Genomic DNA, 144,179 nt, shown 5'->3' with positions numbered 1-144,179 from the left:
TTTGTAAGGTTCGAGTTAGTCGTGGTAAGCTTGGTACCAACTATGGTACCGGAGACCAGCGAGGTCATCTTGAGAGACAGCAAACTGTCAAATGGCATGCGCACCTAAGGGAGATCAAGGCAGCCCGAATTGCAAGTCAACAAATTGTATCCGTTGATGTTTCATCTGATGATGACGAGGAGGAAGAAGCGTCAAACATTTCTTCAGTTACACCCAGTACCCCTGTCTACAGCTCACCCCCTGCAAGATGTATGAGCCACACTAAGAGTGTGGGAGAGAGTGAGACACCAATGCGAAAAAGCTCATCATTACTGAGTGTAACTGGGTCGAAGAAGTCATCATCATCCCATAAAATGGTCCAGCCCACCATTATAAGCATGTTGTTTTCAGGTGCGCCATTTGAACGCAACCACCCAACGGCGCGTCTGTATAACACTAAGCTGGCAAAAATGCTAGCGCTGGACCTTCTCTCTTTTTCTTTTGTGGAAGGGGTGGGTTTATTTGAATTAGTGGTAAGGCTCTGCCCTAAACGGAAGGTTCCTAGCCGGTTCTATTGTGCCATAGTTGCGGTTCCAGCACTACATGAAGATGTGCTGGAGGTGATTGGGGCGGCTTTGCAGAAGAGTGCTGTTCACACTATACATCTGACAACAGACATGTGGACCAGTTGCCAAGCATCACTGCACACTGGGCCTCTTTTTCAGGGGTTACAGCAAAGGTAAACGCAGGTGTTGACACGGACAAAGTTTATAAAGCTGCTCGGAAACATGCAACACTAGCCATGTTTGCCATGGAGAAAAATCATACAGGAGAAAACATTTTGCATGAGTTTAACACAAAGGTCTTTCAATGGCAGACCCCAAGAAAACGCATGATTGGTAATGTTCCCACGGATAATGGCGCCAATGTAGTTAAGGCCATGGATAAGGGTAACTATTTCAGAGTGCCGTGTTTGGCGCACTGTATAAACCTGGTTGTTAAAAATTCTTGAGTGAAGAAAGTCCAGTGTACGAGTTACTGACCACCTGCCGTAGAATGTGCACACATTTCAACCATTCTTTTAAGGCCCGGAAGCAGCTGAGGTGCCTGCAACATGAACGTAAAGTGCCAGTAAAAGCACTCATCCAGGAGGTGGTAACACGTTGGAACTCTACCTTCTACATGCTTGAGTGTCTGTATGAGCAGTATGCGGTAGTCGATCAGTATTTCTTTAAACTGGGTACACCTATGATAGACCTGAGGATACAGGTGGAGCATTGGGAGCTAGTTAAAAGCCTGACAGACATGCTTCGTCCTTTTGAGGTCTTCACGTGTGCACTCAGCAGGGAGGACTGTAATTTGGGAAAAGCTATCCCATTGTTGCGCATGCTAGAGAACCAACTGAAGGCGGTGTCTTCTACGTTTCAAAAAGATGGAAAGCAAGAAGCATTTGAGTTGGCGGAGAAGTTATTACAGCGCCTACTTTGCGATGAACGTCTTGAAAAGATCCACACAGAAAAGCATTACATTTCTGCTACTATTCTGGATCCACGATACAAAAAGGCAGTGGCAGGCAGAGTATTCTTTCCTTTTGATGACGCAGATGTTAAAAAGTACAAACATTGGCTAGCTGTGTCAGCCAGTCGGTTTGAAAGAGAACGGCTGGAAATTGAAGGAAAAAGCAGTACATCAGCATCAGCAGGCCATCCGGAGTCAAAAAAGTCCACTTCTGCATCTGTGGCTGTGGCAGAAGTGAGTGATTTTCCCTCTCAGCCATTAACGACACCAGCAACCGTATCATCGGCACCAGACACAACAGTAACATTGTGTGAAGAAGAGGATTGGCTAACTCAGCTTGGGTTTGCTTCTCAAAAGGTCCCAGAAAAAAGTAAGCAAAGTCGAGGAACCCTGGAGAACCTTGAGTCGATGGTGCAGGCCTATCTGAATGACTCAACAGAGGTCTATGTTCATCATGACCCATTGGCGTATTGGCATGGGAAAAGAGATGTGTGGCCAGAGATCACCAACCTGGCTATAAATTACTTGTCTTGCCCACTCGCAAGCGTGTCTTCTGAACGTGTATTCAGTGCTGCTGGTGGCATTGTAACTTCCAAAAGGACCCGCCTCTCGCCTAAAAATGTGGTGAGGTTAACAATGATCAAGATGAATCAGCACCTCATAAAACCAGATTACACAATACGAGAATGCACGCAGGAAGAAGACGAGGAGGACATCAACTTAGATGAGGGAAGTTCTTCTCTGTTAACTGACCTACTCCCGTCTGAATTCGCAGAGTTTGAGGACGAGCTCTTCTTCCCTGACACAGAGCCCTGAGAATGAGTCAATGAATCACTAACTTTCTTTTTTGTCCTTATTCACTTTTATTCCTGTGTGTCGTTCTTTCTTTGTTTTGCAAAATCTATATAAAAAAACTTTAATCACCTAATCACAAAAACAAGCCCATCAGCAGAACTGTCTTCGCTTATTTGCTTATTGATTTGAAGGTGCCGCAGTCTGCATTCTTCAGGTTCACATGTTCACAAGAACATGCTCCTCTATCCTCCTACTCCAGACTCCTATTTCCCTCAAAGCAGATGGCTGGATTACGCCCAATGAAGAAAGACGCTTAACTTGTGGGGGTGTTCAACTTCTTTGTGGGTGAGTTGACGGGTCTGGGGCATCGCTGTGAAGGTCTAATACCGGATAAAAGTGGTTTGGAGAAAATCGGAGCAGAAAAAGGTTTTGCGCTTTTGATCACTTGCCTGTCTTTGGGGTTCTGTTTGGAGGGCTTTTAGGTTGTTGGGGGTGGGTTTTGGGGTCTGGGAGCACTGCTGCCACAGTCTAATGGTGATTGCATTTGTTTTTCAGGAAATCCATGGTGGAAAAGGGGAGTTAGGGCCTAGCTGCACAGCGTATTTGGACTGAATTGAAGGTAGGCCCATTTTTGCTTTTTGCCTGTTTGGGGGTGATGTGCTTTTTTGCGGGTGGCTGCAGGGGTCTGGGGGCATAGCTCCCAAGGTCCAATATAGGAATCAAGTGTTTTGGACCAAATCCATGGTGAAAACGTTTTTGCTCACTTGCCTGTCTTTGGGGTGGCTTTTAGGTTGTTGGGGGTGGGTTTTGGGGTCTGGGAGCACTGCTGGCACAGTCTAATGTTGATTGCATTTGTTTTATAGGAAATCCATGGTGGAAAAGGGGAGTTAGGGCCTAGCTGCACAGCGTATTTGGACTGAATGGAAGGTAGGCCCATTTTTGCTTTTTGCCTGTTTGGGGGTGTTCTGCTGTTTTGCGGGTGGCTGCAGGGGTCTGGGGGCATAGCTCAGAAGGTCTAATATCGGAATCAAGTGTTTTGGACCAAATCCATGGTGAAAACGTTTTTGCGTTTTTGCTCACTTGCCTGTCTTTGGGGTGCTGTTTGGGGGGCTTCCAGGTTTTTGTGGGTGGGTTTTGGGGCCTGGGAGCACTGCTGGCACAGTCTAATGTTGATTGCATTTGTTGTTCAGGAAATCTTTTATGGAAAAGGGGAGTTAGGGCCTAGCTGCACAGCGCATTTAGACAGAATTGAAGGTAGGCCCATTTTTGCTTTTTGCCTGTTTGAGGGTGTTCTGCTTTTTTGCGGGTGGCTGCAGGGGTCTGGGGGCATAGCTCGGAAGGTCTAATATCGGAATCAAGTGTTTTGGACCAAATCCATGGTGAAAAAGTTTTTGCGTTTTTGCTCACTTGCCTTTCTTTGGGGTGCTGTTTGAGGGGCTTCCAGGTTTTTGTGTGTGGGTTTTGGGGTCTGGGAGCACTGCTGGCACATTCTAATGTTGATTGCATTTGTTTTACAGGAAATCCATGGTGGAAAAGGGGAGTTGGGGCCTAGCTGCAGAGCTCATTTGGGCTGAATTCCAAGTAGGCCCAAAGTTTTTTAAGTGTGGCTTTTCCCAGGTTTTGCCTTTTGGATTGTTGGGGGTGTTAAACTTGTTTTCGCCCGGGTTGACAGTTCTGGGGCCATTGCTGGGAAGGTCTAATACCCGATAGAAAGTGTTTTGGAGACAATACCTGGGGAAAACGTTTTCTGAGATTTCGCTCACTCTATTTATTTATTTATTTATTAATGACACTTGTAGAGCGCGTACAATTACCCGTGGGCGTCTCGGCGCTAGATGCATTGATGTCTCACCATGATCAGAAGGTACAGGGATCTGAATTACTGATTGAATAACCACGTTTTCAGTTTTTTTCTGAACTGAAGAAGTGAGGGACTTATTTTTATGTGGTTTGGTAGGGTGTTCCAAAGTCTAGGGGCCGCAATTGAAAAGCGGCGATCACCCCAGGAAGCTGTTTGACTTCGTTGAACCACTAGTTGGTTGAGTGAGGTAGATCGGAGAGTTCTCGGCGGGTTATAGGAAGTCAGTTGCTCTTTGAGGAAGCAAGGTCCTTGGTCCTGTAGTGTTTTGTAGACTGTACACACTGATTTAAATTTTACCCTGTTGTGGATGGACAACCAGTGGTAGCTTTTCAGTGTGTCCGAGATGGGTGCAAATTTGTTTTTTTTTTACAGTACGCGTGCAGCAGCATTCTGCACGGTCTGTAGTTTTTTGATAACTCTGCTCTGTGCATTGAGCAGCAGACCATTGCAGTAATCTAGCGATGTCAGAACTAGGGAGGTAACTAGTGTTTTGGCTGCTGAGTCAGGTAGATAAGGTAAAATTTTTCTTACCATTCTGAGCTTGAAGTGGGCGTTAGCTGCCACCTTCTTTGCATGGGCCATGAAGTTAAGCTGGTCATCGAAAGTAACTCCTAGGTTTCTGACTTTGACCGTGGGGCAGGGTGGTGTACCTAAGGCCGATGGCCACCAGGCTGCTGACCAAACTGGCGAGAGATTACCATAGATAACCACCTCCGTTTTATCGGAGTTAAGCTTCAGGCAATTCTTTGCCATCCACTCGCCGATAGCAATCATCCCACTTTGGAATCTCTCTACCACCCTCTGTCCATCACCCTTTATTGCCAGCACCAGCTGAGTGTCGTCGGCGTATGAGGTTAGGCTCATCCCATATGCCTTGATGACACTAGCAAGGTCCGACACGTATATATTAAATAGTGTCGGACTTAGGGATGAGCCTTGGGGAACCCCACACAGTAACGACAAGTCAGCTGATTGGAAGCGGCCCAGTGTGACCGCCTGGGTTCTGTTGGCCAGAAAGGAAGCAAGTAGGTCCCTAGCAGTGAGCTGGATACCCATCCTCTCGACACGGTCGACCAAGATCTTGTGGTCGACCGTGTCGAAAGCTGCTGAAAGATCCAAGAAAACTAGCAGTGCAGTTCCTCCCTGATCGCGGATGACTCTTATGTCATCAGCTGCTTTGATGAGAGCGGTTTCTGTGCCATGATGTTTACGGAAACCGAACTGAGTATCATCCAGCAAGTTGTGATTTTCTATATAGGCTGACAGCTGCTGATTCATCGCCTTTTATGTGACTTTGGCTAGGAAAGGGAGGCTCGCTATAGGGCGGTAGTTTTTTAGTTCACCTTTATCTAGACCAGGCTTTTTGAGCAGAGGTTTGATCAGCATGTTTTTTAATGAGTCAGGGTAACTTCCAGATGTCAGTATTGTGTTACAGACACCGGTGATAATGGGGATAACTGTGTCTGGTACAGTAGCGATCACGGAGGTAGGGCATGGATCCAGAGCTGAACCAGCTTTAATTGATTTTACTATGCTCTTAATTTGGTCAGTGGTGAGGGGGCTAAAACAGGTCATGGTGCTATTGGGAGTAGTCATGGGGGTTGTAGCGCTGCTGCTAGCCTGGACTGAGTTAAAGGCTTGGTAGATATCATTGACCTTTGCAAAGAAGAACTCCGATAAGGCATCACATAGTGCTTGCGATGGGGGTGGATTAAGATCAGGGGCATTACCGGCGAGGGTTTTGGCGATGTTGTATAACTGTTTACTGGAATTTTTCGCAGTTTCTATATGGCGTGTGAAAAAATCTTTCTTTGCTGCTATTATCATAGCTTTGTACGTGGCAAGGTTTTTTTTTATATTTTTCCTTATTTTCACTGTCATAGGATCTTCGCCAGTGTCTTTCCCTGTTCCTGGTTAATTGTTTTTGAATTTTTAGTTCTGTTGTATACCACTGAGCTTTAGGCACATTTCTATTTTTTGAGAGTGATTTGGTAGGTGCCAGTTTACCGTTTTCGGGGGCTGTTTGTGGGGGGTTTTGCGAGTCTTGGAGCAATGCTGGGTATGGATTCTTTTGCTTGCTTGCAAGTGGTTTGAATACAATCCATGGTGGGTAAGGGGGGATTCGGGCCTACTTTACTTTCAAAGTACGTTTTGTCACCATTTTCTACTAGGCCTCGTTTTTGGAGATCTGATTGGGGGTCTTCTACATTTTTGCGACTGGGTTTAGTAAGGGTCTGGGAGCACTGCTGGGAAGGTCTAATTTTGTTCTAAAACACAGTTTACAGTACACTTAGCTTGAGGGGAAAAATCCACTAAATTAATTCGCCCATACCTATTTATCCTTCAAAAGGAGACTCAGACAGAGTATGCACTTTCAAAAATATTGTACTGTCTATTAGGAAACTCAAAGTGTGACTTTTTGCACTACACAGCGTACATACCTTATATTTAGTTGTCAGTGGTGTTCTAATATCACTTCCTGTTTTTCCATCAATAATTACAGGCCAGGTTTCAGCCTGTGCAATGGGAAAAAAAGGATGAAGTCAGGCTTCACATTAGCGAGCCGCAATTCAGCATCCGCCAGGCAGGCAGTGGACAGGGTGTCTTCTGGTCACCAACATTGATGGACGGAGCGTCAGATGGAATGGAGGAGTCCCGCTAATAAGAGGAATGGTTGGATGCATGCAACTTACCAAATTCAACAGGACAACTACAACAACATACAGATACAGTATCCGTTCTTTTCTAATTATCTTTTAAGTAATGTTATTGCTGTGAACTTCTATGAGTGTGACTCTGCATTTCTTTGATCTCTGCTTCTAAATTCATCCCTACAGCCATTGTATAGGTTTTACTTCTGCTATTTATCAAACCTAATTTAATGTACAAAGTGTTTCTCTGAGTGCAGAGATAGGCACGTGAAAATGCATTATTATTACTGCAGACCTGTACTGTCGCATTCTTTCATTCACGGTTGTCGAAAGTACTACTTACTTTTCAGTAACCATGCATGCAGTAGGGCATGCACTTCCTTTATGTCACTTAAAAGATTTATGGATAGCTTTGTACCCAAAGATTTGTTTATCTTCAATTATTGTTTGTACATGCTGTGCTTTTTTTTTCTTCTCTCAACAAAACTTTCCCAAAACCCCCGTTCCCATCCATTTTCTAAACCCTAACCCTCTTCCCCCGGGCTGTGTGGTTTTGATTGATGTGTGACTAAATGACAGCAATAATTCCACACACTTGCTGGGGAGGATAAGGTCATAGCAACAGACTGGTGAAGGAATCCGAGGATATATTCTTACTCAGCTTGACACAGAGTCACTATTGGCAAATGAAAGCAGATTTTCATGTGCGCCATCAACTTGATTGATCATCAAGAACATCCTCCTCCTAGACATGGCAAATTATTACGCTGCTCTGTCCTTCACCTTCAGTACTATTTCTTGTAGTAGTAGCCAATGTCAAAGAAATTCAACGCAAGTACTAGTTATACTTTCAATACTTTACCATTTGATAGGCTACTTTGTGGCACTGTTCTAGTGTACTGTCACCTGCTATATTCTCTATCGTACCGTTCTAATGCTACGATAATGACAAACAAGGTTTAATTTTCTTTTTTTTCATATGCTACAACTGCCACTGTGTAACACCACTAGTACCACCGCAATGATGACATTTTATCCGCCCAGGATTGCCAACCTTAATCGCCATTTCCTGTGCAGCCAGCCCTGTGCCTAGCCCTATTTCCAAACACAAATTACAGGTAAGATAAGCATTTTGGGGGAGGTAGTATAATGGAGTATTAGGAGAGACGAGAGACTGACAGTAGTACTAGTAAAGTCCTAGGACTATTGAATTCACTAACTCTGTGAGAGTCACTTAGTTTTGAAAACATTTGGGCAATTAGTAGTTACTTACACAACTTGAATCAAGATGCCACTTAAAAACTGTTAAACCCCCACCCACCAGCCTCAAAGGAAGTAAAAAACACGTATGCTAAGATAAAGTTTAAAGTACATTTATATCCCTAACATAAATAATCTCCCGCAAGACCCAACCCACCCCCCTCCCTAACCAAAACGAATGTCCGTGAAAAGTCCAAAGAACCCAACTCCCAATTCCCACCCCCAGAAGTCTTTAAAAAAGGGCCAAGGGACAGTCTCCTCCTACTGCTGGCTGCTGTTCACTTTTTGGGCCAAGTCGGCATGCTCCTTGCGGAGGGTCTCGAGCAGGGTTTTGGTGTTCAACAGCTCCTGCTCGAGGTAGGACACCCTAAATGAAAGGCGGTGCAACCTTTTTTTGGTACTGCTGTGGGGGGAAGCTGATTTGTTTGCTGCTCGGCGGTGGCGGGTGGCTGCGGTACCCCGGCTCCGTACCGCTGGAGACCTGCTGCGCAGACTGGCTGACCCAGGGAGCGCGGAGGAGGATGCAGCTGTCCCGATCGATGTTGTGGTCGACTGCGTGTCCCCCCCTCCTGGGCCATCAGCCGCCGATATTCGGCGACAGTCGCCTCTAGTCTCCGTTGCCGGGCCCTTTTAGCTAGCTCCTTCCATGTTGGTTTGGAAGGAGCATCTATATGAAGAAAGAAAGACATAGTCTGTAACCAATGCTCTTTAAGATTAACACAAAATGATTAAGCAGAAAGTTGTGTCACAGTAGAACTAGCAACTTGCAAGCGCAGTACATAACTATTGTGGCCAGTATCTATCAAATCTCCCACTTCTTCATCGTTGCCCTAACATTAGTGGGAGTTTAAGGAATCAATTCTACGAGCACTATGGACTCACTCCATTAGTGTCGACTATGACAGTACACAAGTCTTATTCTTCTTCTTCTCTCTTGTTTACCAAAATTGGTACGTTAACTTCTGCAAACCGGTACAATGCCAGCGCAGTCAACTTGCACCCGAGAAAAACAGACGCCCGCCATGATGAGTGAGACAGTCTTACGTTACTGTACCAGTCCAGTACATGCAGGTGGTGATGCTCTTACTTTTCTATTATGGGTGGCACTGAGAATACTCTGTTACAAGGGCTACTGCCTAATTAATTTAACTTTCACCCTACAGTGCCAATGAATACTAGAAAAGGAAAATGAAGAAGATAAATAATCTGATTATCTTTCAATGCACATGGTATGTATTTGCTTACATATGGGATGACTTTCGGTGCTTTGCTTTTTATTGAGTGAACAGTGATACAGCCACACATGAATGACTGAGTTCTACTAAACTTATTAACAGAGGTATTGAGTGGCCATCGTAATAGCCGGATATATCCTGTGCTTGCAATACAAACTACTGCTACTATTTATGGTAGTATTCAGACAAAATTAAAACTTCTTTTCCTTGCCTTTCCTACACTGGGACGAATGTGCGGGTGCGGTGTTACATGCTCTTCAAAGTAACACTTAGTTCATCCAGTGACCGTCTACTCTCTCTAGATACACATATGCTATCTAAGAGTCAGATAGTACCATGATCCAGGCATCCATCCATTCAAACTATATGTCAATCATTCTTCTTTATGACTGTCATCCAGACAAACCTTACGTTTTCTCACGGGAAAACAACCTTTTCATTTTATTTGGGAAACCGCAAGCCATACATCCGTGCTTGACTCGCATTCGAATTTCAACCAAAGGATATATTGCGCACACATACAGTTTCTGTTTCACCCACCGAGGCTGTTCTTCTTTCACCCATCCTTGCTTCATCCTTCACCCAGCCATGCATCATATTCCTTCCTAGCCACCTCGGGCACCAATCAAACATGTATCATTCTTCTTTGTCAGTCATCATTACTTTTAACTTGTTCGTCCTTCCACACTTACTTACACCCTTCTTTCGCTCGTCGTTCATCCCATCCATCAAGTTCATCTCAGATCTGATTTGGATTCTCTAAAAAAAATTCACCGTGAGTTGAAGTAAATTTAGAGGAGGCTACTACCTGGTTGATAAAAACTTTGTTCTAAATTTGAAAGTCTTCTTAACAGTATAGTACCTTAACTGTAGAACATGTATACTACACCTGTGCAGAGAGCACACTCTGCAGTCTGCAATCTCAATAAGTAAGGAATATAAGAGCTTACCACTGCACGCCACTACCGTGGCAACCCTCACAGCTGTTTCCTCCGGCACTTGCACCTCCTCCTCCCCAGAAGTGTCCTCCTCCACCTCCGCGCTGGCCCGGGCACCAGATGTTCCACCTACAAAGTACATTTAAGAATGTTAGATGTCATAGACATACACCACTCACTAGTATTTTGTCTAGGAATGAAGAAATGTGAATACAGAAACCAATCTAATAATTTGTGACTGTCTACTCTAAAGTAAAAATGTCCCTTTTTCAAGGGAAGGGTGTTGTCTTGCTGCACTTTTTGGCAAAACTGATGAATGCTTGCTTTTTAACACGCACCATTTTTCTCATAACAGACAGAAGCTTTACTTCTAAGAACAAGAGCAAGATCAGATCATCATCACTAGGACGGAGTGACCAATGATTCCGCACCAAAAAGAAAAATTAATGTTCAACCCAGGTGAGGGCTCGGCTCGCCCACAATAAATGTGTGAAATAAATCACTAAGTACTTTTCCATTTTTAATCAACCGTTTATGTTTTATGAAAAGCTTGATTTTAATAAATGTTTTTACTTTTAATAAAGCTTTAAAACTTAAATAGACTCTGTGGTTTTTGGTCAAGAGTGACTGAGCAAAAGGTTTTGCACTTTGCAAGCATGAGTCCGTGCCTCTGACACTTCTGGACTCTGACTCCGTACTCTTGTCCTGCGTTGGATAATCATCATTGGGGATCAATCATCAATGAATTTGGGAGCTAAATGACTCTGCCACACTATCAAGTCAGTAAGGAGATTGGGGGTTCTTCAAAGTCTGATATCACTGAGGTATGTGGAAAGTCTACCTGCGCCTATTATAATTGATAAACAATGCACTATTTAGTGTCCATAGTTCTGTTTGTGCAGATTTGTCCCTGCAACAGTAGTAGTATGGATTGTCCTCCTATCCAAACCAAAAGTAAAGTAGTGTCTTAGTCTTTCTTGGTGGTCATTCACATTTTATTGTTGGGAATTGTCAAAGCCTAAACATTTAGAAGACTTGAAAAGACATTATGGACAATCCCAGAGGACTGCACTCAGTGCATAGAGCTATTGCTGACTAGAATGGGAGTTTTGTTTAACACCTTTTGTCAAATGTGCAATCTTAGTTAGCTACACAGACAGAATAATAAGAATAATCTAGTAATACCACAGGGAGTCATAGTAGAGGCAGGATAAGAATTTAGATACAGTCTGCAAGAAGATCAAAGATGATTTAGAAAAAATCGAATGAGGAAAAAATAGGTACTCTATATTAAAATTAAAGCCGATACCACCTTCTCCTCTTGTGGCTGGGGGGAGCTGATGTACAACATGAAAGAAAGAAAGACCCGAAAACATGGATGATTGTTGTCAACCAAATCAAACATTTCAAAAGAACAATACCAAAATATTTTGGTGAAATAGCAAATAGACAACTATTCCACAGGATATATTGACCTATCTCATGTGGTCTACTACGATATTAGTATTGCTTGATTTGTGGGCCGTAGACTTGGAACTCACTAAAAAACTACTAAAAAGGTTCACCTAGGACTGGCAGGCAGCAGTCCGCAGCACGCGAAGTGATAGACAAACTCCATCGTGATTGCAGATCAGTGACAATACTAAAAAGTTTCCTACTACATTAACCAGTCATTAAAATACTCAAACTATCAATCCACCACCACTATTTCTTCTAATTGCCAGGTGTACAAAGGAAGGACTGGACTTGAGTGTGTAGGGGCAGATTTACAAGCCCCTTGCAGCTCTTTTGCTCCGTTGTTGCGTGACTTTTGTGACGCAGCGGCAGAACAAAAGAGGCGCCATGGTGCGGCGTATATTAATAACGTGACGCATATGGGAGATGCATCACGTTGTAAAGCCCTGCGCCATCAGGGGGCGTTACGGCGCAAGGGAGGGTGTTCCTGCGCAGGAACGCATCCTAAAAGTGGCTGAGGGAAATCTACAAGATTTCAATCAGTCACTATTAGGACAATGATGCGTCACTCAAGACCCACGCTGCAACTCCTATGATACCTCGCCTCCAGCTGTAGCACTTCCATGATCCCCGCACAGCTGCCCCAAAACTGATACCTCAGGTACAAGCGCCTTGGCGCACCACGGCTAAGTAGCTGTGACCCAGTCCGCCCCAGCCCTTCTGGACTTATCGTGGCAGCTCTCATCGCCCTGATGCTTTTAATCAGGCAGACAATGGTAGTCCTGATGATGATCCACTATCCGTGAATGGATCGAAACGCCGTCGACATGATATGTGGGCTTAACACTAGTTCACTATTATGTGCATAATATGTTTTGTTCCCCACATATGTGAAGCAAGCGTATTATAGAGTTTTCCTTTCTTGCTCCATTTTTGTTTACATGCCTGATACATTATATATGTTTGTATTGTCTCTAAGTTTCTGTAAGCGTTGTGGATACAGGACTGTGTCCCACTGTTTTATTGTTCCCTTTAAATTGGTTACTGAATTATTGAATAAATCTGCAAGTCCGGCTGGACTTTTTTTGCTATTATAGCGCACATTGCGGCCTCTAATTATTATAATCTTCTATTTTTGTGTTAATAATATGATGTCAGGCCTAGAAATGTCTGCAAAACTCACTAATCATTAATATTTAGAAGGTTCATCAGACTATGAACAAATGTATTTTTATAATCATTATGGTCATCATTTCTTGCACAAATCTGCAAATCCTAGAAATGTATTAATGTATAACCAATGGGAACATTGTCCTTCACCACCAAAGGGTAGCTCAAAAACGTTTTTTAGAAAGTTTTCAGGGTTCAATGCATCCAATCTGGAATAATTTTACTTTAAAAATGTGAACGAAACAGGAATGAAAAGTATGTTGACAAATACCAAACAAATGTATCCTGCAGCCTTTCATGCTCAATTGTCCAAACTAGGTTTAGACTTTTGGAAAGACAACATTGACACAATAACTGTCTGGGGCACAAAAGATTGGCAGGTACAGGGGATAGAAGCTATGGTTAGAGCCAGTATCATCCCTGAGCAAATTATGTTTTTGAATGACACTATCCAACAGAGGTCTTGTCTTGGGCTAGTCAAGATAAAAGACCTGAACAATCTGTCAATACCTACACCTACACCTGATAGTAACACTTCAGAGAAGGAGGTTGACGTATATACTATTTTGCATCACAACAGAACAGATCCAGATTGGAAAAAATGGTTAATCTGGCCCACAGACACAAACAACTGTCAAGATAGATTCCTGAACAAAATACAGTATGTTCAAAGACAGCATCCAGAAATAGTAACATCATACAGTGTAGGTAAGCTCTGCCTTGATTGGCTACAAAGATCTACACTTAAGGATGTAAAGCAACACTTATCTTTACTGAAAGATGGTGCTGATCTTAGGAAATTCTTGCTAGGAGCAAGAACACCGCGTCATAAACCAAACAAATTAATCCTGCAGCCTTTCATGCTCAATTGTCCAAACTAGGTTTAGACTTTTGGACTGGCATCCTAAAAGTGGCTGGGAGAAATCTACAAGATTTCAATCAGTCACTATTAGGACAATGATGCGCCACTCAAACCCTGCGCCTGCTTGAAGCAGACGTACGGCTTGACGCAGCATTGGGGAGATAGGGCACCCCAGAGCATTGCTGGAGCTGCGCCATCGTTGCGACGCAACTCCAGCAATGCGCCGCCTTTACGGCACAGATGCGTAGCGCTTCGGTGATGTTTTGGGCCCATGGTGCGCCGCATTGTAAACACGGCAACCATGGGTGGTGGTGGCGTGGCGCACAATTACTGGTGCATCCCTGCTACTTTGCAGGGATGCGCTGGTAATTGCAAATCTGCCCCTTAGTGTCTAGCATTACGCAGTCCTGTAAACTACACTCATAAATAATTTCTCAGGCCAATGAAATGAACACAAAATCGAAAACAAATAAGCATGGTAGCAACGCTACTGAGAAGGAGAGCAGTGCACCTGAAATGCACAGAAGATTTTAAAATATAATTTACCCACAATGTAATCAGCAGCATTATTGCTCTTGGTAAAAAAACAAAAAATTGCACTATAATAACACACAGAGCAGGAGAAAACAGAGTAGTGATGAAATAGCTACTACTACTCACCAAGCCCAGGGATCTCGACGCCGAGCAGGTCGAGCAGGTCACGTTCCCGGTCCAGGAGAATCGTCCAACAGTGGGTGGCCTGGTTGTAGGTGCGCCGGACCCGAGAGTGTTCATACACGGCACACCTTCTCCCACCGCTTCCGGCGCTCTCGGAGCCCGTAGCCGCTTGCGATCTTGCCGCCTGCCATGATGGTCCTGGGGAGGTGGCGTTGTACATGGAACACTAGTGCGGCCACCTCCTCCGCGCTAAAGATCTCACGTGGCATCACTAGCTCCCTCCTCAAACGCCCGCACGGGAGCCATGCACGGGTTGCGGGACCCTCCCCCTTCTCGGGCTGCTTCCTGGCTCCCTTTACCATGGTCTGGGCAGAAAGGAAGGTAAATAAGAAAGAAGAAATAGAATAGGGAAGAAGAAAAGAAAAGAGTTTCAAAAAGTAGTTTAAAATTAACCAAAAGTAGCAGAAAACACAAAAATATAGAGCTAGAAAAATAGAGGGATAGATAAGAAGTAAAATAGATTAAAAAAATGTCAAACAAGCAAAGGATGGCAGAGATTGAGAGAAGATACAGAAAGCATGCCCAGAACCATAGCAATAATTGAAAAACAAGATGGCCGCGCCCGTTCACGACCGCGTGGGTAAGTTCGCGCGAGATTTCCCCCGCGATCACACGCGAACATGTACTAGCGAGCCACACACTTTGCAAGATTACACATAGCGCCCGGAAATGGAAATACGTCACGCAAAAGAGATGGCCGCAACTGTGCTAGGGTAACTTTGCGTCGTTGCGCTACCAGCGGCTTGCAAAAACGCAAAAAACCATGCAAACTAACACGCCGCAAAACAACAAATCGCATATTCGCACGAATTCGCGGCTTCCGAATTCGATCTCGCGCAAATTCGTGCCCCGGGAATCCCGTGAAATTGCAGAAAAACGATTTTTGCAAAACTGAAAGCACTCAGCAGGGGCAAAAGTTCAAGCTCATCATTAGTAACCATTTCCTGTAGTGCTTCCTGAGAGGCCCCTCCAGAGTTCAGTTGCCTACTTGCAACTATTCTATGACCCTGCTCTGACCCTCACAGCAGGCTCAGAGAATAGCTACAAGTATGCCACAAAGGTCCTGTTAAAAAAAACTTACACTGCAACAGAAAGCAATTACAGATAAGGAAGCAGGTGCCAGACTGGAAGTTCAAATTCAGTGACACATTAATCAACCCCTAATTCATTCATGTCAGTTGAGGCAGGGCAGATGTGCTAACGAATTTTGCAAAACTGAAAGCACTTAGCAGGTGCAAAAGTTCAAGCTTATCATTAATCAGGAAGCACTTACAGCTAAGAAAGCAGGTGCCAGCTCAAATTCAGTGACACATTAATCAGCCCCAAATTAATTCATGTCAGTTGAGGCAGGGCAGGTGTGCTTTTCCCCCATAATCTACAGTGATGAACCAGAGGGTGGCAGTGATGTACCAGAGGGTGGCATGGGTGAACCAGAGGGTGGCAGTGGTGAAACAGAGGGTGCTGTGATGAACCAGACGTAGAAACAACATGGTCGCGACTGTTGCGACCCGACAAGTAAGTTCGCGTTTGCGAACTGGTGAAAACCCTCGCAAAATGGCAGAAACCCTTGCAAACACAAAAAAAATCTGAAAATTCGCGAAAGTTCACGAATTTTGCGGATTGCAAATTTGTGAATACACAAATTTGCGAATCACGAATTCGCAAAATTCGCCCATGCTTACTCGCAACAACCCTGGATAATATTTCACTCGCCTTTTGACCTGCTATACATGAAGCGTCAGATCCTTTTTCCTACGGGCTTGTATAAGAGGCACGCGTCAATATCAGCTTCCAATATTTACACACTGGCTTAGCATTGTTAGACAGGGTCCGCACATGTTTGAGAGACCCGCTGGGGGCACAGCTCACAACGGTTATATGCTGGCTCTCCACCTCTTGACTGGGGGAACATGCGCTCTTGAGGATAGACTAGCTGCATGCTTAGCTGGTTCCAGGCCCACTTCCACATGGCCTTCAACGCCTTCACCTTGTCTGCGGTCTGCCGGTGGCCAACCTCATTCCTCCGCTATTTGGCACTGTGCATCACGCCACCCATTAAGTGGGGATAATAGCCTATTGTCACTTGCACCCCACATAACCCATATGTTGTATATATATATAGGATATTAACCCCCCGCCTCACTGTATATATTTACCCATAGGAAAGTGATTCACATCACAATCATAATTCACAGATGAAGGACTGCATAATGTTTGATTGACAAGACATCGTCAGCATTGGTGCCTTGGCACAATTGGGCCATTGGCCTTTTCTTCTGGAATTCTTACCTGAGCAGCCAGGCTTGGCACCAGGTTTAGGTTAGTGAATTTTCTCTTGACCTTATTCCTTGTCACCACACACACAGCGCCTCCTCTAACTTAGTACCCTCACCCATAGGTTGCTTCCTCTTGTCCTGATGAAGACTCGCAGCTGAGGTCTCAATTTCCCTCTATGCATCAGTTGAGTTGAAACGTCGATGCCTTCCACCCCAATTGACCTGTATCAGTTCCCCTCTCGATATCCCTTGAAGTTGCATTTGGTGCACACAGTATATTTACAGTATATTTATAGATTACATGTAAATAATTGTTGTATATCGAACAGGTCTTGTATAACTGGTTTGGACCACCAGTAATTTCAAGATACTGTACTGTATTTCTTTCTATTCCTTTGATTTACACTTCTATCACCCACCACTACCACTCCCTACCCTTTTCCCCATTTTGCGTGCAACCTATTGTGCTCGAACAAATTGCTTACCCAGAGAACTAATAAAGCTTTATGAATGACTAGCAGCCCGCCCCAGCGTTGCCTGGGGTTGAAGGGGGCTGGGGGCTGCATTTCAGGTTTGCGTGCTCTCCCGCCCAGGCCCCTGCCCGCAACAACATTGTCTGTGTCCCGGACAATGTTGTGGCGGGCGGGGGCCGGGGCGGGAGAGCAGGCAAACCTGAAATGCTGGGGGGGAGGAGCCAAGATGGTGACCTGATCGGACGTGTAGTCCCTCAGCTCCGGAGACCGTCTCCTTCTTTGTGCCTATCCTGCCGGTGATCCTGTTTTTGGAAGACACGACGTGGAAGCCGATGTGCCCAGGCGTTCTGCGGTGTAATCCTGAGTCCTGCGACTCTTTGCAAGTGGGAGCAATGTCCGACTGAAGTTTGCGGCCCGCGGCGGACCCGAGTCCGGGGCCTCGAGTGGATGCTGGGGCCGGCTGCCGGGTGATCAACGCCGGGCGTCTGAAGCGGCTTTGACCAGGTCGGACAATTTACAACAGAAGCGGCCGAATTTGGAACGTGCGCTCCTTTGGACTGCAGGTATTGCGTTGGTTATGCCTGGCAGACTATCCGCAGGGATTGCATGAGTGCAGATGTCCGCATCGCGACTGCAGAAGAGTGCTTGAACACTGCCCTGCTAGCGGCGGGAGGTTCCCGATCTTTCTGCCCCCTCGGAGTCGGGGGGAGCGGCTTGCTTCTGGGGCGATGTTTGCGGCCTCTTTTTGGACCTGCTTAACGCATTTCCTCGAGCTGTACGCCTTTAGCCAATATTAGCGGCTTTGCACTACTCGAGGTGTTTCCAGTGGTGATTATGAATTGCACAATGGAGGGCAGCTTCGGAGAGACTGTATCATGGAGTGATGGTGGATGTGTGGTGCGAGACGATTTGACCGGGAAGACACATGGAACTGCTCGGGGCTATGGAGATTTATTGGCGGCTATTGTCTCCCTGCAAAAACCCTGATCAACAAGGTGGATGTTCTAATAAGTGATCGTGGATGCTCTAAAATGGCCGCCTCGTCCGACTGTAGCGGGGCTCTTTGTTCTACGTCTGACCGCGTCAAAATGGCGGCGATGCGTAGCGGTGCCTGCCCAGCGACCCCAGACCCCGGGGTGCCTCTTGCTACTGCTGATTATTGCCCTGGCCGAAGTGGAAAGTACGGACTGCAATCACGGCGAGTGTTCTATCCCAGCACTGTATCTCCCTCTACTCGGAGATCGCTCCGGAAGGGGCCTGACACTGAAACTTTCATCCTTGGTTCGATTCCGCTCTGTGCCACGGGTGTGGCGTACTCTTGGCCCAGCTTGTTCTCATTGGCCCTGTATATGCGGGACATGGTTGAGTGCTCCAGTCGATGTTCCCCGTTTGGACTATCGTACACATCTCCCTGGATTCTCTGGGTTTCCGTGGTTAGCAGTGGTGGCGGAGAGAGAACTGGCCAGGGGTGAACATTTATTGTTATGGTCTGGGGATCTCCTGTTGCTGACCTGGGCATGTGGGTGGTGTGTCGCTGCCTTTGACTGCGCTATGTGTCGATTCTGCATCTCTAATTTATCCTGATTGTACTGCTTAATATCACCGGGCTTTTTACTCTGTGTTGTTGCTGGACTTGCGGGACGGTGGAGCCGGGGGACGGGCGGTGGGCTCCTCCCCACCTTTCTTTATTTTTGAGAGTTATAGATTAGGATTCTTTTCTTACTCTCTATATTTCGGGACTCCTTCTACTGGGCGACAGGCACACTGCTAGGGGGGGTTGGGCCGTAGCCAGCTGCAGGGGTGCAGGGTGGGGGGTGGATAGGGGGGGCTTTCTGTTTATTCTTTTAGGTTCTATGTAAATGTAAATGTAAATGTATTTGAGCTTATATAGCACACAGCTACCCACAAAGGGTTTCCCGGCGCTTGTTTTGGGAACCCGTCCTGGTATTCCCCTGTGAGATAACCCCGGCAGGTTATCCACAAGGTGAAAGCCAGGCATCCCACCGCGAGGGGCCGTTGTGGAGATTAAGCAAGCTATTGCCCAGAGTCGCAGAGTGTGAACCCGTGAGTCGAGAAGGCACCGGAGCGAGAATTATTGTGTCCGTGGAATTTTTGAGCCCAAGACCCGCTGAGGCGGGGAATTGAACCCTGGTCCAGGGCCGATCTCAGCTTCTGGGTCTGCCGCCTCTAACCCCTGAGCCACACTTCTCTATGGGCCCTCTATTCTTTTTCTTTTTTCCTTTTTCTGGGTTTAGACGTTTCCCATGTGTGGTAGGCAGCGAATCTGGCATTTTATTACGGTTCCTATTTGTCAATCCTGTTTCTACGACGCCAGATCCAACTCGTTGTCCTCGATATCCTCTCTTGTCTATCCTACGGAAAAAAAAAAATCTTTAAAATTAGACCTCATTATTCCTGTTACATGTCCTTAGCGCCTTTTCTGCTGCAATGTCCTGTATTTGCTAGCCCTCGGGCTCGTTGCTGTATTGTATGTGGTGTTTTTTGTCAATAAAGGTCTTCCAAAAATTAAAAAAAAATAAAAAACCTGAAATGCTGGCTTCCCCTACCCCCGCCTGCCCTGACATTCCCCAGCAACCCGTGCCCCGCCCGCCCGCCCCAACCCTGGCTGCCCGGATTCTTACCTTGCCTCTGCTGCTCACACCGCCGGTCCATATTTCTACGCTCCGCCGCTCTGCCACTCACCACCTGTCCGCCGCCGCTCCTCCCCGTAAATGTAAATGTAAATGTAAATGTATAGGCATTTATATAGCGCACTACTTACCCGTAGGGTCCCAAGGCGCTTCGACCGCTGCGAAACCCTTCCTGGCTTCCCTGAGAGATGGTCCCTTAATGGGTATCTCCAGGGTGAGACCAGGCATCCCCGGCGGTCTGGTGGGGCCGTTAGTGAAGATGAGGCAAGCTAATGCCCAGAGTTGCCGAGTGTGATCGCTGATCAGAGTGGGCACCGAGGCGAGAGAATTATCGAGTCCGCTGACCCTGGTCCAGAAACCTGCCGCGCCGGGAATCGAACCCTGGTCCCGGGCCGTCCTCTGCTCTCGGGTCTGCCGCCTCTTAACCAGTGAGCCACACTATATCCGCCTCTCCGCTCCGCCGCTGGCCTCACTTCACCGCTCCTCCCCTGCGCGCCATGTCTGCCGCTCCTGGGACGCTGCTCCTCCCCTGCTCCTGACGTGAAGACGCACAGACGCGGCCGGCGCTACTTTGGGGGAACTACTTTTTGTAAAAAAAACTTTTTATATAACGTTTATTTTTAACATTTTAAAAGCCTATGACCATCTGCACACCCTGCCGATTTCAACGGTGTATCGGGTGTGTAGATTGGCGCTGTGGTTCCCGAGTTTACCTTGCCTAAAGGTGCAAGTTCTCTCTTTATAATAGTAGTATAGATAATTGGTTTGGTGCTTCTTTTGCTACTTGTGTGGTTTCTCCAAAATACGTGTACTATTTAAATGTAATTGAGTATTACTTATAGTTTTTATAGATATTAAATATCAGTATTATAGTACTTCACATAATACTTACAGTGTAAATTATTGAACTCAAGTCTCCAACATAATTGGTCACGGACCACTTCTTCATTCCTGTCTGTACCCAGGTCCGTCTTGACTTACAGGGTTACCCCATTATCTATAATAGGTTAGGATTACAGACACCTAAACTCTTTTTGCAAAACATTTGCAGTGCACAATGCACATAGTTAAGCAGTAATGAACAACATTGTGTGTAGAAAAAATATAAAACCACATTAGATATTTCTAACGGTTTCTTCTGTCAAAACATTGCACCAGAAAGTAGGTATTTGACTGCTTTCTCAATTATGGGGACACAGTGTAATTTCTGTCGTCTCCCTCAGGGATTAAAGAATAGTCCTGCGTTATATTCAGCAAGGGTAACAGAGTTACTACAAAGGTATGATGATGAAGCATTATCATATGTCAATGACATCTATCCGACAGACGATGACTTGGGTAGGAACTTGAACAGGGTGAACACCATTATACTGGGCTTCGCCTCTGAAGAGTACAAATTAAATTTTAAGAAATCAAGAATTGCCCACCTCAACGTCCTATTCCTGGGATACGAGTTACCAAGTGAAGGTAAAAGCTAGGTAGCCAACTTTCTGTAGAAATGTGCGCTGCTCCAACCTCCAAAAATGCTGAAAAACTTACAGTCGATTCTAAATTTCCTGAATTTTGGAAGAACTTACATTCTAAACTACGGGTTAAAGGGTTAAACCTCTCTACGAATTAATAAAACCTGATTTTAAAACAGTTAAATGGACACAAAAACACACTGAAATTTTGCGTTCACTCCAAACAGACGTGTTAGCAACTAAGCATTTACAAACACGCGTAATTGTACACAACTTAGTGATCCAAATCATTCCAGGACAATGCGGATTCACGTACTTAACGTTTAACGAAGGTGAAAAAGTGCCAATAGCTTACAAATCACACTTGTACACACAAGCAGAAATGAAATTCACTTCAACAGAAAAACTGCTGACAGCGGTTCAAACTGCAGTAGCAAAAGAGATAGCCCTCGCACAGGGTACGCGCATAATGGTCGTTACACCTGTACCTGCCTTAGAGGCAGTGACAAAAGCGAGCATTCCAAATGCTAAAGCTTTACATTTGAGATGGATACAATTGGTTAATTCTCTTGCTGCAACAGACGTTGAATACGTTTTTGATCCATATTTAAAAACACAAGCATTTCTACAATATGAACAAGAATGTCCTCTGCCTACTGAAATCCTGCCTCTAGAACAGTCTGAATGTATAATTTATACTGACGGATTAGCTCAACCCGCCACAGGGGGTAAACAAGCCTATAGTGCTGCGTGTGCGATCGTTAAAGGTCGCTGGCGAAATGGCAAATTCCGACCAATGTTCACTAAAACTCAATCTCTATGAGATTGTACAGCTCAGCAAGCTGAAGTACAAGCATTCAAGATGGCACTTGAAAATACAGATCGCGAATTCCCCACACTCATAGTGCGCGATTCGTATTATTGTGTTCAATCTTACAATGAATACTTGCAAAACTGGATCGAAAAAGGTTTCAAAGATGCAAAAGATGGCAAAATCAAGAATAAAATGATTGGGAACAAATAGTTCATTTACGACAAGGATTACAAAATGCTCATGTGATACATACACTGAGTCATCAACGTGATGGCGTTCACGTTGCAGGCAATTCATTGGCTGATGAAGCCGCAATGGCAGCTGTGCAAACGGCTTCAGTAGCTGCAATCACTGGTTCAAAAACAAAAATAGACAGCGAAATAATGCTAGCTGTCAATGCCACAAGCAAAGGCAGCGGTGCAGCGTTACCTAATCATTTTCATCTCAAATACTCATATATAACTGATGCAAACTCCGTTCCTTTTGCTCGAATTCCTGGAGTGGGGGATAGGGTAATTCCAAACAGGAGACGTAGAGTAGCTTTGATATACGAAGCACATTTGAGAGAGGGTCTTATACATCAGTGGATCTCTAAGACTATACTAGAATTAAAAGAGATGTACTGATGGCTAGGAATGAATGTACACATTCACACATTTGTAATTAACTGCATGTACTGCAACAGAGATCGTAGCACAGAACGCCGCCAGATACCTGACTGCAGCTTAGCCAGCCAAGTACAGACACCGCTTTAGAATTTCTACACGCATACGTCCCTGTGGACAAATGCGGTCCCACAAATATTAAGACAAGGTTCATTTGGATGTGGCCTCAGCGCTCGCCTGACGCTTGAACTGTTATAAAAGATTTTCGAGTCTTTATCAGCACATACGCAGTCTGCACGCTATATTCTGACCAGGGTCCTGCGTTTAGCTCTTGAGCTTACAAGGAGGCCATGGCCAAATTGGGCGTTGTATTGCGGTAGTCTAGTCCATTCCATCCTGAGGGCAATTCGGTTGTGGAGAGAGAAAAACAGAACATAAAGCAATCTATACCAGCTAGGGTATTAGGCTGGGGTGATAGGTCTGTAAAACATCTAATAAGTGTCTAACGTAATCTTAGCAATCTGCCAAGAAGTTCTATAGGGGGTATCACTCCATATGAAGTCCTTTTTGGGACCAGAATGTTAGTAGCAGACCTCGATTGTCAGACTTCAGTGGTAGACCAAAAACCTTTTGGTATCAAAGAACGGTTGGCTGTTTTACAGGACTTAAATGAAATAAGAATTAAACAAAGTAATGTGTTCCTGAAGCCAACCACCACTGAAGAAAAACTGACCATTCCAGCAAGGCCTGTCTGGATTCCTAAGCTTGAGGATCTAGTCAGAGAGAAGATCGCGGTGCAAGAAGGAATTTGGGACTTCTTACAGACAACCAGCAATCCACGGATCAAGAACAGTATTACTGCCCCCCGTTGCTGGTAAAAAGGCGAACAGGTTTGAACAGGTCAAACCACATCATGTGGCCGATCATAAGCAGTAGGCCAAGTGGACTCCGACCAAGTGGCACACGCCCTAATCTGGCTACTATCCAAGGGGTTCAAACTGAGAGACTCATCACCTTTGAGGAATCTGTAATGTGAAATGAAGGACTATGCAATGAAGCCATGGAACTTGTACCTCTTGAGACCCAAATAACAGTTAGTTAAGAAACACCTGTCTATAATGAAGTGGCAAGTGATCAATTGGTTCCAGAGATATCAACGAATCCTTTTGCAATCCCAACAATTGACAGAACTACCTCTGGCTATTTCATGAACTTTGATACTTTTTCCGAGGATCCCAGTGAACCTGAAACAACGCCAGCAAAAAGAACTTTCAAAGAACAAGCAACAGACCTTTTCGTCACCTGGAAAAGACTTATCTGGTTTCACCGTGGATTGAACTTTGGATTGTGTTGGGTGTACTTTTCATTCTACTTTGGTTGATTCTGGTGATAACTTTGGGAATGCTGATAAATGGAATATATGTAAAAAAAAAGGACACAGCAAGTAAGAAATCAACTTACTGCTCAAATCACACAAATCATCTCATTGTGAACAAAGAGACTTGTCATCAGTGAACATCACAGCCATTCCTATACCTGGTGGTATAGCTTGGGACAGAACTGATTATGACATTTTTGGCCCTTCGGAGCAATTGAAGAATCCACACCAGTTCAATATTTCCTTGAATGACTTTGTTTCATCTAGTACCTTTTCTGATGTTTGGGACTTTGAGACTGTTAATAATATGATGTCAGACCTAGAAATGTCTGCAGTATTCACTAATCATTAATATTTAGAAGGTTCATCAGACTATGAACAAATGTATTGTTATAATCATTATGGTCATCATTTCTTGCACAAATCTGCAAATCCTAGAAATGTATTAATGTATAACCGATGGGAACATTGTCCTTCACCACCAAAGGGTAGCTCAAAAACGGTTTTTAGAAAGTTTTCAGGGTTCAATGCATCCAATCCGGAATAATTTTACTTTAAAAATGTGAACGAAACAGGAATGAAAAGTATGTTGACAAATACCAAACAAATGTATCCTGCAGCCTTTCATGCTCAATTGTCCAAACTAGGTTTAGACTTTTGGAAAGACAACATTGACACAATAACTGTCTGGGGCACAAAAGATTGGCAGGTACAGGGGATAGAAGTTATGGTTAGAGCCTGTATCATCCCTGAGCAAATTATGTTTTTGAATGACACTATCCAACAGAGGTATTGTCTTGGGCTAGTCAAGATAAAAGACCTGAACAATCTGTCAATACCTACACCTACACCTGATAGTAACACTTCAGAGAAGGAGGTTGACATATATACTATTTTGCATCACAACAGAACAGATCCAGATTGGAAAAAATTGTTAATCTGGCCCACAGACACAAACAACTGTCAAGATAGATTCCTGAACAAAATACAGTATGTTCAAAGATAGCATCCAGAAATAGTAATATTATACAGTGTAGGGAAGCTCTGCCTTGATTGGCTACAAAGATCTACACTTAAGGATGTAAAGCAACACTTATCTTTACTGAAAGATGGTACTGATCTTAGGAAATTCTTGCTAGGAGCAAGAACACCGCGTCATAAACGTTTTATTTATGCCGGTATCTATCCTCCTATAATGAAGCATGGAAGATTACTCAAGCAGAGACTACAGAAAAAATACGAGAAATTGATTGTTTTAATTTAGAGAAAACTCTCTCTGTGGTTGACAATGGGTTAATGACTCTGTCGCCCAGGATATATTCATTCAACAGCATAGTGTCTTCTGTCATAGACATCATGGAACAGGACTTGGTCATGTTGCAACATGGTCAGTCGCAATTACGTTCGATCATGCTATTAGGCTGGACGTTGCAAAACCTTTGTTCAGGCTATGTGCCTTGGTGTTTAATCAATACTACGTCACCGTTTTCAGAATTCAATCTCTCTGATATACAGCTCAAATTGGCACAAAAATTGGCACAAAAGGGAGCAGCGTATATGGTGCTGAGCATTTAGAAACGGGAAAGATTGCCATTTACAGTTGCTGGAAAGCCAGCTACTGAATGGATTACACATAGAGCAATCACTCTGCCTGTTACAATTTTCCATTTTCAATATTGCCTAAAACACATACCAGCAGGCACATATGAAAGGTTGGGTAAAGAATACATCAAGACATCCTGGGAATTACCGTACACACATAGATGTTGGAGTGGGAGATGTGAAGTGTTTCTGTGAAACTGTGAAAACGCACTAAGCTGTTCCCTTCTTTGTCAGGGTATACACTTACACGGGCCTGTGATGGTTCCTCTAACAACTTATCCTGCCACCTGCAAGGTTCACCAGCTGTGGTGATTGATCCAATTTTTGGAAAACTTTCTAATGGAAGTTACCTCAGGTTGAACTATCACAGCTGCTGTGGCATGTTGCCAGGTTTACCATATCTAGTTACTGTGTCAGCCAGGGTCACTTGCTGTATGCAAGTATTGCTTCCAAAGACCAAGAAAGACAGGGAGTCACCGTTATGGCCTTCACTGAACATCTCTTCTATACAAATTGAACTTTAAGCAGAATGAAAGCCATCTTTAGCAAAACACTGTGCCACTGACCTCGGCCAAAGAGACCTATGATCTGCAAGTTGCAAGGACTTCTGCCGAGATACATGCCCTATTAACTACAAACTGCCCTGTATATTTCTCAGAAATGTTAAATCGTATCTTAAACATGTCTGATATGGGTGGTATTGTACATGTATTTAAGACCATATTTTCTGGACTGTTAGTACCTTTTGAAGCAGTTCTAGGAATATTTCCAAACTTTGTGCACTCGGTGGTAGGCGGACTGCCTCTCATTTTTGGACTTGCTGCCGGGATACTATATTTTTTCCTACTGCTGCAATATGGCAAGCCAATTCACCAGTGACACCCAGTTTTCCATGGAGGCAACTCTACTGGCGATGAAGTGTCGTGAGCGCATCGTCCAATTTTTGGGACTACCTCATTTAAGTTAATTTAAATACCACATGGTTTATGTCATTCAGACCAATTTGGCAAGATTGCATCTTACCTGTTCTACGCTGCCTGCTATGCGGAGAAGAATGCGTGTTGGACACATGTCTCACACTCCAATCAGTCATGCCAACAGAAGTTGATACTTTGCTTGAACCAGTAACAGCTCATGCACTGTGTTGTCCCCAGCAGCTACCAATTCTGATGGTGGCATTCATTGAGATCTCACAGACGCAAAATGCTGACGGTGAGGTATGAGAGGAAACCGGCACACAGGTGTCATCCATTACGAACATTGCTAATGCGACCAATGCTGACGACGATGCTTCACATCTATGTGCGGTTAATCTTCTAAACGAGGTAATCCAACCTTCACCTACAATGGTAGACAACTTTTTTACAGACTTAGAAGAAATGATGTTTTCTCCAAACAATAACACTGACTTTTGATTTAGCACACAGTGTTCTGAGAGACTTTGAATTCGACCTTCATTTTTCAAAATAAAGTTCTAAACTTTGGGACTCTTTTTCCTATGAATAATTTTTTCTTCCAAATTTCTATTTTTCCTTTTTTGCAAAAGTAATCTGCTTGAAGTATATCTATGCATAGAGAACAAGAATTCTTTGAAAAACTTCCAGAAGACAATATTTGACCTTGTCCACATACACAAACAGTTTTATGTATTCTGACATGAAATGGTTTCGGGTCTTTTTCTTCTGTATTTACGGGCCATTTCATAAATGTATATTTTCATGATTTATTCATTTGGCATCGAAATTTCAACTTATATGCTTAGAATGAAACATTACTTTAATGGGTACAGCACCAATGCGCTTTTGTGTACAACCAGTACCATTGCACGTTTATGTGTTCTGGGTGGGTTTTAACACATCTGGTTAGATATGTTCAACGCGTTTAGAACTTAGTAATGTCATACATAAGAAAGTGCAGTGGGTGTTGTATGGTATTTTAGATTCCGAATGCATTTTCCAGATTCATGACCTTATATAGGTACAATCCGCGTTGCCCTTATATAGGCATAGAAAGCAAGCCCTTATTTAGGCATAGCCCATGCTACCCACATACAGGCATGGCTACTTCCATCCGTTCATCAACGTCACAATGGTTTCTTGGAAAACCAGGCTCTCAAGGAGAAGGGCCTTCCCCTAGCCTGGATATTGATTTCTCCAAGAAACTCATTATTATGCATAAACAACTATTTCTTAGGGGTTCATGCCTGACATTCATATGCCCGACTTCACGTCAAGCATGGCATTCCTAAACACCTTCAAGGTATAAATATACCTTCACTTGCTATGGCAAAGCACGGTGTGGTTCAGTACAGTTCGACAACCTACTTGCCCGACGCAGCTCTCTACAGCAAGTGCCGAAGGAAGCCGACTCTCCAGCTGACCCACTGACAAAAAGCTGTCCTCCTCTGCCGAGAATCCAGCTCCAGTGTTTCTGACTCCCCTTGCGGGGTGTTGGGAAATCGAGTCCCGAGACAGAGATACCAACCTCTTTGAAGTGGTCAAAACTTCCCTTCATTAACCCCTCCCCTGCTGATGACGGAACCGCTCCGTCATCAGCCGCGGTCTTGCTGTGCTGATGACGGAGCGGTTCCGTCACGGCCTGCTCGGCATGCCTGCTCGCCGCGCATTCCGCACCTGCGCTGAGCGTTCTATTGAGCGGGTGGGGCCGTGACGGAACCGCTCTGTCATAAGCACAGCGCAACTGACGCTGGTGACGGAGCGGTTCCGTCACCAGCATGCGCCCGCCGCTCGGCCGCCCTCCCCCCTTAGCACTGCGGCGGAATAGCCGCTGCAGTGAAGGGGTTAAATGGGAATCCATGCTTGCGGCATGTGAGTTTCCGAGGTCCCCTAACCCTGATATAGCTAGTGCCAATTTTGATAATTGGATTAACAACTCCCTTGATTTAGCTCTTCCGAAGGAAGCCCTTCATTGTATAAAAAGGGAAAAAGTAGCTACCTGGTACACCCCCAGACTAAGGGATATGAAATTATCATGCCGCAAATTAGAAAGGATCTGGAGACAAGATCGGGCACAGGAAAAAAAGGCAGATTATAGAGCCGCCATCAGACTCTATGAAACTGAAATTAAGGCAACTTTCTTTTATCAAAAAATTCAGAGCATTTATACCTCTTTTATTTCTGATCCGACCGTCCTTGAGGCCGAGGTAGTAGCAATCCCCAATACACCCCTTCCTGTATTCTAGAAAAATTTACCCTTATAGACCCAGTCTTGCTAGACAAAATAATTTCTAAAGTCACCTCAGGCTCCTCCAAGGACCCTGCAATGCCACAAGTCCTTACCTCGGCTATTGAGTTGATTCGCCCAGCCATTTTGGACGTTTTAAATTCCTCCATCACCTCAAGCACCGTCCCAAAGTCCTGGAAATGTGCAATGGTTAGGGCCTTACAAAAAAAACTCATTTAGATAATTTAGCTAATTTTCGTCCCATCTCTCTGTAGCCATGGATGAGTAAGCTGCTGGAGAAGCACATTAATAACATCCTAGTGGAACATCTTGAATCCAATGATTTGTTATGTGCCTCTCAAACTGGATTCCGTCCTCAAGATGGGACAGAGACAGCTCTATTAGCAGTGACTGAGGAGGCCAGAACAGTTTTGGACCAGGGAGGAAAAGCGGCCATCATACTACTAGATCTCAGCGCCACGTTCGACACGGTTAACCATGCCACTTTATTACACCGTCTTAGTGGCATGGGAGTGTCGGGCTCGGCACTGTTATGGCTCACCTCCTTCCTAGAGGAACGCTTCTTCCAAGTTTTTGAAGGGGAAGCTACCTGCGCCAAACAGCCACTCAGCTGTGGGGTGCCTCAGGGCTCTGCCATGAGCCCCATACTTTTTAATGTCTATATGAGGCCCCTTGCACAGATCGTCCATCCATTTGGTGTCCGTATTGTCACCTATGCAGATGACACTCAGCTTGTGGTATCTTTGAACAATGCTTAGGGGTCGTCTAGCACTCTGAGCCCATGTCTTGAGGCTGTTGCCAGATGGATGGAACTTTCCTGTCTCAGATTAAACAGAGAAAAGACGGAAGTCATGCTTCTGGGTAATCCCTCACCTACCATCCTCACCCCCATCTGGCCTTCCTGTCTAGGTCCCCCTCTTCCCCCCAAACCCCAGATAAAGAGCCTGGGAGTTTGGCTAGACAGTTCACTTTATTTCACTGTCCAGGCTACTAAGACTTCTGCCTCGTGCTTCGGACTTATGAGAATGCTGCAGAAGGTTCTCCCTCTATTGCCGTTCCAGGCGAGGAGAGTCATGGTCCAGGCCCTGATTCTCTCACGCCTGGATTACGGCAATGCACTTTACCTTGGAGCCCCCCTTGCTACAATTACCAAACTCCAGGTTACTCAAAATTGGGCAGCCAGACTACTTTTTCAGATTGCTCGCTGGCAGTCGGCCAAACCTGCCCTTAAGAAGTTGCATTGGCTCCCGGTAGCGTCCAGGATACAATTTAAATCCATGTGCCTGGTTCAGAAGGCTCTTCGTAAGTCAGGTCCATCCATCATGCTTCCTTTGGTCACTCCATACTTCCCTTCTAGAGCTCTCCGCTCCAGTGTGCTACATCTGGCCACCACCACAAAAGTAAAAAAATCCCGCGGGGTGGTCGCTCTTTTTCGCACAGTGCTGCAAGATTGTGGAACGCTCTTCCGTTGGTTTTGAGAGAAAATAACAACCTGACAGCTTTTAGAAAGCTATTAAAAACGCATTTGTTTGCAAGAGCTTAGGGCCCTGCCCTGCCGCCTGAATGGTTCTAGCTAAAGCGCTGCGAGGCATCAGGGTAGTTACGCGCTATATAAGTTTAATTTTTCTTTCATTCTGAAGGTATGGAGCTGATTAGAACCTAGAGAAACCTTTGACAATTCTTGGCAGAATTAAAACTTATGCTAAACAGCACTTCCTTCTTCCCTCGTGCTAGACCTAGGTTGGGGTAGGCGTATTTTAGAAGCACCAGTTGTGTATTTTAGCCTGTGTTATTTATGTATGTATTTTTATATGGCTTAGAAACCATACAATTCTATTACAGTATTATTTTATAATACTATTCTCGCTGTACGTATTATACTTTGCATTCTGTCTAATGGTTGTAGCAGTTCACCTCTCTTGCATGAGAAAGAAGACTGTTCAATAAACCCTTTTATTGAAAACGCCCTTCTCACTATTTCTCTGCAACTCTGAAGAAACGAAACATGCACGATTGACTGAGTAAAATAGTTATCTATTGTTTCCACCACTCTGAAAATATTTGTTCCAGTCCTACGCTGTATTTAGGGGGGCACAAGCTGTGACCGCAGAGCCTAGGAGCCGACTGTAAAGCCCCCCGGAGGTCCGCCCGGCCCACAACGGGAACGCTGGCTGGGACTAGGTCCCACTTGCAGGATTAGGAGTGCTGGAGGCCCCAGAGTCTGGATCGGGAAAAGAGCGCTACTGCAGCCATTAAGCACGGCAGGCGGCGCGCCTGATTGAGAAGATAGCTGAGGATCGCCCCCCTGGAAGACCTTTAGGGGAAGCCACGAATATAACTGCGGCGTACCGTACTGAAGGTTAGCTGGCTGCCCCTTGAGGTCCATTACTAGGCGCCATTTTGAGAGGAAGTTGCGCCGGTCGCCATCTTGAGAAGCTCACCGCAAAAGTGAACACATGTGGGTGCAACTGCTACGTGAGGCGTCATGAGAGGTCCCATAACATCAGGAACTCTGTATATCGACTTCCAACACCCCCCCCTGTGGTGAGACTGTGGGTAGGGCATCTGACTGGAGCAAATTGAGAGCTAGCACTCACACACACGGTGGTGAACTGGTACAATACAAATCAACACTGGGGAACGGCTGTGGAGGGTTTTGAAAGGCGGCTGTAGGTTAGCCTTTAGAACTACAAACTGAGCCCAGTGCGAAGGGAAGGCGGGCCACACGAGACGGTGGGCACCCTTGTTACATAGAACCTGGGGCTGGAGGGAAGTGCTGTGGCAGATGCACCTGGGTGACAGATGGCAGAGGTAAGACAGGTCGAAGTTGGCTGCACACAGTAAGAGAAGAAGACTGATCTTACGAAGCTGGATACACTTCCGGCATATTACACTAGAGACTCGAGGACTGTGCTGGTGAAGCTGCAGTGTAGTGCGAGGTGAAAGTGCTGGATAGTGACGTACGCCTCAACCCCCCCCCCCCACACACACATTTGTAGCAGCATGGGCAAACCAGACCCGAGGCAGCTAAAATTGAACTTTGAAGGTGCGAAAAGGGGGACGCGGGGTGTAAACGATGGTCAGAACCTTGAGAGGAGAGAGGAGAGCCAGAATGAAGCCACCTCATAAACCTCGGATGTGCAGAGCATACTGCAGAAGGTGAGACAGGGATTCGCCACATGAGTGAATAAAGTAGATCGAATGTCATCAAGAATGGATGCCATTGCACATAAACTTGATGGACACGAGAACCGCATTCAAGAAATTGAGAGACGCATTTCTGAAGCAGAGGATGCTACCACCAGGAATACGATGCAAATAAATCGTATGGATAAGCTTTTGAAAATAATTGCAGCCAAGAATGAGGACTTGGAAGCGCGCAGCAGACGGAATATTATATGCGTCCTAGGTGTTGCCGAGTCAACCAATACTGGGAGGATGGAGGAATACATCGAGAGGCTGCTAGTGGAGCCAAATCCTTCTCCACCCAGTTTGCTGTGGAAAGGGCGCATGGAACCCATGGGCTGCGTCCGGCTCCGAGCAACACTCCACGCCCCATTATTGCACGGCTATTGAATTTCAAAGACCGAGATGTGGCCCTTCGTGCGGCAAGGAGTATGCAATCCCTCTCATATGATGGCAACACACTTTCCACCTACCCTGATTTTACACCCGTTCTGCAGTCAGAGAGGCATAAATTTATAGATGTAAAGAAAAAACTGTGATCTGCACAGATTGACTATGCGCTGTTGCACCCGGCGCGCCTCAGGGTTACACACCAGGGGAAGCAGCGATTCTTTACTAACCCACAGCAGGTGGAGGTCTTCCCACATCACACGAAACGCGAAAACAGAGCTGATGGAAACCCGAGCGCATTCCAACAAGCTGCAGCCGAGGCGAGGGAAGGACAGCAATAATAAAGGAGCATAAGATGTTCTTAACTATAGTTGGGATACCAATACTGGGCTGGATGTGTACGTGTAGACTCTCAGGCAAAAGATATGATTGCTGATTATTGAATGAGTTATTTGGGCTCGTTATGTAGCACGCCGGACCTCCACTTCCCCCCATTAAAGACCCCGGGAGGCATAATCAAGGAGAGCCTTGGGGGAGGGGGTTCCTGTGCTACCGCCTAGACATGACCCCCAGAGGGTATCCACCATTGATATACCACAGCTCGACTCATACAAGGTTTGTAGTATTATTGCTTTTAGTTCAGTTGGGGCTTGGGGAGGTTGGGAGGGGAAGTATTCTGGCAAGTTGAGGTTGCTTCAGTGGGTGGAGGGTGGGAAAGGAGAGAGTTGGGTTGAGAATAACATGGTGTTTCAGAATTCTGTTGCTGGCCGCCAGAGACGTGCGTGGCTGGCAGGGGAGGAAAATGGTAAGCATCATAAGAGCGCTACATCAGGTTTTTTTAACAACATTACAGATTTGGGTAACGTCACAAGTAAATTAATAGGGAAAGGATCATGCTCTCCTGAACCATGGCTAGTGTACACACAGGGGCTATGAATATTATAACATGGAATGTCAGGGGCTTGGGGGAATCCCAGAAAAAGAAGGAATATACTGCGGTATTTAGATAGACATAATGTGCATATTGTGATGCTTCAAGAGACTCACTTTACGCCTCTGAAACCAAACGGCTTTACCAGTAAGTGGGCGGAGCATAGAATCTTTTCCTCTTACTCCACATATTCTAGGGGCACTGCGATTTTGATAAAGAAACAAGTGCTTTTTTAGTTATCAGGAGCCACGTGGGACACGCAGGGGCGATACTGCCTTGCGTGTGGGAGACTGGGTTCATTGTCGGTTACATTGACCTGTTGCTATGGGCCGAACACTGATGACCCGGACTATTTTACCTCGGTCTGGGCCAAGATATTTGAACAGGACTATACTCATATCATTTGGGGTGGCCATTACACCAAGGCAGGAGCGGTACTGCAGGACACAATCACTGGCTATGGACTAATAGACTCCTAGAGGCCTAGACATGCACAAACATGAGAAGGCATACACTATGCAGCTCAGGCAGCATCATGGGCACGACTGGACTATTGTTTTGTATCCAGAGGATTAGCCCCTGCAATAGCTCGGGTGGAGCATCTGACTAGAACGTACTCGGACCACACCCCAGTGCTTCTCAGGCATTCTTCCGCTGACCTCGAGATCCCGTGCGGTTACTGGAGGCTCCATGCACCTATCTTATTAAACACAGTCTTTGCTTGAAGCGATCCAGTATTTTTTTGCGCGTAATAAGGACACAGTGACTAGTGTGGAAGTTATATGGGAGGCATTTAAGGTAACGATTTGCAGATACGGTATATCAAAAGGATCAGGGGTACTTAGAGATATACTTAACACATTGCATAGATTTGAGTCGGACCATAGAGCTTTGGAGCTGGAGGCCGCCGAGGGGAAGGATAGAGCTGCTAGAGCCAAGTTCAGAGACAAACTCACAGAGGACATGGATGAAGCGCAATAAGAAGCGCGGTTCAGGGGTAGATACTAGGTGGCTCGAAGCTATGGAGAAGGGGAGAGGCCAGGAAAATCGTTGGCACACAAAATAAAACAACCTCGATGTAACAACTATGTACTGGAAGTCGAGGACTGGGAGGGAAAGGTGTGCCGGGACACGGCCAACATACTTAATGCCTTTCTGGAACATTACAAGAGACTATACACTACGAGCAGAAAAGATTAACTAAACCTAGAAGCATTCTTGCGTGACGTAGCATTAGGCTGGTTGAGTGATGTACAGAGGACCTTCCTTTGTGCTCTGTTTGAGATAGATGAGGTAAGGAAAGCTATAATGACTATGCAATCTTGGAAGGCCACCGGTACGGATGGCATTCCGAGCGAATTCTATAAGACCTATATCGATCTGATGGCCCTCATACTTCGAGAGGTCTATGAGGACACTTTGGAGGTGGGACACCTCCCTGGCTCCATGAGAGAAGCTATTTTACTATCCCTGCTGAAGCCAGGGAGGTCGCCTATAAAATGTGACTCCCCTTGCTTAGCTGCGATGCCAAAATATTGGCCAAAATGATAGCGACAAGACTGAGCCTATTGATGGAGTATTTAATTCTCCCTGACCAGTCGGGATTTGTATATGCTGGTATCTATCCTCTTATAATGAAGCATGGAAGATTACTCAATCAGAGACTGCAGAAAAAATATGAGAAATTGATCATATTAATTTAGAGAAAACTCTCTCTGTGGTTGACAATGGGTTAACGACTCTGTCGCCCAGTATATATTCATTGGACAGCATAGTGTCTTCTGCCATAGACATCATGGAACAGGACTTGGTCATGTTGCAACATGGTCAGCCGCAATTATGTTCGATCATGCTATTAGGCTGGACGTTGCAAAACCTTCATTCAGGCTATGTGCCTTGGCGTTTAATCAATACTACGTCACAGTTTTCAGAATTCAATTTCACTGATATACAGAACAAATTGGCACAAAGGGGAGCAGAGTATATGGTGCTGAGCATTAAAAAACGGGAAAGATTGCCATTTACAGTTGCTGGAAAGCCATCTACTGAATGGATTATACACTGGGCGCGTTTGCACACTTGTAACATCAGATCATGCCCCCTCCCTGCACCAAAGCACAAATTCATCCCTGGTGCGTTGTAAATTGGGGGATTAAGTCCCCTTGAGGCCTGAGGGTTCCTGGGGGCCAACTAGCCCACAACTTACCTCCAGTAAGCACCACAGAGCTACGCTGCAGAGTGGTGTGAAAAGGGGCATGACCTGGGTCACCTCTCTGCAACGCAGTGCAGTGGCGCTTATTGGAGGTAAGTGGTTGGCTAGATGGCCCCCAGGGACCCTCAGGATTATAGAGGTATTAATTCCCCAACTTAAAAAACGCCACAGTGTGTGTTTGCACACATGTCACCCCAGGCCCGGCCAGGAAGCGCCACAAGCTGTGTTGGAGAGAGGTGTAAAAATGGGTGTGGCCTCTGAACAGCTCTCTTCAAGGAATCTCCCTGGCGCATACTGGAAGTACCTGGTGGGCTATTTGGTCCCCAGGGACCCTCGGTATTGAAGGGGAATTGATTCCCCAACTTACAACTCACCAGGGGGCACGTTTGCACAGCAGTGAAGGAAGGGGCGGGGCCTGAGATGACATCTGTCATAGAAAACAGCAGTGTCTCGAGGGTGGGCACCCCGGGACACTGCAGGAGTCGGCCCAGGTGGGTGGCTGCCCCCAGGCCATCACAGGCTTCAGGAGGAGGGCTGTGCAGCCCCCTCTCATTACATGCAGAGCCCCAGGGAGGTGGTAGTCCCCAGGGCTCGGGGGATCCTTAACAGACCCCCAAATTTACATATTTGTGCCCGGGGCATGTAGGGGGCTTGAGCCCCCCCACACAGGTATTTATTTTCAAAAAAAGAAGCCCCGGGCGTGGCAGTCCCAGGGACAGCAGGGGGGCCGTGGGCCCCCGCACAATACTTACTGAAAGCCCCAGGGTTTGTGGTCCCCAGGGCTTTGGGGGCCTTTGAGCCCCCATACATTTAACAGAGAATCCCCAGGTGGTGGCCGTCCCCTAGGCTGCGGGGGTCCCCTGGGCCCCGCAAATTATTTTTGAGATTCCCCCGGACTTGGCCCACCGGGGGCTAATTAATATAGAAGCGCAGAAGCCTGCGCTTTGTTTTTATTATTTTTGCAGCTGGATCCGCAGATCCTCTGCGCATCTCGTTATTTCCTTTTTTAAAAATGCTATTTTTGGCCCTGGGGGTCCTTATGGGACCCCCTAAGCAGGCCTAGGGGGTTAGGAGGTTTCTGCCCTGCCCCCTTTTTCTCGTTTTGCACCTTCGTTTTTCTGTTTTCCTGTGCTTCTGTTCTACTGAGGCACAAAATGGCTGCCAACACTTCCTGGTTTGGATTGTTGACAGCTAATTAGAACGCAGCTTCTGATCGGCAGGGTGCCCGGATCCACCGCTCCTCTATATATCGATATGTTTTTGATTTTGATTTTCTCAGCAACTACTGAACGGCTTTACACCATTTAACAAAAAGAGTTTTTTCTGAACCAAGGTCTACCTTTTTGCCAAATTTGGTGTAATTCCGTTCAGCAGTTCGGGTTGTCGCCGTGTCTAAAATTTCCTGTGGGAATTACCATGGAGAAACCACGTTTTGAGACCCCCCTTTTTTCTCTGCCCCTGCTTTCTGAATCATCCCGAAACTTTTAAGATAGGAGCCGACTGGAGGGGCGATATGTTTTGAAAAGTTTGCGAAGATTGGTCAACCGGCGCAAAGTTATTGGGAAAAGATTGTTACTAATTTCCTATGAATAATAGGTCCTAACTATAACTACCTACTGGCGACTGCCAGTAGGTAATATATATATATATATATATATATATATATATATATATATATATATATATATATATATATATATATATATATATATATATATATGTTTATATATATATGAAATTCGAAAAGGTTGCCCCTGTGAAAGAATCCACAAGCAAATCCTATTTCTTCCTTTTTAATGGACTCCGCCTGCCGGTAAATGCAGCGTGATTACCACCTCTTACAAAGTTCTTAGGCTCACACTCCAGACACGTTTCAAGGATCTCTGTCCTCTTTCTCAGTGGCTGTGGGCTGACTGCTCGAGTTCATTCTGATTTCTTAGCACTATATTCATTAAAATGTCCTGCCCCTTTGTGGGCGTGGCTCCTGGCATCTTGGGACTCGTAGTGCCTGACAATTTAAGACTCTCAGTGAGTAGAATGAACACTCGCAGATAGCTCATAGTTGTTGCCCCAGTGGGTGGTGGGGGTTTCACATCTCTGCCATTCACCTTGCTTTATGACGAAGCCTCGGAATTTTTTGCATCCATTTCGCGCTGTCTCATCCTTGAAGCAGCAATGGTCTGCCTTTCAGGCAGCGGGATCCTCTCGCAACCGGACACAGCCGCAAATATGAAATTCGAAAAGGTTGCCCCTGTGAAAGAATCCACAAGCAAATCTTATTTCTTCCTTTTTAATGGACTCCGCCTGCCGGTAAATGCAGCGTGATTACCACCTCTTACAAAGTTCTTAGGCTCACACTCCAGACGCGTTTCAAGGATCTCTGTCCTCTTTCTCAGTGGCTGTGGGCTGACTGCTCGAGTTCATTCTGATTTCTTAGCACTATATTCATTAAAACGTCCTGCCCCTTTGTGGGCGTGGCTCCTGGCATCTTGGGACTCGTAGTGCCTGACAATTTAAGACTCTCAGTGAGTAGAATGAACACTCGCAGATAGTTCAGAGTTGTTGCCCCAGTGGGTGGAGGGGGTTTCACATCTCTGCCATTCACCTTGCTTTATGACGAAGCCTCGGAATTTTTTGCATCCATTTCGCGCTGTCTCATCCTTGAAGCAGCAATGGTCTGCCTTTCAGGCAGCGGGATCCTCTCGCAACCGGACACAGCCGCAAATATGAAATTCGAAAAGGTTGCCCCTGTGAAAGAATCCACAAGCAAATCTTATTTCTTCCTTTTTAATGGACTCCGCCTGCTGGTAAATGCAGCGTGATTACCACCTCTTACAAAGTTCTTAGGCTCACACTCCAGACGCGTTTCAAGGATCTCTGTCCTCTTTCTCAGTGGCTGTGGGCTGACTGCTCGAGTTCATTCTGATTTCTTAGCACTATATTCATTAAAACGTCCTGCCCCTTTGTGGGAGTGACTCCTGGCATCTTGGGACTCGTAGTGCCTGACAATTTAAAACTCTCAGTGAGTAGAATGAACACTCACAGATAGTTCATAGTTGTTGCCCCAGTGGGTGGAGGGGGTTTCACATCTCTGCCATTCACCTTGCTTTATGACGAAGCCTCAGAATTTTTTGCATCCAAGAGGTGGTAATCACGCTGCATTTACCGGCAGGCGGAGTCCATTAAAAAGGAAGAAATAAGATTTGCTTGTGGATTCTTTCACAGGGGCAACCTTTTCGAATTTCATATATATATATATATATATATATATATATATATATATATTAATACCACACCAAACTTCACCATCCAAGAAGGCGCTGACTCCGTGTATCTTAGTTCAAGGGTGTTTATTTCATATCAACTTCTGCTCAGACGCGTTTCGGTGACAACCTCCGCCTTGCTCACTATATATATATATATATATATATATATATATATATATATATATATATATACATATATATCCCAAACCAGTCCAAACTCTCATTCAAAAGAAGGGGCTGACTCCGTGAATAAACTTCAAAGTAAGATTCCTTTATTCCGATACAACGGCCCAGACGCGTTTCAACGGTATTTACCACCTGGCTCACCATATATTTTTCTCAAAATGAGCTGCTCCTCGCTTTTCCCTTCGTTTCAGCAAAGCAGACACAGACCACAAAATAAGTGCTTTAAGATGATGATTTATTGTCAACCATAATGTGTGTTCAGTCCAGCCGAACCTTGATCACATGACAACGCTACTACGCGTTCACAACCTATTTAAAGTGCTAGATGCTTAATGTGAGTGGTGGTAAATCATAGACATAGAAGACTAATTTTGTATGGTACTGTTAGAACATTTGGAACATATAATCCAGGTTAAAAACGAAGTATAAATACTAAAAATAGCTTGACATATGGAAACTTATACATCATCAATGTTTAAAATGATACTGTTGAAAGGGTAAAGCCTATAAATACATTTCATAAAATGAATTCAACAAATATATAAATATATAAATATTTCTAGTGTAAAAGGCATTTGCAATAGAATACTCATGTCCATAAAAAACCTGGATCAATCCCATCTACATTTCCAAAATCAAATTCTAGCTTAAATGCTTCCATATAGTTCTCTCCATTTGATCTATTTGTCCTCTACATGGTCTCTAAGCTCTATTCTTTAATAAAGTGCTCGTGCTTCTAACCATAAATGTTATAATCTCCTATATAATCACCCCCATAACATCTTGTGTCTTAGATTTCTAAAACCTAGTGCTTTAAATATAGTGCATGTTTCAAAAAACCATGATGGTCAATGGTTAAGGTAAGACAGCAGCCTCACTGCACGGTATCCACCGTGGTACATTTCATTTAGTTCCTATTCATCTTTCTAGCTAAGGGAATCCACAATCCATAGACATATAAATATTTAAAAAAATATAAGCATAAATGTATAAATATGTCACAGATCTTAAATCAAAGCGTATAAAGTGTTTTAAAAGCTATGCAGAGCTAATCAGATCAGGTAGATTTCACATTATCTCATTATGAGCAGGTACAAAGATCCTCCGTATTATTTAATCCCCTAGGGCTCTTACTATCCATATTAAGAATATATCTTGTCTCCAGTTTTTTAAGTTGGCATTCCCTGTCACCTCCTCTTTTGGCGCTAATTATGACATGAATGACATATTAAGAGAAGTTCTTAAGATTATTTTCATGTGCTTCTCAGAAGTGTCTGGGGACCAGATAAGTGGGGTCACAGTTATTTATCCCTGTAATATGTTGCAGAATCCTCTTGTTCACCGTTAATTTGTTGCTCCCACCGTATTTGAGATTACAGGCGCAGTCTAACATGTAAATGGTGTATTCAGCTTTGCAGTGGAGCGGTTTATAGATTTTAATGTCCTAATCACTTAAGGCAGTAGAGTACTTTTTCTTGTTCCTGCCATACAAATATGCTTTACTAGTCCTGCACTTAGTGAACTCATTTGGTTGCACCAGCCACTCAGAGATATCTGTTGATTCTGGGCTACTGGAGACAAGACTATTATGCATGGAGGGAGCTCTCCTATATGTTGTACTTAGTTTTGAAGATAGTTCCATTCCTATCACTGGGTCATATTTAACAGCAGGCCAATTGCGCTGCATTATTTTCTTAATTAACTTTTCTTGAGCACTAAATGCTATGATAAGTCTCAATTCTTTAGGATTATGTTTGGGACACCTGGTGGTAATTCTTTCTCTGTTAGGGATTAGCAGTTGTTCTCTGTCTACGTTTTGTGTTTCATTTACAGCAGCTTGTAGGGTTTTATTTGACTACCCTCTGGATAAAAATATTTTCTTACTTTCCTGTTGAGCTTTATCAAATCTCTGGGGTTGCTGCAAATTCTCTTAAGGCGCAGCATTTCCCCATAGGGAATACTCTGAATTAAGTTTCTGGGGTGGAAACTTGAGGAGTGAAGAACTGAGTTACCAGCGGGTTCTATCTATATACTCTAGTTTCTAATTTGCTTTTATTGGGGTATATTTCAACATCAAGAGCATTTATACTGGTATCATTGATAGTGGCCGTGAAGCTAAGGTTGATGTTATTTTTGTTAATACATGATATGAATTCTATAGCTTCTCTTTGCAAACCTTCCCATACAATGAACATGTATCTGTAAAACATTTTAACATTATTGTCCATATATTGCTTGTGAGTGTCCATGAGGGCCAGCTCCTCCAACCAGTCCATAAACAAACAGGCATCGCTGGGGGAGAGGCTGGCCCCCATAGCCACTCCTCGCGCTTGCTGATAATAGGTCTTATCAAACATGAATACATGTTCACTAACATCACATTGTGTTGGGGCAAGGTCGCCTTGTTCTTTCCCAGAAAATATTCGCTTGCATGTATTCCGTCTTTGTGATTTATACAAGTGTATAAGGAAACAACATCCAGAGTTAAAAAACCTATTGTTACTGTTTCATTTAAAATCTTTCAATTTTGAGATAAAATCACTTGTGTCCCTTATATACGAGTGTAGTTGTTGAACCCAATCTTGTAAAAAGTAGTCAATATACTTGGATGCATTTTCAAGTAGGCTCAGTTGTGCCGAAAATGTTGGCCTTCCGGGAGGTTTCAGAGCATTTTTATGAATCTTAGGTATGAAATAGATGGTATAAACTGATACTCGTCCATAGTTGAAAGTCTCACACTTTTCCAATCCACCAATTTTCCATAACAATCATTAAAAATTCCCCTTAAGGTCAAAGCATTACTCATTCTATAGCATGCTCTATCATTCAGCTGAGACATTAACTCCTCCATTTAGTCTTTTTGGGCCCGCAACTCCACGTTGCCTCCCTTTTCTGAGTTTCTAATGACAATGTATATATATATATATATATATATATATATATATATATATATATATATATATATATATATATATATATATATATATATATATATATATATATATATATATATATATATATATATATATATATATATATATATATATGCACTTTATGGAGTATAACTCATATTGGACTATAAGCTAATTTTGAATTAACCAGCATTCATGCAGGTATTATATTAACTTGGTTATTAAAATGTATCAAAGACATAGGAACAACCTAATAATACAACCATGTACCCCTTTTCAAACAAGTACTTTTACTAGTAGTATGTTATCTAGTTTCACTAGTCACATGGTGTATTCACAAGCATTTAAAGAGGGCATTGTGGGAATTTAAATTTGATGTGATCAAGGGCTTTTGCCCGAAACGCGTCATCTACTGCGCTGCTGAGTTTGCAGGAATAAACCCTTTTGCCAAAAACTTTGGGACTCGTTGGTCTTTGTTTAAACAGCTGAATAGCTGGGAGGAATTTGAACTGACCTTTTCCATTCATATATATATATATATATATATATATATATATATATATATATATATATTACCTACTGGCGGTTGCCAGTAGGTAGTTATAGTTAGGATTATTTTCAATGCAAAATCTCAACATTCTATTGTGAATAACTGTGGCGCCGGTTGAGGAATCTGCCTGAAAATTTCCTCAGATTTGCCTTGCGGCGCTCCGGTCCTTCCCTGAAAGATTGGGGGGGATTCGTGAAGCAGGGGCCAAGATAAAAGGGGGGTCCAAAAACGTGTTTTTCCCATGTTAATTTTCATAGGGCGGTCGACCTCACTTTTAGCCCGAACGGCTGAATGGATTTCCACCAAACTTGGCAAAATTGTAGGGACTGGTAGCCCGATGTGCCTTTGCTATGTCTCAAGATATGTGCTCCAGTGGATTTTGAGTAATTTAGATTAAAAAAAATATATATATCTATGGCCGTGCCCCGGTACGCGCACCGGGGCGCTAACCAGCGTGCTACACGAGTTCACCCGCGTAAAGCTGATTGGCTCTCGGGTGTTTTTCAACATTCCAAACAGTCCGGAGCGGCCGCCATCTTGTGTCTCGGTAGGATCGAGATACAAGAGGTGGCAAAAACAAAGGGGGAAATAACCATAAGGGGGCAGAGTAGACCACTCCTGACCCCCTAGGTTTGATGTGGGGGCTATAAAAGGGCCCGCGTGGCAAAAGAAATGTTTTTTTTATTTGCGCAGGTGGAGCGCCCAGTACGCGCACCGGGGAGCGGACCGGGGAGCGTTCAATGAGGAAAAAAGAATGACAGAGTTTAAAAAAAAATTAGCCTTTTTTTTATAAATTTGAGGTAGTTCTAAAAAGAACTGTTTTTTTTCTTCTTTTTGTTGTTTTATATTCTTTTAATGTTTTTTGAACATTTTGTACTTTTTTTGGCTTTTATGAACTATTTTATATTTTTTTGTTATTTTTATGGGGAGAAACAAAAAACAGGGAATTCAAAATGGCTCAACTGGAGCAAAGAAAAAAAAGGAAAAAATTAGGGTTTTTTGGGGCAATGGTGGTTGTCACCAGCAAGGAGGATGAGCTTTATGCTCTGTTCACCATAGGAGATGGTCTTACCACAAAAATTACATGTAATTCTGAATTCCCCAAACCGTGGTTGTATGCAAGGGATTGTCTCCCTTGTCTCTGGTCCCGATGGAGTGGGTTGCTTTCTTTTGGAGGTAGTGGTTGAAGATTGGGGAGGGTTACTGGTCAGTTCTCTCATCTCTGCAGCACAATAGTTGTTCGGATGCTTGCCCTGCATGTGTCTAATCATGGTATTATTACCAAAAGAATATTTTTTTTGTTCGGGTTCCCCCTCGAAAGTTCCATGCCACAGATTAGGCAAGTCACCTTGGCCGCATTGACTTTCTTCTTGCCCTCTGGGATAGAAAAAACTCCCATACAATGTGTGGCCTTGGCTTGTATGGGGTATTGTCTTCTTGCAGCCACCTTCTCCCCTCCTCCTCCTCTTCTTGACCACCAATGTAATGTTGTGGTGGTCCTCTTGGTGGTTGTGGTGGTGCAGATGCTCCAGCTGCTGCTGCTACTGTAGCCATTTTAAAGTACAAAATAGTTCTCAAAGATGTTGGAACAGGTCTTCCTCAGTCAAAGGACAAAGTCAGAATAAGGAAAAAAGGACAAAGTCAGAATAAGGAAAAAAGGTGGGGTCTTTCATCATTTGGAAAAAAAACTGTCCTGAACCAATGAAAAGTGTTATTTTCAGGTCACATGACCCGGGCTTTCATCATTTGGAAACCAAAACTGTTCTGCACCAATAAAAAGTGTTATTTTCAGGTCACATGACCCGACGCGCTTACGCGGTGCGCCCCCGCACCCCGGTTTGCGTCGCGAAAGAGTGTCGGATGTTTACGTTGCGCGATCGTATTCGCTCGAGTGCTTCCGGGTGCACTTACGCTGTGCGTATCACGCGGACGCGGCTACGCAATACGTCACGATGATGTTTTCGTTCGCGGCAATAGCGCTAACAGGGCGCTAACCGGTGCACCCGGGGCGCGACGAAAAACTGCGCTTTCCGGTGCGCACACCGGGGCGCGCACCGGGAGCGCTCCAGGCCAAAAAAAAAATAGTATTATATAAATAAACAATATAGGATTCATTATAAAAAATATTACATTTCAGAGGTTTGAGGCCCTATATATAGTTAGGAATTAGCATTTAAAAAACTTATGAAATTCACTGCAAAAACCATAGGTTTCACACCAGTTATAGTAGGAATTAGCATTTAAAAAACCTATTAAATTCACTGAAAAAAACATAGGTTTCACACCAGTTATAGTTAGCTGGAAATTTTACTGACATAAAACCATTGAAATTCCCACGTTATAGTTAGTTGGACTCACTATAACATGCGCGCCTGCAATGCACTGCTAATGACGTCACATATTACATCACTCATGACATGGTCAGTGACATCACTCATGACATCACTGATGACACCATCCAGTGAATGTGTGTCTTTCTGAAAAATAAATATGTTTTATATATGTATATGTAAAGGTCGATGGAAGAATAAACGTTTAAATAAGTGTCTTAATGGATGTTTTTAAAAAAAAATTGTTTGGTTAACTGGCTTATTAAGTGTATCTTAGTGAATACCTATATTAGCGGGTATTGTTTAAATATTTAAATGCTTGTATCAGTGTTTCACTTTGTGTATAAGTGGCTGCATGGGTTGGTGAGTAGCTATATGTGTGTGTATATGGGTTATTAGATTTTTTTTAGTATCAGTATGAGTGTCTGTATGGTTTGGTGGGGGTGTTACTTAGCACATAGATGCATCAATGACTGACTCACTGTTTGTATGTGTTTTGAAGACAGCATATGTGCAGGACTGTATAGGTGGATGAGTGTGTTTATGTGTGTGTTAGTGAGTGAATGACTGTTTCACTAGTGTCTTTATCAGTAACTACATATGTTTTAATCTAGTATATGTGAGTATTGATGTATGTAAGTGAGTATATGTGAGAGTGAGAGATTGAAAGAGTTCTTGTTTAAATAAGTATGTGTTTCTATAAGTGATTGTTTAAGAGAGTAAGTATGTGTAAGTTTCCTTAGAAATTAGGTGGTAGTGTGTGTATAGCTGTATATGCAAATAAATGGATGATCAATAGTTTATTTGCATGTGTGATTATGTGTGTGAGTAACTTTTGGATGACTATCGGTGTGTAACAGGATGTATAGATGTTTCACTACATATGATGATTGAATATATGTATGAGTGACTATATAGAACTGTTGGTGAATGAGTGGATGTGTATATAGATGGTGGTATTACTGAATTGGTTGTTGTAACTGGTATGGGTATCTCTATTTTTTTAACATTTTAGTTTCTATTTTTGAATATGTGTTTCAAGGGTTACATTACACTGAAAGGAGGTCTGTCACAAGGATGGTTTCATCAGTGATGTCATGAGTGATGTCACTGACCATGTCATGAGTTATGTAATATGTGACGTCATTAGCAGTGCATTGCAGGTGCGCAAGTTATAGTGAGTCCACCTAACTATAACGTGGGAATTTCAATGGTTTTATGTCAGTAACATTTCCAGCTAACTATAACTGGTGTGAAACCTATAGTTGTTCCAGTGAATTTAGTGGGTTTTTTAAATGCTAATTCCTAACTATAACTGGTGTGAAACCCATGTTTTTTTCACTGAATATATATATAAATATATATATACATATATATATATATATATATATATATATATATATATATATATATATATATATATATATACCAACACAACAGGTAGCACCAAGCTTAGAGAGGCCACAGGAAGCAAAGTAAAGTTAATTTCATCTTTAATTAATCAGCAGCTTGCAAGCAGTACTCCACCTGAATTAGGCATCACTGTTCATAGCCAGACGCGTTTCAGGATTTCTATCCTTTCTTCAGTCGCTCAGCAGAGGAAATGTTCAGCCGCGCTGCTCACGCATTTGTATTTAATCCAAACACCCGCCCTGGTGGGCACGGCTGTCAGCACAGCCTCCTGGTGTTTGTAGTTCTATTCAATTTCCCACAGTGGATGCGCTGACAGCCGCGCCCACCAGGGCGGGTGTTTGGATTAAATACAAATGCGTGAGCAGCGTGGCTGAACATTTCCTCTGCTGTAAAAAAGGGAGTCTCAAAACATATTTCCCCATGCAATTTTCCTTAGGAAACTTTAGACACAGCCCAAACTGCGGAATAGAATTACACCAAATTTGGCAAAATGGTAGTGCGTGGATCAGAAAGCAACCTTTTTTTAAATGTTGTAAATCCATTCAGTAGTTCCTGAGAAATTTGAAAAAAAAACGTTTCGATATCTAGGTACACGGTGGAGTCACCAGTGATGTCATTTAGAGATGTCATCAGTGATGTCAACGACCATGTCATGAATGATGTAATATGTGACGTCATCAGCAGTGCATTGCGGGGCACAAATTATAGTTAGCTGAACTAACTATAATGGTGATATTTCTATGGTTTTGTAGGAGTGAAATGTCCAACTCACTATCAAGTCCCTGAAACCTATGTTTTTATTCAGTGAGTATATATTACCTACTGGCGGTCACCAGTAGGTAGTTATAGTTAGGACCTACTTTCCATAGGAAATCCACAACATTCTATTTGGAATAACTTTGGCGCCGGTGGACGAATCTTCGCGAATTTCTCCAAGAAAATGGCCTGCTCGGTTCCGCTCCTTTCTTGAAAGTTTGGGGTGAGTCGTCAAGTTGGGGCTGAGAAAAAAGGGGGTCCTATAACATCTTTTCCCCATGCAATTTTCTGTAGGGACCTTTAGCCAGGGCTACAGCCCGAACGGCTGAACAGAATTACACCAAATTTGGCAGAGAGGTAGAGTTTGGATCGTAGATAGTGCTTTTTTTTAAATGGTATAAATCCGTTCATAATGATATCTATAGACGAAGTACTGTTCGCGTACGGAAATCCTTTCAATTACGAGCACGAGCTGCATGCTGATTGGATGTCAACTGTCTGTCAACACTCCAAACCAGGAAGTGTTGGCAGCCATCTTGAGCCTTGGTAGAACCAAGTCACAAGAAAACAGTAAAACAAAGTTGAGAAATAAGGAAAGGGGGCAGTGTAGAAACATCCTGACCTTCTAGGCCTGCTCAGAAGTTCCAGATGGATTTTTAGGCCCCCATTGTTTTAAATAGGAAATCACGGGGTATGAGTAAAGTATGCGTGCACGGTGGAAAAGGCAAAAAAAACTTGAAGTTTGTTTTATTCTTAATTAGCCCCAGGGGGCCAAATCTAGGGGCAATTGTTTTCCATAATGGGGGGCTTGTAAGGCCTTCCGCAGCCACGGGGACCGCCACCCCCTCTGGGTTTAAAAAAAAAGTATGTTTTCAGCTTCCCTTCCCCCCGTACACGCCCCAGGGACCGCCACCTTCCTGGGGCAGTAGTATGTAAAATGACCTTTCTGCCCCGGGGACCTGCACTACCCTGGGCTTTTTAATGTTGGGAGGGGGTCGCGCGGCACCCCTCCTGGAGCCCTTGATGGCCATGGGGACTACCCCCTCCCAGGGACGGCTCCTGCAGTGTCTCGGGGTGCCTACCCCGGGGACACTGCTGTTTGCTATGCTAGGGCAGGAGCGTCGCTGTTCCCACTTTACCACAGCAAACCGCTTTCCTAATTGAAATAGAGAGCAAGTTAATCTGCTCTCTCTTTCAATTAGGAAAGCAGATTGCTTTTCGATAGAGAGAGCAGCATATAAGCTGCTTTCTCTGACAAAGCAATGCCGGCTCTCGAAGGACGCGGGGAGGATCGTGGGGGCCTTGGGGCAAAAAAAAAAACAGTTCTTTTTGAGAACTAACTTTACTGGTGAAAAAAAGAGCTATGTTTCTCTGATAGTATGTGAAACTTTCCGTTTCTTTTTGTGCGCCAGTTGAACTCTCTAAGCATGAGCAGCCTCGTTTCCAAGCCCACCATATTTCTTTCTTTTTCTTTAAGTTCACCAAGCAAAGCTGTCCTCATTTCAGGTATTAAATTTGCCGCTTTCTTTTCCCGGGCCGTGTGTGTCATCTGCTGATATATATTTTTGTAATATATTAATAATCATATCGCCGAGGCGCCAAACGTTGATTGCATACTCCGTCCTCCGCCACTTTAGTAGTTTTCCTCCGGTATTTTTTTTATACCTGTTACTTTCATTTAACCCTCCGCCTATCTTGTCAGTGAACGATGAGATTTCCTGCCACAGACACCACAGTGTTTGTACTTGGCCTCCGATGTTATCAGACTTGGTCACACGCATACCTAAAAACTAATTTGAAGCACGTAAGCCACAGCCATTATAACGCATGTCTGTCACCACAAAGCCATTATCATGCTCATGCCTTTATCATGGGTGGTAAGTGTATATGGCTAACGACATACTTGTGCACCCCTCATTATCATTGCAGGTTCTTCACCCGCTCAGTGCTTCGGGCACCATTAACTCAGTGACCAAAGAGGCCATGCATGTAGTAGTGGGCCCCCTTGTTCGGTAGTTTGGGAACAACTGTAAAATGGCGTAGAACAAGTGCGCCCTGTCTTTTTTATACATAGGGTCACGTGTGTAGTGACGGATGTGCTGGATGGGTGTGGTGTGGGTCTATACCAGCTATGAGAGAGTGTGGGTCGATCTGACAACTAGACCTGCAACTAAGAAATCACTACAATGGAAATCTGGGCTTTGTACTGTTGTTGTGTTTTTCTGATAGCGTAAGCACAGTAGGCTGTACTAACGTATTCAGTCTCGATTAATTGACCACCTCCCCCAGGGGCTTTTAAATGTTGGGAGAGGGCTCAATAATTGTGCTAACTTTTCTCCTTTAGCGTGCAGTACTATATTGTTTTATAAAATGTATTAGTCTTCAATCTATCTTTGCTCTTACGACGTACGCCTGCGATTTCCGTAATTGATTTTAAAAGTAATATACGCTTTTTTAAAGTTTAAAAAAACTATTTTCATGATTATCCCAGATAATGTTTTCCCATAATATGTACATTAAATACATAAATATATGTTTTTGAACAAATACAATCTTTAGCACCGTACGCATACGTGGCGCCGTACATGACGTCACGCGGGATATATTTTTTTGTAAAAAAAATTTTTAAATGCAGGGTTCGCCTTTTGGGCGAAAAAGAAAAAAAAATGTGAAGCCCGCTTTATTGTTGATTAGCCTCCAGGGGCCAAATCCCTGGGGCAATTTGTTTTTCATAATGGGGGGCTCAGAGGGTCTCCCCTGCATGGGAATCGCTACCCCCGGCTCTTTACCTATATGTATAGGGGGGCTCATGGTCCCCCGGAATTCCGGGGACCGCCTCCTCCCCCACTCGAGCCCCCCCGGGCCTCTTTTTATTAAAAAAACTGTGCAAAGGGGGTTGTAAATGTGGTATTTTGCTTTCGTTTCTGTCTTGTAGAGGATCCAGGGTAAATATAACGGTTTTTTGTACAGCCACTACCTTTCTGCCTGTTACCATAGTAACAGTTCATGTATCACTTGCGTGAGTACAGAGGTTAGAAGTTCACCACAATATGTTGCTAATTGAAATAGTTACTGTGCTGGAGATTTATATTTATTTTTTTCATAGGAACCGTTAGTCGTAGAAGAAGTCAGTGGAAAAGTTTTGTTAGGGATTCCTTCCTGTTTGGGGAGTATTGGGGTAACGTCACGTGCTCCAAGCGGGACTTTACGAAGTTTAATGTTCATTGGCTGTGAAGTATTAAAAGTAGAAGGTTTAGCAGTCATTCCTTGCTCGTCTGTGGAACAACATGGACATTTTATTGGCTGAAGTGTTCCGAGCACAAGTTTGCTCCTATTGGGTGGGAACGGTTCACTGTTGTCAGTGATATTGTGATGTATTTTCCAAAGGAGTATGGGGAAAGAAAGTAGTAGAGGGAAGGTTAGAAACACTATTAACTCTGTACAGTGAACATAAGGTGGTGGAGAGGAATTATGAGGGAAACAATTTTATTTATATGTTTCAAGGGCCAGTTTATAATTGCTGTGTGGTGTATAAATCGCGGCGGAAAAATGACAGTGTCTTGCGCTGTTTTCTTTTATCAAGTTTGTAGGTGACATACTTCTTAGGAGTACTATTTACTTATAATATGGTGCTTACTTTCCTGATGGGGAGGTGTGGTTGCGCAGCAAAAAATTCAGTCTAGGTTTGAAATAGTTTTTATTAAGCAAATACAAATAAACTTTCTTCAGAAACTGTCACTGTATATATGAAATGGGTGACAATTAAACATGGAATTTCATAAAATATCAGTTAAGCGTGGCTATATACTTCTTTTTTATGCTACAGTTTGTAAAAGTGTTGCCCCACATTCTTTCTGATGTAAGAGGGCATCAGTTACTTTTAGATAAAGTAGAATAGAAGTGCTACAGCAAACACTTCCACACTACATTATCTCAGATCAAGAGTAAAACAGTTATATATAAATTATTTCATATTACATAGAAATGCATGAATTATTATTTTTCAAATTTGTATTCTGTACAATTCAGAAAGGTGCTGTCGTAGTGTTTACAGGTTGCAGACTGTTCCGCTAATAAATCACATACTCACAAAAGAATATATAGAATGGTACTCTTATAATATATAGTACAGGTCCTATATATTCTTTACAGAGAAGGTGAATAGGAATCGCAAATAAGAATAGAAATTAGAAAATAACATTGAGAAATGTAGGGTTTATTAAATATTTGAAGTAACAAAGTATGTATGATAGCTATATTTTAATATATATAAAAATATCTGATCAAGTACTTCTTAATATTTGATAAATATATTACAGATGGTGCTGAAAAATCTCCCATTCCTCTTCTGTAGCAACAGGACAATCTATTATGATATAACGATTGATACCATTGTTACAGTAAAAAGAAAAGGAAAATAAATTTATGTATTTAACAGAACATCCATTTTGAAATACTGTTGAGCGGTAATTATTTACTGAACTTCTTTTCTCCGGGAGGTGAAAAGGTTTGATCTTCGTGGCGACGGGTCATAAACTCCTCTGAGATCATGACGGTGAGAATAATAATATGTATATATTCTCACAGCACATGATCACAAGGGGAAAATAGACTGAAAGCCGCAAGCCGGTAACGTTGCTTACTTATCGTTACTGTTTGTGACGACGGATTGTGAATTCCACTAAGATTACCAAGACTGTTAATGTTATAATTTACATATTAACAGTATGTGATCTCTAGGGGAAAACACAATAACAAGTGTAAGATTGTGACGTTGATTGTAAATATTTAGGGTTTGCATCGAGGGGTCAGCAACACCTCTCGAGCAAAGTACAGTATCAATATTATAATTTAAAACGTCACTATATATAAGGTGAAAGGAACTAGAAAAGGAGCAATATTTCTTATAATCTATCTGTTTCTAAAAACAAGCTGCTGACGTTACAGAGAAAAAGTGAAAAACATGCAATAACATTTTTTCTACATATCATAGTTTAAATATTGACAAATAGCCACAAATTATAACTAAGTACTATGCCTATGCCATATTGAAACAACTTACAACTCCGGAATATGTTTGTTGACGCAAAAAGAGAATCTGATGCTAGAAAATGGAACCTGCAAAAGAGATTGGCGATTCAGAAATAACTTGCGAAAACTAAACTAATTGCACAGTAGGTGTGGTTTATATAGTTTTTGGTTGTTTAGTAGTCTATGGAAGGAAGATGTGGCTCCGCCTATTTAGATGGCACGTTTTGCAGTTTACACATGTTCACGTTTTAACTGGTTTTCTTCTGCACATGTTCGGAAAAGTTACAAACTGTGAAGCTGTAAAGTTTTCGATTTCGAAAGTAACACGTGTAAGGTATTATTATCTACATACGTTGGAGAGTTTAAAAAGTGTTAGTCGGTAAACTGTGTTCTTTGCATTTTCATGATTAAAAGCATCTAAATAGAAGACATATAAAAAAATATCGTTATGATTAGAAGAAGAAAAAAGGATTAATATTTGTTATTTTTATGGTTCTTAATTTAAAAAATTCTAGCATTTGTAAATCGTAATCCTACCCTTGGAAAGGTGTGCTGGCGCTTGGGGCTTTGGGAAGGTTAGTAAATAATAAATGCCCCCTTTCTATGCACCTGCACACTTGGCTTTTAAACTTTCAATTGCCCAGTCTGTATCTTTACACTTCCTCCAAACATTTTGATACTGCTATTTTAGTATTGTACTGAGCCATTCAGCAGTATGTGTTTATGTATAAACTGTTCTAAAAGTGAAGCTGCTATACATTTTGCCAAACACTCTCCTTGCAGAATTGTAATAATTCAGCCAGTACCCAAGTAGTCATGGTGCAAAGTGGGCATTAGTGCATGGACTGCTTCAAACTCCTATACACTTTGCATGCACTCTTGTATGCACGGGCAAACTTGTCTTTTATAGCTTTTATTATCCAGTCTATATTCTTACACTCCCAGCAAACTCATTGTGATTGATGATTCAGTATTGTAGTGAGCTATTCAGCAGAATGCCCTTATGTATGCACTGTGCTAAAAATGAAGCTCTTTTAAATTCAGACAGACACTCTCCTTGCAGAACTGTAATTATCCAGTCAGTACTCAAGTAATCATGGTGCAAAGTAGGCCTTAAGCCATGTACTGCTTTAAACCTGTATAGACTATGCATGCAGTCTTCTATGTAGCTGCACATTTGTTTTTTATACTTTCAATTCCCCAGTCTGTATCTTTAGACTTTCACAATCACTCTCACTCTACTGTTTCAATATTGTAGTGAGCCATTCAGCAGTATTTCCTTATATATGTACTGTGGTAAAACTGAAGCTGTTATAAAATCAGTCAGGCACTTTCTTTGCAGAACTGTAATCCTCCACTCACTATGTAAGAACTCATGCATTAACATAGTGTTTAGGTCATAGACTGCTTCAAGCTCCTATAGACTTTGCATGGAGTCTTTTATGTACCGGTAAACTTATCTTTTATACCTTCAATTCCACAGTCTATATCCTTGCACTTCCAACAAACACTATCACACTACTGTTTCAGTATTATATTGAGCCATACAGGACTATGTGCTTATCTATACACTGTTCTAAAAGTGAAGCTGCTATACATTCAGCCAGACAGTTTCCTTGCAAAATTGTAATCATTCAGCCAGTACCGAAGTGGGCCTTAGAACATGGATTGCTTAAAACCTCTTTTGACTATGCATGCACTGTTCTATGCACCGGCAAACTTGTGTTGTATACCTTCAATGCCCCAATCTCTATCCTTACAGCAAATACTCTGTGATTACTGATTCAGTATTGTACTGAGCTATTCAGCAGAATGTCCTTATCTATGCACTGTGCTAAAAATGAAGGTCTTATAAATTCAGTAATGCACTCTCTTTGCAGAACTGTAATCATGCAGTCAGTACCCAAGTAATTATGGAGCATAGTAGGCCTTAGTATATGGACTGCTTCAAACTCCTATTTACTATGCATGTACTGTTCTATGCACCTGCAAATTTATGTTTTATATTTTTAATTTCTCAGTCTTTATCTTTACACTTCCATTAAGCACTCTGTCATTCCTGTTATAGTTTTGTAGTGACTCATTGATCAGTGTGTAGTAATCCATTAACTACACACAAACAGTAATCAGCAGATGTACAATAAGTTGTACATCCCCATATGCCAGTTATTGTGCACTGTGAGATCACCACAATGGATGCACCGTATTTACAATGTGGTGTATTATAGAGGAAAAACGGCACAGATATGTGATGTATTTGTGTTGTGAAGGTGGTGCATTGCTAGACTTGTGTTCCAAGCCCAGCGCAGCTCCAGCAATGCTCTTGGGGTTCTATGCTCACAATGCTGTGTCAATCCTTACACCTGTTTCAAGCAGGTGCAGGGTTTTGACGTAGCATAGGCCTAAAAATGACTGAATGAGATGTTATAGATTTCACTCAGTCACTTTTAGGAGACGTTCCTATGCCAGAACACCTCCACTCCCTCCCCCCTCCCTCTCTGTGCAGGAAAGCCTCTTTGTGGCGCAGGGCTTTAGAATATGATGAACCTTCTATATGCATTACATTGTAAATATCAGACTCCATGGCACATCTTTTGTACCACCGCTGCAGCACAAAAGTGACGAAAAAGATGTGTAAAAGAGGCACAAGGGGGTTGTAAATCCGCTCCTAACACATCCTTGCATAATTATTTGGATGCAAATTTTTGACATGGCAAACCATTGAGGCTGTCCCGAAAGAGTACTTTTTAGTGGGGTCACCCCTGGAAAGTGTAACCTTACAGATCTTGCATGTTACTTTCGGCGCATTCACCTTTTTCTGTCCCTCCGGATATGAAAAAAACTTCCAAATGAAAGCTTCTTTTCTCTTTTTCTGAGGTGGCTCAGCAACAAAATCTTCCTCAGAGGAATGTACTAATGAAGTCTCAAAAAAAGCAGCCATTTTAGAGTTTGGTTCTAAAAGACTACAGCTCCACAGAATAGATGTTTCTCCTGGGAAAGTCCAAGTAGGAGGATTAAAATAGGAGGGGTCTTTGAACAGTTGGAATAGGAAGTATTATGAACCAATCAAAACTCTCCTTTTATGGCCACATGACTTTGCGTACACTTACTGAACTCTTACCGTGCTCTTACGGTGCTCTTAAGATGCGTGTACGTACGACGTACCTCTGCCATTTGCGTAATTGCTTTTAAAAGTTATAATCGCTTATTAAAAGTTTTAAAAAACTATTTTCATGATCGTCCCAGATAATGTCTTCCCTTATATGTACATTTAATACATAAATATATGTTTTTGAACAATTAGAAACTTTTGTGCCGTAAATGACGTCATGCAGAAGCAATGATGCGACGCACAAGGTCAAAGTGTATCCGTAACGAGTGCACGGCTACAGGCAGAACACGATTTACAGTACAAAGTGTGGTGCAATCACCGTACGCGTACGGTGCGATTACCAAAAAATGAAAAGGAATTGTACAGAATTTAATTGTAATATATTGAAAAAAAAATTACTTATAAAAAAAATATGTTGTATTTTTTTTGTTATTATTTTACATTAAGAATATGAAATATAATTTAAAAAATTTAAAAAATAAAATAAATATAAATATATATAATATAATAAAAATATAAGAAATTAGTATAAAAAGAGAGAAATATAACAATTAATACATTTAAAAATTATCATTTACAAAACCTTTGAATTTCACTGAAAAAACCATAGGTTTCACACACGTTATAGTTAAGAATTAGCATTTAAAAAACCTTAGAAATTTTGTGAAAAAAACTATAGGTTTCACACAAGTTATAGTTAGCTGGACCTTTTACTCATACAAAACCATTGAAATTCCCCCGTTATAGTTAGTTCAGCTAACTATAACTCACGCGCCCGCAATGCACTGCTGACGTTACATATTACATATGACGTCACATATTACATCACTCATGATATGGTCAGTGACATCACTCATGACATCACTGATGACATCTCAAATGACATCACTGATGTCATCACTGATGACATCATCCTTGTGAAAGAGTGGCAGACCTCCTCTCACTCTAATATAACCTTTGACACACACATTAAAAAATAGAAACAAACATTTTCAAATAAATGGAGATACCAATACCAGTTACAACAACCTATTCAGTAATTCCAACATCTACTTCCACATCCACTCATTCACCATACATGTACTCACTCATCATATGTACTCATACACCTATACATCCTGTTACACATCGATACTCATCCATAGAGTTACTTACACACATATCTACACATGCAAATAAACTATCAAACATCCATTTACATGCATATACAGCTATACACACACCACTACACTTACTTCTACAGAAACATACACATACTGACTCTCTTAAACAATCACTTATAGAAACACATACTTAGTTATACAGGAACTCTTCGAATCTCTAACTCTCATATGTACTCACTTATATACACCAATACTCACATATAGTAGTTTAAAATATATGTACTTAGTCATAAAGACAGTATTGGGACAGTCATTCACTCACTAACACACCTATACACACACTCATCCACCCATACAGTCCTGCACACATGCTGTCTTCAAAACACATGCAAACAGTGAGTCACTCATTAATTGCATCTATGTGCTAAGTAATATCCCCCACCGAACCATATAGACACTCAGACACTCATACTGCTACTCAAAAAACCAACTAATAACCTATATAGTGTGGTTCTGAAAATTTTGGACCCTGCTATATTATATTCCCCGAGGTCCTGTGCTGACTCGATTGGGTGCCCTTGTTGTTTTTTATAATATTATATACAGAAGCCCAAAACTCGTGTCAGAAAATATCATCATACCATGACGAATTTGGTATCGGCAGACCGGTAATGATCAGGACATTATGCCTGTGCATTTGCGTCACGATTGAGTGACGGGAACACCCCTAAATCGCACTTCCTGTGTTCAACCCTCGGGTTCCATTTTGTGAGCGGCATCCATCTTGTCGTTGCCCTTACATAGTCAATTGACCCAGGCCGAATTCGAGCTGAAAGGACACGTCCACCTTTCCTGACTCCCCTGTGACCTGGGCGAGCTGCCTTCACTGCCTCCAGCCAAACCTGTTTGGGCAGTCCCCAACCCAGTCACTGACCATGTCATGAGTGATGTAATATGTGACGTCATCAGCAGTGCATTGCTGGCGCGCAAGTTATAGTGAGTCCAACTAACTGGTTTTTCAGTGAATTTAACAGGTTTTTTAAATGCTAATTCCTAACTATAACTGGCCTGAAACCTATGGTTTTTTCAGTGAATTTCAAAGGTTTTTTAAATGACAATTCAAGCATTATCCAAAAACATGACACAAACCGACAAGAAAGAAACTCAATCTGCATCCTAATTTGAGGTAATGTAGGTGACATCATTGTAAAAGGTTCAAATATATTTATTTAATGAGGCAAACACTAATAATTCCTTCTCAAAAATATAAAATCCATTCATTTACCCCAAAATCGTTTTTTAAATAACACTTTAGAAACACAGCACAGGTCCTATGTACAAGCATTCCATGTCACTAGAGAAACTTCTCAATTTTACATAATGCAATTCCTCTATGCTGCAAAACCTTTTTGCCAAGCATTATCCAAAAACATGACACAAACCAAGAAGAAAGAAACTCAATCTGCATCCTAATCTGAGGTAATGCAGGTGACATCATTGTGAAATGTGCTAATATATTTTTTAATGAGGCAAACACTAATAATTCCTTCTTAAAAATATAAAAGCCATCCATTTACCCCAAAATCGTTTTTTACATAACATTTTAGAAACACAGCACAGGTCCTATGTACAAGCATTCCATGTCACTAGAGAAACTTTTCAATTTTACATGATGCAATTCCTCTATGCTGCAAAACCTATTAACCAAGCATTATCCAAAAACAAGACACAAACCAACAAGAAAGAAACTCAATCTGCATCCTAATCTGAGGTAATGCAGGTGACATCATTGTGAAATGTGCTAATATATTTTTTCAATGAGGCAAACACTATTAATTCCTTCTCAAAAATATAAAAGCCATCCATTTTCCCCAAAATCGTTTTTTACATAACATTTTAGAAACACAGTACAGGTCCTATGTACAAGCATTCCATGTCACTAGAGAAACTTCTCAATTTTACATAATGCAATTCCTCTATGCTGCAAAACCTATTTACCAAGCATTATCCAAAAACATGACACAAACCAACAAGAAAGAAACTCAATCTGCATCCTAATCTGAGGTAATTCAGGTGACATCATTGTAAAAGGTTCAAATATATTTATTTAATGAGGCAAACACTAATAATTCCTTCTCAAAAATATAAAACCCATTCATTTACCCCAAAATCATTTTTTAAATAACACTTTAGAAACACAGCACAGGTCCTATGTACAAGCATTCAATTTCAATACTGAAACTTCACTATTTCACAAAATATGTTTAACCAAGCATTATCCAAAAACATGACACAAAACAACATTAAAAAAACAATCTGCTTCCAAATCTTCTCCATAGAGCATACAAGTCTCTATCTAAATTAAATGAATCATTTCTTACCTTTCCAAATGCTTTGGGAGATAGAGAACAATGTCAGACACACACAACAATTTTTCTTTAGCAGAGCAAAAGGTATGCACTCCAGACACTGCAACCTTGACTGGCACAGAAAACCTCTAATTCTACACAGATATGCCTCATTTCAACCAATCAAAACTCTTCCCTCACTATTTTCAAACCAACACCCTTCCCCCCTCAGCCCTTTCTATCTGTTACCATAGCAACTCCCTCCTTACTTAACTCTCAGGTTCAAAAGTTTATTCTACAATGTTGCAAATGAAGTCAGTAAGGATGTTTGACCTCTCAATACACCAGCTTATCTGATGCAATCTTTCTTTAATTGACTTTTTCTTAACCATTCAAATTGCTTCTTTCACAAAACACAACCATGCACCCTAACATTTAGTTTTCAACTATCTGAATCCACCAATCATTGCTTGTGATTAAAGAGCAGTGAAACTCCACAATTATTTTTTTGTAAACTCCTACTGTTCCAACTGCCATTTCATTCCCACACTTCATCTGACTGCACCAGAACCTTCTCTCACCATTTATTCTGTGTGGATTATCGGACATAGCTACATCCACTGGGCTCAAAGGTATGCAGCTAGCAGGAATTTTCACAACCTTGATTTAACAAATGTGGAAATCAAGTGGATTGGCCAGAGAGGATTGAGATGTCACCAATTGATACCATTGGTGAAAACCTTTTTGCATCTTCCAAACCCTGACCTCTTAATAGTGCTCTGTGGAGGAAATGACTTGGGCACTTTGACTGGAGTAGGTCTGGAAATGCTTTTAAAGGACACCTTTGCTCAATTGATGACACTTTTTCCACAAACTGCCTTGGTATATTCCAATATATGTCAAAGACAAAAATGGAACTGGTCCAACCAATTTTGTCCACAATTTGAAAAGCACGGAAACATGTGAATAAATCTGTTTCTGCTTACATGAGAGACTATGGAATAGGTTCAATATACAACAATAACTTGCGTTACAACATGCAAGATATCTACAGAGGAGATGGTGTGCACTTCTCAGATGAGGGGAATAGAATATTCCTCCTGAATTTAAGACTGTGCATTGGAACCTACTTGTAGGTAACTAAATCACACACAGAACCCAAAAGCTCTTTTCAGGGCTACCCTACCTCTGATCACTCAAAATGATTATTTTACTCTAACTTTTTTCACTATTTTTCACCAAAGTACGCTCCCCGGTACGCTCCCCGGGCGCTCCCCCCTCGAAATTAAAAAAAAAAATTATTGGACCTATATGGGCCTCCTAAACTCCCCTCAGAAAACGAAAACCTAGGGGGTCAGGGGCTGTCTACCGTGCCCTCTTCTACCCATTCCCAAAGTTGTTTGTCCTCCATCTTGTATCTCAATTGTACCGAAACACAAGATGGCGGACTCCGGTAGCGCTCCCGGTGCGCGCTCCGGTACGCGCACCGGTAAGCGCTCCCAAAAAATGTGGGAAGTTAATTTACATAAAAACCACTGCAGACACTTACACCAAATATAGAATAGGCCCTACTCCATAGCAGTCCCTACCATTTTCCCAAGTTTGGTGGAATTCCATTGAGCCATTTGGGCTGTAGCCCCGTCTAAATATCCTGAGGTAAATTACATGACAAAAACACATATGAAATGTTACAATTTACAACCAATTAAAATATTACTTTCATTTTCTACTTTTTTTTCCTGACATTTGATTGGTTATGTACATGAATATAAATGAAAAATGAGAGGGAAACACGGCCATTTTGACTACAACTACCTGAGATACATCTTTAAAGGATTTTCTCATTTATCTTCATCACCTTTCTATAAGGTAAGTTGTTAATTTGTAAGGGGCACTTTAAGTTCATTTGTAAAAACGTTTACTGACAGTTATTTACTGTCCCTCTGTTATAGTTACAGATTGAGATAGGCTTCTCTGTTATATTTATAGATTGAGTTAGGCTTCTCTGGTATAATTATGAATTTTCTTAGGCTTTTTCACATACACTTTTTTATATTTCTACTTCCTACCTCATACCATACACTGCCCAAAGATAACTTAACTGTTAAAAACTCACAAGTACCTGTCTGAACTTAAACCCAACAGTGCCCTATCTCTACTGATATATTTATTTTTTCATGCAATTTACATCAAGAAAATGGAAGGAGAACAAAACAAATTTAATATTTCATTCGAAATTGATCTGGAGAACAATCCTAAGGAAGAGATTGATGATTTAGACTTTTTAGATCAGTCTCTGGACCAAGAGTTACTTAATTGTGTGGAAGAAATGGAATCATCGAATCCAAATGAGGACATACCTGGCGATATAATGTTGGAAATTCTTTTAAATTTTGAAAAATCACAGCAATAAATTTGTATTTAATAATTAAAAATTGTTCAAGACATTATTCTTTTTTATATGTAAATCATGAAATAGTACCAAAATGAATATAATATAAAGTGAGACTTATAGTATACTGTGCAACTTTTTTTGTGTTACATAGTAATTTTGCTCATAGTTACTTCCTTTCTCCCACTATATTATCTCCAATGTGTATTTTACATCTCTTTTTCATCTCCTGCCTCCATGTTGTTTCTGCTTTCCTGACAGACTATAGTATAGATTCCATACACCACAATAACTTCTGTAACAACATGCAAATTATCTACAGAGGAGACAGTCTACATTGAATTTAAGACTCTGCATTGGTACCTACATGCTGGTACTTATATCACCCACACAACACAACAACTCTATGCAGAGCTACCCTACCTCTAAGCACTCTAAATTATTATTTTACTATTTCACTGGGTTTTCCCCTAGTACGCTCCCCGGTACGCACCCCGGTGCGTGTACCGGGCGCTCCCCCGAGCAAATCGATTTTTTTTTTTTGCCCCGCCGGGCCCTTTTATGGCCCCCACATCAAACCTAGGGGATCAGGGGGGTCTACTCTGCCCCTTATGGTCATTTCCCCCTTTGTTTTTGCCTCCTCTTGTGTCTCGATCTTACCGAGACACAAGATGGCGGCCGCTCCAGACTGTTTCGAATATTTACAGACACCCGAGAGCCAATCCGCTATCCGCGCACAAATCGTGTAGCGCACCCGGAGAGCTCCCCGGTGCGCGTACCGGAGCGCGGCCATAGATATATATATATTGTTTTAAACCTAAATTACTCAAAATCCACTGGAGCACATATCTTGAGACATAGCAAAGGCACATCGGGCTACCAGTCCCTACAATCTTGCCAAGTTTGGTGGAAATCCATTCAGCCGTTCTGGCTAAAAGTGAGGTCGACCGCCCTATGGAAATTAACATGGGGAAAACACGTTTTGGGACCCCACTTTCATCTTGGCCCCGGCTTGAAGATTCCCCCCCAAACTTTCAGGGAAGGACCGAAGCGCCGCGAGGCAAATTTGAGGAAATTTTCAGGCAGATTCCTCAACCGGCGCCAAAGTTATTCCCAATAGAATGTTGAGATTTTGCATTGAAAAAAATCCTAACTATAACTACCTACTGGCGACCGCCAGTATGGTAATGTATATATATATATATATATATATATATATATATATATATATATATATATATATATATATATATATATATATATATATATATATATATATATATCTTCAACGAAGAACGGACACAGCCAGCTCCAATTTGCAACCAGAGCGTCCGAAGCACCACAGCACAAACAGGGTCCAACACTCGTTTTCAGGTAGGTTTGTTTTTATTATTCTTTCAACACCATTGTGCAGACAAAAGAGGACGGTCAACGCGTTTCAGCGGTTGACTTCGACTGGACCATAGAGTCCTGCAGTCCAAACAGTCCATTTAAAGTGCAAAGTGCTTAAAGTCCCTTCTTCATTTCCATTAAAAACAGACTAGACTGTTAACCCTTCTAATCACTTATGTTTTCAGTGGCCATTTTAGACTTTCATTTATGTACACAGTATTATGAGCAAAAAAACATATAGGTGAAGTACCCTATGACAGAAAATGGCAAGTCAAACCTCTTTTGAGCAACATCACTCCCATCATGACTTCTTAGTCAAAATTCTAATTTTCAAAGGTTACATAAAAATAAGGGAAGTAGGTGTGGGGTACAATGTATTCCTAATAACTATATCAAACAATTTCAATAATTCATAACAAACATCAAGAATTTAATCACAATGGCAAGATAGGGGAAGGTAAAAGTAAAAGTGAAGGGAGACGGATTGAGGGGAGAGATGACAGTTATCTATCAGGTCAGTCAATCAATTATACTACGAATAAAGTGCCAAGTGCAATGTGCAAATTATCATATGTAAACATATTATGTGCAAATAGCGTTAGTGTGCAAAAACGCATTCCTATCCTTGACCTTTCACATATCCCTTCTCAACCAGGTTTCCCCCACCAGTCTATATACACTGAGAAGCTGAGGAGGTGTAAAGTAACCCACTATCTGTTTTACGATCAAGCTAAAGTAGACTTACACAAACAGGGCATAGTGAGCAACATAATAAAACCCCCTTATACAATGATTCAATTAACTTAACCCTAACATTATGTCATTAAGTATAAACATCTATATAATGCTAATATGGTCATTGTCCTTATTTGATAAAACAATTTTTACTCAATTATATAGGACTTTTAGTCATTTTCCCTCTTAAACCTTGGATTGTTTACTCTCTCATCCAGTTCGATCAACAATATTTTCACGTGTTATCCAGAGATGTTGTTATTCTATAAATGTACATGCAATTCTGCGTCCAGGTTATGTCCAAAAGGATTCTCTGTTTCCAGTGCCAAGATGAACCTTGATTCTGCTCTTCTTAGTCTAAGGTTCTATCTCCTCCTCTTTCATGCTGCTTAACAAGTTTTGCACCAAAAAATTTGAGTTCTTGGTTATTGCTAGAATGCTTCTCCTGAAAGGGTTTGGCCATTGGGTAAGCGAGATCCTGATTCTTGATCGCTCTAAGGTGTTGTAATATACGTAGCTTCAATGTATTTATTGTACTGCCTACGTATAGTTTTTGGCATGGACATTGTAGGACGTATACTACAAATTTGGTTTCACACGTTATGTGATCGGTGATTTTTTCTATGTTTCCATTTTGTATTTCATATGAGAGTGTGTTTTTGCCATGCTCACAGGCTTTGCATTTCCAGAAGCCAGGTGTTGTAAGCCGTGATTTGTTGACTTTCTCATTCTGTGGATTGATGGTAGGTAGGTGGCTTTGTGTGAGGATATCACCCAGAGAAGCTGTCTTTTTGTAAGTTATTTGTGGAGTTGGTGAAAGGGTTTTTTTCAATGAATCATCTAACATCAGGATTTTCCAATTTTTCTTTATGATTTTTTTAAGACTTTGATGTTCTACGTTGAAATCCGTGATGATGCGAGTTGTTTCTTCATATTCCACCTTCTCCATTGTTTCCAGTAATGTGGATCGTGGTCTTTCCTGAATTTTTATCTTAGCCTGTTCAACGAGCTCCATAGGATATCCCCTTGCCAGAAATCTGAGACCAGTGTCTTTAATAGTTTGTTCTATATCCTTTGGTTCTGAGCAGTTTCTTTTTACGCGGAGCATCTCCCTATACGGGATGCTCCACTTTAGATGGTCCGGATGTCCACTGCTAGCATGATGGACACTGTTAGTGGCAGTGGGTTTCCTATGTATTTTTGTACAGAACCGTTGGTTTTTGACAAATACTTCCACATCTAAGTAGAACACAGGATGATGTAAATGTTAGATTCAAGTCATTGTGGTCTAGATCCTCTAAAAATTCTGATGGTGGTTGTGATCTCCTTCCCACAAGACAAATAAGTCATCAATATACCTTATCCAGGTTCATATATTGGACTTGTATTTGCTTTTTAGTATGTTTTCCTCCCATACTGCCATAAAAAGATTTGCGTATGTTGGAGCTACAGATGTTCCCATGGCAGTACCCTGCCTTTGAAGGTAAATTTCCCCATTGAAGAGAAAAACATTATGGGTTAAACAATAGTTCAACATATCCAGTAGCATATCTGAGTGTTCCAGGAAACTAAGTGACCGTGAATCCAGGAATTTCCTCACAGCTTAAAGTCCATTTTGATGTTGAATGGACGTGTACAATGAGTTTACATCTATTCTAACAATGGTAAGATTCTCGTTCCAAGTAAGATTTTTTAGTTTGTTCAGAAAGGCTGTTGTGTCCTTTAGATAGGACGGAAGGAATTTCACTTACTCCATCAGGAACACATCAATAAAATGTGAGGTTTTCTCAAGTAAGGAACCCATGGAACTAACTATGGGTCTGCCAGGTGGACAAATGAGAGACTTATGCACTTTCGGAAGAAAGTATATTGTTGCTGTAATGGGGTTCTCTACCTTCAAATACATGAATTCCTCAAAGTTTATAAGTCCTTTATCTTTCTAATTCAGAAGTAGCGAATGATATTCTTTAGTCCATCGTTCAGTTGGATTAGTCTCTAACTTAGTATTGTGATCTTGGTTATTCAATTGGCTTCTGTAATATATTGCTCTCGGTCTTGCACAACAATATTTCCGCCTTTATCTGCGGCCTTTATAATGACTTTTTGATTGTCTCTCAGTTCTTTCAAGGCCCTTTGTTCTCCTTTTGTGAGATTCCATGATGGTTTTTCATATTTTTTCTTTTGTTTGGTAAGTTGGTTCATTTCCTCTACAACAATTTCATGGAAAAGATCTATTTTGTTGCCAGGTGGTAATTGTGGGCAAAATTTTGATTGTGACTTGAGTCCACTTTCTCCACCCTTATTGGTCATGATGCCTTCCCGTCTGCAGATGTCGAGATCAGTTTAATTGGTTGTAGACTCAAGGGAGTTACTTCCTATTGTTTCACTATCTAGATTTGACATCACCCTAAGGACAGGTAATTCCTTTCATGTCAGCAGAGATGTTTCAATTGGTAATAAACGTGAGTTGAATTTATTGGGCGGTCTCTCTTCAAAATGTTTATTTAGTTTAGCCTTATGACAAAATTTATATAGGTCGATCCGAAAATTGGGGATGTCCATTTTAGTGTTGGGGCAAAAAGAAAGTCCTTTGTTAAGGAGGCTGATGTGGTCTTTGTTCAGGGTTATACTTGACAAATTTATAACCAAGTTTTCATTTTGTGCCATTTTTTTTAATTTTGTTTTTTCTTTTCTTCTCCTCTTTTGGGCCTTGTTCCTTCTTTTGCTGCGTCTGGTTGCGGGGAATTTGATCCCCTCCCTTTTCCCCATGTGGTCCCTTGTGCTCCTCCTCGTTGTCGCGTCTCCATTTGGGCTAGCCTCATTCCCCCACGAAAATCCAACTTCGTCAAGTCTGATTCTTCATCTGTTGAACTTGGGTCAGAACTTTCATAGACACCCTGATTGTCATGACTGATGCATCTATCGATAGCTGCTCTGTTTCTAAGTGAGTCATACTTCCTGGCGAAGGTGTATATCCTGCCATTAGCATAGTCTATGCGATCTCGGTTGAATTTACTCGCTTTTCTTTTTTCCACCTCCGCTTCGTGTTTAAGAAATTTTTTCTCCATGGTCTCCAATAGTTCTTTTTCTCCTCATTCTCGGGATGTTTATCCAGCTCTTTTTCAAGTTCTTGAATTTTCTCCAAGATTTCCTCTCTCTCTATATATATATATTAATCACGCTGTTCGCCTTTAATTAAAATGGCCATAAAATGAAGTCATGTGTGCGACTCAGCTTCTTTCCATGAGGGAAGATGGTTTTGACATTTATATCGGCTAGGTTCCGCCGAAGAGTACACGCACCGCCACAAGAGCGCCACGCTCTCCCAAATTGAACCAAAGTGTGGGAATCGGTAATACGGACCTGGGAGAGAGGTGCCGCCGAGGACTGGACCTTGGTATTGGTCCCGAGTCAGCCTGAAAAGGGGGCTGACATGGGAAAACTTCAAGCCGAAAAATTGGTTTATTAGAACAGCAAGATCAACTCACCGCCCACTGGAGGGTTTAATTTGCAGACAGCCGTCGGGACCACAGGCTCCATAATGCAACTCAAAAATGGAATGCTTCCACATTGAAATGTCATCAAAGAACAAGGTAAAAAATAACAATACTGAACTGTGGAACTAACGGACTGCCTGTGAGGTGCAGGACACCACTTTGAAAAAGTTTCCAAGGGAAACGAAACGCGTCAGTAAAGTCCTTAATCACGCTGTTCGCCTTTAATTAAAATGGCCATAAAATGAAGTCATGTGTGCGACTCAGCTTCTTTCAATGAGGGAAGATGGTTTTGACATTTATATCGGCTAGGTTCCGCCGAAGAGTACACGCACCGCCACAAGAGCGCCACGCTCTCCCAAATTGAACCAAAGTGTGGGAATCGGTAATACGGACCTGGGAGAGAGGTGCCGCCGAGGACTGGACCTTGGTATTGGTCCCGAGTCAGCCTGAAAAGGGGGCTGACATGGGAAAACTTCAAGCCGAAAAATTGGTTTATTAGAACAGCAAGATCAACTCACCGCCCACTGGAGGGTTTAATTTGCAGACAGCCGTCGGGACCACAGGCTCCATAATGCAACTCAAAAATGGAATGCTTCCACATTGAAATGTCATCGAAGAACAAGGTAAAACATAACAATACTGAACTGTGGAACTAACGGACTGCCTGTGAGGTGCAGGACACCACTTTGAAAAAGTTTCCAAGGGAAACGAAACGCGTCAGTAAAGTCCTTAATCACGCTGTTCGCCTTTAATTAAAATGGCCATAAAATGAAGTCATGTGTGCGACTCAGCTTCTTTCCATGAGGGAAGATGGTTTTGACATATATATATATATATATATATATATATATATATATATATATATATATATATATATATAAATACATATTATCTACTGGAGGTCGCCAGTAGATAGTTATAGTTAGGACCTATTATCCATAGGAAAACTTCAACATTCTATTGGCAATAACTTTGGCATCGATTGATGAATCTTCCTGAAATTTACAATCTTTTGGCCAGCTCAGTTCCACTCCTTCCCTGAAAGTTTGGGGGTGATTGGTGAAGTGGGGGTGGAGAAAAAAGGGGAGTCCCAAAAAGTGTTTTGGCCATGCAGTTTCCCATAGGACCTTTAGACACAGCTACAGCTCGAACGGCTGAACAAATTACACCAAATTTGGCAGAGAGGTAGTCCTCAGTTCCGACTTGTACCTTTTGCTTATATGATGTCAATCTGTTCAGTAGTTTTTTAGAAAATTGTGGTTAAAGTCATTTGTATATCTATGGGTGTGGTGGATCCGCAGATTGTGCGAGGATTGGCATCGTAGCATAAGCGCATCGTCCCAATCAAGTGCTCAATTCTAATTGGCTGTCAAGCGGTTGTAAATATTCAAAACTAGGAACTGTTGGCAGCCATTTTGTGCCTCGGTAGAAGCGAGAATGAAGAAGTCTTTGAAATTTGTTGGCAAAACGTGATGAACAGGGGCAGGGTAGACACACCTTGACCCCCTATGCCTGCTCAGGGGGTCCTATAAGGACCCGTAGGGCAAAAAAAGTAAGATAGTATTTTTTTTTAAGTCGCGGGATGCGCGTAGGATCCTCACATTTTGCCGCTGGAAAAAACGAAGTATGTATTTTTGAGATATATATCAAGCTTATGTGTTTAGATGTTGGGTGGCTCTAAAAAGAACCCTTGTGTTTATTGAGAGATTTTAGTACTTACAAGTAAGTACCGATGCAGAGTCTAAAGGTCATGAGGAAGACTCTGTTCCCTTCATCTGTAAAATGTACACCATTTCTCCTAAAGATGCCATCCTTATTGAAACGCAGATTGTTGTGGTATATGGACCCCATTCTATAGTCTCGGAGAAAAGCAGAAACAGATTTATTCACATGTTTCCTAGCTTTTTCAATTCAATTCAAATATTCTTTATTTCGATCATGAGAGATCATAAAAGATGTACAAATAAATGCCACCATTAAAATCATTAAGAAATAAGCTCAGTGTTTTAGAATACACAATTCATGATTACAGTCTAATTAAAATAAATACATTTTTGGTTTAAGAACTAGGAGTTCATACAGCATTAGAGTCCCTTATAATTCTTGCACGTAATCTCCACATTGCCGTCAGAAATGTTGCCATTACGAACACAGTTGGAGGTGTTAAGTCTGTTTTGAGTACTCTGTAGGCTGGGGCATAAGTTCGGAAGCCCAGGTTCCTTAAATAGAGGACCAGCCAATAGCTCCTGATTCTGCTATAAGCTCTGCAAAACAGGACCATGTGAAGATCACTTTCCAATTTATAGTTACATGCTGGACAGTTCCCCGAGTCCAGGTTGCCGTCCCAAGATTTAGTAAGGGACCGCAGGGGAAGAGAACCGTACCTCCATTGCATAAAGATCTTCCTTACAAACACTGGCGTCATACCGTCTAAGACGTACTCAAGACTGTAGGAGTCTTTTGCCTTGATAAATGTATCGGTTAAGGATCCTTCCCGGATAGAACTCAGAGATTTCTGGAGCATAAAGCTGTAAAACACTTTGGAAAGTTCTTTCCTCGGGAGCCTTGCGGACATTGCTTCCGGATTGGACCATAGCTCTGGGACTCCGAGGGTCGTACACATGTTCCTGATGTACTTTAGCCATGGGATTTTAGCCACGTGGATTGATCTGAGAAGCTCCTGCGTTTCACTTCTATAGTGTACCAGATCCTGGCTGCTCCACAAGCGCCTCCAGTAAGTCAAGGGTTTAAGGCTCAGTTCCTCCGTAATTGGTCGTAATGCCAAGTCCATTCTTAAAGGGAGAAGAGGAGTGCTTGGTGGAAGAGCCGCCAATTGTCTAATAAAGTTGTTTTCTGCAACCTGTATGGTCTGTAGCGGTGTATGTCCCCATAACTCGGCCCCATAAGTAATGCCTCCCTGAGCTTGTGCTTTATAGATGTGTATGGCAGGAGCCAGTGGGCGAAGAGGAGATTTTTTGGCGATTCTTGTAATGGCACCAGCCCTCTGAATTAGTTTTGTGGTTGCTTTTGTTTTGTGTGGCAACCAGGTCAGGTTCTGGTTGAGGGTTATGCCAAGATATTCAATTACATAGACTCTTTCTAGGAATGTGGATCCCAGGCGGGGATTTGGGCAGCTTTTGGGTTTGTGATTAAGAATCATGAATTTGGTCTTGGAGGGGTTTATTTCTAATCCCCTTTCATTGCGGAACCCCAAGAACCCATTCAAGACTCTCTGTAGCCCCATTGATGTTTTTGACAGCAGCAGGGTGTCGTCCGCGAACATAATCGCTGGCACCCTGCTGCTGTTCAATTGTGGCGCATCAATTTTAGGGATCCTGCTCAAGTGCTCTATCACCCCATTCGTGAATAGGCAGAACAGGGTCGGCGCCAACACACAGCCCTGCCTTACCCCTCTTCGGACAGGGAACCTATCTATCAGCCTACCGCCGTTTCCATATCTTACTCAGGCGTAATTGTCTGTGTGTAGCCTGATTAGAATCTGGAGGATATCTCCACGGACACCCAGATCAGCCAGCACCGCCCACAATTTGGCCCTAGGGACCAAATCGAAGGCGGCGCGGAGGTCCACGAAGACCGCACACAGTGACCCACTTTCTAGATGTACCGTCTTCCAGTACAAAATGTTTAATCTAAGTATTTGGTCGACTGTTGAGACTCCTTTTCTAAATCCCGCCTGGAGAGGGCTTAAAATGTCGGTCTCCTCCATCCAGCTTTGCAGCCTATCAAGAATTAATCTGCCAAACAGCTTCTGGGATACATCAATGAGGCTGATTGGGCGATAATTGGCGGGGAGCAGGGGCGACCCCTTTTTAAATATCGGGACCACCTCCGCTCGCAGCCAAGTATCCGGAATTTTCATTCCCCCCAGCACTGCATTGAATAAGACCATGAAGTAAGGTGCCCAAATCCCAGGTTCCTGCCTGAAGAGGTCGCCCGGCACCCCATCCAAGCCCGGTGCCTTTCCAGAGGAAATCCCCGCTATCGCCACCCTGATGTCTTTTATGGTAAAGGGGTCAGAAGTGTGTGTGTCGAGAGTAGTGGGTAATGTTGGTTCTAGCTCCTCATTTTCGGGGGAATATAGCTGCTGGAAGTGTTCTTGCCAGACATTTGCGGCAATGTTGGGTTCAATTGCCGTGGGAAGGTCCCCGCTTCCATGGTTAATTATTCTCCAGCGTCTACGGGAGTCTCTTTTAGCTAGGGACTCCGATAGATTCTCCCAGTGCTGTACATCCCTCTCTATTTTAGCATTAGCTATAAGTGTTTTGTAAGCCCTCCTTTTAGAGCGGATCTCTTCCCTAGGGCCTCCTTCTTTTATGATGGATAGGAGGTCTCGTTTTGCCAGTCGACAAGTACTATTGAACCAAGTATTTTTGGTCAGTCCCTGGGTTCTAGGTCGTCTGGTGCTAAAGAGATCAACTTCAAGCTTCCTGATTAGGTGTTCGTGTACCTGTGCTAAATCCTCGCTAGTATCTTTTAGGGAGTCTAGATTCCATAGGTCAAAGGCCTCCTCGAGGATAGGGATAATTCCAGCATAGAGGGAGGCTAGCTTCTCTTCATTAGAGGCAAGCTTTTCCCATCTTATCCTCCTCCTGTTGTTGTCCAGGAGGTGTCCCTCTCTCAATTCTTGCTCACTTGACACATTCACCTCCGAGCAAGGGATGGCGTACTCTAATTCCAAAGCATTGTGATCGCTGTCCTGCCTAGGTGTTATTTTGAAATCCACTACCCTTTTCCATACCTGCATCTGTACCAGGAAGTAATCTAATCTGGATTCCCTCCCTACTTTGTTAAATGTACATTTGCTCGGGATGTCAGACCTGGTGCGGCCGTTACAAGCTCTCAGACCGTAGGTGAGATTTAGTGTATTTATTTGAACGGCCAGCGGTGTCCATGCTCTAGGAGGGGGTGCTTCTGTCGGAGGAACCTGCCAACTTGAATCCTCTTCTAGAGAGGGTCCATCAAGTAATCCAGGTAATGGTTCGAAATGTGAATTGAAGTCCCGCCCTATTAGGTATGACATATCCCCTGGGATGGTTTCTAGGAGGCGAGACAATGCCTCTATGGTTTTAGAGGTAGTGGCTATTGGGACTGGCCTGGAGTAAATATTTATGACTAGTAATTTAAAGGGACCCGGCCATTCGAGTAGGACGGCCAATATATCTTCCGAGTCTACTATATATCGTGAGGCCAGACAGCCTAAGTCGGAAGCCACCCAGGTTGCCAAGCCTCCAGATTGTCGGCCTCTCCCACCCCAGGTAGCTGGAATTGAGAATGTCCGGAAACCCCTAAAGGAGGTCTCGTCCCTTGTCCAAGTCTCTTGAAGGAGACAGACGCTTTTTGGGTGTATTAGCTCGGCCAATAAGTCTGAGTCTATTTTATTGGCCAGGCCTGCCACATTCCAAGAAAACAATTTTAAAGTTTGTGGGACAGTCTGCGTCCCAGATTGATTAACCGTTTGACTTGTGTGGGCTGGTCGTAATGCCCTATCTATATGCCCTTCAGCCGTGGGTGGACCCTCCACGATAGTTTCCCTTTATTTTGTCTCTTGGGGCGGATCTAGATTCCCAGTAGTAGATATCTCCTCCCTAGAATTAAGGGTGTCAAGGTTGCCTTCATCAAACCCTAGTGTTTGCCCGTATACCCCTTCTTCGGCGGCCAGATGTCAGTCCACCATTTCAAGGCAGTCGTATCGGTTAGACAGCGGTAGAAATGGTGGCTGGTAAAATCTTGTAGGCCATGGCACCTCTCTATCAAATCCACCCATTCCCATTCCTCTTCTCTTTACAGTCTCCCATCCCTGGAAGTTGTTATATATAGTCGGATGGTCAGGGGGTATTCACATTTGGTTAAAGGGGAGTCTCCTCCTTCCCTGGTTACCCTCCCAATTTCCCTGTGAGTTCTGATGGTATCCTCGTCTCTGGTCATTGATTGTATGTTCGTTTGCTGGGAAAAAGAACGAAAGAGGGACTGGGTGAATGGTACTCCCCTCGTCCTCCAGAAAGGAACTACAAATAAATGAGACTGTTCCTGGTTCTTTAAAACTCACCAGTATACAGTCACCACTGATTGTTTTAGGTCTCTTGCCTACCCACGAGACTCTTCTTACTATGCGAATGTCGCTGGTCATACCTCTGGGAAGAGGTCTATGTGTTGAAAGCCAGTTGATTACTTTGTTTTTTAATGACTCCCCTGTCTCATTTGTATCCGATTTTAGTTCGGGAGCCCCAGCTAGAATTACAGTATATGGAGCTACCTCAGGCGGGAGATTAACAGTAACTGTTCTTTGTGGTTTTGCCGCTAAGGTATTAAGGTCTTGGACATTTTGGTTGATGATCAAGGGGGGTTTGGGAGGACTTTTGTGTTGTGAATTGAGTTGCGTATTATCATTAACTAAAGATGATTGTTGTTGTGCAGTAGGAGGTTGCTTTTTGAGGGCACCTGCAGAAGTCGCTGGCGTGGATGATTTAGCTTTTAGGTTTGGTGGTTGGTTACTATGTAATTTGGCGTTTTTAGCACCCGATGAAGTTGTTACGGCCTCGGTATTTTTTACGAGTTTTGGAGGATCGGGGTTGTTTTGATGTTTTGGATCAGTTTTAGAAAGTGTGGAGCCAGGAGCCCCAGGTTTCCAACAGTCCATAAACTGTAATGCGGTTTTCTCAATTTGAATTAGTCTCGCCTCCATTTTCATCAGGCGGGCTTCTAGGGGGCTTAAGATTGACTTAAAGAGATTTCCTATATCTGCTAATGTTATATCCTCTTCAGCTGACTCAGAATTGTGTTCAGTGGTGGGAGGTGGCAGATCAGTGAGAGTGTCACTAAGTGGATCCTGGGAAGGGTCAATCGATATCACGGGTGAAATTCTATCCTGGATAGTATGGTCTGTACTAGGTGTATTGTGTGTTGCCCCTGCCTTTTGCCTCGCTTTTTTGCCTTCCTTTCCTTATTGCTCTGTTTCCCTATTTTCCTTTTTTGTATGGCACCCTCCCTTAAACCCCGATCTGCATTTGATGGCCCTGCTAAGTTTGGGGTGTCGGTTGTTGAGGGAGGTTCTTCCCTCGGTGGGATAGGGCTTTGGGTGGTTAGATCAGTGTCCTCTCCCATGTTTGTTGTATTTGATGGTTGAGTAATTTGTGTCAATGGCAGTGAGAGAAGGCTCATGTCCTCTAGATCACTTAGAGTTCCCTCGGAGAGGTCTATACTAGTGGTTTGCTGGGCCCCCCCTGTGAGCTATCTACATATCCTCAGGAGTTTTTGCCATCGCTATAACGCCCATCGATGACCTCCTAACCCACTCTATTTCTTGCGAAATACGTCTTTCTAAAAGAGTGATGTCATCTATCAAGAGGGATCCTGCCTTCAAAAAATAGTTATCGATTTTACCTTGAGTAGGAGCAGTTGTCGTGGGTCCATTAACTGCCGAATTGGCTTTGCTCCTCGTCTCCATTTTACTCATAATGAGTAATATGGCTATAGGACGCCGGGAGAGGACAGATAATCTAGTAGTAACGAAAGGGGGAAATGGGGAAAATCCTGATGTAAGTGGGGTGGCCCAGTCCAGTCTCTAACGTTCTCAAACGGCCTCAAACGGCCCACTCTTTGCCCGGTCTTCGCCCTGAGCTTCGACCCGCGCGCGTCCCGCATGCGCGGGCGTCGGTGAAGTTATGTAGACTGGGGGAGGAGAGAGGGCGGGAAGAGTCGCAGGTGCGCTGATGGCAGGAGCGCTACTCCTGCTGGGACTCGCAGTCCCGCTCTCGTTCACCGGCACAGGCTTGAGCAGCTCCCCAGACGATACTCTGTGCTTCAAGGGACAATCCGCCTTTACTCGCGTTGTTTCCAGTAGTCAATACAGCCAGGGAATCCACGTACAGTGACAGCTACGAGCGGCACCCCTCTTTTTCAATCTGTGGACAAAATTGATTGAACTAGTTCCATTTGGGCTTTTGGCATATGTTAGAATAGACAAAGGGAGTTTGGGGAAAAATTGAAATCAATTCTCCAAAGGTGTCCAACATAAGCATTTGCAGACCTACCCCAGTCAAAGTGCCTAGGTCATTGCCACCACAGTGCACAATTATGTGTTCAGGGTGTTGGAGATGCAAAAAGGATTTAAGCAATGGCATCAATTGGTGTCACTTTAATCCTCTCTGTCCAATCCATTTAATGTCTACATTTGGCAAACCTTGGTCTTTGAGAATTCTTTTGTGTTCTGCATTTCTTTGGCTCTAGAAAATATAATTGTGTCCCACAATTCACACTCTAAGCATCTTGAAAGGAGGTCTTGATGCACTCAGATGGTTTCTGTAAATTAAATGGTGGTTTGAAAACTAAGATCTTTCTAAAATGGTGGATAAGATGCAGTGTTGAAAAACAGAAAAAAATGATTGGTTGTGTGACAACATTCTACGCAGAAAACTAGGGTGCATGTTTCTGTTTTTTAAAAGCATGATTCTTATTGGTTATCAGAAAGTGATTGAAAGAACATTAAGTAGGATAAGCTGGTATATTAAGAAGTCAAGCACGCTTGCTGCTTTATTTAGCGTTCTTCGGGAGCCAGCATTACTTTTTTGCATGGGTAGATGCTAATTTGTATGTGGAAATGCAATCTTCTTTGGATTTTGAAAATGACAACAGATTTCACTGCTCTATCTTTTAAAATGAAAACTAAGTTTGCTATGGGAGGCGGAAGGCGTGAGAGTCCCACCCTGTCAAAGCAAACAGCAGTATACCGAGGGTAGGCACCCCGGGTCACTGCAGGAGCCGGTCGTGGTAGTTCCCAGGGCTCTTGAGGGCACCAAGCGGAGGGCCACACAGTCTGCCTCCGTAATACACAAACTCCCGGGGGTGGTGATTCAAGGGTCTTGAAGGGGGTCGTAGAGGCCCACATACTTGTAATTTTGTAGGGGGGGGGTTGGATGCGAAAGTGGTGTAAGGGGGTTGTATATCTGGTACACAGTGGTTTGTTTTACTTTGCTTTCCTTTTTGGTCTTGTAGAGGATCCAGGGTAAATATAACGGTTTTTGTACAGCCAGTAACTTTTAACCCTACCCCAAACGGCTTTCTGCGTGTTACCATAGTAACAATTCAAGGAACACTTACGTGAGCACAGAGGTTATAAGGTCACCACACTATAGGTATAGACTCTGATAAAGATGTGGTAAAGAGTTAGCCTCAGAATTATACTTCAAATTATAAATATCATTTCTATTGGGGAATGCTACCCCCACAAAAAAAGACAGGTATACTTTTTTTATTAACTTTTATTAAAACAATAAAAAACTGGAAATATAACTAAAAGATCATACAAAAAATAACTAGAACCATAACTTTAACAAAACAATATAATAAACAAAATGTGATGGGGACTCCAATAGAAAGTTTGGTAGTAAATGTGCAAAACAAAAAAGCAAAGTAGTGTTTAAAAATAGTTAGATGTGACTAAATGAGGTCAAACATTACAAGTCAAAGTAACACTTGACGATATTTACAAGTTTTTTAATGTGTGCAGTGTGCCTGATACATTTCACTTATCTTATAGGCTGGCATTCAAGCAGTGTCTGTATAAAAGTGCCTACTGCGTCAGATTTATATTTGAGATCAACAGGTCTTTAAAATGATTCAGAGATGAGACAGAATTAGGTGACAGATCAAGTCATTATGCAGGACAATATTTTTTAGGGCTAATTTACAAGACTTGCGCCACTTTTGTGTTGCTTTTCTCATGTTGAAAGTTACGCAAAAGTGGCACAAGGGGTTTGAAAATAAGCTCTTTTATTTCTAATACATTTAACTGGATGTATTGTATATCTAGGCTGTTCTGCTTACTTTGTGTAAACACTGTGAGCAACAGAGTTCACAACTTCAACTGAGCTTTGGTTCTACACGTCAGAGTTGACAGCAGCGTCCATAACTTTAAAAGAGAGAGAGAAATGATGTGAGAGAGAGAGAAAGATAGAGAAAACGAAATTAAAACTGTGAGAGAGAGAGAGAGAGAGAGAAAGTTATAGATGGGGCAGATTTACAAACCCAGCCTCCACCACCCATGGACCTTTCTCCCCGTTGTTGCCAACTCCTTTGCTATGCCTTATCAATCAAATCTCTTCACTTGATCTTGGGTGTAACCGCTCTCAAAATGCTTCCACTGGGCATTGTACATGCTGACTTTGGTCTACCAAAATGGATGTTTTGAAATTAATTTCTTAAAAGTCTTAAAAGAGGTGAATGCAAGAAAAGTTATTTGCTGCATATGCAAGACTACTTTCAAGAGGAGACCCCAATAAAAAGTACTGGTGTGGAACTGCAAGTATGCAGAAGCACTTGCAGACTAAGAATTCGGTAAACTTTGCAAGGGAAGAGTTAAGGAGATTGAGAGAGGCTCCTCCTGCTTCATGAGAAAGCCCTAGTACCAGTGGAACAACACCGTCAACCTCTACTGCACAGCCTAATATTTGTCACCAATTTGGAACCCTTTAATTGAAAAAGTAAGAAGGTTGGGAGCTATGTATGTCATCCTAATACCTAATCATCCATTAGTTATACAGAGATCCACCCTGTATCAGGACCATCCTTACAAGTGTGAAGTGGAGATTATCTGCCAGCAAAAACCTCAAGTACTTATATCCGTTATTTTCTAACTTTGTTAACTAGTCATATCGCGAGTATTTACCTTAACGTTATCCGTAAAAAATTTGTTGATGTTTTTGGCTTCTCACAACTAGTTCATGCCATATTTGAGACATTGGTGTAATGAGCTAGAATAGGAGGATATACTTTCTTCAATCTCGGCAAATTGCTGCTGACTTATGTAACATTCTGCAAAATGAAAAAAAGAGTTAAAAATGTATATGTTGTACATATGTCCAAGCTTAATTTTAATGTACATAAAAACAATTGTTCTCAATAGGATTGGGGTTGAATAGCAATCATCAGAGGTTTCAAACCAACCATGTTAGGACCATACTAGTGGTTAGACAAAATCATATGCGAATACCAATATGCTTTCGAGGGGCACTATGGACGCGCTCGGTAGGCGTTCATAAGTGCTAGGAGCCCTCTTTTCTATTAACAACTATTCAAACGAAAACAGTTATTAACATAAAATAACATAAAGTAATGTATCTTCAACTAATTAATGTTTTTGGAAGTATCATTACCAGCATGCAAAAAACACCACAATTGTAGTTATCAGTCTGCAAACACATGAAATATACAAATGCTCATCTGAGAATGCTTTTCTATTATGAGATGTTGAAGTCAAACCTGATATATCCATTAGGTACATTGCAATTTTAGGCTGATAGCATATGGAGAGTAGTCAGTGGATCTGGTGTGTGGAGTTGTTGACCACAACCTGGGATAGTGCATGGGCAGGAATAAACAGTTTGTTGCAACCAATGTGTCCCTTGGTTGAGACATCTGTATAATGAGCTAGAACAGGGGGCAAATCAAGTTTAACGTTATTAAAAAACATGGAGAGCGTGCTAAAATACAATATTGGCCAATCGATTACATGTGCATTACCTGAGAAAAACGACATCGCATTAACTTGACCAGCACGTAGCACACTGCTGCGGGAATGGCCAAGTGGCGCTTGGCAAATTAAAGAAACGTGGTAGGATTAAGTGATTTGCACAGAAGAAAGGATAAAAAATCAAGTTTAATGTTATTAAAAAACATGGAGAGCATTCTAAAATACAACATTGGTCTATCGATTACGTGTTCAGTGCATGTGGAGGAAGCAGCACGTGGCATACTACTTAAAAAATTAAAGGCGGCAGGATTAAGTTATTTGCCCAGAAACATCTCCTACCAAGACAAGATAGTTGAGGTGTAAGAGCTAGAAACCGTGCTAAAATACACGATTGCCGAAAACATTACTTTTGCAATGAATGGGGCATGTGACGCACTACTTACACGAGAAAAACTACTTCACATTAACTTGAACAGCACGTAGCACACTGCTGTGAGAACGGCCATGTGGCGCTTGGCAAATTAAAGAAACGTGAGAGGATTAAGTGATTTGCACAGAACAAACAATAGGAAATCAAGTTTAACATTATTAAAAAACATGTAGAGCTTGCTAAAATACAACATCTTTATCTTTACCCTCTGCCGGACCCGTTCTCCTTCACGTAAGTTCCATGATATTGACTGTATAACATGGAGCTATTCTAGAGTTCTAGTGACTCGCTCTGATCGTCTTGCCACTACCGACATCTTGATATTTTTGGATGCCTTACACTATTTATTAGATAATATTTTACTCGACTATCATTTGTTGTCGCCTTCGATTGACTCTAGTTCATTCGGGTTGAAATTTGTCAGATTTTCTCCACCATATTATTTGTCATCTTACTATTTCGCCACTACAAATTAGGCGACGTCTCCATATTTGGTGTCAACACTGACGAGATTCTGTGACTTTGGAAGACTTACATTTCGCAGCCACATTGGAATAGGACGGTGTATATTTCCCTTATTTCTTCCTGTTAGTCTTCAGAATCCTTATCAGCCTTGAGGAAGTTGTGGTACTTATTTAGTACTAACGAAACACTTGTTGGCTGTTTCCATTTTGATGAATTTATGAATAATCAGAATGAAGATTTCCAAACCTTAAGGACACTGATTTATTCTTCCTGTCTCGAACAACTTGTTGTGATTCTAATTTAGACTGAACTGTACAGTGTATGTTCAAAATTTGTGTGATTATTATATCATTGCCCTATTACTATAACTTAGGATGGTGCACGCCTGACCCAGTTTTTCTAATGTGTATATTTTGAGTTTGGACACTTAACATCTGGTCACCCTTGGTAGTGAGTGACGTGGGTTCTTGTTGCACTCTGCTAATATTATTATATTAGTTCTACATTTTGGTCCTTTAACTAATATCTAATTTTTTTTATTGTGATTGTGCCGATAATCCCCACAGGGGAACACCACTGCCTTTCCTTTTTCCTATTTTGTAAAATACGACATTGGTCAATCGATTACATGTGCTGTGCATGGGGCAGAAAATTGCAGAAAAACACAGTTGATGGACAGAATGTAGAACAATGTCATACATTCACCCCAGTACAAGGATCTGGGCCTAAATCCATCGTTTTTTTGCACTCCACACCACCCTGGGTTAGACACTGGCTATATGCAAATCAGCTCTGACCCTGTGCCCCATGGGAACAGTCCAGTCCGAACTACCAAGCCATGTCTTTCCCAGACCGGAATCAAGCATCCAAGGACCGGTTTCTGGCTATCAGCCTTCATTCAGCCTGGATAGCTTGACTCCAGTGGTGTGGAGAGCCTGGGACTCACGTCTGAGTATACCCAGCACACTCGGGGTGAAAATTGCAAAAAACACAGTTGATGGACAGAATGTAGAACAATGTGATACATTCACCCCAGTACAAGGATCTGGGCCTAAATCCATCGTTTTTTTTGCACTCCACACCACCCTGGGTTAGACACTGGCTATATGCAAATCAGGTCTGACCCTGTGCCCCATGGGAACAGTCCAGTCCGAACTACCAAGCCATGTCTTTCCCAGACCGGAATCAAGCATCCAAGGACCAGTTTCTGGCTATCAGCCTTCATTCAGCCTGGATAGCTTGACTCCAGTGGTGTGGAGAGCCTGGGGCTCACGTCTGAGTATACCCAGCACACTCGGGGTGAAAATTGCAAAAAACACAGTTGATGGACAGAATGTAGAACAATGTCATACATTCACCCCAGTACAAGGATCTGGGCCTAAATCCATCGTTTTTTTGCACTCCACACCACCCTGGGTTAGACACTGGCTATATGCAAATCAGCTCTGACCCTGTGCCCCATGGGAACAGTCCAGTCCGAACTACCAAGCCATGTCTTTCCCAGACCGGAATCAAACATCCAAGGACCGGTTTCTGGCTATCAGCCTTCATTCAGCCTGGATAGCTTGACTCCAGTGGTGTGGAGAGCCTGGGGCTCACGTCTGAGTATACCCAGCACACTCGGGGTGAAAATTGCAAAAAACACAGTTGATGGACAGAATGTAGAACAATGTCATACATTCACCCCAGTACAAGGATCTGGGCCTAAATCCATCGTTTTTTTGCACTCCACACCACCCTGGGTTAGACACTGGCTATATGCAAATCAGCTCTGACCCTGTGCCCCATGGGAACAGTCCAGTCCGAACTACCAAGCCATGTCTTTCCCAGACCGGAATCAAGCATCCAAGGACCGGTTTCTGGCTATCAGCCTTCATTTAGCCTGGATGGGGCAGAAGCAGCACATAGCGCACTACTTAAAAAATTAAAGGCGGCAGGATTAAGTGATTTGCCTAGAAACAACTGCTACCAAGGTAAGTTATTCGACATACAAAAGCTGGAAACTGTACTAAAATACACTATTGCCGAAATATTACTTTTACAATGAATGTGGTACGTGACGCACTACTTACATGAGAAAAACTACATCGCATTAACTTGAACAGCATGTAGCACACTGGTGCGGAAACGACCATGTGGTGCTCGGCAAATTAAAGAAACGTGGCAGGATTAAGTGATTTGCGTAGAACAAACAATAAGAAATCAAGTTTAACGTTATTAAAAAATATGGAGAGCGTGCTAAAATACAACATTGGTCAATCGATTACATGTGCACTGCATGGGGGAAGAAGCAGCATGTGGCACACTACTTAAATAATGAAAGGCGGCAGGATTAAGTGATTTACCCAGAAACAACAGCTACCAAGGTATCTTATTCAATATATATAAAGAGCTGGAAACCGTAATAAAATACACTATTGCCGAAAACATTACTTTTGCAATGCATGGGGCACCTGAGTAGGGGTGGGAGAATTTGCGTAATCATGAATGATGTAATATGTGCCATCATCAGCAGTGGATTGCAGGCTCGTGAGTTATAGTTAGTACAGCTAATAATAATAATAATAATAAAAACATTTATTAAGCGCCTGATTACACTAAAACAGTGCGTCGCTGCGCTAGGATGCATTCCCATCTGAAATCAAACAAAGATCACCTCATACTAAGGGGCAAAGACAGGCAGGGAGGGCGCTGAGTTAATACTAAACTACAGGAAACAAATAGGTCTTAAGTTTCTGTCGGAACCTCTTTTCCGACGGTTCCATACGGAGCTCAACAGGGAGATAGTTCCATTGCTTACTAGCTAAGAATCTAAAAGAATGCCCCCATCCGTACTTTGTAGATGCGGGGAACCGAGAACTGCATACTACCCATAGATCTCAAAAGGCGTTTGGGACGATATATGGTTAGCAACCTATGGAGATAGGTCGGGCCCTTGCCGTGTGCAATCCGATGACTTATGCACATGGTCTTGAACCGGATGCGTTCCCGCATGGGGAGCCAGTGCAAGGTCTGTAATGCACATTTCCCCGAGGACTTCCTCTGCAACTTTAGAACCAACCTGGCCGCCGCGTTTTGAACAAATTGCAGCTGGTTCAGGCCGTTATTGCTAAGGCCACAGAGCAGGGAATTCCCATAGTCAAGATAGGACGTGACCAAGGCATGTACTAATGTTTTCCTAGCTGTAATAGGTAGGAGATCCAAGATTTTGCGCAGGACCTTCAATATGCCATAGCATTTCCCCGCAATCTTGGCAATATGTTGGGAATAAGAAAGATTGTGGTCCAAAAGAACACCCAAGTTCTTCAGTGTATTTGAGGGGACAGGTGTAGGACCCAATACATACAGATGTCCAAATAGATGGAGAAGAACCAATCACCAAAAGTACGGTCTTATTGTCATTAAGGCGGAGGCAATTGCTCTTCATCCATGCTTCGAGTGATACTAGACAGGCAGAGAAATTATCTCCCGTATCTACTGGGTTGTGGGAAAGAGTAACCACCAGTTGCGTATCATCCGCATAAGATACAATGTCCACCCCGTAGGATTCCACCATTCTAGCCAGGTGTTCCATATAGCGATTAAACAACGTAGGGCTCAAAATAGAGCCCTGCGGGACCCCTTGTTTTAAAATTCTAGGCATGGACCTAAAGGGGGGACAGTGTATTTGAAATTTTCTGTCCGCCAGAAAGGAGACCATCCATTCATAGGCTGGCCCATCAATCCGCAGCTCACTCAGACAGGCCAGAAGTCTAAAGTGCGACACGGTATCAAATGCCGCACCTAGGTCCAGCAATATTAAAGTGGTGGTCTGTCCTTCATCTACTTTATGACGGAGCAGTTCTGTAGAAAAGAGGAGGGCAGTCTCTGTGGAATTTTGGCCCTAAAACCAAATTGGGAGGGATGTAGGAGTTGATTCTCCTCCATAAATTTGACCAACTGGTTATTCACCAATTTTTCTACCACTTTGGCACAGAATGGTAGAAGAGAAATGGGCCGGAGGTTATCAAATTGGGAAATATTCAGGTTAACCTTTTTAATAGGAACTACCTGTGCCAGTTTCCATTCCTCAGGCACATATCTTTCTTGAAAGGAGAGGGTACCCAAATTGCCAATGTAGTTCCAGAGGAGATTAACATGCTCCCTCAGAATTTTAGGCTTAACCACATCCATAGGGGATCCTGACTGGATACTCATAATTAGCTTTATCAATTCCTCTTCCGGAGGCACCATGAATTCCTTAAGATATGCTTTCTTAGTGGGTTTTTGGCCGGTATCCCGCACAGAACTTACTTCGGCTGAACCTTGCTGAAAGGACATATATATCTGTTCCACTTTGCTTACAAAATGATCTGCGATAGATTTGCATATCTCAGTGGAATAGAGATCTTTAGTCTCTATCCTTGTAAGCTTCGTGAGTTCCTTATTAATTAAAAAGAGCTCTTTGGAGGAGTTTTCAGAAGATTCGATCCTCTCTTGGATAAATTTTCTTTTAGCCTTATTAATCCACCCATGGTACTCCTTCAGACTATTCCTGTATGACTCTTTCCGAACAGTGTCATAGTCTTTGCGCCACAGGCGTTCCAGTCTTTTACATCTGGCTTTAGTAGCGCGCAATTCATCATTATACCAAGGGGAGGACCTAGTCTTGCGTACCGGGGCTTTTAGGGTCCATGGGGCCACCTTGTCTAAGGCCTTAGATATCCATTCTTCATACTCCTTCCACGCATCCAGGCTTATCCTGCATTAACATAAATTCGAATGCCTTCTGGGTGAATTTTTTCCAATTCTTGCCTTTAGGAAGGGTGGGACTCTTACTATACTATAACAGGGGAATTTCAATGGGTTTGCACGAGTGAAATGTCCAACTAACTATAACACCCCTGAAACCTGTGTTTTATTCAGTGAATTTCTGAGGTTTTTTAAATGCTAATTCCTAACTATAACATGTCTGAAACCTATGGTTTTTTCAGTGAAAAAAAAAAATATATATATGTATTACCTTCTGGCGGTCGCCAGTAGGCAGTCGGTAGTGATAGTTAGGACCTTGTTTCTTTTCAAAATTGTTTTTTCTTTTGCCAATATCTTTCAGGCTGGTTGATGAATCTTCGTGAAAGTTTCTAAACTAATTGGGCGCTCCGGGCAGCTCCTGTCTTGAACGTTTCAGGGTGATTCATCAAGTGGGGGCCGCGAAGAAGGGTGGTCCCAAAAATGGTTTTCTTCATGTTCATTTCCATAGGAAACTTTAAACAAGGCTACAGCCTGAACTGCTGAACACAATTACACCAAATTTGGAAAAAAGGTAGCACTTGGTTCAGAAAGCGATCTTTTGTTAAATGGTGTAAATCTGTTCAGTAGTTCCTGAGAAAATTATATATATATAAAAATATTATCATCTGGTGACCGTGGTGGATCCACAAACCCTCCAGATCAAAAGCTGATTTCTGATTGGCTGCCAACACTTCAGATCAGGAAGTGTTGGCAGCCATCTTGTGACTCGGTTGAAATAAAAAGATAAAAAAACAAGAAAAGGGGTCAGGGTAGAAACCCCCTAACCCCTAGGCCTGCTCTAGGGATTCCAAGGGGCAAAAGAAGCATTTAAAAAAAAGAAATTCAGCGGGATGTGCGTAGGTTGAGCAAATACCAGTGAAAATTTAAAAAAACGAAGCACGGTCTCCTGCTCTTCTGTTCTTTTAAGCCCCGGGTTGGCCAGGTCCTGTGGGCATTGCATAATTATTATACGGGAGCCACCTTCTCAGGGCTTTTTTAAAAATGTGTGGGGCTCCTGCACCCCATGCTGCCCCAGGGACCACCAACTCCCAGGGGCTTCAATTTTTAAAAACAGGTGTGGGGGGCTCCTGCCCCCCACATACTGCCCAGGGACCACCACCTTCCCAGGGCTTTACACTTGATGGCGGCAGGCCATGCAGCCCCCTTCTGGAGCCCTTTATTGCCCTGGGGACAGCCACCCCTCAGGGCCAGCTCCAGCAATGTCCTGTGTGCCCACCCCCGGGACAGGACAGTTTGCTATGGCAGGTCAGGAGCACTGCTCCCACCCTGCCATTGCAAATAGAGCACTTTGCTCTCACTTGTTCAAAGCAAGAACACTTTGCTTTTTACTCACAGGGAACTGCAGGTTAGCAGCTCCCTGGGGGTAAAAATCAATGCCAGCCCCTTCAGGAGGCGTGAGCCGGCTGGGACCGCAGGGACATTGGGGCTCCCCCGCAGTCCCTTTAAAGATGGCCATGCTCTCTGGATTGGGGTCCCTGGGGAAGAATATGGCCCGTGAGGGTGGCCACTCAGCCTCCTCCCTGAAAATAAAATTTGAGACAAAAGGCAAATTCCTGTGGGATGGGGTCCCCAGGGTCGCAATTGGCCAGGGGCAGGGGTCCCTTGGCCCCCCTCCCTTAAAAATTAAAAATAAAATAGACTGGGCCCTAGGGGATGGGGTCTCTGGGGCCAAAGGAAGCCTGGGAAAGGGGGTTGCACCCCTTTAAAAAAATGATATAAGCGAAGGCTTAGCCCCGGGGAATGGGGTTCCAGGGGCCAGAATCAGCCTTAGGAGGGGGGCCCAGACCCCCTCCCTTTGTATTTAAAAATAATGAAAGTGGGTCTTGCCCGGGGATGTCGTCCCAAGGGTCCAAAAGTGTCAGGGGAAGGGTGCCACACAGCCCCCTTCCTAAAATAAAAAAAATGAAAAGGCTGCCCGCCCCCAACCCCTTTAAAAAACTGATATAAGTGAAGGCCTAGCCCTAGGGAATGGGGTCCCTTGGGCCAAAATCGTCCTCAGGAGTGGGGTCTGCCCCACTTCTCTTTGTATTTAAATAAAATAAAAGTGGGTCTGGCCCCGGGGGATGGGTTCTCCAGGGCCGAAAAGGGTCAGGGGAAAGGGGCCAAAAATTAAAAAATTCAAAAGGAATCCACGCAACTCACCAGAAGCCCGCCCTCTTTTACCACTATTCTGCAAACGTGTCTCCTGTCGCGTTCTATGTTGGGGGATGAAGTCCCCTTCCCTACTGAGGGACCCTATGGGCTAACTAGCCCTCCTCTTACCTCCAGTAAGTCCCACACAGTGGGATTGAGGAGAGGTAGTTGGAGACCATGTCCCTTTTCCCACCCCTCTGCAAGAACGCCTCTTCAGGACTAAAGTGGAATTCATTGCCCAAACAGAAGTGCATCAGGGAATATATGATGTTAACCCGCAAACAATTACAATGCATACTATTACAACTAATCTCCTACAACCAAAATACTTTTCAACACAAGTTTTTAACACAAATCCGTTACAACAAATTTTAATAGAATAATATTAAAATTACATTCACTACGCAAAATATCGCAACTCATACAATTACAACGAAAATCAAACCATTTTGAATCTTAAGTACTAGCACGGGATGCAAGGGAAATAGGGGTTTTGGGTGAGGAATTAATTTATTATGGATAGTAATAAAATTAATACTTGAGTATTAATTACAAGTTCTCATTTGTTTAAATTAATTACATTTGTTTCTTAACCACTGTGACAGGATGCGAGGGAAATGGGTGTTTTGGGTGGGAAAGTAATTTAAAATGGGTATTAATAAAAGTAGTACTCCATTATTATTTATAATTACTTCTTTTATTATTTATATTTATATTATTTATAATAATTTGTCACATAACCACTGGGACGGGATGTTTGAGAATTAGGGGTTTTGGGTGGAGGAGTAATTTAAAATGTGTTTTAATAAAATTAGTACTCAAGTATTATTTAATAATACCTCACTTTTAAATATTTTTCGAAAATTGGCAGATAACCACTGGGTCAGAATGCTTGTAAAGTAGTGTTTTGGAGTGGGTGATTCATTTTAAAATGCATTTCGAATTTTGAATATTCAAGATTTAATATTAATGAGTACTGCAAGTTTATTAATACTAATTTAAAAATTGTAATCTAAACTCTATAATGCGATGTGTACACAAGTATTAATTTGAATAACTTCCCTAAATATTTTTTTTCAAATACATTAATTGTAAGTGCATTTGCATATCAAGTAAGTCTTGGTTGAAAGTGAATAACATTAAAGATGATTTTATGAAGAAAATAATACACAAAAATGATGGTATTCTGAAAATCTGACAATAAACAAAGCATGTTCGAACTGAGAAAAAAGCTGTCCTTCTTCTATTTCCATTACAGAGGCAGTGTCAGCACCTACACAAAATGGCAACCATCTCAAAACGGGAAATAACATAAACCTTTTTTTTAAAACCACATTTTACATTATTCGTTCTATCAGCGTTATTACAACAAATCCAAAACATGTTTTAAATTAAAACACAGTTTTGCACTCTAAAGCATATAAATTAAGCCGTCCCCAAGCATATTGAAAGCATCCTCCAAGTGAAGTGTTCATTGGCTACTATTTTACTGGGATGAAAGAGAGAGAGAAAAAAACAAAAAGAGGAAGGTGGGAATTAACAAGTTTGAGTATATAACCACTCGGTCTGAAGTATAGTCTAAGACCTATGGTCCCAGGCTTCCAAATACTCCTTGAATTAGATTACTTTCAGATGTGCAGGATGCAACAGGTATGCTTACCCCCCCCCCGATCTTGTATCCACTTAACCATCTGACGAAGGCGCCATAGTCTCTCCACTGTATAGTGGCTAAAGTCTGGTTGAACAAAAACAAATAGTCCCCTCGATTGCTCTTCAATGTTGGCTTTGCTTTATCATATATTGCCTGTCGCAATAAGAAATTGCCAAAATAGACTAGTATAGCCCAGGGTTTTGTATCAGGTTTCACTGCGTGCTTAAGGTTAAACTTGCTTGGGGAGTTTGGGGTAGAGGAAGAGAAGGTTCTGTTTTTTCTGTTTTTTGTCTTTCTTCAGAACCGGGTTATCTAGCTGCCGGGAAATTTATGCTGGGTTGGGGGGCAGCCCTCATTACAACAGACTTCTTAGTCTGGATGCCTTTCTACAGGGGGAGTGGTGGGGAAGGGTTCAAGGGCACAGGGTGGAGGAGAGCAGAAGAGGGGGATGTGGAGGAGGGGTTGGGGGCTGGGCACAGGGTAGCGAAAGAAATAAACGGAGAGGGTATATTAAAAAGGAATCAGACAGTAACCGTAAATAAGCAAGAACATTTAATTCAGCGAAAAGTAATCGATCTAGATGGGTAGAATAACTATGTGTTCAGTTAATGGTGGCGGTCTCAACGATAAACAAAAACGTTTTAGAGTTGGTGAAATATTAAGAGGCCTAAAAGCCGATATATTATGACAACAAGAAACACACATGCCTTGGGGGAAAAGAGACACACTAGCTTTAAGGGGATATAATATCCTTGCCTGTTCCACCCAAACTTCAACTATCAGGGGAGTAACGATTCATGTGAAGAACTGTATTGGCTCTGCCAAACGGGTATTGGAAGATAAGTGGGGTAGATGGGCTATTGTACAGCTTCGTTTGGGATTAGTTATTTGTACAACATATAGATCTAATGAGGATGACCCGCAAATTCTAAATGATTTAGAAGTTGAGTTAGCATCATGGTCAGGCCCTTTAGTAATTTGTGGGGCTCTGATCATCCGTTATGACACAGGGTGTGGGGGAATCCAGAAGCACCAAGGCAGGAAACCCGAGGTTCATTGTGCCCTCTCAACCCTGCGGGGTACCTATGACCTGAAAGATGTGTGGGGTAAAACATCCTGCTGATCCTGGTTATACCTACTTTTCAAATCCCCACAAAAATTATGTCAGACTGGATTATTTTTTGGTGCCACCTTCTTTGATTACGACTGTCAGGATAAAGAAATTACCTAGATTAATGTCAGATCACAATCCCCTGCTCATAGACTTAGCATTTCAGATAGAAGAACAACGACAGGCAAAATGACGTTTGATAGGTCTTTATTATCTAACGATCAATATATCAAACATATCAAACAATGGGTCATAAAATACTATGACGTGAATCGATTCATCTCCTCAAGGAACATAGTTTGGGATAGTTTTAAGGCAGGCCTCCGGGGGGAAACAAAAGGTTTTTTGGGAAAGAGGATAAAGCAAGAGAAGAAAGAAATAGCTGATCTGATAACTATACTGGGGCAACTAGAAGAAGAACATACTAAAGCAATTAGACAAAAGCAAGAGGAGGGAGAATTATCACTGCAACAAAAAATAATGATCATAAAAGCAGAAATAAGCAGCTATTACATTAGGAAAAGGGCAGCCAGTTTTCAGACACATAAAAATGAAAGATATGAATATGGTGAGACTATTGGTAAGATAATTGCTTTACGGACCAAGCAAAGACCAGCTAGAAAGAATATAACTGATATAAGATCCCAAGATGGTAAACATCACACAGAACTAAAAAATATTGTGAAGGTTTTTGACAAGGTTTATAAAGATCTGCTTCAACAGGACAACCTTGATCTTATTCTCTTTAATGAAATTGAGCTAATTTTAGGAACCATCATAGGCTCAGTGAAGCACAGTGACAAGCTCAATAAGGAAATTACGATGGAAGAAGTCTTAGTAGCTCTGAGATCAATTGCCTCAGGGAAATGGCAGGGCCCGATAGAATTCCACTTGAACTAGATAAGTTAATTCAAGAGGAAATAACTCTGATACTCTTAGATTTATTTCTCGGAATACAATATGGTGGGACCCCCCCCCCCCCCCCCCGAAGTCTTGGGAGAGGGCAGACATAGTGTTTATAAAAAAAAGGAGAAACCTGCTGACAACCCTGCATCATATAGGCCCATATCCCTCATGAACGCGGATGTTAAGCTCTATTCAAAAATGCTCGCGTCTCGATTAGGGGGGATTATAGCCGACCTTGTATCACCGTGGCAGCACAGCTTCATACCTACAAGAAGCACCATGGAAATGCTATAACCCCATTTGACATAACGGAGAAAACAAGTGAAAGGATGGATATGATCCTCCTAAATGCCAAGAAGGCATTTGATCACGTTTCATGGCAATATCTGTGGGCAACTATGGTACAGAGAGGGTTTGGGCCTAGTCTTTTGACAGCAATTAAAGCAATGTATCATAGGTCATACGCCAGGTTTAAATATAAGGGGTCTGGAATCAAAATCTATCTACATTGCAAGAGGGACAAGGCAGGGCTGTCCCTGCTCCCCAATATTATTTGCTCTTTCTATTGATATTTTTATAGAGCAAATACTCCAAGATCAGGTAATTACACCAGTTAAGAGCAATGGATCTGAAACAAAGATAATGGCTTATGCCGATGACTTGGCAGTGGTCACTACTGACCCAGTAAAAGCAATTAGCTGAACTGAGAATTTAGCTTACGAATATGGCCGTAAATCTGGCCATCTATTAAATGTAGGGAAAACACAGATCCTATGTAACTCTAAAACCTTGTGTAATGACTCTCGAAGATTCGATGAGGTAATCTATCTTGGTATTAAAATCAGTAGTAAAGTAGAAGCAATTTGGAACATAAACATGATCCCTATGATTGATAAGATCAGCACAGATTTACGTAATTTAGATAGACTACACCTATCCCTTATAGGAAGATGTAACATACTTAAAATGGTTATGCTCCTTAAGGTCCTCTATATGTTTAGATTGATTCCATTAGTAATTGAAGACTTGCTTTTAAAAAAAGTATATCGTATATTTAGAAATTTTGTATAGAAGTATTCAAAAATTCAGCGTTCCCCCAAATTCCTAGCACTACCACAAGATCGAGGTGGATTGTCTGTTCCTAATCTTAGATATTATTATCACGCAACTTTTCTACAACAAATGGCTCTAGTGATTTTACTTGGTGTGGGCAGCATTCAACATGCTATAAATAGGGACCTCCCCTTGATCTATAAGCTGGCAATCTGAAAAAACGCATACTTTTGCGACAACTAGAGGCCAGCTGTTATAAGAAAACTAATTTTAAGATAATAATTGCAATCTGGAGTATATGGAAAAAATGGAAGAGCTCACGAAGATACCGAAATACTACAGGTATATGCCACGGTGGCGATCCCCCCTCTTTCCTGCATTAAAGTATGATAATCTGGCCAAGCAATGGGAAGAAAAAGGAATATTGAATTTGGGGGATATCTATTTTAATGAACAAAGGCTGTTGTTTTTTGAGGTACAACAAAGGTTTGGCATTGCGGCTGGAACATATCCTAAATACAGGCAGCTTACCTGCTTTTTAAATCAAATTATTGAAGAGAGAACTTTTCTAGGCAGGAATCTGCTAATGGAAACCATGTCCCTACCACAGGCAAAAATCAAAAATATATATAAGATCTTGACAGATACCTTTTCAGATGACCTTGAGGCAGTAGAAACCAAATGGGTTATTAAAGTAGCTGATCCCGACGTCGATGTGTATAACTCATTAGCTTTAGCCAAAGGGACATTCCTCGCAGCTAATCTGAAAGCTCAACATTACTACACGGTATATGACCTTCATTTCACCTCTGCAAAATTACATCAGTGGGGAAAAAGAGAGGATGATCACTGCCTGTGGTGTGATCAAGGGCCAGCAGATATAGTACATATGTTCTATGGCTGTGAGAAACTGGATGCATTGATTAAGCAGATAGTGGAATTCTTGTCAACTGCATGTGACGAGAAGGTGCAAAGTGATCGTCACAAGGACAAGTTTGTCTTTGTCTCAATAGCAGTAATTCAACTCCTTATTGCCACACACTGGAAGGATGCAGATCCCCCTCAATTTCAGGCCTGCCTGGGTCATTTGTTGGCTATCTACCATCTTGAGGAAGCCCTATATAAGTGAAAAGGCCATAGCGCAAAAGGTGAGGGAGGGTAATTTGGGCCCCTATGAATAACTGGATTACAAAGCAAAATGTTTTTTAAAGAGCAAAGTTGTATTTTTTCTCTTGGTCAAAAGAACCCTTGAAATGAAATAATATCCATATATCTATTTAAGTTTTCTCTGTTCTTGGTCCCCCTTTTTTTAATGTTTCCTCTTTTCCCGTTCTGACCGCTCTGTTTTGTAAAAATGTATGAATTTGCTCTTGCGCTACATGATTTTAGCTACATGTATATATTATAATGCTCATGAAATGTAAATGTCTTTTCCTATTGATATACTTTCTCGAAATAAAAAAAATATTTAAAAAAAATAAGCCGTCCACCATTTTGTTTTCAGTTGTATACTAACTACAACAATGTCAACATGGACTTGTTAGTCACAGAGCCGACTATATGCATTTCCATTGGAACACTGCCATCTATTGAACACAGTAAGTATCCTTTAAAATAAGAAACAACAAATAATATAAGTAAACGTAATATTGTATGGAAATTGATTATTTTAGGTATATCTACTTTTAGACTGTCACAAAAGCTTCACAACCATTCGCAAATCTAGAACCATTGAGAAGTAAGCTTTGTTAAATGTGCCTGAATGTTTTATTTTAAAAAAAGTTACAAAATTAATGTCATTATTTTATAATTAGAGAGGGGAGTATAACGAAGTGAAATACTTTTATTTAAAAAATGTGCAGTTAATAGTTAATGTACTAAACTATAAAACATCACACAAGAAATAGGCAACAGAAAATAGAAATACTACATATATTGAAATCAAAGCTATTTTTAAATAAAACGATCAGCTTTCTTAAATTCCAGAGGAGCATTCTTAAATTCACAATACTATTTGTCCACAATATCATTTAACCGATTACGATGCGGTTAGGAAAGCATTCCCACCTAGGACCCGATTATGCTGCGGTTAGGAAGGCCTCCTAACTGCATTTGCTCCTTCCGAATCAGATCAAGAACGTGTCTTCCTGACCGAGGGCCCGATTACGGTGCAGTTAGGAACATAGGCTCCCACTGAAGTCAATGGTAGTCCAATTAAATCGTATCTGAAAGCATCTGGATGCATTGTACTCGGTCGGTCAGACTCTCCCAATCTGAGTGGGTCGCAAACCATTTCCAAACCGATTCGGTCAGGTAGATTTCCTAACTGCATCGTAATCGGACCCTAAATCACTCATACAGCTTGAAAGGTGTTGTGTAGTGTATGGCTGCAAAAAAATTTATTCTAAAACCAAAGTGTGTTTGCAGCAGGGTAAATGCATGACAGTGAAATAAGCAAAAAAAGTAGTCTAACACAAAAAGTGTTTTCAGTAGTGAAACTGCAGATCAGTGTTTGGGTGCCAAAAAGCTATTCTAGACCCAAAGGGTATTTGCAGCAGGGAAAGTGCTTGACACTGAAGGAAGGCCAAAAAAGGTAATCTAACTCCAAAGGATGTTTGCAGTAGGGAAAGTGATGACCAGTGTGTGGGTGCCAAAAAGGTATTCTCACTCTAATGCGTGTTTGCAGCAGGGAAAGTGCTGGTAAGTGTTTGGGAGACAAAAAGCTATTCTAACAACAAAGAGTATTTTCAGCAGGGAAAGTGCTTAACAGTGTTTGGTTGGCCAAAAGCTATTCTAACTTCAAAGGGTGTTTACAGCTGGGAAATTACTTGACCATGAAGGAAGGTCAAAAAAAGTATTCTAACGCCAAAGCGTGTTTGCAGTGGGGAAAGTGATGACCAGTGTATGGGTGCCAAAAAGATATTCTAACTCCAAGGGAGTTTGCAGCAGGGAAAGTGCTGGTCCGTGTTTGGGAGAAAAAAGCTATTCTTACTCCAAAGGGTGTTTTTAGCAGGGAAAGTGCTTGATACTGACGAAAAACCCAGAAAAGCCATTCAAACTACAAAGTGTGTTTGCAGTAGGGAAAGTGTTGGGCAGTGTTTGGGTGGGTAGAAGCTATTCTAACTCCAAAGGGTGTTTTCAACAGGGAAAGTGCTGGTCAGTGTGTGGGTGGCAAAAAGCTATTCTAAATCCAAGGGGTGTTTTCAGCAGGGAAAGTGCTTGACAGTGTTTGGATGGCCAAAAGCTATTGTAACTTCAAAGTGATTTTGCAGTAGTGAAATTGCTGGACAGTGTTTGGGTGGCAAAATGCTATTCTAACTTCGAAAAGGTGTTTTCTACAGGTCAGTGCAGGTCAGTGGTTGGGTGGCAAAAAGCTATTCTAGTTCTAAAGGTTGTCTGCAGCAGGGAAAGTGCTTGACAGTGTTTGGGTGGCAAAAGCTATACTAGCTCCAAAGGGTGTCTGCTGTAGGGAAAGCGCTTGATACTGAAATAAGGGCAAAAAATACTATTCTGACTCCAAAGGGTGTTTGCAGTTGGGAAAGTGCAGGACAGTGTTTATGTGCCAAAATGTTATTCTAGCTCCAAAGAGAGTTTACAGCAGGGACAGTGCTTGACAGTGTTTGGGGGGCAAAAAGCTAGTCTACCTCCGTAGGGTGTTTGCAGCAGGGAAAGTGCTTGACACTGAAGGAAGGGCAAAAAAGCTATTTTAACTCCAAAGGGTGTTTGCAGCAGGGAAAGTGCTTGACAGTGTTTGGGTGGCAAAAAAAGCGAGTTTGAATCCAAAGGGTGAGTACAGCAGGGAAAGTGCTTGTCAGTATTTGGGTGGCAAAAAGGTATTCTAACTCCAAAGGGTGTTCTCTGCAGGGAAAGTGCATGTCAGTGTTTGGATGGCAAAAGGCTATTCAAACTTCAAAGGGTGTCTGCAGCAGGGAAAGTGCTTGACAGTGTTTGAGTGTCAAAAAGCTATTCTATCTCCAAATAGTGTCTGCAGCAGGGAAAGTGATGGACAGTGCATGGCAGATAAAAAGCTATTCTAACTCCAAAGGGTGTTTGCAGTAGGGAAATTGCTTAACACTGAAGGAAGGGCAACACAACTATTCTAAATCCAAAGGGTGTTTGTGGGAAAGTGCAGGACAGTGTTTGGGTGCCAAAAAGCTATTCTAGCTCCAAAGGGTGTTTGCAGCAGGGAAAGTGCTTGACAGTGTTTGGATAGCAAAAAGCTATTCAAACTCCAAACGGTGTTTGCAGCAGGGAAAGTGCTTGACAGTGTTTGAGTGTCAAAAAGCTATTCTAGCTCCAAAGGGTGTCTGCAACAGGGAAAGTGATGGACAGTGTATTGCTGATAAAAAGCTATTCTAACTCCAAAGGGTGTTTGCAGTAGGGAAACTGCTTGACACTGAAGGAAGGGCACAAAAACTATTCTAAATCCATAGGATGTTTGTGGTAAAGTGCAGGACAGTGTTTGGGTGCCAAAAAGCTATTTCAAATCCAAAGGGTGAGTAGAAAAGGGAAAGTGCAGGTCAGTATTTGGGTGGCAAAAAGGTATTCTAACTCCAAAGGAGTTTACAGCAGGGAAAGTGCTTGACATTCAATGAAACAATATGATGAACAGAAAACGAGGAACAAATAAGCAGAATATTATTGGTACTATAAATACAATCTAGAAATGTACGTGAATCAGCATTCCTTTAAAAATCCATTCACTCAATAATATACTATAACACGGTCTTGTTCTTATATATCACAGATTCAAAATCTTCAAAACAAGGAAAACCCAAAACATGTCTTCATCTACTACAAAGGATCTTCATTTTAAAATGTAAAACCAGGTCAGTTACCAGTAATACATAATATACCATCCTAGACAATAACTCTGTCTTTTGCCCAAAAAAATGAAAAGACAATACCCAAACAAGTATTTAAATCAACTTTTCTTTTTATGTCAACCCTACAGAATTCAATAGATTGCAAAGGATATCTTAAATAAGTGCAAAACATCTACCTAAACCTCCTCCAAAAAGGCTGAAGAAGACTACTAACTAATCTAAGGTGAAACATAGCAGATTAAACTTCAAACTTTTCATGTTTCATTTCACAGGTACCAACAAATTTTACCATCAAATTTGAAAGACATGTTGAGAAATTCAATATACTTTTTTATCAGAAGACACAAATCCCAGATTTTTAAACAGGTTTTAAATATGTATACCACTACAATGCAAATAAAACTATATTTGCAAAATCAAATATGAATTATTTTTCTGTGTATAAAAACTAACCAGGATAAAACATTTTAAGCAAAAATGCTCATAGTAGAAATTATTCTCTCCCTTCTTTTTCAGACATATTAACAATGCAGCAAGCAGAGAAGCAAAATATGTGACATCAGCTAGAGGCACTAGACTTCTAAATCACGCTGGCTACCTTTATTGTAAGGATAGAATTACTGAACCCAGCAGTCATTGGAGGTGTGTGCAATATTACTCATCTCATTGCACAGGCAGAGCGGTTACTCTAGTGGACACTGTTGAGAAAACCACAGAGCATAACCACTCTGCCTCTGCAATGGAGATTGAGATTAGAGAAAATATAAATGAGATGAACCAGCTTGCATGCACATCCAATGAACCCTGTGGTTCAGCTTTGAGGAAGGTCTGACGAACATTTTCCTATGCATGTTGCTAGTTCTATGCCTACTATTCCAAATTTTAGGAGAATTATACATGGCCAAAAAGAGGCAACTAAACCGCAATGCGTAACTCCCCAAGCCTTTTCAGATATTAACATTCCTCCTGAACTAATACTCAATGTTACTAATGAAAACTTTATCTTATACATCAACAAAACACCTAAAAAACATATTCACATTTTTAGCACACCCTGTAACTTTTTAAAATTGGAGAGTAGTGATATTTGGATGACGGATGGCACTTTTAAATCCACACTGCATTAATTTTCTCAAATATACACTATCCCTGCCTATATTAAACAGATAGTAGTTCCCTTAGCTTACAGTTTACTCCCAGATAAACAATCCTCAACATATACTGAATTCTTAACAGTTTTAAAATCTAAAACACAAAACAAAAGTCAGAGAAAAGTAATAATTGACTTTGAATTATTAATGATTAACACCATCACCAAAACGTCCCTGGATACCCAAATTTCAATTTTCTCAGACCTATTGGTGCAAAATTCAAAAACATCCTTAGTTGAGGATTACATGTCTGACAGTAAACTTCAATTTGAATTGAAAAAACTCTCTACATTGTCCTTTATTTCACCTGAGTGTGTAGAAGAGTACTACACATCAATAACAGAATAAGAGTATTTTGTAACTAATGAGGATAAATTGGCCCCATTCTAAATTACTTCAAAGACACTTGGATTGGCAATCTAAGAAGATTAGTCGCAGGAGGAACGCAAGGTTTCTTATGCAAGTTTTGAACTGCTACATTGCCTGCTTAGAGGTTGGACAAAGGCCAATAATGACATAAAGGGATGGCACAACTCCTTCAATAAATCTATAGGTAAATCACCCCACAACATTTATAACTTTTTGGACATTTTGAGGAAGGAGCAAAGTTTCCAAGAGATGAGAATTGCGAAATCTTTCACTGGTAGTCTGAACCCACAAACCTTTAAAAGAACTAAAGAAATGTCTGAAAGACAATTGGGACAAATTCAACAAATTTCGTTGATGGTGGCTTCAGACTACCTAGACAATATTGCACACACCCTACACTACTAATCCACAGCTACACCTATTGCAAATTATTTGTCTGTTTTAAAAAATTTGGAACAATTCATGTTTCTTATAATGTATATATTTTTTAATTAAATGGAAAACATTTTCCTACCTTATGACGTTTTCTTTCATCCAAACATGTTGATGACTTCAAATCCAGTCTCATCCATGATGCACCAGCAGTAAAAAAAAATAATTTTGCTTTGCATTAATCCACAATCTATTCACCAGACCCAAGCATTACTCACAAAAAAATTACACAGATTGGCATTTCGATTTTGAAAAGCACATTATTGTGCTGAGTAATCTGTGCTCCCTAAAAATAATGCAAACCAAAATAAAAATCCCCCAAAATTAAATTCTGCAGGCAAAAAACGCAGCAAATGTTCCAACAAACACTTAAAAAGAACATTTTGGCAAGAGCAACGGGGGACACTATGGACTTTGCAAAAAGACTAGGGTCAAAACCCCTGCCCGCACTCTTGAAAGTTTATACCGCAAAATAAATTCCTCTGCCAGGTATGGATGCGATATCTGGGGTTTCAAAGATGTAAAGGATATACAAGTGTCTACAATGAAGTGGCAAAAGTTCCTCAAAAATAAAGAAAGAAAGTGTCCCAGAAGGATGAAAAAAGTGCTTGTAAGTCGTAGTCTTAGTTGATTGGTATGAAGAATCACAAGGAAGTTCCTCCTTTTGTCTATAGTGCCCTCAGACACCCTTGCGAGTGTGATGTATCATCATAGGGCATTGCTCCTCGTGTGAGTGGCGCTGCTGTTCCTCACGGGCCCCACAGGGGGCTCTTTAGCTGAGATCTTTTTTAGGAGGTGCCACAGTTGCGCTTGTGGTTGTGAGGGCCTAAAGGGTTAAAGTGAGCTTAAAATAACCAAATGATACCCCGGACCTAACTTTATTTGGGGGTTCGAGTGATCAATTAAAAAGGTGTGGGTCTTGGAGAGTCCCTATGAACAAATAGTAGGGGCGGTTGTGTAACTAGCCGCTACTCTCAGGACGGGTGCTCTAGTGAAAAAAAGTGTGTAAGAAATGGGTCAACATGTTTCGCACTCTCTTGTGGTCCCTAATGGATCTGTGTGCACTTCGCCAGGACCAGAATAAACTTACAAAAGTAAGAAAGTGACAGGTACCAGGCCAAGAGCCCGTGAACCTGTGGTACCTTATTCCTCAAGGTGCAGGGCGTATTAGCACTGATGGCTACCCATACTCTAGGTACTCATCCCCAACCTAATCAAGCTAAAGACAAACAGAAAAAGAAACAAGCATTTAAAAAAAAAAGCATACATAGTCTGCGCAAATCCTGCCTCTAGTACCGTATACATACGGTGAGGGGCCCTTTCAATAAACTGTGATCAGCCAGGAATACAATGGTGAACACTGGGGAGAGGGCATGCTGGATTTGCTGGTGCTCATTCTTTGTACAAGATACAGATGAGTAATTGATGTAAACATATCCTTATATGTATTGTCTAACAGTGGTAGGTGCAGTCTAAGTATGCTCTGCTTTTTCTATGGTGTCCGGGAGATCATTCAACAATGCTTATCGGACCCCTCGAGGGAGAAAGAGGGGCCCCCACGTCTATGGGTCAGTCCTCAGGCATAAAACGGTGATAAATGACCGCACCATTTCAAAACCAAAGTGGCAAGTGGTCTGGTTAAGAACCTCGTGGCAAATGTGTCCTACTGATTGTGCCAGGTCGTATTTGTGCCTAGAACCGAGCACCCCAATGAAAATATGGTTTAAATTGGCCTACCTACCCCTTAGTATTGGAGTCGGTGCTACCTCGGCAACCGATCGGTCAGAAGCAGGAAACTGTGGTAGCAAGAATGGGAACAAGTAAGTACCTGCAAGACATATGAAAAGAATTAAAAATGTGCTGGAAGCCCGACATAGTGTCGCCTCCCAGAGTAGTAGATGTACTTACAAGTGTCCGCCTCTCCTGGAGCAGTGTGACCTACCCCTCCGTATCAGTATGCCGGGAAGATAGAAGTGTGTTCTCGTCCGCCCCCATATATACGGGACGGTGGGATTAGGCAATAAGGTACAGCTGAGTCGGTCGCCGCGTGATGACTTGACACATCGCGGCCAATTGGAGAAGTGCAATGCAGATAGTGGGAGGAACTGGGCTAAAGTAGCGGCCATATTGGAGTGGAAGATGAGGGGCGTAATTTTGCTTGGCCTACTAAAGCCGGAACTAATGTTCTAGAGGGAAACGTCATGCCCCTGTCATGTCCCATGCTGTTGCTGTTTGAAATTCGTATTCCATGTTGTGATGTGAAAAACAGAAATATGCCTTCCTAAAGATAGTAAGTATGTTGCAAGTGACTCAAAGAATTACGGTGATGCTTGTGATATGCGATTTAGAAAAGGGGGTAGTGATGAACAGAGTGTCTGAATTAAGCAGACCACTCTTACCCAGTCCAAAGATCAGGGCTTGATCCATCACCGTTATTTATCTCACTGCCCCATCCCAGCTCAGAACCTGGCTATATGCAAATCAGTCTGTCCCTGGCCCAGTGCATCATGGGAACAGGGCAGACTAAACTACCAAGCCAATTCTTCACCAGAAAGGAGACAAGCTACCGGGGACCGGTTTCTGGCATTTCAGCCGTCTTCGGCCCGCCTTGCTTGAATCCTGATGGAGCAGTGAGAAAGGGACTCATGTCTGAGTATACCCTGCCACACCTATAGTGGCCAAAAACGATTTAGAAAAGGGGGTAGTGATGAACAGAGTGTCTGAATTAAGCAGACCACTCTTACCCAGTCCAAAGATCAGGGCTTGATCCATCACCGTTATTTATCTCACTGCCCCATCCCAGCTCAGAACCTGGCTATATGCAAATCAGTCTGTCCCTGGCCCAGTGCATCATGGGAACAGGGCAGACTAAACTACCAAACCAATTCTTCACCAGAAAGGAGACAAGCTACCGGGGACCGGTTTCTGGCATTTCAGCCGTCTTCGGCCCGGCTTGCTTGAATCCTGATGGAGCAGTGAGAAAGGGACTCATGTCTGAGTATACCCTGCCACACCTATAGTGGCCAAAAACGATTTAGAAAAGGGGGTAGTGATGAACAGAGTGTCTGAATTAAGCAGACCACTCTTACCCAGTCCAAAGATCAGGGCTTGATCCATCACCGTTATTTATCTCACTGCCCCATCCCAGCTCAGAACCTGGCTATATGCAAATCAGTCTGTCCCTGGCCCAGTGCATCATGGGAACAGGGCAGACTAAACTACGAAGCCAATTCTTCACCAGAAAGGAGACAAGCTACCGGGGACCGGTTTCTTGCATTTCAGCGTCTTCTGCCCGGCTTGCTTGAATCCTGATGGAGCAGTGAGAAAGGGACTCATGTCTGAGTATACCCTGCCACATCTATAGTGGCCAAAAACGATTTAGAAAAGGGGGTAGTGATGAACAGAGTGTCTGAATTAAGCAGACCACTCTTACCCAGTCCAAAGATCAGGGCTTGATCCATCACCGTTATTTATCTCACTGCCCCATCCCAGCTCAGAACCTGGCTATATGCAAATCAGTCTGTCCCTGGCCCAGTGCATCATGGGAACAGGGCAGACTAAACTACCAAGCCAATTCTTCACCAGAAAGGAGACAAGCTACCGGGGACCGGTTTCTGGCATTTCAGCCGTCTTCGGCCCGGCTTGCTTGAATCCTGATGGAGCAGTGAGAAAGGGACTCATGTCTGAGTATACCCTGCCACACCTGTAGTGGCCAAAAACGATTTAGAAAAGGGGGTAGTGATGAACAGAGTGTCTGAATTAAGCAGACCACTCTTACTCAGTCCAAAGATCAGGGCTTGATCCATCACCGTTATTTATCTCACTGCCCCATCCCAGCTCAGAACCTGGCTATATGCAAATCAGTCTGTCCCTGGCCCAGTGCATCATGGGAACAGGGCAGACTAAACTACCAAGCCAATTCTTCACCAGAAAGGAGACAAGCTACCGGGGACCAGTTTCTGGCATTTCAGCCGTCTTCGGCCCGGCTTGCTTGAATCCTGATGGAGCAGTGAGAAAGGGACTCATGTCTGAGTATACCCTGTCACACCTATAGTGGCCATAAACGATTTAGAAAAGGGGGTAGTGATGAACAGAGTGTCTGAATTAAGCAGACCACTCTTACCCAGTCCAAAGATCAGGGCTTGATCCATCACCGTTATTTATCTCACTGCCCCATCCCAGCTCAGAACCTGGCTATATGCAAATCCGTCTGTCCCTGGCCCAGTGCATCATGGGAACAGGGCAGACTAAACTACCAAGCCAATTCTTCACTAGAAAGGAGACAAGCTACCGGGGACCAGTTTCTGGGCCGAAGACGGCTGTAATGCCAGAAACCGGTCCCCGGGAGCTTGTTTCCTTCCCAGTGTAAGAATTGCCTTTTGTAGTTTGGTTTGCCCTGTTCCCATCATGCACTGGGACAGGAACAGACTAATTTGCATACAGCCAGGTTCTGAAACTGGGATGGTGCAGTGAGCTAAAAAACCGTGTTGGATCTAGCCCTGATCTCTTGACTGGGTGAGAGCTTTCTGCTTAATTCAGAGACTCTGTCCCTCACCACCCCTTGTTGTAAATATTTTTGTCCACCCTAAGCGTGGAAGGGTATTCTCAGATGTGAGACCCTTGCTCATTGCACCATCAGGATTCAAGCAAACCGGGCCGAAGACGGCTGTAATGCCAGAAACCGGTCCCCGGGAGCTTGTTTTCTTCCCAGTGTAAGAATTGGCTTTTGTAGTTTGGTTTGCCCTGTTCCCATCATGCACTGGGACAGGAACAGACTAATTTGCATACAGCCAGGTTCTGAAACTGGGATGGTGCAGTGAGCTAAAAAACGGTGTTGAATCTAGCCCTGATCTCTTGACTGGGTGAGAGCTTTCTGCTTAATTCAGAGACTCTGTCCCTCACCACCCCTTGTTGTAAATATTTTTGTCCACCCTAAGCGTGGAAGGGTATTCTCAGATGTGAGACCCTTGCTCATTGCTCCATCAGGATTCAAGCAAACCGGGCCGAAGACGGCTGTAATGCCAGAAACCGGTCCCCGGGAGCTTGTTTCCTTCCCAGTGTAAGAATTGGCTTTTGTAGTTTGGTTTGCCCTGTTCCCATCATGCACTGGGACAGGAACAGACTAATTTGCATACTGCCAGTTTCTGAAACTGGGATGGTGCAGTGAGCTAAAAAACGGTGTTGGATCTAGCCCTGATCTCTTGACTGGGTGAGAGCTTTCTGCTTAATTCAGAGACTCTGTCCCTCACCACCCCTTGTTGTAAATATATGCTTGTGATATGCGAGCAGTCAAACCTCTCTGATGGTGAGTGGTAGTGCAGCCACTAGACACCATGAGGTATTGTGTGGCCCATACTAATGATGTCATGGGATCGCGGTGATGCTTGCGATATGTGAACAGGGCAACCTCCAAGGTGTCGAGCAGTAGTACGGTCTCTGGACACCATGAGGTAAATGCAAGGCCCTGCCAGGATCTAGAGCTCTGGTGATGGGCCCTAAAGAGTGAGTTTAATAAGCTAGATATGCCGGTCACTGCCGCATGGTGTGTGTTGCCCGCGCATATATCTCCTTAGCGGATCATAGTTCACAAGGTGTTAACTACTTCTTGTACTGTAAAGTCAGAATGATGTTGGCAAATAGTTATGAGATCATGTGTATATTTGTTTATTACCTCAGGTCTCTAACGAATGGTAGGGCTTGCATATCATTGACAAACCTATTATTTAAGATCCTAAATATGTACAATCAGTTCTAAGGTGTTATGATGGTTTAAATGATTGCATCAGGCAGTGTGTGTGGTAAGTCAAGAGTTTAGTTCTGCCCATGGAATCTCATTGTTCAGTCCTTCCGTGTCGCATGTCAGTCTGTGGACCCACCTCTGTTCTTGCCTAAACAGTGTCTGGTGGTCCAACTCTGATTTGACTCAATCACTGTTCATCTAATGCTAGTCGCAGGATGTTTCTCAACTGAGGAATGGGCTAACATCTTAGTATTGGTTTTGCCTGTCCGGATAGTGCTTTATGTTCCCCGATCCTGATCTTTACCTGTTGTGTGAATGTTCTTAGAGGACCTTACTTTTCGCACCGAATGGCTGAAAAATTGCATGGAAATGCACAAGAGACTGTCTTGTGCTGATCATCAACACAACGAAACGCCTGTCTGATGAACTCCTCATTCAGATCACACTTGCGGAGAACGGCCTGAAAGCCGGTATCTCAATTACATCATTCAAATCCTGACTATCGGAAATCAATAAGGAACTGAATGAACATGGGAAATCCTGACAAAGCAAAAAAAAAACTAAACTTCAAAAAAATGTGAAGCGCTTCAGTAAAGAATAGGTGTATCCTTACACAAAGGAAGATTATGAATTTCAGAACTACGAAACTTCCACTGATGAGGAAAGCAGCAACCGATCCAGCAGATCGAGCTCAGTCGGCAGTGATTCAAGAAATGAAACAAGGAACTATACACCGTGTAATAGAGGAGCACGAAGATAGTTCCCACCTTCATTACTGCGTAACTTTCCTCAAACCCCATTCCAACCACCGCTATACCAAGGACAATGGATGGGACAACAACCGATGTGGAATATCCAACCAGGACACCATCTACAAACCCTTCTCTTTCACCAATTCCCAAACCCCCCTTATATGCGTGGACTTCTATCACCTCTTTCTGCACCTAACTTGTCTGTTTCTGTACCTTACTTGCCCCTTTATGCACCACTCTTGCCTCATTCAACAGCCCTTGTGCCCCTTTCTGCACCTCTGTTGGTTCTTTCTGCACTAGACATGCTTCCTTCTGTACATCTCTTGCAAATTTCTGCATCTCTCTTACCTCTTTCTCCAATTCTCTTGCCTCTTTCTGCCCCTCAGTTGCTTTTTTCTACACTACTCTTGCCTCTTTCTGCACCCCTCTTACCTCTTTCTGTACCTCTGTTGCTCCTTTCTCTACTTCTCCTGCTTCTTTTTGCACCTCTCTTGCTTCTTTCTGCATCCCTCTTCCCTCTTTGTGTACCACGTTTGCCTGTATCTGCATCTTTCTTGCCTCTTCTTGCACTTCTCATGTCTCTTTCTGTACCTCTTTTGCTTTTTTCTGTATTTCTGTTGCCTCGATCTGCACCCTCTTGCCCCTTTCTGCACCTCTGTTGGTTCTTTCTGCACCTCTCTTTCAAATTTCTGAACAACTCTTACAACTTACTGTACCCTTCTTCCCTCTTACTGCTTCTCTCTTGCCTCTGTCTGCACTCCTGTTCTCTTCTTCTGCACCTTGTTTGCCTGTTTCTGGAACTCGTTTGCCTTTTTCTGCAGTTCTCTTGTCTCTTTCTGCACCTCTGTTGCTTTTTGTCTACGCTTCTCTTGCCTCTTTCTGCACCCCTTTTGCCTCTTTCTGTACCACCATTGGTTCTTTCTGCACCCCTTTTGCCTCTTTCCGCATCCCTCTTTCTTCTTTCTTTGCCTCTCTTGCCTCTGTCTGTACACCTGTTCCCTCTTTTTGTATCTCTTTTGCCTCTTTCTGTAACTCTTTTGCCTCTTTCTGCAGTTCTCTTGCCTCCTTCAGCAACTCTGTTGCTTCTTTATGCACTTCTCTTGCCTCTTTCTGCACCCATCTAGTCTTTTCCGCACATTGTTGCTTTTATCTGCAGTTCTCTCCCCTCCTTCTGCACCTCTCTTGCTTCTTTCTGACCTTCTCTTTCCTCATTCTGCTCTACTCTTGTCTGTTTCTGTACCTCACTTGCTTCTTTCCGCACCTCCCTTGCCTCTTTCTTCAGGTTTCTTGACTCTTTCTGCACCTCTCTTGCCTTTTTCTACATGCCTGTTGCTTCTTTCTGCAGTTCTCTCCCCTAATTCTGCAGCTCTTTTGCTTCTTTCTGTACTTCTCTTGCCTCTTTCTGTACCCCTCTCACCTGTTTCTGTACCTTACTTGCTTATTTGTGCATCCCTCTTGCCTCTTGCTTCAGTTCTCTTGCCTCTTTCTGAACCTCTATTGCCTCTTTCTGCACTTCAATTGCCTCTTTCAATACTTATTTTGCTTCTTTCTGTTCCTCTCTGCTTTTTGCAGCACCTCTCTTTCCTCTATCTGTACCTCTTCTGCCTCTTTCTGCACCCCTCTGTTTCTGCATCTCACTTGCCCCTTTCTGCACCTCTCTTTCCTCTTTCTTCAGTTTTCTTGCCTCTTTCTGCACCTCACTTGCTTCTTTCTGCACCCCTCTTCCCTCTTTCTGCACCCCTCCTGCCTCTTTCTGCACCTCCATTGGTTTTTTCTGCACTTATCTTGCTTTTTTCTACAGCTCTCCTGCCTGTTTCTGCACCTCTCTTGCTTTCTTCTGCAACCCACTTGCCACTTTTTACACCCCTCTTGCCTCTTTCTGCACTTGTTTTGCTTTCTTCTGTACCTCTTTTGCTTCTTTCTGCACTTCTGTTCATTCTGTCAGCACAGCTCTTGCTTCTTTCGGCAAATCTCTTGCGTACTTGTATGTACTTGTCTTCCCTTTTTATCCCTCTTCCCTCTTTCTTTAACTCTCTTGCCTCTATCTGCACCCCTGTTTCCCTCTTGCCTCTGTCTGCAACCCTGCCCCTGTTATTGCACCCCTCTTGCCTATTTCTGCACCTCACTTGCTCTCTCTGCACGTCACTTACTTATTTCCGCACCTCTCTTGCTTCTTTCTGTAGTCCTCTTGCCTCTTTCTGCACCTTTCTTCCCTCTTTGTGCAGTTCTCTTGCATCTTTCTGCACCTGTTTTGCTCCTTTCTGCACTTCTATCGTCTCTTTCTGCACCTCTATTGGTTCTTTCTGCATCCCTCTTGCCTCTTTCTGCATCTCTCTTGCCTCTTTCTGCAGGTCTCTTGCCTCCTTCTGCACCTCTGATGCTTCTTTTGGCACTTCTCTTGCCACTTTCTTCACCCCTCTTGTCTGTTTGTGCACTTCTTTTGCCTCTCTCTGCACACCCTGTTTCCTTTTTCTGCACCTCTCCTGCCTGTTTCTGTACCTCTCTTGCCTCCTTCTGCACTTCTCTTACCTATTTCTGTACGTCTATTTCCTCTTCCTGCACATCTCATACCTCTTTCTGCAGTTCTTTTGCCTCTTTTCTAGGAGTGGGCGGAATTTGCAAAATTCGCTTTCGCAGACTATCGCGAAAATGTGAAAAATCTCTGTGATCACGTAGAAATATTGCGAAAACGCAGAAGTTTTTTCCCCGCCCGTTCGCGATATTTTCTGTGTGATCGCGGCTTGCCAACTTACCCATGCAGTCGCTCACGGGCGCAGCCATCTTGTTTTCACTTGTCCCGCCCGCAACGCTTACTTCCTGCTGGCTGAAGACGGCTGGAATGCCAGAAACCGGTCCTTAGAAGCTTGTTTCCGGTTCAGGGAAGACATGCCCGTCCATCACCACCCCCTTTTATACCGGGTCGCACAATGCATGCTTGCGCCCTTTCGTGGTACGTATTTCCTGTTCGAGAAAGCTTTTACTTGTTCGCGTTGCTTTTTGCGTGCTCGTGGAGAAAATATCAGTGCAACTTGCGCATGTGGTCACAATGGGAGTGGCCATCTTGTTTTTCACTCTATTGCATGGTTCTGGGGGCCTGATTTTTAATCCTCTCTGCATCTTTGCAATTCTTTGTTTACAGACACTTTTTAAAATCTTTTTTATTTATTATCTCTCTAACTATTTCCTGCTTCTATATTTTTGGTTTTTGTCTACTTTTTTGAGTTTTTAGCTACTTTTTCACTCTTTTTCTATTCCCTGCTATTTCCTTTACTTACTTTTTTAATATTATTACCTTTTCTTTCCCGCCCGTCTCTCTCTCCCCAGAACCATGCCAAAGGGTAGACTCGACGCAGCCAGAGCCGTGACCGGCGCCCACAAGGGGTGCAGGCACGGACCTTATTTGGGGAGGTGGAGTTGGCTACTTATCTTCTTTGTGCAACACCACCTCCCCTCTAGGTGGCAGGCCTTGGTCCGGCTACGGGCTCCGGGAGCATCAACAGCTCTGGGGGAAGGTACGCCGGGCAATGTTCTGGGATCCGGCACACCCAGGCGCAGTTGACGCACCGGTGGTCCAACATACTGGACCGTGAGCAAGTCCTGTGTCTGTTTTTCTGCTCTGTGTTATATATTGCGAATACCTTTTTTCTTCCAACCAGCTAGAATCCAGGTTAATTAGGTTTACAAGTCTTCTGTGATTGTTATGACACAGGTGCTCCTCTTTGCTACGACTAATCTTACTTGTTTGCAACTTTGCGTTTGCACTCGCTCAGCGTGATTATGTAAGAGTTTATTTTAGAGAAATTAAGTTACATAATGCTATAGTGACTCTAGTCCTTACTTTGTCCTGTCACCGAGAGATAAGGGTGGATTGATACTTATGTTTAGTTACTTTGTATGAGTTTGTAATTTTTTTTGTGGTGTGCGTGATGCCCCCTCAGTTACGTCACATGCTGCTGGTACCCCAGTCTTTATTAGAACCTTTTCTAGTTGGTTCAATGAGTGGTGGTAATATGCTTAGCACTAGCAGAACATCAGCATCAATCAATCAACCCAAATTTTGGTATATACAAAAATGTAGTCATGTGTCCTCCATTTGACCATATGCATTGTTGAGGACTAAAAGAAGTGGAAATGTATACTTAATGTACAATTGGCATGCCTGGAATAGATGGGCTAGGTCGGGTGGTACATCGTACTTATGCTTAGTTAGTATTCTGGAATCAGAATGCAAGACTGGATTAGTGTTGATAAATAGGAAGTAGTCGGTCCACAAATCCCCGATACTATTTGTTGACCAGATGAGATCGGTCAATTTAGTTATTGCAATTGATGTTTACTTAAGTGTTTTTTGACCGTTCTTTAAAAATATTTTATTTGTTTGACACCATCCATCAATGTTTGTCTCTTTCTTATATCTTTCCTGTTCAGAACCCAGGGTTAGGCAGACACAGGCAGGGAATGGGACTCAGTCGGCGGGAGAACCACAACACCAGGACGACACCAACGAGGGCTTCTCTGCTGGCCCTAGTAAGTCTTCTTATTTTTAATATTAATTCTTATTTCATACAATTATCCTTCGATCTGTACTGTTTAGAAAATCTTGTTATTCCTGCCTCTGCTATGATGACTCTCTGTAATACTACTACTATTAGTCTGTCTGTACTGTAGTAGCTAAGCTTGCCCAGTTGGCCACTCTTTATTTAAAAGGTTGTAAATAAAACTCAGATTCATCAGTAGCTCTAGCCATTAAGTCCAGTCCTTTGGGTCATCCTCTTGTACTACTTCTAGTCTTATTGATCTTGAGTCTTTGTGAATCTTGAGGCCTTGACAATTCACACCAACAAATGCCCAAGCAGATGTATTACTATTTTGATATGATAGGACATACTACTACTGGTGTAGGGATTTTGCACATACAGACCTTTGCACAAGAAAATAGGATGTTGGTGATGGTAGGTTGGACCTTCCTCACACACCTCAATCAGAAGTTCAGAACCCACCACAATCCCCTGCCCGACTAGTTATAGCAGTGTCTTGTCATAACTATCAGCTCTCCGAACCCTCCCCCCAAGATACCCAACAAGTAGAAGACCCAGAACATAACACACCCAACCTCTCAGTCGTGGAAGCAATGCCCATGCTTCCTTTAATTTGCTCACTCATGTAAGTCCAAGTTCAAAAAGGTCAAGCTCTGTACATTAACATAAACATTGTTACACTTACTTACAGTTGTTAATTAAATCATGATAACTGAACAGTGGTGGAAGCACCACCATCCCCTAGGTAGGAATTTAGTTTATATAAATTTATAACTGAAGATCTCTGAGTGAAGGGACCCCTCACCTTAGAAGAACCTAATACTGGTAGTTGTTGCATCATAACCTCTGCAAAGCTCTGGTTCGTAGAAGGGAATCTTACGTCTGTAATGCGAAAAATGAAATGGTGCGCGTTAGTATATTGCAAGCATTTCTCACTTCTCATGCAAATAATCCTTGACCTTTTCCCTCATGGGAACAGTCCAGCCCGAACTGCCAAGCCATGTCTTCCCTGGACTGGAATCAAGCATCCTAGGACCGGTTTCTGGCTATCAGCGGTCATCAGCCAGGATAGCTTGACTCCAGTGGCGTGGAGAGCACATGAGGCACAGGGTGAAGGCTGATTTGCATATGGCCATGTCTGAACTGGGGTGGTGTGGAGAGCAAATAAACAATGGATTTAGGCCCGGATCTCTGTACTGGGGTGAATGTATGACATTGTTCTGCATTCTGTCCATCAGCTGTTGTTTTTGCATTTGTCACCCCGAGTGGGACGGGTATGCTCAGATGTGAGTCCCGTGCTCTCCACACCACTTGAGTCAAGCTATCCTGGCTGATGTGTAAATGTAAATGTAAATGCTTGTGTCTTGTAAAGCGCACTGCTACCCGGAGGCGTCCTGGCGCTATAGACCGCTGGGGAACCCGTCCTGGCTTTCCCTGTGAGATGTTTGCTCCTGGGCATCTCCAAGGTGAAACCAGGCATCCCTGGCGTTTGTGGGGGGCCGTTGTGGAGATGAGGCGAGCTAATGCCCAGAGTTGCCGAGTGTGATCCCTGGTTAGAGTAGGCACCGAGTCGAGAATTATCGAGTCCGCTGACCCTGGTTCACAACCCTGCCACATCGGGAATTGAACTCTGGTCCCGGGCCGTCCTCTGCTTCCGGGTCTGCCGCCTCTAACCAGTGAGCCACACCACTCCACTCCACACCACTGATGATGGCTGATAGCCAGAAACCAGTCCTAGGATGCTTGATTCCGGTCCAGGAAAGACATGGCTTGGCAGTTCAGGCTGGACTGCTCTCATGAGGCACAGGGTCAAGGCTGATTTGCATATGGCCATGTCTGAACTGGGGTGGCGTTGACTGCAAAAAAAATGGATTTAGGCCCAGATCTCTGTAGGATAGGATAGGATAGGATTCATATTTATAGAGCGCATGAATGCAAACAGCGTCTTGGCGCTAATGTAAGTGAGGGGATGTTGTCCAGATGTCAAACTATGCCTGTGGAAACAGCAGAGTCTTTAAGGTCTTCCTGAAAGTTTGATAATTAGGCTGCAGTCGAAGAGTAGATGGCAGCTTATTCCATAATTTAGTTACCCGATGGGAGAAAGCTTTTCCACCCCATCTTGCTCTCCGGATTTTGTTAACTTGCATAAGACAGGCATTGCTAGATCTTGGCATCCTAACTGGAGTATAAGGCCTGAAAACTCTCTGCATATCCTTAGCTCCTCCCCCGTAGAGTGCTTTATGCACAATGCATAACACCTTGACCTCTGCTCTTTGCTGTACAGGGAGCCAATGAAGGGCTCTAATTCCCTTTGAAGTAGAGCTACCTTTAGGAATATTCATCAGCAGCCTAGCAGCTGCATTTGGCAAAGACTGTAATTTGTTGCTCTGGGCTCTGTACTGGGGTGAATGTATGACATTGCTCTGCATTCTGTCCATCAACTGTTGTTTTTTCAGTGCAGAGGGAAGCATATAGTTGCTACATATTCATGTACATAAGTTGCATCCCTGTGCTTCAGAAGTGCCACAGTGCAGTGCAGCTAAAGAGCTTGCAGTGTCACGCTGCAGTACTTCCTCATAAATCTTCACCGGTAAATTCACCATACTCTACTAATGCATTATTTCAGTCAATCATGCTGTATACATATATTCAACCAAACTTTCACACATTACCTTGCTATTATAGTTCTTTCTTTAACCAGATATGGCAGTTCTGATAAGAACTTTTTTTTTCTTCTTTTTTCTTTTGTGTATTTTTTTGGTGTATTTTCAATTTAAAAAACAAAAAACAACGAATAAAACAGGAAACTTTTGGAATTACTTATCATTCCAAAAACAACAACAAAAATTAACAACGTTGCTAGAGTTGCGCAGCACAAACTGCATCTACTGACTGCTCACCAAAGCATATAAGTTTCTTACACTTCGTGCAGTGTTGCTCGAGAAAGGCGAATTCTGGCCTAATATCCATTGCAGGTGTTCCTGAGGATGCGCCAGATGTACTTGCCACAGCAGGTGAGGGATTCAAAGCAGCTTGCCTAATTTCTCCCCAAACAAGATTGAGAAGATGTGTGGTCCGGAGATGCTTGTACATAGAAGCAGTGCCACAAAAGTATTTCTTAAAGTAAAGTCACCTTTCTCGCATTTACTTTCTTCTCTCCAGGTGGAAAAGTGAAAAATTTCTACACCACAGATATAGCCTCTGTGGACGTGGTGCCTCCTGCAAGAATTCTTCTTCAGAAGATACTTCCTCCTGCTGCTGCTGGTGTCCAGATGCCATTTTGTTTGATATTTTTTTGAAAAACACCCAAAAAAACAGCAAAGAGGGTTTTTGTAGGAAAAGATATGTCTCTAAAGATGCTCCAACAAGAATGATTAAAATGGGTGGATATTGTGACACGATGGAATCTTGTGCAGTCTGCCAACAATAAAGGAATATGAAGCATGTTGTGTGGGCGCCTCATGCTTTGGAGCAATTTTTGATGGATTTATAGCGGCCCGCTCAGGCCGCGAGGATGCCCCGCTGCCTATAAAGTGGAATCTTCAGCGCTGGAGAAGAGCGCGCTGTAAGTACGACATGTCCTGTTGGCAAAGACATAAAAGTGACACGATTTTTATTGTGCAGCCACTATGGTTTTAAACAGCAGTAATGCATGGGAGGATGGCATCATAGACGTGAATATAATGAACTGTAGACCTCAATCCACCAAGATGCAGTTGGTGCACAAGCCCACTGGGCGGAACATTTAAAACATGCAGGTGCGTGAAAAAACCTTGATGCTCGACTCCATTTGCCTCAGTCAGTGAGCAAGCGCTATGTGAGCCCGAAACATGTTTGGCAAAGTGTGTTATTGTGAAGGCAATGCTGGATATTGTGACACGATGGAATCTTGTGCAGTCTGCCAACAATAAAGGAATATGAAGCATGTTGTGTGGGCGCCTCATGCTTTGGAGCAATTTTTGATGGATTTATAGCGGCCCGCTCTCAGGCCGCGAGGACGCCCCGCTGCCTATAAAGTGGAATCTTCAGCGCTGGAGAAGAGCGCGCTGTAAATACGACATGTCCTGTTGGCAAAGACATAAAAGTGACACGATTTTTATTGTGTAGCCACTATGGTTTTAATGGCTTATATATTTGTTTTACTCATTGTGGAGTACCTGATTTGGTCCTGTTTAACTTTTGTTACAGACCCCTGATGAAGGGTCCTCGTTTGTTGACCCGAAATGCATTGGGTATACAAGAGCATATAAACTGCATGAAGACTGCATCATAAGATTGTTATTATGCATGCCACTAGTCTCTGGAGTAAAGATTGGATTTAAAAGAATAATTCAAGAAAATTTAAACTTGAAGTAAATACATTTAATTTTGTGAAGAAACCGGTATGTTTCAACGTATATTGTGCGCACATTACGGTGGGCAGACGATTCTCCCCGCACCACATCCTATTATTCAAAGGCACGGTTAGGCTACGTGCGACTAATGTGGCGCCAACCAGATCATATGTAAACATTCAACAAAAAATTGCCTGCTAAAGATTGAGTGCACGGGGATAACACAGTTTTGCGCTGTAAGTACGACATGTCCTGTTGGCAAAGACATAAAAGTGACACGATTTTTATTGTGCAGCCACTATGGTTTTAAACAGCAGTAATGCATGGGAGGATGGCATCATAGACCGTGAATATAATGAACTGTAGAACTCAATCTACCACGAAGCAGTTGTTGCACACGCCCACTGGGCGGAACATTTAAAACATGCAGGTGCGTGAAAAAACCTTGATGCTCGACTCCATTTGCCTCAGTCAGTGAGCAAGGGCTATGTGAGCCCAAAACATATTTGGCGAAGTGTGTTATCGTGAAGGCAATGCTGGATATTGTGACACAATGGAATCTTGTGCAGTCTGCCAACAATAAAGGAATATGAAGTATGTCGAGTGGGCGCCTCATGCTTTGCAGCAGTTTTTGATGAATTTATAGCTGCCCGCTCTCAGGCCGCGAGGACGCCCCGCTGCCTATAAAGTGGCATCTTCAGCACTGGAGAAGAGCGTGCTGTAAGTACAACATGTCCTGTTGGCAAAGACATAAAAGTGACACGATTTTTATTGTGCAGCCACTATGGTTTTAAACAGCAGTAATGTATGGCAGGAGGGCATCATAGACCGTGAATATAATGAACTGTAGAACTCAATCTACCAAGATGAAGTTGTTGCATACGCCCACTGGGCGGAACATTTAAAACATGCAGGTGCGTGAAAAAACCTTGATGCTCGACTCCATTTGCCTCAGTCAGTGAGCAAGGGCTATGTGAGCCCGAAACATGTTTGGCGAAGTGTGTTATCGTGAAGGCAATGCTGGATATTGTGACACGATGGAATCTTGTGCAGTCTGCCAACAATAAAGGAATATGAAGCATGTCGTGTGGGCGCCTCATGCTTTGGAGCAATTTTTGAAGGATTTATAGCAGCCCGCTCTCAGGCCGCGAGGACGCCCCGCTGCCTATAAAGTGGAATCTTCAGCGCTGGAGAAGAGCGTGCTGTAAGTACGACATGTCCTGTTGGCAAAGACATAAAAGTGACACGATTTTAATGGTGCAGCCACTATGGTTTTAAACAGCAGCAATGCATGGGAGGAGGGCATCATAGACCGTGAATATAATGACCTGTAGAACTCAATCTACCAAGATGCAGTTGTTGCACACGCCAACTGGACAGAACATTTAAAACATGCACGTGCGTATAAAAACATTCATGCTCGACTCCATTTGCCTCCGTCAGTGAGCAAGGGCTATGTGAGCCCAAAACATGTTTGGCGAAGTGTGTTATCGTGAAGGCAATGCTGGATATTGTGACACGATGGAATCTTTGCACTCTGCCAACAATAAAGGAATATGAAGCATGTTGTGTGGGCGCCTCATGCTTTGGAGCAATTTTTGATGGATTTATAGCAGCCCGCTCTCAGGCCGCGAGGACGCCCCGCTGCCTATAAAGCGGAATCTTCAGCGCTGGAGAAGAGCGCGCTGTAAGTACGACATGTCCTGTTGGCAAAGACATAAAAGTGACACGATTTTTATTGTGCAGCCACTATGGTTTTAAACAGCAGTAATGTATGGCAGGAGGGCATCATACACCGTGAATATAATGAACTGTAGAACTCAATCCACCAAGATGCAGTTGTTGCACACGCCCACTTGGCGGAACATTTAAAACAAGCAGGTGCGTGAAAAAACCTTGATGCTTGACTCCACTTGCCTCAGTCAGTGAGCAAGGGCTATGTGAGCCCGAAACATGTTTGGCGAAGTGTGTTATCATGAAGGCAATGCTGGATATTGTGACACAATGGAATCTTGTGCAGTCTGCCAACAATAAAGGAATATGAAGCATGTCGTGTGGGCGCCTCATGCTTTGCAGCAATTTCTGATGAATTTATAGTTGCCCGCTCTCAGGCCGCGAGGACGCCCCGCTGCCTATAAAGTGGCATCTTCAGCGCTGGAGAAGAGCGCGCTGTAAGTACATGTCCTGTTGGCAAAGACATAAAAGTGACACGATTTTTATTGTGCAGCCACTATGGTTTTAAACAGCAGTAATGTATGGCAGGAGGGCATCATAGACCGTGAATATAATGAACTGTAGAACTCAATTTACCAAGATGAAGTTGTTGCATACGCCCACTGGGCGGAACATTTAAAACATGCAGGTGCGTGAAAAAACCTTGATGCTCGACTCCATTTGCCTCAGTCAGTGAGCAAGGGCTATGTGAGCCCGAAACATGTTTGGCGAAATGTGTTATCGTGAAGGCAATGCTGGATATTGTGACACGATGGAATCTTGTGCAGTCTGCCAACAATAAAGGAATATGAAGCATGTCGTGTGGGCGCCTCATGCTTTGGAGCAATTTTTGAAGGATTTATAGCAGCCCGCTCTCAGGCCGCGAGGACGGCCCGCTGCCGATAAAGTGGAATCTTCAGCGCTGGAGAAGAGCGTGCTGTAAGTACGACATGTCCTGTTGGCAAAGACATAAATGTGACACGATTTTAATAGTGCAGCCACTATGGTTTTAAACAGCAGCAATGCATGGGAGGATGGCATCATAGACCGTCAATATAATGAACTGTAGAACTCAATCTACCAAGATGCAGTTGTTGCACACGCCCACTGGGCGGAACATTTAAAACATGCAGGTGCGTGAAAATACCTTGATGCTCGAGTACATTTGCCTCAGTCAGTGAGCAAGGGCTATGTGAGCCCGAAACATGTTCGGCGAAGTGTGTTATCGTTAAGGAAATGCTGGATATTGTGACACGATGGAATCTTGTGCAGTCTGCCAACAATAAAGGAATTTGAAGCATGTTGTGTGGGCGCCTCATGCTTTGGAGCAATTTTTGATGGATTTATAACGGCCCGCTCTCAGGCCGCGAGGACGCCCCGCCTCCTATAAAGTGGAATCTTCAGCGCTGGAGAAGAGCGCGCTGTAAGTACGACATGTCCTGTTGGCAAAGACATAAAAGTGACAGATTTTTTATTGTGCAGCCACTATGGTTTTAAACAGCAGTAATGCATGGAAGGATGGCATCATGGACCGTGAATATAATAAACTGTAGAACTCAATCTACCAAGATGCAGTTGTTGCACACGCCCACTGGGCGGAACATTCAAAACATGCAGGTGCGTGAAAAAACCTTGATGCTCGACTCAATTTGCCTCAGTCAGTGAGCAAGGGCTATGCGAGCCAGAAACATGTTTGGCATAGTGTGTTATTGTGAAGGCAATGCTGGATATTGTGACACAATGGAATCTTGTGCAGTCTGCCAACAATAAAGGAATATGAAGCATGTCTTGTGGGCGCCTCATGCTTTGCAGCAATTTTTGATGGATATATATATACTAGCAGCCCGTCCCGATGTTGTCCGGGGTAGAAAATGTATATGTGTAATGTTTATAATGTTAAAGTTTAAATTATTTTAAGATTTCACGGTATACAACATTTTTGGTTTCATTTTTGAGTGCTGTTTTCAGTTGCATTGTGTTATTTAATTTCCTTGGCTGTGTGTTGTTTTTTCATTGTAAGTAATTTGCTAGCATCAACGTACGTTTTTTTGAGTGGTGGTTTGAGTGCCTGCGTTTTTTTTGTATATTTAACTTCTTTGTTTTGTGTCCTGGTGAGTCTTAATGATTTTGATTGAATTTACGTTGGATAGGGGTGTTTCCAGTGCATGTGCGTTGTCTTTCTGTTTATGTTCTTCGTTGTGCTTGTTGTCCATCTATGTAGTTGTTTGGTTGTGTGTGCGTTATCGTTTATTTAGTGGTTTGAGTGCCTGCGCATTGTCCGGTTATTTACTCCTTTCCTTGTGTGTGCTTGATGCTTTCACATATTAGTGTGGCGTGAATGTGCATTATCTTTTCTTCCTTCGTTGTCTTTGCATGCCGAACTGGAATGTGTTACCGGTGCGAATGTGCGTGCGTGAAGATTCTGAATATTTGTCCTGCCTAAATGTGTGTTTGTGAGTGCTTGTTTGAGTGTTAGCGATGTCTCCTTTTTTTCTCCATAGTCTGCCTTGCTTTGTGTAGCAGTGTGACGGAGCCGTTTAGAGTATTTCGGTAAGTGCCCAAAGCAAGTTAAAGTGTAACGTCAATGTGGCTCGTCAATGTCCCCGGAAGCCGCCTGTTTGTTTTTTGTTTACTTCCTTCCCTCTGACAACGTTGCCGCGTCCAATCATGACAAAGGTATGTGGGCGCGTGCATGCGGTCGGTAGCCGCGCCCTTTGTATTGTGGGTTTGTACAGCCACAATATGGCCACATTGACGTGGCCATTTATTACACCATAACACCTCGCTGCGGGCATTTACTATAGCATAATGCCATATTTTGAAAGTTGCACATGAAGCTGCGGCGCTTTTGTTTGTAGTACGCGCCCATTTACAAGGCCATATATGATTGACGGCCACGATACGCCGGCATCCATAATGCCTTGCTGCGGTCAAGCAACGCCACGCCCCACAACCACGCCCACACCATGCCCAATGGAGTAAAGGTGGTGAACTTTGAGGTTGATGAGACGCCACACGCCACGCCCCCATGCCCCACGATCAAGCCCACTGGAATTTAACACGCCCAGGACAATGCCCACTACTTTACACCCTATGTTCTTTGACCTTTGTAATGTATATGGTGGCCAGATGGCTACTTTACACCCTATGTTCTTTGACCTTTGTAATGTATATGGTGGCCAGATGTATAGCCTATGTCCATCAGCTGAAACTACCCTCTCCAATGTTGTATTGGTTGTTGTGATTGGTGCTGTAGTTCTTGAGTTTACCCACCTCAAAGGTTTCCAGTTCTCTCTTTATAATAGTAGTATATATATATATATATATATATATATATATATATATATATATATATATATATATATATATATATATATATATATATATATATCTATATATATATATAGATATATATCTAGATATATATATATATATATATATAAATGCTCCAAGTTCGCCCTAGCTGGCGAGGGCGCACACCGGGATCAGCAATACCCCCTAGACTCAGCCTATCAGAAGGTGGCAGATTTACTTATGAGGCCCTGTGAACGTTGCCGAGACTCAGAAGGAAACACCCTTTGAAAAAGCTATGTTAGCGAAACGCGTCAGGCTGCAGTCTGTGTGCTGCGGAGTCTAGGGGGTATTGCTGATTCGGGTGTGCGCCCTCGCCAGCTGGGGCGAACTTGGAGCATTTATTTACATGTGGCAGGCCCTGCCACGGAGGGAGCACCACTGCATGGATAACAGCAGGTCGAGAACTGGGAATCATGCCTGGTTGTGTTTGAAGGGAACAGCACCGGTATCAAGACCCCGCAGCGCGCAGAGCCCATCCAGCGCGTGCATTGGTGAACTTCGGCTTAACGGCACCCATCCAGGGAAGATGGCGCCGGACTTCATTTACCACAATTCTGTGGGAGACTGCTGTGAGAGGCTTATTAAGCACAGCCTATCAGAAGGCGGCAGATTTACTTATGAGGCCCTGTGAACGTTGCCGAGACTCAGAAGGAAACAACCTTTGAAAAAGCTATGTTAGCGAAACGCGTCAGGCTGCAGTCTGTGTGCTGCGGAGTCTAGGGGGTATTGCTGATCCCGGTGTGCGCCCTCGCCAGCTGGGGCGAACTTGGAGCATATATATATATATATATATATATATATATATATATATATATATATATATATATATATATATATATATATATATATATATATATATATCCACAGAATCCTCTCGATTAAGAAAAGGATGACAAGCCACACCATCAGGTACTTGGAAAGTTGTTTATTTGGGCATAAACAAACGACGCGTTTCGAGCTCACGGGCTCTTGGTCACATGACCACCATTTTTTTACTCATCCTTAAATACTGGTAAAAAAATCATAGAAAGGGAAGAAAGATCTCCGTGTTTACAGACATCACACGGAGACCTCTTTAAAAGCCATGCATTATTTACAGCAACAACAGAAACTCTGGTGAGAATCTATAGTAATGCATTCTCCCAATTGTTTGGTTTTTTAAGGAAATAAGTAAGTGAAACATTAAATTTCAAGTTAAATGTATCACGTAACACATTGTGCATTAAGGGTATAGTACCCTGACTATAAAAAATGAAAGGACAGGTTGAAAACGATGGAGGAAGTGGAAGAAAATAAAGGAATATAATCTGAGATTTGAGAAAAGATAAAGTTATATCTATAAAGATTAAGGTCACTTGGGTGTAGTACCCCCGGTATCATCATCTTATGTGTTCTAATCTCATTTCATTCGTGTTAAAATTAGTGAAAAAAGGCTATGGTCTATGTCTAGTCAATAAAGAAAATCAGTGAAAATGGACTACTCAAGAATATTTTCCCAAAGAGAACTATCTCATGCTCATAGTCGTATTCAATAAATCCATGTGAAGCAGTGGTGCTCATAGCAATATTTTCTATCAGTGGTTTGTCGCTTCATATCAAGACGAGGTTTAACACTCTGGGGGAAAAAAAACAGTGAAAACAGAAAACATTAGTCCACTGAAATCATCTGTACATATTCATTATTAGGACATCATAGCCTTATACACGAAGTCAAGATACTCCAAAATTCAACCTGTTAATTTTACAAAATAATGATAGCTATAACCAGCAAAGAACCAAACATTACTGAAAATCAAATTATATTAATTAAAAGACATATTTGGAGATATATGTCATGAAATCAGAGTCTCTTAAGGGGGAAAATGGGAAGCATGCAGATCAACAGTTCACAAATGTACATACATCTCTTCGTCAACGTTCATCCCAAAAGGAAAGATACACCCTGCTTGTAAAATGAATTTGGACTCTGCGCAAAGCTGTCAAACGGTCCCCTCCTCTGATATGTTTGGGGATTGAATCCAGTGCGAAAAAGTTCGCTTTGGTCCAATCTCCATCATGGTACTGGTGGAAGTGTTTGGCCGTACTGTATGCAAAGTCCTTGTTTGTGATTGCACGCCAGTGCTCCAAAATTCGCTTTTTTACAGGGAAAGTGGTTGAGCCTATGTACCATTTGCCGCAAGGGCAGGTTACAACGTAAATGACATGGTCAGTGGTACACTGGATGTTCTTAGTTATTCTCCATTTCCTTTTTATTCTTTTAAGCTCGACCTCCCTCACGTTGGAGCTGTGACTACAGGCCTTGCACTTCCCACACTTGAAAAACCCTCCTTTCGCTGACAGCCAAATTTTCTTCTTATCTAAGTGACTCTGCACTATTAGATCTTTGATAGATTTCCCTCTTCTATAGGTGATGGAGGGGTGTGGGTCTAGCCTTTCTTTTAGCACCTTATCTTGTAAAAGGATATCCCATCTCCTTCTTATTATCTGGCTAAAAGCTGAGGACTGGGTATTGTAGGTGGTTATCAATCTTATTGGAGCTTTCGGATTTGGGGGACTGGCTCTGGAATCTTTAAATAATGCTTCGTTTCTCTGGATGAGGGCTACTCTGTCTTCACCTTTTTTCAGCATATTGGCGTGGTAACCTCTCACTTTGAACCTGTCATGCATCATTTTCTTGTGTTTCTGGTATTTTTCTTCAGTGCTGCAGTTCCTCCTGGCGCGTAAGAACTCGCCAAAAGGGATTGCCCACCTAAAGCTAGGAGGGTGGCAACTATTAGAATGGAGCACGGAGCTCCCTGCTGTTGCTTTTCTAAAGATCTCTGTTTCAATCGTATTGTTCTTGATAACCAATTTGATATCAAGAAAATCGATCGTTTGCTGGCTGTGCTGCATAGTAAATCTTAGATTCAGGTTGTTCAAATTAAGTGCTTCTACAAATCCAAGTAGGTCATTCTCACTCCCCTCCCACACAAAAAAGACATCATCTATATAGCGGAGCCAGACATTCACGCATTTGGTCCAATGTTCCAGGTCGTCATTCCTGAGCACCTGCTCCTCCCACCAGCCCACCAGAAGGTTGGCGTAGCTGGGGGCAAAGCAGGTGCCCATAGAAGTCCCCTGGATTTGTTTGTATAGAGACCCATTGAACAGGAAGACATTTTCATCTAGGCACAATTCAATCATTTGAAGCAACATTTTGGAATGAGCTTCCAAATGTCTGCTCCTTGTTTTCAAAAAATATTCACAAGCCTTCAGATCATCTCTGTGTCGAATAGAGGTGTACAAACTTTCAACATCTAGACATACTAGCCAAAAATGTGACTCCCAGTTGATATTTTCAACTTTCTGTAGAAAGTCTTTGGTGTCTTCTAGATGTGAGGTTAGGTCTTTGACATAATTTTTCAGTCTAGGGGGTATTGCTGATCCCGGTGTGCGCCCTCGCCAGCTGGGGCGAACTTGGAGCATTTATTTACACGTGGCAGGCCCTGCCACGGAGGGAGCACCACTGCATGGATAACAGCAGGTCGAGAACTGGGAATCATGCCTGGTTGTGTTTGAAGGGAACAGCACCGGTATCAAGACCCCGCAGCGTGCAGAGCCCATCCAGAGCGTGCATTGGTGAGTTTCGGCTTAACGGCACCCATCCAGGGAAGATGGCGCAGGACTTCATTTACCACAATTCTGTGGGAGACTGCTGTGAGAGGCTTATTAAGCACAGCCTATCAGAAGGCGGCAGATTTACTTATGAGGCCCTGTGAACGTTGCCGAGACTCAGAAGGAAACAGCCTTTGAAAAAGCTATGTTAGCGAAACGCGTCAGGCTGCAGTCTGTGTGCTGCGGAGTCTAGGGGGTATTGCTGATCCCGGTGTGCGCCCTCGCCAGCTGGGGCGAACGTGGAGCATATATATATATATATATATATATATATATATATATATATATGCCTTCACATGTCGTCCAAAAAACGAGAGCGCCACTCCACAGAAGATTAAAGACACAGCTTTATTGTTTACAGGAGGAAAAACTGTGCATTTTAATGGCTGTCCCGCCGTGAGAGCGCACCACCTTGGGAAAATTTGGAAGGTGCTGCTGGGGCTAAGAATTGCTCGTGCCTCGGCGTGGCCACAGGAGATTTTAATTATTGAACTGTGCAGGCATGTTTCAGGCCCACTGGAGGGCTTTACATTGAGAAATGAAATCTGGCAAACGGAGCGACCTACCGAAAGGTGCACTTCAAAGACAAGGATGCACGGCCTAAAAAAGGAAGTTACCTGTTTAAAATGCCGAAATTGATGCAGTTTCCGTTTTGCCAGCAAAGCCTGTGAGCAAGAGCCAGGAGGCTCGAAATGCATTAGGCGGATTGATGAACATGAATGCACAGTTTTTCTTCCTGTAAACAATAAAGCTGTGTCTTTAATCTTCTGTGGAGTGGCGCTCTCGTTTTTTGGACAACATGTGAAGGCATATATATATATATATATATATATATATATATATATATATATATATATATATATATATATATATATATATATATATATATATATATATATTCTGCTCAAATCCTCCACGTCGCAAAGAATTACCCACACTCACGGGAGTTCCAATCTCCAAGTTTGCTTTATTTTCAACAGACAAAGACAGACGCCCTCGTGTTTTGGCACACAGCTTTTCTCGATGTCGGTAGCCACCGGACATCGGCATGTTCTTAAACTGATTCCCCACAATCAAGGAAGGACTACTGGCCAGCTGGCATTAACCAGCGCCATCTTAGAGTGGTGTATTATTACTGTTGATGTAATCATCTTTGTACATGTTATAAAGATCGTTAACCATGTAAACCACTCAATTAGTGCAAGTACATTGGGGTGTGAGATATATATAATTCATAACCTCCTCACATATACAATTTTTGTATACTGGATCAGATCCCTTACTTGTTGTTCAAGCACAATTAAGCCGTGGATCAGCTATTATCCTTCCTACGATGTTATTCATGTCTGTTTATCAAAGTAAATCAACCAATAACAGTTCCTTATTTCTATAAATTCTATACATTAATATACTTTTTACCATATATATATTTCAAACTACGTTATTTCATCTTTTCATTGTTTCATTTTGTCATTTCATTAAACAAGATCATGTTTTACGTTTAGCGGACACACCTAGGTATATCTCATCACTCCTAGTTCAAATCAAATTTCATCTTTCATGGAGTCATGAGTCTATCAAAACCTCAAACCAAAGGAAAGAAAAGTGCAGGAGGTAATCCATCCAAAACAACTCTGATATCTCAATCCTATGTACACATATACAATTATATACATATATACATGTTACGAGATATAGCAATTATGCCTTTGCAATTTCATCAACCGTTTTTAACATTTATGTGCCAATATGGACCATCAGGTCTTCGCCACTATTCATACCCCAAGGTGTTTTTGTGTGAAGGTCTATGATGTACCTTGATTCGAGTCTGCGAAGTTTCTTCAATTTATCCCCTCCTCTGATATTGTCAGGAACTAAATCTAATCCATAACACAACAACTGATTTCGGTCACTATCATGATTTTCTGAAAAGTGTCTAGCGACCGGGTAGGCTTGGTCCACCTTATCAATTGCTCTCATGTGCTCTAGGATTCTGATTTTGAAAGGGTGCACTGTACTGCCTATATACTTAAGCCAGCATGGACAGACAAGACAGTACACCACAGGGTGTACTGCAAGTGATAAACTTGCTAATTTTCCTGACCATACCTGTATCTTGGATGGTATATGTAAGCGTCCTTTCGCTGTTACAGCATGCTTTGCATTTATGGTGTTACTTCTCGACGGTATTTTTTCTAAGTAGCTTCGTACCAGGTGGTCACGGATGGATCTAGCCTTTTTAAATGTAACTAGAGGATAAGCAGGGACATCATCACCTATAACATTATCTGCTTTTAAAATATGCCAGTTTTTCTTAAGCATTTGTTTGAGGTGATTAGCTTCCGCTGAATATGGGGTAATTATTTGAAATTTCCCTCCATCAGATTTTTTGCCTCTGCTTTGTTCCAGTAGGCTATCCCTGGTCATGGCTCTCACTTTGCAAAGCGTTTTGTTCAGAGTGGTCGGATTGTAACCTCTTACACTGAATCTGGCTACACTTTCAGTGGCTGCAGTTTCAAAATCCTCATCGCGTGTGCAGTTCCTCCTGAGTCTAAGCAATTCCCCATAGGGGATGCTTTGCACTAGTTTGGGGGGGTGGCTGCTGGTTGCATATAATATCGAATTGCCAGCAGTGGCCTTCCGATATAATGATGTTTCGATCTTGCCCCCAACAACTTGCACTCTCAGGTCCAAGTAGTCCACAGAAGTCGGACTAATTGTCCCCGTGAATTGCAAGTTGTGATCGTTTTCATTCAGGTATGCGTTGTAGTGACGTGCAGTCTCCTCTGTCCCATGCCAGATGATAAATAAATCATCGATGTATCGATGCCACTTTATCACCGAGCCACTGGACATATCGTCCCTGTAGGTTCTGGACACCTGCTCCTCCCACCACCCAACGAACAAGTTCGCGTAGCTGGGAGCGAAGCAGGTGCCCATCCCCGTACCAGACACTTGCTTGAAATAGGTATCTTCAAAAATGTTATTATTTAAACAAAATAGCAGAAACTCAATTAACATACAGTTATGCTGTGCATGTCTAAGCTGTCTTTTTTCAGATTGGAAGGCGCCAACCCCCTCGGGGAATGGCATCGTTAGTGACAGCCAAAGGGCCGACCCGGAGTAGGATCGCTTCCGGGTTACGTGACCCGGAAGTGAGCGCGGCGCCAGGACCAATGGGAACAAGGGTCGAGGTACGCCCCGGAAGTGATAGTAGGGCGCGAGGCTTAAAAGCCCGCGACCAGCCTAGAGGCCCCCTCTTTGTCCGCTGATCGCCCAGGAGTCGGACGTCTCCAAGAGAAGACATCGTGGGAACATCGCGTAGGAGTATACAGCGAGAGTTAATCCGACTCGTGGTTTAGGTTAGCGGGCCTTGCAGTGTGTTCTGGATTTCTTTACAGCTTTCGTGTTTATTTCTCTTGATTTAAATATTGATTGCAGGGGGGGATTGCCGTGGTGAAATCCTCATGTCCAGGGGGAGGGCGAGCGCTGGCGCTCGATCATCTGATTCCCTGGGTCCGGGCCCATCCGCGGCGCGGTGGGCCTAAAAGTCGTTTGGGTTTCTCGATAAGTTTTTAACGTTGTTTTCTTTAAGTGCAGGATGCCGTCGAAGAAGGTGCCGAAGGGTAAACAACCCGCAGCCAAGAATGAGGAATACCTTGCCTTTACGGAACTGCTGGAATTCACAAGGGAAAAAGGCATGGATTGGGTACTAAAGAATATGAGAGACGGGGCTAGAGCAGATGCGAACTCTCAGGAGGAGAGGGGGAGAGGCAAAAGAGCGAAGCATACCCCAGAAAAGCTTAGAAGCTCGGCAAGAGGCAAGCGGTCTAGGCCGACGGATTCACGACCAGTATCACCAGGTGAGGAGGAGGTGCCAGAGACAATTGATTCGAACTCAGGCGCAGATAACGACCCAGATGACGCCGATGGGCAGTATGATGCAACTAGGCCCACGCAGATAGGAGGGTTCCCCGTCACTTCTGTGGGGGGGTCCGGTCCGCACGGTATGTTACCGCCAGTAGTGGCACAGCCGGGTAGCGGAGTGTCGCAAGTTTGGGTTCAGCCCGGGGGGTCGCCCAGTTACCAGGGATGCAATTATATGGGTCGCATGGTCAAGCGATAGGTAGCAGCCCTGTAAGCTCAATGTTTCCTGCCTACACGGCTCATGGGTCCCCCTTAGCGATGACTGCTTACTCTAATCTAGGGGGTCCAAGTCAGGGCTCAATGGCGAATGCCGTAGTTGATGTGGCGGGTCCCTCTAATGGCCAGATGCATGGGGGGTTGGGGGGGCAACCAGCTGGTTCCCCGTTACTAGCATTCAGCCCGTTAATGTTCGGTTCGTCCTCAATGACCTTATCGCCATCCGCGGGGATCACTTGGCATGTGCCAGCAGATATGAAGGACAGGATACTCAGAGGCGAATACGTAGAAGTGTTCGACCTTATCAATGCAGGGGTGGCGGCCGGAAAACCCAAGGGCGGGAAAGAGGGAGATTACAATCAGAAGAAATCGTGGGTAGAATGGTCCATGAAGAATTGGATCACGGGATTTGCAATATATGCCGCTGTTATGCTTGAGAAGTATCCGGTTTTACGCCCACAAATGATGAGCTATATATCCTTGATACATGGAGCGGCAACAGAGTTTCCAGGCCAGGGGTGGCTGAAATACGATAAAATGTTCAGACAGATGAAGGCAGTTCACCCGGGTATAGCATGGGACCAGCGGGAGATTAATTTATGGCATACAGTCTTCTATTCCACCCCTTCAACGCCTACCCCGGTCCCGTCAACTCAGAGCCAGTCCTTTCGGACTGACAAAGGGGTCGGTGAGAAAAAACAGGCCTGCTGGCAGTTTAATAGAAATGAGTGTACCAGGGGGGTCTCGTGTAAATTCAAACACTGCTGTTCCTACTGCGGGGGTACCTCTCATCCCGAGATTAGGTGTTTTAAGAAAACTGGTAACCCCAAAGAACAGGCCAGCCACAGTGCCCCAAAAGGAAAGCCAACTAAGACTCCCGACAAAGCTACCAACTCCAATTAAACGGCATGTCCTGACACACCTCCTCAGTAAGTACGATAATCTTGAGGAGGCTCAATTCCTACTGCATGGTTTTACAATTGGCTTCCGTATCCCGTCTTCAGCCCACCCTTCCAATGTCCCACCTCGTAATCAGAGCTCAGTGTTGCGAAATATGGAGGCAGCTCGAGAGAAGATCATGAAGGAGGTAGCATTGGGGCGGGTCGGGGGCCCTTTTACAGAACCACCTACCCATAAACTGGTTTGCTCCCCATTGGGTCTAGTTCCGAAAAAGGAGGAAGGTAAATTCCGTCTGATCCATAATCTATCAAGTCCTCCAGGGCTTTCGGTCAACGACAAGTTAGACCCAGATCTGTGCTCGGTGAAGTATACCAAATTTGACACGGCTATTGAGAAATTGCAGGCATTTGGGGAAGGAGCCTTAATGGCTAAAGCTGATATTGAATCAGCCTTTAGGTTACTGCCCGTTCACCCGGACGATACCAGGTTCTTGGGCTTCACATTTGACGGTAACTATTTTTTGGATTTGTGCATGCCCATGGGGTGTTCTATTGCCTGTGCAGTTTTCGAGACTTTCGCAAGGTTCCTAGAATGGGCGGTCGAGCAGTTTCTGGCCTCGGACAACTCACATTCAGTAGTCCACTACCTGGACGATTTTCTGTTCATGGGTCCCGAGGGTTCCCAGTCGTGCAGGAAGGCCCTGCTGGGCTTCCAGCGCTTGGCTGAGGCGCTCGGAGTACCTTTGGCGGCGGAAAAAAACGAAGGCCCGACCACGTGTTTGACCTTCCTGGGCATAGAGATTGATACAACGGCAGGGGTGTGCAGGCTGCCAAAAGTCAAGGTCGATGCCTTTAGGGCCGCTATTGATAGCTGCCTGGGGGCAAGGAAGGTAACCTTACATCAGCTACAAGTTCTCTTGGGTCAACTGAACTTTGCTCTGCGGGTCATTCCTATGGGCAGGGCCTTCTCCAGGAGTATAGCAAGGGCAATGTCTGGGCTGCGGGCCAAACACCACAGGGTGACGCTTTCAGCCGAAGTTAGAGAGGATCTTCTGATTTGGAGAAGCTTTTTGAGGGATTTCAATGGCACGGTGTTGTGGCGAGCAGCCTGTTCTTCTAATACGGATCTGGAGCTTTTCACCGATGCTGCAGGTAGTATTGGCTTCGGAGCTATATTCGGTCAAAAATGGTGTATGCAGTGCTGGCCAGATGACTGGATCGAGCGAGGCCTGACTACTAACATTTCCTTTCTTGAACTTTTCCCCATAGTGGTAGCTTTGCACTTGTGGGGAGATCTGCTGGCAAACAAGAGTATAGTATTCTGGTCGGACAACATGTCCGTAGTCATGGTGATTAATAGCCAGAGGGCTACCTGTACTTGGGTACTCAGGTTGTTGAAAGAATTGGTTTTGCAGTGCCTGAGCCATAATGTCCAATTCTCTGCTAAACATGTTCCAGGTGTAGAAAACAAAGCGGCTGATGCATTGTCTCGTTTTAAGTTAACAGAATTCCGGGAGCATTGGCCCCAGGCGGAGACGTCAATGTCAGCCTTCCCAGCGGAGCTATGGAAGTTTGGTGCCCCACAGCCGCCGAGTTGATATCTGCATCCTTGGCCCCAAGGACTAAGAGTATGTATCAGAGGTCATGGGATTCGTATATGGCATACCTGAGGGGTGTGGGTGTAGCGGACATCTTTGCCCCCCAGAGTGTATTAGGCTTCATTGTACAGCAGAAAGAGCAAGAGAAGTCGGTAGCATTCACGAAAAGACAGTTGTCGGCGTTAGCATTTTATGCGGGTCTACGGGGGGTGTCTGATCCGACAAAAGATCAGAGAGTTAGAAGAGCAATGAGAGGTTGGGAGCGCCTGGCACCCGGGGAGAAAGATTCTAGGAGGCCGATAGACGTAGAAAAATTGATTAAAATCTTAGGAGCTCTACCGTTCGTTTGTTTCTCCCAGTATGAGACGCAACTGTTCCGGGTGGCCTATACCTTAGCCTTTTGTGGGGCGCTGCGAATTTCAGAATTACTTCCGGCGTCCAAATCGGATAGGGAAGGGGGTCTGAAGTGCTCGGATATAATCGAGTCCAAAGGTGTCCTGCGGCTTAGGGTGCGGAGATCGAAAACGGATCCGCTGGGTAAAGGTACCTGGTTACAATTGAGTAGAGTAGAGGGTGAGCCCTTCTGTCCGGTCAACTTGCTGAGGGTATTCCTCCAAGCCAGGCCCCAGGGAGCGGACGATAGACTCTTGATTCATGAGAGTGGGTTACCCCTTACCAGGTTCCAGTTCACTCGAGTAGTAAAAATGACCCTGGCACGGATCGGAGTTGATCCGGCCGATTTTACATCACATTCGTTTAGAATTGGAGCAGCGACAACGGCTGCTGGCTTAGGCCTACCCGAACAGGTAATCAAGAGGTTGGGTCACTGGAAATCAGCTTGTTACGAACGTTATATCCGCCCGCAATTAGTCTGACATGTCTTTAGCTTTCGTCCCCGTTGTTAGAGTCGGCTGACTGTATCTCTTCACATTTACTCTTCATATTTACTTTAGGTACCTCCCCTAAGAGAACCCAAATCTGTTGGTGTGGCCACTCCTTCATTCGCAGGGCCGGGGCGCACTTCGAAAAGACACTCAGGGACAGGGTGACCATGATGCGAGGTTGTGACCATCATTGGGTGGGGATAGGCGGGCAGCGCCTGGCGGACGTCCCGAGGGATGTAAAAGCGGCTTTGGCCAGAGGCATGCCTTTGCCAGATGTATTCGTGTTGCACTGCGGAGGCAACGATATGATTCCGGGCGGAAGGAGAGAAGTGAAGGAGTCCCTGTTCTCTACCCTAGCAGCAATCAAAAACATTTTCCCAGAAGCTATAGTACTATGGTCGGAAGTCATCCCGAGACTCGTGTGGGCTCGGGGCGCACCCATGAAAACAATAAACAGATCTGTTAAAAGGCTGAACCAGTCGGTGGCGGAAATCCTGCAGAAATCTAGTATTAAAGCGATTCGTCACAAATTAATACAGGCAGACAGGCCGGAGCTATACGCGGAGGACGGAGTCCACCTGTCGGAGGCGGGTATGGAGATATTCATAGAAACAGTCCTAGGGGCCGTCTCCGAAGCTCTTGAGCGCAGGGGGGGGAGGTCGAGTCCACCAGTAAGCTCCTCGTCTTGTGGCGGGGTTCCGGACAAGAATACCACGGGAACTTCTTGTCTAGAGACAGTTAACTCTGAACAGGTTTGCTAAATCAGTATGGACTCTGGGCTGGCGGGAGAGTTGGGGCCGACCTGCTGGTGGCCTTGGCTTTTCAGCCCTACCCCGGAGGCCTCTGGTTGCCCAAGTGGGCGCTGTCCTCACCTGCGGCTCTGTTGACCAGAAGGGGGTTAACGTTAAGGGAGCAGGTGATCTGCATTGTGGCCTGCTGGCGCAACCCTGAAGTCAAATAAAAGGCCCATTGGGAGTGGGCGGTGAATGTATATATTGTATATAAGTGCAAGTTTACTCTTAAATACTGTGTTGGAATATGTACGAATAAATGAAGAGATTGGTGGGTCAATGAGGTAATTGACCTGTGAACTTAATTTTAATAAACAAGCACACTGCAGAAAATCAAGTACGACTCCAGAGTTTGATGTGGGATTGGGTCCTTGTAAAGCATGCAGTGTGGTGGGGGGAGAATGCACTTTGTCTGCCATCTATGGAAGGCGCCAACCCCCTCGGGGAATGGCGTCGTTAGTGGCAGCCAAAGGGCCGACCCGGAGTAGGATCGCTTCCGGGTTACGTGACCCGGAAGTGAGCGCGGCGCCAGGACCAATGGGAACAAGGGTCGAGGTACGCCCCGGAAGTGATAGTAGGGCGCGAGGCTTAAAAGCCTGCGACCAGCCTAGAGGCCCCCTCTTTGTCCGCTGATCGCCCAGGAGTCGGACGACTCCAAGAGAAGACACCCACCCACCCATCCCTATTAATAAGGATTCAGTTAGGGCAGTAGCGGGGTTCCGGACAAGAATACCACGGGAACTTCTTGTCTAGAGACAGTTAACTCTGAACAGGTTTGCTAAATCAGTATGGACTCTGGGCTGGCGGGAGAGTTGGGGCCGACCTGCTGGTGGCCTTGGCTTTTCAGCCCTACCCCGGAGGCCTCTGGTTGCCCAAGTGGGCGCTTTCCTCACCTGCGGCTCTGTTGACCAGAATGGGGTTAACGTTAAGGGAGCAGGTGATCTGGATTGTGGCCTGCTGGCGCAACCCTGAAGTCAAATAAAAGGCCCATTGGGAATGGGCGGTGAATGTATATATTGTATATAAGTGCAAGTTTACTCTTAAATACTGTGTTGGACTATGTACGAATAAATAAAGAGATTGGTGGGTCAATGAGGTAATTGACCTGTGAACTTAATTTTAATAAACAAGCACACTGCAGAAAATCAAGTACGACTCCAGAGTTTGATGTGGGATTGGGTCCTTGTAAAGCATGCAGTGTGGTGGGGGGAGAATGCACTTTGTCTGCCATCTAACACCGTTACTGCTTCTATTCCCTTTGAATGTTCGATACAAGTGTAGAGACTTGTTATGTCCAGGACAATAAGTAAGTAGTCAGATTGCCATTGTACAGTTTGGATTTTAGTTAAAAAATCCTTGGTGTCCTTAACATAGGAAGATAGTTTAGTTACTAAGTTCACCAGAAAAAAGTCAAGAAACCTTGAAACGTGTTCCGTTAGTCCTTGGACCGACGAAACAATTGGTCTACCAGGGGGGTGCAGATTGTCTTTATGTAGCTTCGAATGTGGTAGAAAGTGGGGCAAATGGGATTAGAGCTTTGTAGGTAGAGATGCTCTTCGTTTCCAAGCATTCCTATTTTATACCACTTATTTATGAGTTCGTCATATGCCTGGATGCTTTGTTGGTAAGCCTTGAAAGTGGTTTTCTGATAACATCTCACATCTGATAATTGTCTCATTGCCTCACAATGGTATTGTTCTCTGGTTTGTACCACCACATTTCCCCCTTTATCTGAGGGCTTTACAATGATGGAATTTTCTTTGCCAAAGTATTTAGTGCATTTTTCTCTTCCTGGGATAGGTTGGAACCATATTTTTCAATGTTCTGTTTTTTTCGGAATTACTGAACATCCTTGATCATTGATTCCGAAAAAGTGTCCAGGGCATCAAACGGCATTTGTGGGTTGAAGGTAGAGCATGGTTTATACGGACTTTCTTCTTTGTCTTGCTCAATTCCCACATTAATTGCACGTTGCACTACATCTTGGCTGACGGCATCGTCCAACATCACCTCATTTCTTAAATCCTCAAGTGTTTCTATACCAGGAAGATCATTCACTGCAAGACTATCCGTGGCTGTAAATCTTGCTTCTGGCCTCTTAGTTGCTTTCAAATGAGTCCTAGTCTTGAAATATTTATGAATTTTAAGCTTCCTCTCGAAGCTAAAGAGATCAATCCTTGTCTGTGTGTATTCTAGACGTGAATTAGGGCAGAATGTTAACCCCAGGCTCAAGACTTTATATTCTGCATCAGTAAGTGGTCTAGTTGTTAGATTTACCACAGTTAGATTAGTCATTTCAGTAATCACTGTTGTTCCGCTGCGGTTGGTCCAGGTTGCAGTTTTTGGTTTTTCTGCCGCCACCGGATCTTCTTGTCTTCCTACACTTGCATTTGCGTTTGCTTCTGGGGTCTTGTTCTTCCCTCCCCGTAGCCAGCAGTGCTTTATGACTTGGAACTCTGTCTGAAAAGGGGTCTGTTTATTAGAACCACTTGCGACCTGTGCAGTTTGATCATCGCTGGATTCATTGCCTGTCAGATCTGATTCCGATGTCTCCACTGTTTGGACCGGTGTTGTTTTCTTAGAACTTAGTTCTTTTCGTGAAGCGTCAAATTTTTTTGCATAGGTTAGTACTCTGGCCTGGGAGTAATCTCGTTCATCCCGTTGGAATTTCTCTTGTTTACGGGTTTTGATTTTCTGCTCATATTTCAATAGTCTAGGTTTCATTTTATCCATCGCTTTCGTTATTTTCTTATCATCTTCCTCCTAATGTTGTTCCTCTTCTAGCAGTTTGATTTACGCGAATGTTTTGTCGCAGTCGCTCCATGCGTATTTTACCAATAATCCTAATGTCCCTTTGCAATAATGGGCCGTATGTTCTGCCCAATCCGTAAGCAGTTGAGGGTCCGGGTTCTCATATGAGGGGACAGTATATACCCGCAATCCTCTTGGGACTCTGCCCACCTCAATATACCCCTGTAGGCTGGTCGCCTCCCACCTCTTCCTAACTTCACGTTCATATAAACGTTCCAACTTTAGCATGGTCTCATTGAACTTGGTCTTCGGTTGTTTAGGATCTGGAGCGCTAGCTTGAACTTCGCCCGCATTCGATTTTTTAAACATGTCTTTGGCATCTTCGTGCCTGGTCGATTCACAAAACATGCCTGCGTCTTGTGGCTGTTTGTCTGGGACAGTATAATTCAATTGTTGTGCAAATTACTTCTGGCAATGGAATCCCTTACGTTGCACTGCCACGCATTGCTGCCTTTTATTTTTCGGGACAGAAGGAGAAAGAAAGATGTTATCGCTCACCCAGTCGCGGGTCTTCTGGCTTGCTGCGCCTCCTCCGAAGTGCCGCTCCTCGTTCCCCCACAGCTGGTTCGGCTTTACACGGCTTGACGATTTTCTCCTCGTGGTTAGCGCAGTGCACCAAGTAAGTCCGTTACGGATTTTTCAGCTCAGTCGCTCCACAGATTTGGTGCACTCAACAACGGGTACGGGTGGCGGTTGTGGACGCCGCCAAATATTCTACTCAAATCCTCCACGCCGCAAAGACTTACCCACACTCACGGGAGTTCCAATCTCCAAGTTTGCTTTATTTTCAACAGACAAAGACAGACGCCCTCGCGTTTCGGCACACAGCCTTTCTCGATGTCGGTAGCCAGCGGACATTGGCATGTTCTTAAACTGATTCCCCACAATCAAGGAAGGACTACTGGCCAGCTGGCATTAACCAGCGCCATCTTAGAGTGGTGTAATATTACTGTTGATGTAATCATCTTTGTACATGTTATAAAGATCGTTAACCATGTAAACCACTCAATTAGTGCAAGTACATTGGGGTGTGAGATATATATAATTCATAACCTCCTCACATATACAATTTTTGTATACTGGATCAGATCCCTTACTTGTTGTTCAAACACAATTTATATGTATATATATATATATATATATATATATATATATATATATAGATATATATATATCTATATATATATATATATATATATATATATATATATATACATATATATTCAATGAAAAAACCATTGGTTATAGAACATATATAGTTAGGAATTTGCATTTACAAAACCTTATTTTACTCGCATAAAACCATTGAAATTCCATATATAGTTAGATGCGCTAACTATATATCGCGCACCCGCAATCCACTGCTGATGATGTCACATATTACATCATTCATGACATGGTTAGTGACATCACTGATGACATCACTGATGACATCTCAAATGACATCACTGATGACATCACTGATGACAACATCCAGTGACTGTATGTTTCTGTAAAGTTAAAATATGTCTTACATATTGAACAATGAGTGGATGTATAAGTGTCTGGATGAAGGATTTAGTAGGTGCATGACTGACTGTATGAGTGAGTGATTAAATGTGTCTCACTGAGTGCATGGGTTAGTGACTAAACTGTTTTAATTTGTGCATCATTTTATCTGTTGTTCTACAAACTTCAGCATATGTTGATCAGTAGCTATATGAGTGACTGTATGGGTTATTCATTGGTTGTCCAAGTATTTGTATGGGGAACTGAGTGTGTGTGTATGGGTGGCTGGGAGGTGTGTGACTCTGTACATAGATGTGTGAGTAGTTGATTCACTATATGTATGGGTTCAAAAGTGTATGTGGAAACAGCTGTATGGGCGGTTGACTGTGCATGAGTGTATTAGTGAGTGAATGGATATCTCAGTGCTACATGTCAAAGTAAGTACATATGTAAAACACAGTATATGTGAGAGTTGACATATATAAATAACTGTGCATAAGAGCCAGTGAATGTGTGAGTGGCTGTATGGATCATTGTGAACATGTATCAGGGATTGTATAAGAGAGTAAAGTAAATATGTGTTAGTATATGTTTGAATAAGTAAGGTGTGTATAACTGTATAGTTGAGAAAATGGAGGTGTGATTGATTTTTTGCATAACTGACTAGGTGTGTGAGTAACTCCATGGATGACTGACAGTCTGTGACTGTCTGTTTACACTGATTGTATCTAAGGTTATATTAGAGTCTGAAGAGGTTCATGGTATTATCACATGAATGATATCATCAGTGATGTGATCAGTCATGTCAAATGAGATGTTATCAGTGATTTTATCAGTGATGTCATTTGAGATGTCATCAGTGATGTCACTAACCATGTCATGAATGATGTAATATGTGACATCATCAGCAGTGGATTGCGGGTGCGCGATATACAGTTAGCGCATCTAACTATATATGGAATTTCAATGGTTTTATGCGAGTAAAATAAGGTTTTGTAAATGCAAATTCCTAACTATATATGTTCTATAACCAATGGTTTTTTCATTGAATTTTCAAGGTTTTGTAAATGCAAATTCCTAACTATATATGGACTATAACCTATGGTTTTTTCTGTGAATTTCATTGTTTTTTTAAAAGCTAATATCTGTAGATGTAAAATGTATTCTTCTTTAAAACCCAAAATATATTTTCGATGTTTATTGATAATTTTTTTAAAAATATTTTTTTCCTTCGCTTCCGGTAAGCGAACCGGGAAGCTTTCCGTTAGCTCATCTTGATGCCGGGATCTAGTACGCGAACCGGTAAACTTTTCGTTAGCGGAACTGTGACGCGTCGCGGAAGCGCGACGTATCACGTTCTCGCGTAATGCGTCTTATGACGCGCCGCGTTAGCGCTCCCGAAAGTGCTCTGGACCGCGAACCGGAAGCGATGCGGGACGCGGCGCGCACCGCGTAACGTAAGCGGAACAGGTCATGTGACTTGTTTATCAAACTTTTCATTGGTTCATTTCACTTTTGGTTTCCAAATGATGTATGACTAGGTCATGTGACCTAAAAATAACACTTTTCATTGGTTCAGAACTTTTGCTTTTCCCAAATCATGTAAACCCCCCCTTCTTTCCTCACTCTGACTTTCATCTTGGTGAGAGAAAGACCATTTTCCAATTTGATTGCAATGGCTTCTATCCTTGCTTCAGCTGGTGGACCCCCACCACCACCTCAACCTCCTCATGACAAGAGAGGACCACCATCACAATTCGTTTCCAACAGAAGAAGAGGACACTGATGAACCTGAATTTATTCAGGAGTTGCCCCGTGTTTCCCGAAGGAAAACAAGTTTTATATGGCAGTTTTTCTCAATTCCTCGAGGGGAGAAGAAGGTTAATGCCAAATATGCCACCTGCCTAATCTGCAAATACAGATTATCTCGAGGCACAGAGAAAAAGTATAGTATGGGCAACTATACTATGCATCGCCATATGGTCAGGTGGCATCCATTAAATTACAGCCGGGCAGAGTTAAGGGACCTTCAAGATAATCCCCCGACAACTCCTGTGGCCAGATCAACATCAAGTATATCTTTGACTGCAAGAGAGGCACAGGAAACTGTGCCAAACATACAGCCAAACTTCAAGCACATGAAGTTTACGTGCATACATTGTGGTGCTATGCTCTCATGTGGCAACATGAGCGTGAACTTAATTAACTTGGTGTTTGAAAACCATAACTGCCCTAACCCACCCAAGCAGTAATTTTTTTTTTGCTCCTGTTGAGCCCTTTTCAATGCCTGTTTTTTTGTTGTTTCCCCTCCATAAAAAACACAAAAAAACATAAAACTGTTCTAAAAATACAAAAAAACTAAAAATGTTCTGAAAAAAAATAAAATAAATAAAACAACAAAAATATTAAAAAAAAGTTCTTTTCAGAACTACCTCCCCTTTCAAATGAAATTGCTAGAATGTTTAGCACTCTGGCAAGCTCTATTTCTTTTGGTTCGCTTTCCAGTTCGCTGCCCGGTTCGCGAACTTGAAGCGAACCAAAAAAATATTTTTTAAAAAAAAAGAAGAGTTAGTATAAGGGAAGTAAACAGAGAGTAATGTAAAAGGAAAGACAGCTATAGGGAGTAAACCAGAGATACTGTTTAATAGATCTATCTATTAATTCAGGATGACGATAAGGTGTGATGTCTCCTGAGGTTTGTTTAAGGTGAGACCTACTCAAGGTTACAGATCAATTTTACACTTGTTGAAGAATACAGAGCAGATAAAGCATGTGAAGGCCTACCAATGAAGTAAGTCATGTCCTCTTATTACATCATTCATGACATGGTCAGTGACATCATCAGCAGTGCATTGCGGGTAAAAAGAGTAGAAAACATTTACCTTATAATTCTTGTTAACTTTTTAAAATATTTTTTCATACTTTCAATCTGTAAAAGAGAGAACAAACATTTCCAAAAATATTAAAACATGTATTTAAAAATTAGAAAAGAGAAGGGAAAAGGTTCAAGAAGAAACAGTTTTTCAACAACTTTGACATTTACAGAAGCCTCTGCTTCTCTACGTCCCCTACACAATCCTAAAGATATATATTTTAAACTAACAGTATCTTCATGCTGATGAACTGAGACCTATTTTGGAACATGGTGCTTCTTTTGCACTGCTGATGTCTCACAATAGTGATGCAATAGCAGCGCAAAAAACATGTAAAGCCATCATAAAATTGAGTCTAATATTTTAAATGATTGTTTCAGGATGCAAATAAGATGTGTGCTTTCAAGAGCTTTCTTTGAGGTGAGGCCTATTCCTTTTTTTAAAAAAAACAGTACCCAGAAGTACAGCACTGTAAGCATTAAAATTGACACTTACAGAAGACTCAGTTTCTCCATATCTACCTCACATTTCTAAATGTATATCATAAGTACAAAAAGCAGAACATTAATTATACATGTTAAATGGTTTATTTTTGCTGTTCTCAGAATGTATCAAATTTCACTTAAATCAGTGACTTGAAGGTATTCATCATGTAACAGCGGGGAAAAAAAAACACAATCAAAATGATTGTGTTTAAAAAACCCATACAACCTAAGAAATCTAAATTCAAAACTCCTTAAAATTAACTTACTTTCAATGACGTTGAAGGATCTCCTATGAACAGCGTCCACTCTGTTGTGCTATAAAAATTTTCAGCCCGCCACTTTCTGAAAGAAAACCTCCATCGATTCGAAAAATATGTTACATACAAGAAAAGACTTCTCTCATTCTATCACATGTTTCCACTAGGCCAAATCATGTTGCAGCGATTCGCAACTCTTGTAATTCTTCCAATCAAATCCCGGCATTTTCTATTTTAGCAACTTTCCAAAAGAATACATTTACGATTATTTTCACAATCCTGGACTACTAATATCTTACCCTTCTTTGTCACTCATTTTCTCCTTTTCCTATGACACTGATACTGCTTACTATGAAGCAGACTTACTTGCATCAGGTTTATATAGTTGGATTTTTAAATTGACATTATAATTAAAAGTTTTGGACCAATAATCTAGACAGCATTGCAGACTTACATTCCCTCTACTTGATGAACCTTTTGCAATTCTTCACAGGAAATCCCGAGATTCTTTCTTTAAAATTTTGGTTTTAAAAACACCAGGTAAGAATTTTTAAGGTCAAACGGCAATTTTTTTTTGAAAGTTACAGCTGAATCATTGCAGAATGACCAGCCGTTTCGAGACTTTAAATAAGCTGTATAATGTCCTGATGTTGTTGAAGGACCATTGTGATAGATAATTGCTACAGTTACAAAAGTCCTTCCTGATATTGACAGCTGAGAAGCCACAAATTTTTTTATTAAAGTTGATAATTTTGATCCATCAGGCCTACATCGTTGGATCATTAAAATGACATACTGGCCATATCTACGTATAAATAATGTTGACATCATATCAGATTTACATTGGCTACACTCCATGTTGTGATCCGCTGCATTTACTAGCTTATTAAAGGACACTGATTTACTGTCTGGCAAAGTTAAATATATAAATCTTTCTGAGTCTACACTAGTAGTACTTGATAGCCTACAGTTCTCGCAGTCATGCTGCCATAGATAAGAAAGCCCAAACAGGTGATCTACATCTACACCCTCATCTTGCAATACATCAAGCATATACATTAAAAACTCCTGACAATCTTGCTGATTATTTTCAGAGAAGTCTGTTTGACCTGAACATTCATCTAACAGATAACGAACTTCAGACACACTTTCTACTTTTGTTCGATCAGTGCTACATTTCTCGAAAACAGAATTCAACAAACAGCATAAAATTTGTTCTGAATTCAACAGAATCTGTTCTTTTAAACTCTCTAGTGAAAAGAGAACATTAACCACTACATTTGCATAGCAGTTGACACCAGAACTGTTTTCAAATTGAAAACCGACAACATCTTCAACAGAATCTACTTTCTTTCTGCTAACGATTTTCGGTTCATCGACTTTTGGTCTTTTTGCTACAACCTCCCTACTATTACTGATATTTCTACGTTTCCGGCCTACCACACATTTCTCAAACAAAGGATATTGAGGCAAATGTGGCGCATACTCTCTTCTTAACCTATTGTATTCCTTAACACAATCTAGATCCGCACAAATGTTTGTGATATCACAGTCAATCAAGTACAATCCCGATAAAGTTCTAACTCGTGACAATGCCACATATGCCATACCCTCCTTGAACACAGAACTGCCAATATTCACCAATGCACTGTCTACACTTAAACCTTGCGATTTATGGATTGTCACCGCATATGCCAAGCAAACAGGAAACTGTTTACGGCGAACATATAAGTCTTTAACAAGCAAAAACCTAGCAGAACAACGACCAATTAGCTGTACTTCCTCAATGCCATCAAATTTAATTTTTAAAAATTCTATTCCATCTCTATTTCTGTATTTCTCAAAATCAACAACATTACCCATTGATCCATTTACCAGACCTCTTTCAACATGTAAATTCCTTCTCAAAATGATTCGGCAATTTAAACACACATTCAAAGTCTTTTCAAAACCCGCTGTTTTAGATATAGTCTTCTCTAATGAATCCAATTTTGATTTCAAATTCTCTGACAAAATATTTGTTGATCCCATATGCTCTATTTTGTCAATAGCTTCAAGTTTCACAATCTCTTGCTTTTCTAAATTCAACATTTTGTTGTTGAAGATGGCACATTCTACAAGAGTTGGCATCAAACATATTCCGGATTTCTTCTCAGTAATTTTCTGAAAAATTTTCTCTGCCACAATCTCTTGTCCGGGATATAAATTTGAAAGTAATCGTGCATTTAAAGCTTCTTTTCCATGCTCGGTCACTTTTCCAATTCTAATATCTTGTAGAATATTCTTGTAATCTTCATCTTTTGCCTGACGCATATTTTCATGCAATTCAGCATAATTGAAGTTTAACCATATATTGACGTTGCCAATGCTCCCTAATCACTTCCTGGTATCTTCATGCGTGAGTATTTTGAACACAGGTTGTCCTTTTACTGGTGTCAGCTGCAGCAGATCTCCGAAAACAATGATGTGTTTGCCACCAAATAACACATCATATTCAGTTTTAAGTACTTCTTGCATTCTCAAATGTACAAAGGCAAGCATGACATTGGAAACCATGCTTACTTCGTCAATGATAAGTAGCTTCATTTTCCTCAAGACTCTTGAAACTTCACAGCAAGCATCCCCAGATAACTTGTTGTATTGTAATTTGTTGTCATGCTCCACCGGCAGCATCAGTAGACGATGCAAAGTAATACCTTTAATGTTATGTGCTGCAAGTCCAGTAGGAGCGGTGACAACACAAGACAGGGATGACTCAGTCCTTTCCTGCAGATAGCATGAAATTGCTTTAATGAGGAAACTTTTTCCAGTTCCCGCTTCTCCACTCACATACAGTCGGACAGGCTTCAACGATGTACATGAGCACTCTTTCTTCTCATGACTTAATCCATGCTCAATTTGCTTGGTAACTTCATCATATATTTCCCTCTGCTCAAGGTTGAGTTGTTTTTCCAAGTCTTCTAACTTAACTGAATCCTCCTGAGCATGTGCCATGGCTCTTTCCACTTCATTCATAGCAGTGGCAGCTTCATTTTCGATAATAGGTCCTCCAAGTGGATCTTGACTCAATGAAACAGAACTCTGACTGTCCTGAGAACTGTCTCTGGCAATCTCGGCTGCAATCGTTGCTTCCTGCTCAATTTCCAAAGTTAGCATTTCTTGATATTTGGGAAAAGCAGGACATTCTATGGTCTCCTTAGCAGCAGTGAAAGAGTCTTCGTAACAGAGGAAATCTCCAAGCAGTTCCTCTTCTGCACGCCAAGGCTTGAAAAGTTGCAAAAGTGCTAAATAGAAAAACTCCTTTTTTTCTGGAGATTCGCCACTCAATTTTCGATGGTTTACTAATTGGCATTTTCTTTGCTTGACCAGGCATCCCTCACTTCCAATTACAGCATACACTCCTTTCTCAATATCTTCTTTGATGTTCCTCTTGAATATATAATTTTGTAGAACCTCATATAGACAAACATTCTCAAGGTGACTGCTTCGATTTGGATAATATGTATCCAACATGTTGGTCTTCAAAATGTCGGTACTGTTTGGTTCCTTTTCTGCCAAATATTCAATTTACCAGACAGGTTTTAGAACTCGATTTCGCGTTGCAGCAAGACCAAGACTCGCCCAAACAATACTCCTGGATTTGGCATAGAGACTTGCTGAAGACAACCGGTCAGAACATTCGTAAGCTCCGATTTCTCGATGCGACAACATCTTCAGACTGAAACTGTACAACTTCTTGCTGAGGCTCTTTTCATGGGAAATGTCCTCCCACATATCCTTCAGTTCTGTCTTTTCTTTTTTGGTGATGTAAGATGTCACATACCGAGCCACAGCCATACAGTTGTCACCCACAAACTGTATATCCATGTTAGCATTCCACATGGACAAAATCACTGGGTTGTAGTCGTTGATGTACTTGGACTCTTCCTTCCTTTTCAAACTGTATGTATTTTTGGGTGATTTCCTCGTCACATTATGTCGCAGTGAAGACATCAAACTGTTCACTCTTCCTTTAGAAATCACCGGTCGTGGAAAGTTGAAACGACATTTGGTGTAGAACTTGTCCTTGTTTCTGAATTTACGACAACAGTACTTTCCACAACGATGGCTTTGGAAACGTAGAACTTGTTCTCTTAGGCTTTTCTTCTCCGTTGCGTTTGGAACAGCACACGTAGAATACTGTTCTATGAAATTCATCACTAAGTCATCCGGATCTGTTCCAAATTTAGGTTCATCCTTGATCCACAACAACATATGTATATGAGGAGCACCTCTTGCTTGGTACTCCTTTCTCCAGAAGAAATCCAACACCTCTCCAAGAGGTGGATTCTTCTTATTTGTGATGAAAGACATCATAGCTTCAAATCTATGATTGAAGTACCTGCATACATTCACAGGATCCAAAGAACACAGTTCTCCAGGTGTCTTGAATTCAATGTTTTCAATATTTCCATTTGCCTCTCGTAGAAATTCAAGTAAGTTGTCCCAGCCATACTCGGCACAGCTCAGAGTGAGGAACCATGTCGGAGTTCCTAAGTTCCTCAGCATACATTTTAAATCACCATGACGACGGTACCAGTACTCATTGGTACCACGCTGACACGCCATGAGATTAATTAAGTGAGAATCCAAAATACTGTCTTGGACATTGACTTTATGCATAAAGTCCCTTGCCGAGATATTTCGCATCTGTATACCACTTTTTAAGATGTGGTTCACTGCATATGACAGTCCAGACAGATCGCTTTCAAACAGGAGATGAAACAAATAGGGAATGCATTGACGAAACCTAGGATCTTCTGCATACAATCGTAAAGTCCGGTATTCAGACGCAGGAATTTGATGAGGTCGCTCATCATATATTCCTCCTTGACCTGTTGGAAATAGCTGTGGGAAACACCGAGCTTCCAAACTTTCCTCCCAAACACTAATCGGACTCCCTTTGGCTTGTTTCATTTGAAACAACTCAATAGCATTCCCCATGACTTCCTTGGAATGCAAAGGATGAACACTATAATGTTCATATATTTCTTCACTTTTAGAGGCCTCTACTTTCTCAATTTGGCCAGCACACAAATCGCTATCCTCTTCATCACTTACTTCCTCTTCTGCAACATATACATTCTTATAGTACTTATTATTTTTCTTCAAATACACTGTTGCCTTTTTGACTTTCCTAACATCCACTAAATCTTGCCATATTTTCTTATTCTTTGTCGGAACCCCATTAACCAAGATAACCAGAGGTTCCTCTTCCACTTTTTCTACTCCAATTGTGTTAATGTTTTTGTTCAAATCTAAAGGCAAATAAACAACTCTTCCCTTTAATCATCTCTGTAAATCTGATGGAGGCAACTTCCCTGTCTTTGGCTCCATTCTTACAATAGCCTGAAAGGGATGGATACTTTGAATCAAAATAGATTCATAAGTATTTAAATCCTTCAATTCAGAAGGAATCTCAACTAATTCCAGATTATTATGAACTGCCCTAGCAGGCATCTGGTTTTGGTTTAACTTATTACAACAATAAGTACACACACGTTGATCCGATTCCAAATCAAAATAATTTTCTACCATCAAGTATGTGGCAAAATCCTTCCATTCACTATTATTTTCCCTTTCACTTTTTGCATATAAATCCACTACCTTAGTCTGATTCTTATAATAAGTGCGTCGACAACATACACAAGTGAAATTAGGCCTCTCACTTGCTTTCATCTGAAACGTGGCAATTTCCTTCTGAAAATTATCTGTACTTGAAACCTGTACATTATCTTCAACATTACCCTCTACTTCAGGGTTAATTTGAACATTCTCATCTTTACTACTAAAGTAACAAAACTCAATTTCTTCACAAATATTCTTCACATCTATTTCAGAACCATGCAAAAGAGCAGCACATAATTGTTTAAGCATAATTGCTGGACTCTTAGCATAATACAACATTCTCACTAATTTTCTCACTTTATTATGATGCACTGCTAGCATCCTGAAATGATGAAAAACACTCTGGCATACTCTCCTGGAAAGACAAGCCAGTGAATGACCACGCAAACCTGTCATTTGTCTCACTCTACAAGGATCTAAATCTTGCAACAACTTCATTTTCTGCTTCAAACTTTTCTTATTAAATGTCCGTATAAAATCACAAAGCAAATTGATGGAAACCTGTCGCACACTGCAAATAGAACTACACTTCCAAATGTACACAGGACCCTTAGGACGTCTTCCTAAAACCTCATCACTTAGCCCCTCTTCTGTCTCTGTTGTCACAAGTTTTTCTTTTTCAAGTGGACAACCATCCTTCACTTCATAAGCTCGACCACTGGTGTCAACTGCAAACACCAAATCATTATCCTGAAAATAACTCTCCTCATTAAAAAATGCCTCAGAACTTGAACTATGCATCC

This window comes from Lissotriton vulgaris, chromosome 3_1 (genome assembly GCF_964263255.1).
Source record: "Lissotriton vulgaris chromosome 3_1, aLisVul1.2, whole genome shotgun sequence".
Lineage (NCBI taxonomy): Eukaryota > Metazoa > Chordata > Amphibia > Caudata > Salamandridae > Lissotriton > Lissotriton vulgaris.
Note: the sequence above shows the minus strand (reverse complement) of the source record.